This window comes from Erpetoichthys calabaricus, chromosome 14 (assembly GCF_900747795.2).
Source record: "Erpetoichthys calabaricus chromosome 14, fErpCal1.3, whole genome shotgun sequence".
NCBI classification, from domain to species: domain Eukaryota; kingdom Metazoa; phylum Chordata; class Cladistia; order Polypteriformes; family Polypteridae; genus Erpetoichthys; species Erpetoichthys calabaricus.
Window position 1 is genome coordinate 90,845,179 of NC_041407.2, and position 144,179 is coordinate 90,989,357.

Sequence of the window (144,179 nt, forward strand, 5' to 3'; positions counted from 1 at the left end):
TTCGTAGCACTATAGCGTGAACTCTTACACTGTTAGTTTTCTCTGTTCAAGGTTTTCTCAGTGTTATTCAATGTTTTTACATTTAGTTTACTATTATGCTGTGCATTTTATGGTATAATTAATTATATTTGTGCTTAAAAATCTTTAAAAAGAATATATTTACATACAGTTTGTACGGTCTGGAATGAATTAATTGTATTTACATACAATCCTATGGGGGAAATGACTTCGGTTCCACTGTATTTATATATATATATATATATATATATATATATATATATATATATATATATATATATATATATATATATATATATATATTGTTACAAACTCAACACAGAGTCATAGAAAGGTTTGGGGCAGCCACCCGTATAATTGGTTTCCTGGCTGCAAAAGTCATTTTTAAATGAAATACTGCACTGATGTGTATACAACCGAGTTCAAGATGAAACTGAGGGAATAGGGAAAAGGTGCAGGCTTTTAAAGGGAAAGACAGGAAGTGACGTCAAGAGGATCAGGTGGAATCTCTCGTGAATGGTCTGCAGGCAAGGGAGAAAAAGAGTCAGCGCACTCTGCCACATCCCGGCATGCCTCAGAATTGCCTTTACTCAAGCCCTTTAGCTGCCTCCCATGCGCATGTGTGTGACAATATATATATATATTATATTATACAGTAAGTCCATGTGAGGCAAGCTGGCTACTGCAGTTCATCATCAAGCGACACAGCGGACTGGTGGACACCACGGATTATCAGCCACTTCAAGTTGTGCCTTATGAGTGATGAGACAAGCAGGTATGTAGTAAGTATGTGAATTTACATACTGTAGAGGCTCATGGAACATAAAACTGTGACACTTGTCATGAATAAGTATTTTATGTTGATTTATGTGTGAAACCATTGCTTTGAGTACTTTGAGTTTTTTGGAAAAATATTCAGCCCTGGGACAAAAGAAAAAAAATAATAATTAGAGTTAATATCATTTTGGGCTCTCTAAATAACAATGAAATCAGAAAGAAATAAACTGGAGACGTGTCCTTTTGTCTCGTGCTTCTCAGATTTTTCTCCTGTGAAAAAAAAAGACTCCTTCTCACGTGGGTCTCCTCTTGAGTTCCACATGACACCTCAGCAAAGTTACACAAGGGGCTTCCGATCTTCCAAGTAGCAGCTTGATATATATATTTTTTTTATTTGCAATTTGAAAGTATTTGCATTGCATGCTCAGTAAGATTGGGTGAAATTTAGAGACAGCTGTTTGTGGTAAAATACTTGTAAAAAAGAATTAGAAATCAACACCCTGGAAAGGTTTGGGGCAGCTACCCGTATATTGTCCCTGGCTGCAAAAGGGTATGAAAATTGACACAAACTGTCCTGGTGGCGTTCCAGACTGAACTGTTTTAGTGGTGGAAATGATGGCGCATTTAAAGGGTGAAACCGGATGTGATGTCATCTTAGGCCGGAAACCAGACGTGGCGTTTTTTCTGAATGTGCCGATACCGAAAGTGACGTCAGTCTTGGCACTGGAACGGGAAGTGACGTCATTGTTGTTAAATCAGGTAGGCTTTCCCATATCTGGCCTGCAGAGACAACAGAAGAAGGTTTAGCGCACCCCACCACCCCCTGGCCTGTAGGATAATTACCTTCACTTGGTTCTAATCGCACGTGTGTGACACATTTTACTATGACTACAAAACTGTACTTCTTGCTTCTGATTAATACGATTAGTTGTTCTCATTTATATTTCTGTGCTCCATCAGATAATAGTCATTGTGGGAAAAAAGGCAGGAAGTATGACATTGGACTTCGAGCCCTGAGGTTATGTGTTTAAATCCCACTGCTGACACCATGTCACTATGAGCAAGTCACTTTGTTAGCCTGTGCTACAATTAGAGAAACAATAGAAATGGAACCAATCAGATCTCAGATGTTGTAAGTCACCTTGGATAAAGGTATCAGTCCAATAATAAGAAAAAATATGAAGTCTTGAAAGAGATTAAAACAAGACCAGAAAGAGATCTCATGAACTATATCATGCTTTTCAAACCAAATACTCCATTTTGACTCCCTTTATCCCAGCTGCACCTTTTTGTCTAAAGCTATTTCCCTGAGGAGAAGCCTCTGTGACGAAGATCATTCTTAAATGAAACCTAAATGAGAATCTCTGTAACGTCTCATGAGCCATCAGAGATTCACCCTTGAGCAGTTAAAGTTTCCCATGGGATCAGTGGCTGACAATGACTTGGGCCATTGTGAGCGACCTTAGCCATGTGCCAACCAGTAGACCCAACGACTGAAAGGCGTCCCACCCAAACTTAGTTAGCCTCCCGCCTGAGCTCCTTTCAAAAGGACCACACCTGACTTGTGACCACTATAAGCGAATATCTGAAGTGCTGCCTGCTAATAAATGTGGGTTGATCCAGAAAGCTGAGGGCACCTGATGTTTAAAAACCTCTACATTTTCCAAAGTCGCATGTATTTATTCATAGGAACAAGACACATGACTTATTATCAAAGCAGCCATTTGTAATATTCACTTAATTTAAAATAATAGTAGGAAATTAAAATAAGAAACATAATTAAATGTGAGCAGCATCCCACTCTGTTGGGAAGTTCCACAGAAGACCCCACATAGGAGCATCAGTGCTATAAAAATGCAGTGCCCCTTTGTGTCAGAGCACAGAGATGTTCAGGTAGACATGCCGGTGGTGTCCTGGATAATGGACTCTCTGTCGGGCAGAGTGCAGTTTGTGAGACTCAAGGACCGTGTGAGCAACACTGGAGCACCACAAGGAGGTGTCGACTGCTAATTGTGCCTCCCCTGACAACATCAAATCCCCTTATGATGATGCAGGCCATGCCCATCCAGGTATACGAGGGGTTTTAATTGGCAGACAGAGTGATGGGCATTCCTTTCCTTTCCTGCCCCGCAGGCACCTCACTGTCAGCATTGACAAACTTTTGTTTTTGAATTATATTATTTTTGTCTGGACCTGGTCTGCATTTTTCAAATTTTGTTCTAATGTTGGCCATTAGGGTCCACAATAATAAATAAACAAATAACCACATTTAATGACCTCTTGAGCATAGCCATCAGGAGTGTGTCTGTCTGCGGAGAGAGTGTCAGCCTTGTCGAGAGATTTACTTACCTTGGCAGTGACATTCATGTCTCTGGTGACTCTTCCTATGAAGTCAGTAGACGGATTGGGAGAGCATGGAGGGCGGGGTCATGAGGTTGCTGAAAAGGGGTGTGTGGCACTCCAGATATCTATGCAAAAGGACAAAGGTTCAAGTCTTTAGAGTCCTGGTGCTTCCTGTACTTGTATATGGTTGTGAGACATGGATGCTACCCAGTGACCTGAGACGAAGACTGGACTCCTTCTGTACTGTGTCTCTCCGGAGAATCCTTGGGTACCGCCGGTTTGACTTTGCGTCCAATAAGTGGTTCCTCATGGAGTCCCGAAAGAGGCATATTACCTGCATTGTGAGGGAGCGTCAGTTACGGCACTGTGGCCATGTGGCATGATTACCCGAGGGTGATCCTGCTCACAATTCTCATTGTTGCTGGACCAAGCCAAGGGGATGCCCACGTAACACCTGGTTGCGGCAGATAGAGAGTCATTTCTTGAGGGTGGGACTGGACCATATGTCTGCCTGGGGGGTTGCCAACTGGGATCCTGAGCTGTTTCATCGTGTGGTGGGTGCGGCCACGTGCCATACCAGTGCATGCACCCCAACCCGACCTGACCTGATAACCACATTAGCATGGCGTCAACCTGATGCAAGACTCCAGTTTGGGTCCTGTTCAGCACTAAGCCACGAGCACCTGCACTGTTTATATTTGGCCACAGCTTATTTTAATCAAGGTATAAATAAATGTCTAATTTTTTCTTCAGCCTGTTCTGATACTCTTACTAACTTCCTAATCTAATTATAGCAGCAGTGAATCCTGCCAGTTTGGTAAGCGTATGGGATTTTAGGACATTCTGTTCTGGTCTATGTAGTAGGGTATAAAGTGGAAAGGATCATCCTAGGAAACCCAGCTACCACCCTAGCGGGACCCCACTCTCCACTTTATACTCTTTGTTAAACAGACTTGACCATCATGTCCCCAAATCCCTACTATAACCCTCATTTCTTACACTTGATGAGTACCAGAACAGGTAGGAGAAAAAGTTACAAATGTGTTCATCACGTTTTCTATATAATAAACTAAAATATAAGCAGAGTACAAAAATGTTGGTTAAAATAACACAACCTGTTAATAGGCTATTAGATGGCTGTGTGTCTTATTACTCTCTGGACCGGCTTAGTCTTCAGCATGGCCCTTCGATGGAATGGCAGGTAGTGTGGCCTATCTGAGTATGGTTGGCAAGAGAGAAGGTCTTCTCTAGCATGGAAAATGGTATGGGGGTGGTGGGGGACTTTTTGTTTTGTCATCATGTCTTTATGTTCATCCAGCTTGTTTGACATCACTCCTGGATAAATAGGATATCCCAGTTCAAGTCAACTCCCTGTTTCATCCCATTCCAGCTGGCACCTTGTGGTAATTATCAATCCTTGACACAATAAAGAGGTTTGGGGCTGCCTCTCGTATAACTGAGAATTGGCTGCTGACTGCAAGAAAAAAGAATGACACAAAGGTCTTTACAGACAAGAGTCCACAACAGAACTGAACAGGTTGGGAAATATGGTAGGTATATAGACGAAAAGCAGGAAGAGGAGGGATCTTGGGACCAGAAGTGGAAATCAGGTCATCTGGCTTGGGATGTGGAAATGACATCATTAAGAGGTGGGCTCTTCTGTTGGTCTGGAAGTGACATCTTCTGGGGCAGAACAGGAAGTGATGTCTTCTGGGGCGGAACAGGAAGTAACATCATCCTGAGAGCCAGGCGGAATTTCCTGCATTTGGTCTGCTGGGAGATGAGAGAAGGGATTAGTGCTCTCTGCCACCCCCTGGTTTGACTAGGAATTCCCTTCTTCTGAGCCCTTTAGCTGCCTCCCATGAGCACGTGTGTGACATCTTGTATTTCTAAAAACTGCCTCTTCCCCTCTTCCACAAACTCAGAAAATTATCCTGTCCCTTCCTCTCCAGATTAGCCTTGTTACTGGTCTGTTAATGGCCTTTCATGTCAGCCCACCTGTATTCCCCCAGGCTTGCTGGCCAGTCAATTCCTGTTTAAACTTAAAGGTAAATGGACTGACTTAAACATAATCTTACAAATAAAGACCATCGACACAAGTATCAGGCTGGATGTTACTCTCCTCTACATCCCACCATTTGATACATTTTTAGTATAACGTCTTTATGGTTAGATACCACTGTAGTTAGTTGAACAGTCTTAATTGTTTTAGTAAGTTTGTTTCACAGAATCTGCCTCAAGTGATGGCCATGGCTCTCCTATGTGCTCACAACTGGGTGTGACTGTTTGTTCACCACATCTCTGGCTGTAGATGATTAGTTTCTACTGATATCAATATTGACTTTATTTTGAAGACAGACTGAAGATCTTGGATGGGCTCCTGTTTCAGACGAATGGAGCACCAGGGGTTTGCCTTTCTTCATCCTCTACTTTGTGTCTTTGGGTTTATCAAGCCACCATTTTTGACACCCATTTGCGTCTCAGTTATGGCAGCGTCATCACTTGGGTACCTCCATCATAAGAGACACACACATAAAAGGGATCTGCCTCCACAGGACCTTCACTTTGCATTCATGTTTAACCAACAGGACTGCGGACTGAAGAAGTTTGCTTGGCCTTCAAATGTCATCATTTCAAAAGTGATCATGGAACATTTACAAAGAGATGCAAACCTAATCGTTACAAGATGATTTCTGCATTTGTGAATTCAAACATCTTTTTCTTTTATGTGCTGCTGTAACTGTCTTAATGTTTAAAAAAATTACTTAATTAAAGTAGAACTCACTTTGATATAAAGAATGTGTGGGTAATCAGGGCCTGCTAAAAAGCATGTTAATATAGGGGGTCCAGGGAAAAATGAGGACAGTGGGCGGGTTTGTATGGTGCCAGCCTGACTTCATCTCAACAGGCGCAATCACAGTGCACCACCTATCAATGCACACTGGAGTAGAAATTCAGAAACATCTTGTTAGTCCTACAGCCAATGTGCCCTCTTATCAGGGCAAACTGGAAGGAGTCCTGGCACCGGAGTCTTGCCCTGTGCTCTAACCATAAACACTGCACTCTTTCCATTATGACTGGTTCAGGGCCCGACGTGCACCTTCTCTGTACTTCATCACTCAGCTGGCACAAGTATACTGCTGGAGTGACAAACCAAAGAATGGGAACCCTATGTGTGTGTGCGTGTCTCCTCACTATGTGGCATTTACAAACTTGAGTATGTGTGTATCCTTACTATAGAGTATTATAAGTATGTTTATATGTGTATGTGTGTGTGTGCGTGTCTGTGTGTGTGTGTGTGTGTGTGTGTGTGTGTGTGTGTGTGTGTGTGTGTGTGTGTGTGTGTGTGTGTGTGTGTGTGTGAATGACTGTATGGTTACACATACACATCCCCCACAAGTAACAAAACAAAGAAAGATGGATCTGCTAGAAAAAGTGACACTGCTACTTTCATTTGTGTTTCTGAGGCAAGTCAACAGTATTTAATCGTACCTGCCCAGGAAGCTGGAGTCTGCTGCAGTTGATTAATCCCAATAAAGTCGTGCTCCTTGCCTGCCACGCTGTGATAATTACCAAACCTGTTCTATACACCCAGATGTCAATTTTGATCAGGCCCCTGATGTGCCTAATTCCTGCGTCCTCACTTGGAAGGCAGGAAGGCTGCAGTGTGTGCATGCATTTACTGAAAATGGGCAATTGTTTTCTTAGTTGGGGAGTTTGTGTTGTAAAAAGTGAATTCAGGCATACTGTGTAGATAGATAGATAGATAGATAGATAGATAGATAGATAGATAGATAGATAGATAGATAGATAGATAGATAGATAGATAGATAGATAGATAGATAGATAGATAGATAGATAGATAGATAGATAGATAGATAATGAACTCTACATACAGGTCCTCTAAAGGTGTGTCACCCCCTTGGACGTTTTCAAAACTTATTATTGTTTAACATTCACTGACAGTGAATTTATGTTGGCTTTATTGACATTGAATAATATAAAAAGACTCTTTAATGTTAAAGTGAGAACATATCTTAAATTTAATTTCAAATACGAAACACAAAATAACTAATCAAGTCTTCACATCCTTTAATAGGACATCCCTAGACCACCACTGGGGCAGCCGTTTGGTTTCTGAAGTCATAGAATTAGCTGAATGGAGACCACCTGTCTGGGGTTTCACTTGATTGATTGTGGAGGGTCCAGCATGTAGTGAGTCAGGATGGCGGCCTAACCAACTCAATTTAGACCAAAGGACATTCCAAGCAACTCCATGAAAAGCACAGGTCATGGGATGGAAACAAGAGAATCTCCAAGTCACTGAATATCTACTTCAGTCAGTCATGAAGAAATGGAGAGAGGATGGCAGAGCTGGGAATCTGCTAGAGCAGGCCGTCCACAAACGCTGAGTGATCAGCATGAAGACAAGTGATGGAAGCCATCAAGAGACCTCTGAGAACACTGAAGGAGTGACAAGCTACAGTGGCTCAGACTGGAAAGACAACAACTGTGTCCGGCTGCTTCACCAGTCACAGCTTCAAGGGAGAGTGTCAAAGAGAAACAACACACAGGACATCTCAGCAGAAGACACAAATGTGAGACTCTGAAGTCAACTGGTAGAAGGTTCTGTGGTCTGAGGAAACCAACATTGAGCTTTTTAACCCATCAGACTAAACGCCATGTTATCAAAAGCACACCATCTTCACCAGAAGGAATACCGGTGGCAGCATCAGGCTGTGGAGATACTTCTCTGCAGAGGGCCTACAAGACTTGTGAGGGTAAATTGAATGCAGTAACGTACTGGGAAATCTTGAAGGAAAACCTGAGGCAGTCTGCAAGAACCCTGCAACTTGGAATTAGATTTGTTTTCCAGCAAGACAACGACTCCCAGCATGAAGACAAAGCCACCCATGAATGGCTTCAGAATAACAACGTGAATGTCCTGGAGTGACCAAGTCGGAGTGCAGACCTCAGTCCACCCGAGAACTTGTGGCTGGACTTGACAAAGGCTGTTCACTTGTGATCTGCATGATGCCGGACAGAAAAAAGAACGAGGACAAATGGCAGAGTGGAGATGTGCAGAGCTGTCAGATGGAAACCTGAGCACAGGTACTCTAGTCCGTTATGCCTGCCATCTACTAAATGCTGGCCTGAAAGGAGTGAATACTTAGGAGATCGATAATTTTGTGTTTTACATTTGTAATCAGTTTAGATCACATTACGGAGATCTGTACTCACTTTGTCATTAGAGAGTCTTTTCTGTTGATCAGTGTCAAAAAAGACAAATTAAACCCGATACGATTCCGTGTTGTATAACAAGAAATTGGGAAAATGTCCAAGGGTGTAAGCTCTTTTTATCGTTACTGTGATAGACAGACATGAAAGGCACTATAAAACAGACATACTTTTGTTTGTTCTTCTTCTTCTCGTTACCTCTGTTATCTTCAGGCATTTTAAGAAGTGTTCAGCTCCCCCTAGTCCAGGTAGGTTTATTATTTTACTTCTTCCACCTCACACATCACACTGCACAGCTGAATGATGTGGTGGCCAAGAACATCAAATTCAAATTCCCCAAATACACACATTTTATTCCAGTTGTCCTTCCTGCAGTTTTCTTTTGAGATGGTAAAGCAAAAGAAGAAAAAAAATTGTAGCGACTGGTGATCTCTAAACTGGCCTCCCTATTAAGTTCAGCCCCACCTGAGCAACTACAGTATATTATAGAAAGATAGACAGATATGTATCTATGGACTGTAGGGGGCCCTCCAGCTCCCTAAACCCAACAAAGACAGCCTGTGTAAAAGCACAAAGTGTCCTTATTTGTGGGAAACCTTTATCAGGTAAGCATTTCCCATGCCACAGTCACAAGTACAGATATATAGTAAGCAGCACACAGCAAATTCCTCCAAAACACACATTTATTCCAGTTGTCCTTCCTGCAGTTTTCTTTTGAGATGGTAAAGCAAATGAAAAAAAGACAGCCCCACCTGTTCAATTATGATGGTCAGGCAGTAAAGACAGCTAGGCAGGCGGATAAAGGAGGTCCAGCGTCACAGAGCACAACATCTGGCAGCCCTGCGTGTGTGTGTGTGTGTGCGTGTGTGCATGTGTGTGTGAGACTGCCGGGCTCCCTCAGTGCTGGACAAGTGGCCAAAAAACACAACTGATCTTACGTTCCAGCAACTTCTCCGCAAATCTTTCCAGTTAAATCTATTTGACTCCCAGTGATGGCCCCCAAAGTCGGGCACAGTTCCTGAACACCCACCCGCCTACATACTCAGTTCGACCGAGCTTCTTAAAAAGAATGGCGGCTTTTAGTGGTGCTTTATAAAAGGTGACGGGGTGCCTGACGTGAGCCCATTGACGAGGTGATCTGTGCCCCTTCAGCAGCAACAGAAGATATTTAAAGTGCAGCTCGGCTTCTTTTTTTTTCCTTCCTTTTCTTTTTTCTTTTTTTTTTTTGCAGTCCGCCCTCATTCTAATTAATGATATGGGTTGGAGGTGGTAATTAAATTTCACTTGAAAGCATTAAAGAGTTGAGTTTAGATTTATTAAATTTGCATTCATGAATAAAAAAATGCCTAAAAGGTTTAATAAATTGGTTGAAAAATCCTTTTTCTCTCTGTTATTTGGAATTTTATTTTGAATGTGTAACTGTAGCTCGCCTCTCAGTCTCTGATATTAACCTTCATTGTTCTGTATTGATTGGGAAACTCAGCTCAGGTTTTTCCCACCAGCCAGCATGCATTGAAATGCAAATGTGAAAATGTGTCTCTCTGTGTGTGCGTGTGTGTGTGTGTGTGTGTGTGCGAGCGTGTGTTAGTGTACCTGAGACCTGTGGGGACACATTCTGAGAAATATGTGACATCACTGCAATGTGGAGTCTCTCCTTTACTGCATATTCCTTTTGTGAAAAGTCCTAATCAAACTTTAAACCTGTGTCTTTGGACAAAAGATATTGTGAGAGTACCAGAAACAACCCATAACCCTTCTTCCTCTACAGCCATGATGTCTGCGACCTAGAAGAACTCTTGTCAGTACACCTCATACAAGTCAGTAACCACAGTTCTTCCATCTCTCTGATTTCAAAGTCCAAAAGGAACATCACAGAGTTTGACAAATCCAACCAGCGTGTGATGGAGGCACGTTAGTGTGACCGATGTATAAGCTTTCGCCAATACCTGATGCCATCAAATTGAACAAAGAGTCCAAAATCTTTGGACATTTCTCTGTGGTTTTGTTACATCCTCCAATATGCATAAGATGCTGCCTAAACTTTTCGACATGAAGCTGAATTTCCATATCCTCCAAACACCCCTCTAGGTTGCACATGAATGCACTTCTTCTACTCTGCAATGTGAATATACCCCCTCTCTTTACTCCCCACTACCCTTATATGACTCCAAAATGCATTAAAAGTCTATCTTCTCCGCCCTGCATGTGATTTTGCCTCTGTACAGTTTGGACAATGAGGAGACACAAAGAGCAGCTACTGAGAATGCTAAAGTGAATTTGTAACGTAAGTCTGATTGGCAGAGAAACAAATTAGCAAGAAAGTGAGAGGATCCTGAATAATTGATAAAGTCAGAGAGAACCGACTGAGATGGTTTTGAACATATGCAGAGAGAATGGAGCATTCCAAACAGGATGGAGAATCTGATGTTATTGGAAGAAGATCACAAGGATGATGAAGGAAGAGATGACAGGACCAGATTGACACCATCCCGAACTTCAGAGGAGTACGACAGGAGGATTGGCTAAGAGGATTCTTTGTGGCCGACCCCTGAAAGGGAGTAACAGTAAGAAGGAGAGAGAGATGTGCAACATGGGTCTGCAGTGGAGTCTCGATTTCACAAGTTGGTGCTGGTGCATATATAATTATTCTGAATGCTTTGGGGGTTCAATGTGCGTTCATCACATACGATCTATGTTGTGGAAGTTGATTAGTCTGTTCTATATTACAAAACATCTTGAAAATCTTCAAACTCTGTGGAAAGGCTGTCTCCAGTGCAATATGAAATCCCTGAGGTAGGACGTTGTTTTGTGTAGGGAATTAAAGTAATTCGGACCCTAAGATTTTCTTTCAATTAAGTTAATCTTTGGATTTTTCATTTGCAATCAAGGTTGAGGTACTGTATGTACATTGACAAACATTGAAGGTTTGCTTTTCTTCATGTCCAATGCCAACTTGACAGCAGGAGGGGTGATTTCTCTAAAAACTCCTTTACCAATCGGACTGCCATCAATGGACAGAAAATTCACTTTTATACTTCATTTAAAGTTGTAATCGTCTAATTAAGAATCTACTAATAAACTTTAGGCTGCTCCTGAGTCCTTAAGGGTCACACAATTAAGAACGTTGTTTTGTGTGACAGTGACTGAAAGATCAGCAAAACCATGGCATTAACTACAACCAACCCACCCACCAACCAACTCTAAAACAGAACAGGCAGCTTCAATTCCCAGAAAGTCTGGACATTTATCTACCATGTCTCCAGATCTATCACAAGAAAAACAAAGCCCCCTTCTTTCCTGTAAACTAATGTTTGTTCTACCGATTTCCATTAGATTCAGTGTCTTATTTACACCTGGATGACATTTAGGTAAAACAGGCTTGTCCATAAATCATTTTTCCCATTCCATTTCTGGCAGCCTGGTGCAAAAATGAGCCCAATTACCTCATCTAAAGTGTTGCTAGGCAGTTTCTAAATACTGACATTAAAGCAGTAAACCTACACCCTATGAGTATGTTTTAAAAGCCACTATATTAACCCTGTGCTTTTATTCCCTAGCATGTTGTCCAACATGCCTACGAGTGGCTAATCTTGTAATGGTTGTCAGGTATGTTTGCTGTCAGTGTCTGCTTGTATCTTTCATTGTTGTTTTTTGGTATTATATTATTTATTATTTACTAGCTGTCCCCCGCGACTCCGCCATGTAGTAGTGAAACAGGACAAACTTTAAAAATCAATTTAAAAAAAATGTAATTCTGGCCGAGCGGAAGGTAGGTACGCTGTAACGTCAAACGTTGTCACTGTATCAGAGTGTATTTAGCTCTGACGGGAGAGTGTCCCCCACGTGGGGAGAAGATCACGCAGGCCGTGATATCTCTGCCAATCAGCAGTTACCCTCTAAAACACACGTATCTCTGATCTCTCTCTCAAAAACGTCAAATGTTACTCTTTAACAATCTCTAGATGATAATGTCTGCTGAACAAACAGGTATCGCTTGCTAAGCGGAGGCAAGGTACACTCCAACACGTGGCGAAAGGTAGAGCGACTCTAACGGAGGCTGATACGTGAGTTCTCATCCAGACTAGACTAGAATTTTGCAAACAATTATCGTGAAATTTGCCACCTGAAATAGTGTGCCAATGATTCACTCAAACACACACCAACATTTGCTTTATACTTCACACTCAGAATGCATACACACATGCATCATGGCTGCCACGCGTTCCCAATGTTCATTTGACGTGTCCTCTGAGCACATCCTCAGAAATTAACACAACATGTGCACAAGTTGAGTTGCGGTAACAGCAAAAAGTCTGAGGGGCGCAGTGTGACCAAGTAGGAGCGTGACGTCAGAGTCTCTGTTTACTATCTACATGTGACAGAAAGCCACTTTGCGGATCTTCCAGGATTGATGTGCATGCTTCGATATTTGATGAATGGTTCGATGAAGTGAAGCAAAATTCTGAAATTCAGATGTATTCATGGTGCTTTTATATTCAAGCGTCACATATTTCCCAATGCAATGACGCAACAATTTTTTGTTTGCAACAGCATCAGAATGTATGGCAGCATATTTGAGCCACAGAGAAAAAAAAATTAGGGACACGATGAAAAGGTCTATTTTGAGATTAAAGTGGAAATTTCGGCTTTAATATCGAACTTTCCAATTTAATAGTTTATTTTGTCATTAAAGTAGACCATTGTAAACGTCATCTTAAACCGACCCAGTTGTTAATGTGCTTCTGGGACTGAACTGACAGCAGCAGCAGGCAGCAATTGCCACAGAGAACACATTAAATGTATGATTTTCTAGCTCTCTGCACATTTAGAATCCCTAGATCTATACTTGATATCACTTACATGATGAATTGTGTTAAAACATATATGTTACATTTTACAGATAAGTCATTAACTTCATTTAAATAATGAATTCTGTTAATAATTACACATTGGGGTGTCACGGTAGTGCTGCTGCCTTGCAGTCCCTGGTGTTCCCTGCCTGGAGTTTGCATGTTTTCCTGGTGTGTTTCCACAGCGGTTTGGGATCTGGCAATGCTAAAATGATGCTAGTGTGTGTGTGTGTGCTGGTGTTCACCTTGTAATGAGCTGATGCTTTGTCCAGGGATTTTGTTTCTACCTCATGCCCAATGCTAACTGCAATGGGCACATCCCTGGACTGATGGATGTAATCATTAAATATCCATCCTTTTCGGAGATATTTCTCACCGCGAGGCTATCTCGCACTGCCACCTGGTGGAATCTTCCAGATTTATGTAAAATACGTACACAAGTATGAACAGTACACTACTTGCATACCAGAATCATCCACAGGAGCACGTGTTGCGTCGCGCGTTGTATAAATCCAGCCATATGACTGCCAATGGTGCCATTCCTGACAACAATATTATGATGCTGGGCCAAGAATGTCCACAAAATGGTTGCAATCGTACCAAACGCAAGACCTCAATATAATTCTATAATGATGTCTCCAAAATAACATGTTCATAAGTTCATTAAAACATTATACATATAATTTAGAAATAAAAAAATAAACAGAATTTCAGATTATAACAGTTGACGTGACCCGTCTTCAGTAGGTGACTTCATGTCTTTGTCAGTGGCATAGCATATCCCAGGTAGGTAATCCTTCAGATTAGCGAGCGTGCAGTGATCACACAGAGCAAGGTATGGAGAACAGGGTGACGGTGGTATCAATTGGAATCGACAATTTCCCAGTGCCGTCTGTACAACCCATGCGGTGCCTTCCCATGGAAATTAGTGTAATGTTGCCTAGTGGTTCTTTGGGTTTTGGTTTCTCTTTCTGATGCAAGGTTTTTGAGGCCCCTGAATATGAATTTCTGAGAATTCCGATCTCTTAAAGAGTTATTTTTGGACAGTTTTTGTCCATCATTTTGGATCTCCACCATGTTTGGTTTCCATTGTTAGGACAGCTTCACATGTTGCCAGGGGTGTGTCCTCAGAGGTCATGGTGTAGTAGGACCTGACGGAATTAAACGTCAACCAGGAATTCACTTCCTTTTCCAAGCTGTGGATTCAAACCCTTTTTTAAAATCGTTCTTCCTAAATTTCCTAGTTCTGACGTTTGCTCTGAATTTTGACCCACAATTCTTTGAATTTTTGATGCTCGTGTTTTTGAGCTCTTGTGGGTTTACTTGTCTATTTTCTCAGTCATTTCTCAGATTTTATTGGTTCGCTGACACAACAGCTATAAGGACTTTTATCAATATGGACTACACTCTCAACATCATAAAAAAATATGTGCCCATGATGTTGCCAGTGCTGGTGTGAACCTTGAATTTCTATGGCGTGGGAGAACTCCTATGCTTTTGTTTTTGATTGTTTTTTGGATTCTGGGTCATTGCTAGGAGTCCAAGTTTCATTTACAATAACGAAATGCTTCTTAAATTTCTCCTAAATCAAAATCAGAAGTTTCTACTTGTAGGAACATTGGATACAACGCAGTAAGGCTTCATTTCAGAAGTCAACATTCTGGTACACACCCCACTCATATCTAATTGTTCAGTTTGAGTCGGCATCATTCACTGATGCAAGTCATAATGGAGAATTAAGGAGTGACATTGCATGAGATCCTGACACTTTAAAGATTAGTTTGAGTAAATCCAGTTTTGATGAACGATCAACATGAGTGCAGTCTGTGAATGTTGGGAATCCAGAATGTTTAAAATTTTGCAACAGTCATTCGGGGACAGATAGCAATTAAGGGTGCCAACAATCCACTTTCTGGTTCACAACAATGTCCCACCTCACCTTGCCTGAGATACAAAGGTTGAAAAACTGTGAATTTAAACTGATGACACCAGACTCTGTCTTTTAGATAAAGTGCCAAGTGACCACCTCTGCTTCCCAATCTGAAGGGCCACTGCCGTGGGACACAACTGCCAAACGAGGAAGACTTTCATATTGAGGGATCTGGACAGAAGACAGGCTCGGGAAATAAACCCACCTGTAAGGAAATGTGAAGTATCACACGGACAAAGTAGAAATGTTAGAGATGAACAAGCAATGGGAAGCCTGAAACTTGAAAAGTACCCCTCATGAGGAGGACCAAGGAGTCACAGTGGACTATCTACGGCATAATGCAAAATGTTTGGGACAAAGACATGTTCTTTGACTTGATTTCCCCCACCCTGATCCACAGTTTGAAATTACAATCAAAATTCAGACGTGATTAAAATGAACATTGCTGAATTTCATGTAAGGGTATTTGCATACATTTTGGTCCCAACATGAGGCAATGACACTTTTTCTACATGGTCCCCCGATTCCAGGGCATCATAATGTTTGGACACAGCAATGGCAGGTCTTTTAAAGCCGTCATACTTAGGACTTTGCCACATATCCCTTACATGCACTGACTACTTCAAGTCTACAATTCATAGACATCACCAGGTGCTGAGGATCTTATTTGGTGATGCTATGCCAAGCCCCTCATGCAGCTATTTTCAGCCTCTGCTTATTTAGGGGGCTTGTCCCCTTAAGTTTTCTCTTCAGCATATGGAAGGTCTGCTCCATTGGATTGAAATTGGATGACTGGCTTGGCCAGTCAAGAAATTTGACTTGACTGAGGAGGAGGTGCAGGACCGAGCTGTAGGGAGAAGGTTCATCAAGCACACCAACCCTACATAGAAGTGGGAAAAGATGAATGAGGAAGAAGAAGAGTGAGACTTTCAAAGAAGAATCAGAGTGTGACTTCGTTTCTTCCCAGAGTCCTGTTTGATTTTACCAGAGTGAGGCAATGGATATGTCAAACTAAAAGACTGAGCTTCCTAAGAGTGCACTGCTGCAACACAACATTTATTTTGTGATTTCTTTTACATATTGAAACCCTAAGTTTGGTCATGAATTGCATGAATTGTTTTGCTTGTCACTACTCATAGCTTTTTGATCACCTCTCTAAAGAATGAAGTTACCTTCTTGCACAAGGTGGTCCATGAGAAAGTGGCCCACCTCCAGCCGATCCATGACGTTGCAAAGAGTGTACATGAACATGAGATGTATTGACACACAAGGAGATCACTTTCAGCATCTTCTGTAAATGTGAGTACCAAATCTGATCATTTTCCTCTTCACCATATAATGCAGTCATCTTAGTGGAGGCAAGTCACATTTTCGTTGGCCACTCTGTATTTCATTTATATATTTTGAATAACCTGAAGTTCTTACATTGTGTACTAAAATTAATAAGACAAAAGCTTTTTATTATTAATCTAGCCTAGGCTTTGAAGTTCTTCTTTTCTCAGAGGTTCAGGTTATGGGTATCCAACAGAGGAAAAGTTGGCTTTAGGGAGGGGAACTATAAGATGACAGGGGCTTCAACAGATATCCTTAATGTAAAGCCCATCGCCTGGTGGTAGGTCCATTGTTCTGGAACTGGTTAAGGGCCGTGAAGTGACCACCGCCTCCAGGTCTCACACATATATGCATGGAAAAAGGAGACGAATAACTTGAACATAACTTTGATAAACAAGACAAGAAAGAGCAGAGCCTTCAGTTTGTCAGGCTAGTTTGGTTAGCATGTATTTGCTGTAAATTATTCACACACGCATGATGTAAGCTTACAGTATTCATGTGGAAACTTCTGCACGTGTGCAACAAAAATCTGGTCGGTAGCACAGATCATGTAGGACCTTCTGCCTCCAACGTCCAACATTGGTCGCTACAGCTCTGTGATGCGACACTGGCCTTGCAAAGCATCATGGTAGTGCTGGGAAAAAAAAATGCTTGCCTAAGCTGGCCCGCCTGGTGAATTTTCAGGGAAAAATTCGGTGAATAAGATCGCCAGGGAACTCAGCAAATACACTGTAAAAAAATCCTTTGCCGAATTTCGCCAAGCAACTTGAATACGGTGTCAACTGAGAAAATCGCTGGATGTGGTGTAATACTTCTGGTGCCAACCCTGTTCAATAATTAACAGTCCGACAAACAAAAAATAGCTCTGTAGGACATAAAAAAAAAACAAACAATCAATCGTGTGCTCCTCGCATGGCTCCTAGGTTGGCAGTATGGCGAGCACCATCTCATTGTGTTGCTTGGGTCAATAGACAACCTCCATTCCCTGGCCCCATGTATATAGCGGCCCTGCCCCCAGAAGGGGCTGGACTTCTGACACCTGGCAGAGGCGGGGTGGGGCGGGGCTGGGCATCATCTCCTGGCAATGGCTCTGCATTGTGGTAGAAACAAGAGACATGGTCAGCAATGGCACCCCTCCTGTCCAGTGGTGGTACCATTGGGTTTACCTGAGCTACGTGGGAGGTCCCCAAATGTGCAAGTGTGGCACCCAATATTTGGTTTCTGTGCTGTTCATGGGCTTTTATTTCACATTTTAAAAGATGTTGCATGTTAGGTTACTGCAGATGAGTGTGCAAGTGGGCTGTGAGAGAGTCTGAAACGGATTAAGTAGGTTGGAGATTATGTCCCAGCTCTACTCACTTAATCCAAGTAGGGTTAGCAATGGGCAATCTATTATAACTGTCTTCATGTTATTTATTTGTATGTAGCATATATAGCAAAACATGAGGAACTTGTCTTTTTTTGGTAACTTTAACCCTGGGCCACCTCTGTAATTATTTTTCTTATTATCGTTTTATGAATAAGAAGTGTTTGTCCACCAAGAAACCTGCAGGCGAGGGGAACAGGGGGGAGTAATTCATACTTTGACGAAAGAACACCGAGCACGTCGGCTATTATTAAGATGACACAATTAGGTGCTCTGCAGCAGGTCCAGGTGTGGCTGTCTGTTGATTGAGAGCCGTTCTTTAGTTGACGTGTTTTTGTTGCGGGTGTCACTTCTTGTATGATTGCACGCAGTCAGCATGAGCCCTTCGTACAAAGGAAATAGAGTTAATTTCACACACCGCCCCCCCCCCCCACCTCCCACCACCCCCTGTGAATGAAGATGAGCAGAGGAAAGGAGACAGGATTAGTGGAGTTTTTCATCTGCGGTTCTTTCTGTGTGTAGAAGGTCTCTTTTGAATAAGCAAGTACAATCCTGACCTGTGGGTGGGTTTTGATGCTGCCCACTATAGAAGAATTACATACAATCACTGAACCTCTCTAGCTCTGGGAGAAGGCGGGCAGCTTTTACATTAAGATAGATGTTACAATCTGAGAAAACACTCTGCCCTATGGACTGCCAGGTGTGGTAACACAACTTTCATTGGAGGGGACAGCAGTTCTAGTCATTTCAAATCCCCTTTACAGATTCCAGGTCATGGAGCTGCCAGTCCACATCTTCTTGCCAGGCCTTATCAGAGGAGATGTCAGGGAATTACAGGAGTTTTGGATTTTATGTGAAAAGACAGCTGTCCCCCTCACACTACAACAGCAGGCTGACTTAGTTGACTGATTGTCTGTCCTAGAGTGCCCCCTAGTGTTTACTATTAGGATTTCAGTCAAGAAGAAGCAAACCTGCGTGGAAAGTCTTAGAATCAGAATTCTCTTTTTTGGCACTGAAGGTTTTCTAGGATTTTGTCTTGGTAGCATTGATTGAACATACAGAGACAATAGAAAATATAAATTGAATAAAATATCATAAAATATGAAGCGAAAAAGCCCATTGTGTGCAGGTATACACACTGTAGATAATGAGTAGAAACTCAAACCTGGAATAAGAAGTCATGGAAAACAATAAGCATTACCAATTCAAGGACAGTGAGAGAAAACTTTAAGAAACACCTCAAGGAGAATTTAAGCAAACAGGATGCCCCTGAGCACAATTTGGAGTGCCAAAACAAAGGGTCTGAATACTTTTATACTGTACTAGGGGGGACGCCCAACACCCAGTTGCGGCCTGAATATTAGTAAAATCTGTAAATGTACAAAAGAAAAATTATTATTTATAAGGGGTTCGCCCCCTGCTTTCTTTACTCGCCAACCGGGCCTGCACTATGCACCAGCCACTTCATGTCTCTGCCACTCGCATTGTAAAGAAGGGGACTGAACACACCCCAAGGAGACGCAGTCACTCCTCTGAAACCCCCTCTTAAACGGTGATACAATGGGAAACAAATGCAGTTTTTTTTTACTCCCTCTTTGCTCGATCAGCTGCTGGCTTGCTGCTGCCATGCCGTGTGATCTTCATCTCACGCGGCGCTTCAAACGTTTAAAAGCATGTACAGCAGCTGTCCTACTCTTTGTCTTTTATTTCCGGCCCCGGGCCTGGTTAAATCTCTTGGCACAAAGTCTCGTCTCGCGGGACGTGAGTTCTTGATATTTTTTAGTATATACAGTGCATCCGGAAAGTATTCACAGCGCATCACTTTTTCCACATTTTGTTATGTTAAAGCCTTATTCCAAAATGGATTAAATTCATTTTTTTCCTCAGAATTCTACACACAACACCCCATAATGACAACGTGAAAAAAGTTTACTTGAGGTTTTTGCAAATTTATTAAAAATAAAAAAACTGAGAAATCACATGTACATAAGTATTCACAGCCTTTGCTCAATACTTTGTTGATGCACCTTTGGCAGCAATTACAGCCTCAAGTCTTTTTGAATATGATGCCACAAGCTTGGCACACCTATCCTTGGCCAGTTTCGCACATTCCTCTTTGCAGCACCTCTCAAGCTCCATCAGGTTGGATGGGAAGCATCGGTGCACAGCCATTTTAAGATCTCTCCAGAGATGTTCAATCGGATTCAAGTCTGGGCTCTGGCTGGGCCATTCAAGGACATTCACAGAGTTGTCCTGAAGCCACTCCTTTGATATCTTGGCTGTGTGCTTAGGGTCGTTGTCCTGCTGAAAGACGAAACATCGCCCCAGTCTGAGGTCAAGAGCGCACTGGAGCAGGTTTTTGTCCAGGATGTCTCTGTACATTGCTGCAGTCATCTTTCCCTTTATCCTGACTAGTCTGCCAGATCCTGCCGCTGAAAAACATCCCCACAGCATGATGCTGCCACCACCATGCTTCACTGTAGGGATGGTGCCAGGTTTCCCCCAAATGTGATGCCTGGCATTCACACCAAAGAGTTCAATATTTGTCTCATCAGACCAGAGAATTTTCTTTCTCATGGTCTGAGAGTCCTTCATGTGCCTTTTGGCAAACTCCAGGCGGGCTGCCATGTGCCTTTTACTAAGGAGTGGCTTCCGTCTGGCCACTCTACCATGCAGGCCTGATTGGTGGATTGCTGTAGAGATGGTTGTCCTTCTGGAAGGTTCTCCTCTGTCCACAGGGGACCTCTGGAGCTCTGACAGAGTGACCATCGGGTTCTTGGTCACCTCCTTGACTAAGGCCCTTCTCCCCCGATCGCTCAGCTTAGATGGCCGGCCAACTCTAGGAAGAGTCCTGGTGGTTTCGAATTTCTTCCACTTACGGATGATGGAGGCCACTATGCTCATTGGGACCTTCAAAGCAGCAGAAATGTTTCTGTAACCTTCCCCAGATTTGTGCCTCGAGACAATCCTGTCTCGGTGGTCTACAGACAATTCCTTTGACTTCATGCTTGGTTTGTGCTCTGACATGAACTGTCAACTGTGGGACCTTATATAGACAGGTGTGTACCTTTCCAAATCATGTCCAATCAACTGAATTTACCACAGGTGTGCTCCAATTAAGCTGCAGAAACATCTCAAGGATGATCAGGGGAAACAGGATGCACTGGAGCTCAATTTCAAGCTTCATGGCAAAGGCTGTGAATACTTCTGTACATGTGCTTTCTCAATTTTTTTAATTTTAATACATTTGCAAAAGTCTTAAGTAAAGTTTTTTCACGTTGTCATTATGGGGTGTTGTGTGTAGAATTCTGAGGAAAAAAATGAATTTAATCCATTTTGGAATAAGGCTGTTACATCACAAAATGTGGAAAAAGTGATGCGCTGTGAATACTTTCCAGATGCACTGTAATTTAAAAATGGAATAAGAATCTGAAAATCTAAAAACACCACATTAAAGTCTGATAAATTCTGAAAAGAATGATACCAAACATTTATATGTAGGTTTTAAAATAAGCCCGATTTAAAGTGTGACAAAATACGTAACATAAAAACATCACATAGAATCGTTGCAAAAAATGGTTGCACTTTTAGGCTTAGGATTTTTTTATATAGAGAGTAGAAAATGAGAGATTTCAGTTTTTGATTTTGTAGAAAATTGCAAACCTTTCTGAAAACATATTTTTAATGCTGGTTTATTGGGTGTAGAATGATGGAACAAAATGGCAAATGTATCCATTAAAAGTGAAATCTACAACACAATAAAGTGTGCAGAAAGTGGAGGGGTTTGAATCCTTTCTGAAGCCACTGTAATCATCACAATGGAGCCAACATTTAAGCTTTAAGGCAAAGTGGTTACAAAAATTCTAAATAATCAGCAGCCTACAACGGTCACATAAGAATATACAAGAGTATTTCTTTTGTAGAAGTTTATTTTGACCGTTTGCTAATCTTTTTATGTTGCTCACAAGAAAGAATCTGCCACGCATCATGGATGGTGAGGCGGCAGTGCATTGTGCTTTGCTATCTTGTCCTCCAATACACTACGCACACCACAATGACTCAAGTGTGTGACGGATCAGCTCTGGACAAGTGACAATGAGTGGTTTGCCGCCACGAGGACGCCTAATCTTGACACACTTTCTGTGAACACCATGCCCTTCATCTGACACAGCATGGGCTGAAGAACTTCCGAGGTTTCTCATGATTCTATACGTCACTTACAGCAAGTAAGTCTGAAATAATGACAAGTCAGACCATCGTCACCCTGTAAGTTGGAGGACCTGCTTGCAGGGCTGGATGCAGGTTAGCGTCATCGCCAGGACGGAGCACATTGCAGGTTAAGGGCCTTACTCAGGGGCCCAACAGAGTAGAGTCACCTCTGGCATTCACAGGTTTCGATTATTATTACCTTCTGATTGATGGCGCAGATCCCTAGCCTCAGAGCCACCACTCCACCTACCAAATACCAAAAACCCAACTAGAGTAACACAAAATGAACTGCATTGATCCAGACGTCCACATGACCATCATCATCTAATTCTTCCACGTGAAGCCTGTAAACCATGAGAACTGATAGAGGTTTTATGTTAGGTTGAATGTCCAATGGGTGCTGGGTGGTCTCATGGTCTCAGAAGCCCTGCAGATTTTGTTTTATTTTTTTTCTCTCCAGCCCTCTGGAGTTTTTTTGTTGCTTTTGTCTGTCTTCCCTGGCCATCAGACCTCACTTTATTCATTGTTACTTAGTATTGCCTACTCTTCTTTTTATATTTTTATTTTCTACCAGGGGACTTTGCCCCCTGCTCACTTCGCTCGTCGACCCGCCTGGCCTGCACTACATGCCAGCCACTTCACATCTCTGCCGCTTGCATTGTGAAGAGGGGGACTGAACGCACCCCTAGGAGACACGGTCACTCCTCCGAAACCCCCTCTTAAACAGTAATACAAAGGGAAACCAATACAGTTTTTTACCTCCTCTTTGCTCAATCAGCTGCTGGCTTGTTGCTGCTGCTGTGCCAGGTAATCAGCATCTCGTGCGGCGCTTCGAAAATTTAAAAGCCTGTACAGCAGCTGTCCTTTTGTTTCACTGCCTTGTCTCCCCTAGACATCCTCTGCATACTTCTGTCATATCACCTATGTCCATATATTCGATCTCTTTTTGCTTTTACCTTTTCGTCAATATCGCATTGAATTTTGATTCCATGTTTGGAATTACATCGTGACAATGCAACATATAACTGCCCGTGAGTGAATTTCATTTCTTTCCCTCCACACGAACTGTGTCTGACAATAGCATTCACACAAATGAGAAATGATTGAACCGGTTGTAATTGTTTAAAATTTGGCAGGACTTTTCCAAATGTCTTTGCATAAAGTCTTGTCTTACAGGGCTTGAAATTTTCTCTCACAGGATTTTACTTTCACCAAACAATAAATCTTTTAATTCTCGTGGATACGCCTCTTCAATGGGAAGAAACACTACTTTTCCCTGATGGCAACACGCATTAGATGATCTACAAGTCTCCGACTTAAAGTTTAAATCCAAACAATATATTCAATCTCTTTTCGCTGTTCTGTTATTTCACCGAGTAATAAGTTCCATTTGTTTGTGCTAATGCGATCTATACTATCATTTTTTTGAGACCTTCAAATTTTCGTACTTCCATTATCTGTAACTTGCTCTGCATGTGTATCACGCCAACGTTTTTGAACCTCTTTATGACGTTCTACTTTGTCATCTACTCTTTGTCTTTTATTTCCGGCCCCAGATTTGGTTAAATCTCTTGGCACAAAGTCTCGTATCGCGAGATGTGAAAGTGTCTCTCTGAGAAAGTCACGTCTCGTCCCAGGCTAAAAAGTTTCGTCTCGCTAGACTCTTTTATTATAATAGAGAGATAAACTTTTTTTCATCTTGTGAAGCACTTTGAGCTTCATCATTTGTATGAAAATGTGCTATAGAAATAAATGTTGTTGTTGTTGTTACTCTTATCTTAAGCTATTAAGAACATCACATCCAAGCCATTATCAATTAGACTGATATTGGCAGAACAAGAGAGTCTTCAAATGCTTCTTAAACACAATGAGGAGTCAACAGCTTGGATGGAGGTGGGCAGCTCATTCCACCAGCTGGGTGCCACATTTTTTTTAAATTGATGATTTAATCCTTCAATTACTTCATACAATTTCTTGTATTAGGAATTGATAATTTTTCACATATTCCAACTTACTCTCCAGAGACACACATGGAGTGTTTTGGGGTCAGAGTGCAGGGTCCGCTATATTATGACAGCACCCCTGGAGCACATTGCAGGTTAAGGGTTTCACTCAAGAGCACAATGGAGTAGGATTCCAACTGGCCACCTTCAACTTACCCGCCCAGGTTCTTTAGCCACAGAGCCACAGGCCTACATGTAAAAAGAGTCTAGATTGAGATTTGATGCCACACAAAAGTGGTATCACCAGATACCCTTCACTGGCAAACTGGAGCGAGCAAGAAGAAGCATAGGAAGCTATGAGTGCCACCATATACGTGGGCGCTGATCCATTGAGTACACTGTAGGCAAGCATCAAAGATTTGAACTTAATATGTTCTAACCACCATGGAGGAAAGACGGGCACGCCAACTGGACGAGAGAACAGCTTCTTGCCCAGCCAAAAGCAGATAATGGATGGACCAGTGGAAGCCAGAGGCTAGGAGCAGTTCCATCCCCCATACCACAGGTGGCAGTGGTTCTCTCAAGGCATCCCAGTTTGGACTCTGATAGGGGTACATGGGAATTGAAGTCTGGAAGTGCAGTCCTGTCAGGGTTCCTGAGTGCCATTAGAGGAGGGACCTCCCTGGTTTTCATATGACCTGGAAGTGTTTCCAGGAGGACACACTGTGGCACCATCAGCTTAAAAGAAGCTCATCAGCTCACCTGGATGAGTCAGAGTTGGAAGGTAGTGGGCAGCACTCAATGAGAGGAGCAGAAGGAGAGAAAGAGACACTTGATTCTAGTTGTTGGTTATTTCTGCATGTTTGGTGAATCATGTTTTGTGAAATAAAATCCTTTATTTGAACCCAGGACTGTGTTGGGTACTATTGTGTCTCAAGTTTGGGGCTCAGTGGTACCCCCTTGTGGTCAAAGTCTGCTGCGACAAGGAGCCAGTAGAGTGACCTGAAAAGAGGAGTGACACATGCCCGTCTCAGTTGGTTGAACACAAGACATGCCGCCGCATTTTGAGTCCGTGACCATGTAAGCCAACAATATCGAAGGGGAAAACAAGTTGGTCATTTTTAGAGAAGTAATTAAAATATAAAACTAGGTGTGTAAATGTAGACATTCTCGCTTTGATTCCAACAGCAAATCTGTTTCGATTCATCTTTAACTTTGCACTTTTGAGTTTCAACTTTATCCCGTTGATCTTGCATAAGAGTTTGCGTTTTAATAAACTGTATGAAGATGTGCATGGCCCTCTTTAGACGATTCCACAGATTTTCTGCTGGATTGAGGCTAACGGCTGATTTATTCTTCTGCGTTGAGCCTACACTGTCGAAAGCAGTTTATACTTCTGCGTCACATCATACTGCAGGCACATATATGAACGCTGGCTGCTAGTGTTTGCAGCACTCAAGAAAAGCGAACGATCCATTAAAATGCAGGCAGTGTTTGCCCTCCAGGATCACATCCCCTCTTGCTACTCATTTTCTTCCGTCGGCAAAAGTATTTGTCCTTCACCTTTTTCCACTTTTCCAGTTTCCAAACCAATGTTTACCGATATTTCATGCCACGAATTGCCCACCATCTGATTGTCCTTGTAGTGCTGTGATGAGGTATCTATAACTGTGTACATTTTCTAACTTCTTCGACAAGTCTTTTCTCAGTCTGCACCCAGGTTTAACTCAGAATAGTAGTAGACGAATGGTAACACGCTTGTAGTCACCAAAGTTGAAATTTCAGGGTCGTGGGGGTCTTTATATGGTCCACATGGACATGGTGCTTAGTCACATTTTTGAGGAGGTGGGCATCATTCTATGCGGGTTATGGTGCAGACTTGGCCCAGAAATATCAGTAGAGCCTTAAGACTGGGCCATTTCATGACCATAATTCTCCTTTTTTGTGCCACTCCTTTATTGAATCAATGGTGCATTTTAGATCATTAATGTGTTAAAAGGAGAGATTCTTAAGCTTTATTTTTTATTCAATTGATTTAACAACTATAATACAGTGAATAAATCAATATGGGACACAATCAAGGGCACATCCCTTAGATTTACATTTCACATCAATCTCAAGTCATCCTTACATCATTTTCAGAAAACACTTCCAGGTCGGGCAGAAACACAAACTCTCACCTCCTACTCCCTGGCAGCCCCAAAGGAACCCATGAGAGTAGTTCTATGGGACAACAATTCCCAAACTGCCTTGCGGGTGACCGTACTGGGGCTTGCCATAAGGGATCCTGCCATCCAATGTATGGAGGAATAACCAGCACATGGGAGGCAGTCCCCCATTGTCCCATATGTATGGACCCCAACCAGGAAAATGACTATGATTTATCCCGGTCAGGATGCTCCACCCATTTTGTCTGTCCTGTAAGTTGGCATCCCAACTGTGTCCGTAAGTCCCACCCACTGGTACTGGGACATCTAACCTGGTGTACCACTCTTGTGTATGTCTCATGATGTTGGCCTCCTGGCCAGATGAGGAAAGGGAATCCATCCCAGGCAAGATGCCAGTCCTTCCAGCACACTAAATATATATATTTAGCAGTTTAGCCTACCATTAAACAAGGTTTCACCATCTGATACCCCAAATCTTTATGGTTGTTGTTTCTTCTATTTCACAGTGGCATAGTCGGCAGGATTTATCCAAGAAATAAGCAAACCAATGGACCTTGCAACCCATACCACAATACTGAGTGACCATCTTGAACAACTACAGGTACCTATTACCAGACAGAGGAGCCTCCAGATGGCATTACATTATTCCCATAAGCCCTGAAGATGTACCCTATACATACACATGTCTGACACTGATTAAATATTTTTTGCTCATCTGTTTATGGAAATCTGTATCAAATTAACCTCCTTTTTGTGTATTTTTGGTTCAAGGAATCTTTCTTTTCCTGTCAAAATTATGTTGCAACATTTCATTTGTATTTCGTGTTTTTATTGTGAACCATTTCTGCCTCCACTTTCTGCCTGAGATGCCATCTCAGTTACTGGGGATGTGGTTAGATAGGTTACGACCCCAATGCTAATTCATGACTAATTGAAAGGATACCCTTTCAGAGCTTTGCATATGAGTTTGTGGATAAACCTTATCTTGTGTTATTTTAGAAAACCTTTTGATTCTCACAGTAACACTCTTGTTTTTTTTATTAATGTTTTGACTTTTCGCTACATTATGACTACGTCTTATCTTGTGATCTGTCTCCCAAAACTTGCTTCTGCTATTTAAAAGTAGAATGACTCAGAGGTGCACACAGCTGACATTTTGCTGCGATGGGATAAAAGGTTGACACCATGCACTTCCTGGTCATCCGAGTATGCGGATAGCTCAAATGCAATCTTTGCATGTCACTTTTTATTTTCTTACTTAGCATATCAGACCCTTTTTACCAGCTTCCACTTTGATTCCAAGTAAAATGTTTAAGTTTGACTGAAGATAGGACTGATTTTCTGCTGTCACTCATGTGCAAATGGGAAGCATTCAAAGGGCTTATGTATTATCGATAATTCCACCCTGAGTTCAGAGGGGGCGCTGTTACGCACATCCTATTCTTCAACTACAGACCAGAAGCTCAGAATGTTGAGGATCTATGATGTCACTTTCAGTTCTAGTTTTCCATCATTGAGTCATCTAAGTCATCATATGGATTCTCATCTGAGAAGATATCTTCCTATAATATTAACTAAAACTAAATTATCATTCTTCTCAACAACATACGGGGATCACCGTCTCGTGCAAGAAATATTTTCTTCTCTATTCTTTTACATTGTATTCAGCTTGTTCTAGTATTTTTGATTGTTCTTCTTCTGGCCACCTTTCTTCTTCACTGTAACATCATAGAAATGTTTTGTTAATGTGTCATCAATATGGATGCAAACTAGCTCAAACGGAGAAGATTTAAGGGAGCAATCCAGAGTGGGGAGAGGAGTCTTGAATCCAGAAGATTCTACTGGTGTCAGCGTTGTTACCAATGACCCAGAAGTGCAGTAACCTCCATAATTTTATCATGCTCCTGGCTTTGCCGTAGAAGTCTCATGAATGAAATTAGCTGCAATTTGCTCCATGTGGAACTACTTATATTAAGAATTAACAAAGTGAGTCCATCCAAATGTTGGATTTTGTTGCTTCTCTCATTAGGTCCTGTACGACCAAACACTTATGATGTGTCATTATTTTCATTTAAAGCATGTCACATTATACAACTTTTCCTGTTATTTTCAGTCTTAGACTTCATTTACGTAATACAAGTGAGTTGGAGGCAGTAATGAAGTCTGACATACCCCAGCGGCTCCATCCAATGAGTCTATGACTCACCAAGACAAAATCAATTGGGTTTCACTTTGTTTTAAGTCATAGGGACAGGCTCTGTATGTATGTGAGCTGTTTAACCGGAAGTATAATGCATAGAAAATAGCGATAAAGAATAATGAACACTTGTTGTTTGGACCTCACAAACAGAAGAGAGGGTTATCGGTCTCATGTGTGTTTTATGTGCCGCAACAGGTCAGGTCACGTGAGGTCGGGGAGCACTGCCACACCAACCACATGATGAAACAGCTTGGGATCCTGGTTGGCAACACCCCAGGCAGACATGCGGTCCAGTCCCACCCCATGGAAATGACCATCTACCAGGTGTTATGTGGGCGTCCCCTTGGCCCTGTCCAGCCAACAATGAGGATTTTATGAGACGGATCATCCTCGGGGAATTGTGCCACATGGCCATAGTGCAGCAACAGATGTTCCCTCGCAATGTAGGCAATGTGCCTCATTCGGGACTCCATGACACAAAGTCAAACCAGCGGTACCCACAAGAGAACGGGAAAAAAAAGAAATAAAGAAGTATCGAGATTGTGGCTGAATTCACCACACCTGTAAAACCTTCACACCTCAGCAGCTCCATCAGGCAGCACATTATTAACTGTCAGAAAAAGGGGTGAGCTCATGACACTTCAGAAAAGTTAAACTGTGCTGGAAAGTCAACATGCAGTCAGCTACCCTGCAATCTCTAGTAATGTAATATGACATGCTGAGGCGAGAAGATCGGTAACTGCAGTCATTAAGTTTGACATCCCCTCAGACTAGACGTTGCGCAATGTGACATCGGCTAATTAAATCCGCCATTCTTCTTGGTGAATTGGAACAGGACGTACAAGATGAATAGTAAAATAGGAGTGTTTTGTAATCTTCAGTTATGATCATAAAAATAAGAACCCCACACACACACGCCCCCCGCTCTGCCAACTTACCTTATATTTTTACATATGCTGGCTAAGACATCAGAACTCACTGCACCTGACTCGGATTTGTGGGGGCCATCTTAACTGAAGGGTTTACATAAATAAACCTTGAAGAGCATCTATACTGAAGGAATCGATGATGCCTTGACAGTTCATGTAATGCAGAAAACGTCACATCACGAGGAATATAATAAAGCCTTAACAGTTTAAACTGTGCTGTTCTCTCAGGCTCCTCCCTGGCTATGAATTTCTGGGGTGCCATGTTATGTCTGTACTAAACCGTACTAATCTGACCAAGGAAACTTTTTTTTTGTTCCTGCTCCTCATTACTGTGCATTTCAGGATTTAAACCGACAGAACAATATAAAATGTCTTTCAGAATGTGGTTTTTATATTGAATCAACCCAAATGAGCAACTATAAATATCATTGACATTTAGTATTCCACAACAAGACAAATATTCAAATTGAAAGTGTTACGCTCTTTTGATGAACCACACTTTAATTTCTTATTCCTGTATTGATGTTCAGGTCCAGATGTCAAGCACTGGTAATTTCATTAATTTTATTTATACATTTGGATGATGCTTTTATCCAAAGTAAAATTAGAAATCATAAGCGTATCGAGCAACTGTTACCATATTTTAAATGCTGAGGCACTGGCAAGGTTTGTGACTGCTTAATGTCACACATTTAACAAATTCTGAACACTTATAGAGCAAACTGTTTGTCGGTTTATTAATTTACATCTCCTTCCAAATAGCCATGGAGTCCACAGTTTTATTTTCTCTGCAGTCTGCTAGATTACAATTTTACCCCCCCACAAACCTTAGCATAATATATCTATATATTAACATGTACTGTATCTATCCACCTATCAATTCATTTAATAGCCCCATAGATACAATTTTTATTTCTGTAGAACAAAAATCTATTCTGGTAGCATCAGGTGAAGGGTCAAAAATGGGGTGCCCATCCGTCACAGGGCACTCTAATATAAAACTAATTCAGAGTCACCACTTAACCCAACATGCACAATTCTGGGATGTGGGAGAAGAATCATAAGACCTTATGCAGATAGGTGAAAGATGGCCCAAACAGATCTTTTCAGTTATTTAGCAGTAAAAAAGAAATCAAGGAGGTGGTGAAGTGTATCAGGAATAGTAAGGGAGAATTAAAACATAAAGACAGTAAAATATCAAATGCTCTAAACTTACATTTTTCATATGTGAGAAAGCGGATAACCTCCCAGTGGTAACAGGAACTACTAAGGAGTTACTTTGTGATTTGGAAATTGTAGTGCAAGAAGTGCTGCATAGATTAAATAGGCTGAAATCTAACAAATCACCAGGGGCCTCATGTATAACACCGTGCGTAAAATTCACACTATAGCATGGCGTATGGACAAAAGCGGAAATGTTCATACACACAAAAAAATCCAGATGCATAAATCTGGGCGTTCTCCAACTACCACATTAAAATCGTTTAATTTACTAGTTTCTCAAATCCCATTGTAACTAAAGTAGCACGTTAAATGCTTTGTTTTGTATTTGATCTTCTATGTGCTCTATGTGTGTTAATCACTACGTGCTTCCGGGCTTTCTCTTCCTCCGACAAGACACAAAATCCATTTCATTCCTGATATTACAGCTCTCTGAATAATTAAAATACTGAGATGTATACTTGATATCATTTTCATGATGATAGGAGTTAAAGTATGATTTTAAACATGATAACACAGTGGCGCAGTGATTGTTCCTGCCTCACACAAGATGCTTGCTGCGCCGTGCGCGACCTTCGATGAAATAACTTATTGCAGCAGTACTGTCTCTTTCAAACGTACTAACCTCCAATTCCTGTCCTTACTTTTCTTTCTCCAAATACCCAATCGCCACACAATCAGCTCTGTAATAGATGTTAAGCCATGTATAAGCTTAGAATGCCGATTCTTCAGAACTTTTAAGGAACATTGAAATGTTTTCGTAGTATGTGTTTAATTATTCTATCCATCTATCCTTCTAGTGTCGCGCCAGCCCCAGCAAGAATACAGCGCGAGGCAGGAACAATCCGTGAACGAAGCGCCAGCTCCTCGCTAGTGTTGCAGCACCGTGTCCTCACATGTTTAATTATTAACAATACTAGTCATTTAGCCCGTTACAATAATGGGCGCTAGAACAGTAGTGCATAAACATTAGTAGGAACAGTCTATATTAAATGGCAAGGGACTTTGACCTCATTCTTTTTGTTGGTCGTATTTTTCTTTCTTTCAGCCTTTCTTTTGTTGATGTTTACTTGCTGAGCTGACCGTTCTTCGTGGGCCGCCGCCATGTATTGTGTGTCTTTAATTTTCTGTGACAGTAATACTGTCTTGTACGTCCGCTGGTTTGTACGTCCGTAATATACCTTTAATTTTCTCTGGCGGTAATACAGGCGTGCGCGTCGGTAATATGCCTTTAAACTCCACTGACAGTAATACTGGCTTTATGTGGCTGTAATATAAGTCACTGTATTGTGTACCTGTAATTTCCTCTCGCAGTAATACTGGTTTGTATTTCCGTAAAACGCCTCTAACTTTCTCTGACAGTAATATCGCACATTGCACCGTGCCCCGTGCATGCGCACTTCACCAGAAGACACACACACACAGACACCTGGACGTACACAGGGATTTTATTAAAGAGAATAGATTATTTATATGATGTTAACATTGTATCTGTCATAATATAATAAACATATTTTCCTATGGCTCAGGTTGAACAATATTATAACTGTATTGCAAGTTTACAGTGAGGTGATTGTACTTACAAGTACAAAGCGATCTACAAGGAGCACTTGATGGACTGATTGAGTGCGTTTAGACTTCTTTGGATGAAACTGTTTCTGAACCGCGAGGAAAGGCTCTGAAGCGTTTGCTGTGTGAGAGCAGTTCAATAGACAGCATGGCTAAGGCTGCGTGTGTTTGATGCTGTATACCGATAATCTCTTTCCAATCATCTGCTGTAGAGCTGTGATTCCCCACTCAGATACAGTGATATAAATACTCTGAGTGGAGCAGTGAGAGTAATATGGAAAAAGATGATCCGCTGTGGAATCCCCTAACGGGAGCAGCTGAAAGAGGAAGAAGGTGCAGTGAAAGTAACAACACTAAAGCAGCTATGGTATTTAGAATAGTTTGACCATTCTGTGGCCCCTTATATTGTTACAGGTTAATTACAATCAGATGCATTAAACTAATAAACAATAGGCAGGTAATTTCAGTGTATTTATCAAGCCACATCAGGGATGTGGATCTAAAAAAGAAAGGGAAACCACATTGGACGCTGGATGCCGGCAGTTTGCAAAAACGAGCAGAGAACTTGTGTACTCCAGGGTTGGAGCTACCGTGAAAATGTGTGTGGCTTTATGCCAAGTTTACGTTTTATACATCGCGATTTGAGCGTGGAAACAGGCTTACGCAACATTTTTGCGCATATGCACCGTTTATACATGAGGCCCCAGGAGCAGATAGCATTTATCCTTGAGTGTGTCATTGAATGGACGCTAGGGGTCACTGTTGTTCCCTTTAACCCCAACAGACAGACACAGGAACAGAGGGTAAAACCACCAAGAAGTTATTTTTTATTCTTCTTTTCCTCTTGTACAGTACCCCAAGCACCACAGCCACAAGTAACTAAGCACAATTCTTTTCTCTTTATCTTTCTCCTTCTCCACCACACCTCCCAACAAGCTTCGTCCACCTCCTCCCGACTCTGGCTCGCTTGCTGTGTTCACCGGAGTCCTTTTAAATAGTCCTTGACCCGAAAGTGCTTCTGTCCCCGTGACTTTGGAGTACTTCCGGGCTATGTAGACAGTAGGGACTCCCCAGTCTCCCTGCAGTGTCTCCTGGCGGCACCCACGGTACCCAGCAGGGCTGTAAAGCCGAACTCCAGATCCCATGGTGCCCTGCGGGAATCTGGGGCACCGCTATAGTGCAGGGAAGCTGCCAATTAGCGTCCTGGGGGAGGCAGTGTCCCAAAGCAGCTGCCTTCCCCCATCCTTCCATTTCAGGGGCGTCCTGGCCGGGTTGAGCTGCCAGCCGTCTCCTACATGTGTTTAAGGAGGTTAGTGAGTGCAGATATAAACCTTCGACACATACTATTATAAAGTCACTGCATACTCAGGAAATTTGTAAGTTCTGGAAAATAGAAAATATTATTCCGTTACATAAAAGGATGATCAGGAAGATCCAAGTAACTGTAGACTAGTAAGTTTAACATGCATTATGGGTAAATTAATATAAGGAATAACTGTATTAAGGAGAAGATTGAGCAGCACATACACATAGGCTGATTTATTTAAAACTCACTTTAGATAGATAGATAGATAGATAGATAGATAGATAGATAGATAGATAGATAGATAGATAGATAGATAGATAGATAGATAGATAGATAGATACTTTATAATCCCTCCACAGATTTTATACTAACAAAGTATAATTTTGGCATATCATTTTAAGACATCTAATTTGTGCAGGCCAAAAGTAATTCTTTTTCCAACAATGTTCACAGACAGATTATTTCACTTTTTATTGAATGTATCACAATTCCAGTGGGTCACAAATTTACATACACTTTGTTAACTGTGCCTTTAAACAACTTGGAAAATTCTAGAAAATGATGTCAAGCTTCCAGGTAATTAGACAATTAGATTCTGATAGCCAGATATCCTAAATGAAGTCAACATATGGATGTCTATTAAGGCCTACCATCAAACTCACTGCCTTTTTGCTTGACCTAATGTGAAAATCAACAGAAATCAGCCGAGACCTCCCCAAATCTGGTTCGTCCTTGGAACAATTTCCAAATGCCTGAAGGTTCCACATTCATCTATACAAACAATAATACAGAAGTATAAACGCCATGGGACCACACAGCCGTTATGCTTCTCAGAAAGAAGACGCATTCTGTCTCCTAGAAAAGAACGGACTTTGGCACAAAAAGTTCAATTCAATCCCAGAGCAACAGCAAAGAACCCTGTGAAAATGCTGGAGGAATCAGCTAGACAAGTATTGATATCCACAGTAAAACAAGTCCTGTATCGACATAACCTGAAAAGGTGCTCAGCAAAGAAGAAGCCACTGCTCCACAGCCACCATAGAAGAGCCAGACTGCTGTTTGCAATGGCACATGGGGACAAAGATCTTACCTTCTGGAGAAATGTCCTCTGGTCTGATGAATCCAGGATTGAACTGTCTGGCCATAATGATCATCATTATGTTTGGAGGAAAAAGGGTGAGGCTTGTAAGCTGAACAACACCATTCCAACTGTCAAGAATGAGGGTGGGAACATAATGTTGTGGGGGTACTTTGCTGCAGAAGGGACTGGTGCACTTCACAAAATAGATGGCATCATGACGAAGGAACAGGATGGAGATATACTGCAGCAACATTTAAAGAGCTCAGCAAGGAAGTCAAAGGTCAGTCGCAAATGGGTCTTCCAAATGGACAATGACCCCAAGCAGACCTCCAGAACTGTATCAAAATGGCTTAAGGACAACATGGTCAAGGTACTGGAGAGTACACCACAAAGCCCTGAACTCATTCCATTTGAAAATTTATGGGCAGAACTGAAAAACTGTGTGTGAGCAAAGGGGCCAAAGAACTTATCCCAGTTACACCAGTTCTGTCCGGAGGAATGGGCCAAAATTTCAGCAACTTATTCTAAGACGCTTGTGGAAGATGACCCCAAATTAGCTCAAGTTAAACAACTTAAAGGCAATGTGACCAAATATTAACAAAGTGTATGGAAACGTGTGACCCACTGGAATTGTGATATAGTCAAAAAGTGAAATACTCTGAGGTCTGTGAGCATTGTTGGAAAAAATTACTTTTGCCCTGCACACAGTAGATGTCTTAAACAATATGCCAAATTTATAGTTTGTTAGTATAAAATCTGAGGAGGGGTTATACAGCGAGTTTAAAGAACTCACCCTAAGTGTATGTAAATTTCTGACTTCAACTGTTAAGTTATTATACTTAGGAAATAAAAATGTTAGTCTTGAATACACAATTGGAGGTTTGAACCTTAAAAGTAACCCTTATGAGAAGGACTCAGTCACACTGGACTTATCACTATCTGCAACCAGATAGTGTTCAGAAGCCACTAAGACTGCCAACAGAATGTTAGTATATATTGCATGATGTGTAGTGCACAAGTCAAATGAGTTTATGTTTAATCTCTATAAAGCACTTGTGAGGCATCATCTGGAGTACTTTGTAAAGTTTTGGTCTCTGGGCTACAACAAAGACATGGCAGCATTCAAAAAAACGACCTGAGAAGGGCAAACAGAATGACTCCAGGATTGCAGAGTATGAATTATGAGGAGAGATTGAAGGAGCTGAACATTTTCCGTTTAAATAAACAGAGATTAAGAGTGTTTAAAATTATAAAAGGAATTAGTAGATAGATAGATAGATAGATAGATAGATAGATAGATAGATAGATAGATAGATAGATAGATAGATAGATAGATAGATAGATAGATAGATAGATAGATAGATACTTTATTAATCCCAATGGGAAATTCACAATAGTACGATGGATCCAGGCTGTTACTTTAAAATGAGCTTAACAAGAACATGGGGGCACAGCTTGAAACTTATTAAAAGTAAATTTCACACAAATGTTAGTTTTTTCCCCCACACAGTTAACTATCAGCAAACACCTCCACTCAAATAAGATCATCTCCTTCATCAGGACTATAGAAAAGCTCACACCATGATTAACACCAGCAGCAGGCCTCCTCACCTCAGCTGTAGACTGGCAGTTAAGAGTAGATTTGGGCAAGCACCTAAGGTTTCTTGAACACATTACCATAACAGCACTCCATCCAGACATGGTCATCTTCTTGATCTCCACCAAAAAGGTGATGATGTTACTGTGGAACTCACTGTACCCTGGGAAAGGCGCATCGAGGAGACATATAAGGGAAAGCTCACCAAGTACCAGGAGCTGATAGAGCAACGTGTGAGACAGGGCTGGAACACAGAGCCACTGTGGGTCAATTGAGGTGACTGTTGGGGCTTTGCACCCAGCTGCATGTGGTGGGGCTGGCAAAGAAGAAGACCATCAGGATAATCACTGTTTCTACACAAAGAGCCACTGCATGGCTCTGGCTAAAGAGGGAGTTCCCGTTGCTGAAAGCAGCTGGGGATTAATCACCCCCAGCTGGGATGCCTGGATGAAGGTGTCTGATGTTGAAAGACACAAGAACTCCAGATTACATCACTGATGATGCTTCCCGGGGTATCTGTGAGATGTACTGAGTAAGTAAGTAGACACATGAAATAAGCTACCCAGTAGTGCGCCGGACAGTAGGACTCTAGGACCATTCAAAAATTAATGTTGACTTGAAGAAATTAGGTGGGTAAGACTAGCGAGCTTTGCACACACATTGACAGGGTGACCATTAACACTCTGTACAGATAGTAAATGAGCTTGGATTCAGACTGTGCTGTGAAGAAGTAGCTGCTGAGTCACCTCCAGACATTAGCACATCCTTAATATTTAGAATTACATTCAGATGGGGCTAGTTTGCCTTTAAAATGTCACAGTATTGCAAAAGAACAACAGGTACAGACAGATCTTCTTGAAGGCCACAGGTTTTAAGGGTCTCTGGGCTATTTTTATTTCACAAATCTGGTAATCCTTTTTCACACTCATATTTGAGCCAAAAATGCCACTGATTTGTGTACTTTTTTAATAGGCCTAATGGACATTAACCAATGTGACAGCACTATCTGGTCCACAAATTATCCATCCATCCATTATTTCAACCCAATTATTCCATCTTGGTGTGAAGGGAATTTGAGACTATCCTTGTAGCATCAGGTACATGGAGAAGCAATTCCCATTTCAGGACACACTCTATAGCAAAGGATTAGGTACATACCATCAGAGCTTGTGGGTAAGGAGAGTTGTCCACCTCAAATACATTTAAGAGTGATAATATGAGTTTATGTCATTACACAACAGGGCTTTGATGATATGTACCTAATCCTTCACCATAGAGTGTGTCGCTTTGGCTACATCAGGTTTTGGACAACTACACTATTTTAAGCTGCCCTTGGGCTATATATTTTTTAAGGCCCTGGCAATCCCATTCCGGGGTTTAAACCCCTGATCTTTGAGAGCAATGCACCTGTGCCTATACCCCCACATCTTCTATATGCGAACCCTGGTGTCTCCGTTTTACAGCAGCAAGTGACTGGGGCTGAGCCCCCAATAAGTGCTGAAAGTAGCAAGGATCAGCCTTGTGGGGAGCTCAGGCAATGGTGTAGCTATGGGGCAGAGATGCGGTCCACAACTGGCAGCACTTTTGAATAAACTTTAGTACCAGACTGTGTAGGCTTTGTAACAATTTTGTTTGATACGGCTCTGGCAAGCTAATGTGTGCTATCTATGCCAAAATGACACCATTTTTAACGTTTAAAAACTGTTACAAATACATATGTGGCAAAATTATATTTTATAAATTTGAATTTTGACCAGTTTTCCAACTTACTTTGACCGAAGAATTTCTATGTCGACTTATTCCAACCAAAAGGGACGAACCCTTCAATCTCATTATTAATATTTTATTATTCACCAAGAGCGGCGTTTGGGGGTGGCAAGTGGGGCGACTGCCCCAGACCCTGCGCCTAAGGGGGCCCCTCTATTGAGGTCGGTTTGTCCCGTTTGAGCAGATCTGTCAAGTTATATTCTCCAGTTATATTTTGATATAAAGTCTGCATGTTATGTTGCAAAAATTTAGTTGAATACTGTAATGAGAAAATCAGGTGAATGATAACATTATTTTTATTAAGTTTATACAGTCCACACATACCAGTAACAGAGTTTGATGTAATCAGCCCTGCTTGGGGTTGGTCAGCCCTAGGCCTCGCACACCCCTAAGGCAGTCTCTGTTATTCACTCAATCTCAAGATGAAGACAGCAAAAGAGAGTGGTGCTCCTTTTAGAAAAAAGAAAAAGGTTATGAAAGAAGTATTAAAAAAGTCTGAAAGGGCATAGTTGAAATACCTCAGTCATAATTAATATTCAAAACTGTAGCTAAAATTTGCGTTGTTTTAAAATTTTGTATGTTTTATTTGGGAGGGGTGGCAAAGTCAAATGCAACAAAAACTCAGGCTACGCCACTGAGCTCAGGTCAATTGCATGCCTCACATTGTCTCAATGAATCACATATAACGAAGACTTTGTGATGTTACGGGTGTGCCAGTTGGGCAAAAACGTAAATTAATAAAATCACAAAGGCGTGCAGCGAACGTGCAAATTTCACACGGCCGCTGAGGATGGAATCCACGCTTCTGGGACCTTCGGGACAGGCCACCTCACCCGCTGACCCCATCAGGACCCCTGATCCCTGTACAAGCCACCTCACATACAGACCCCTGCTGGACCCCGGATATCAGATGACATAACGAATTGGCTTTGACCTTATGACCGACTCGAACCCATGACTGTCTGGATCGGTGTGCGCTTTCAAGTCGAGTTTGTCCTCCGTCTCCTACCAGCCGCTTGCCTGTACGCGGACCCCCCGGCAGGGGTCGTAAAGCTCCGCTCCGCGGCGTTACTGCTCTCCTCCCCCATCCCCTCTCTCTCTCTCTCTCCCAAACAAACCGAATCCAAACCCCCACTTCGCCTTACAAAAATGGCGGATAGATACTGAATTCCACATCAGAAACATTTAAAAAAAAATAACCCAAACCGAGGTAACGCAAGCGGCCCGTCGGCGTCCCTCGGTCCGACTCGTGCCTCGCGGCTGAGCGGGCGCGCGGACGGCTGCAGGTGAGGCGCAGCGACTTTGTGTTGTTGTTGTTATTTTTTCTCTCTCTTTGCAGAAAGCGCGCGTGTCGCCGTCGTGTGTGTGCGCGTGCGGCTGCTTTTGTGGCGTGGACCGGCAGTGGCACCCGCGCGTCCCAGTTTGGCGGGGGGAAACGCGACAGCTCCGTCCGCTCAGCTCGGTCGCCGCCACCGCTGCTCCTAGTCCTTCGTGTGGCTGTGCATGGATGGAGATGCTGGAGGACGCATTGTTCGCAGTGCGAGGCTCGAGGGCTATTGATGCTGCTTTGCAGGTCACGCCGGCTACAAATGGTCAGATCAGCATCGGCTGTCAAGTCATGGCAGGCAGCCGTCGTTCGGGTTGCCTTTCTTTTTATTTATTTCATTTCGTCTCGTTGTGCTCATGTGGCCTGTTTGTGTCTGTTTATCTCGCGCATGCCGCCGAAGAGGTTGTGGGAAACGGCGCGCTTGTTCAAATGTGTAAGGCATGAAATGTTACGAATTGGAAGGGGCGAGCTGGCGCGGGAAGCCATCTGACAGTGCGCCGCGCATCTTAAAATGTGTCGCTAAAATAAATCGGAGTCCCTCGGTTCGAAGGAAGCCACGACAAGGGCGACTCTCTCCGGTTGTTGGGACCTGTCAGGTGCAGCGGACGCCGGTCGGGGTTAAGGCGAATCCGCGCGGGCGTGGTATAGGCGCTGCTTTCAAATTTCACCCGAAATGAATAATTGTAAAACGTAACGTTTTTTTTTGTTTGTTTATCGATCCCCATTATTCCGACACGGCTACATCAAAAGCCATTTGATATACAGATTCCGGGGGCATTACCCGTGTGATTAGAAGTTGAGGCCACCACAGACGGCGGCTGGTGGCACCTCAGGGCCAACCTGACAAGTTTGCCCAGGATTGATTCATTAGGTCAGGCGTTTTCTGAGCTCAGTTATTTCTATGTGCAATTAAAGCATGTTGATGTTTAACCTGGCAGCACTAGGCAAAATCGGGAGTGATCTCCCCTGGACTTTCTGGTATACTCAGATATGGGAATGGATATTTGAGGAATTAACTGCAAGACAATGATTATATTTTTATATTATGTACATTAAAGAACCATCAACAACAAATCAAATTAATAAAATATTGAACAATTATTGTAAAAGTAAAGTTGAATAAATCAGACTCTGCAGCTGCATGAATAAAAAAGTACCACTTCTGGTTAGCGGAAATAGCTCCAAAGTTGATAAAAATCAATGTTTTGTACATAATACTTGTATGCAAAATTTGGTTGATGTAAGTGAAAGCGTACTCAAGTTATCGTGTTTACATACATACTCACACACAGGCATAATTCCAAAAATGGTATTTTCAGACTTGGGAAGGTCTAAAACGTAGTGATTCTGAAATTGAATTTTTGGACGATTATAATACTTTCCCTACGAGAAAGTAAATTGGACTTGGGGAGGTGTAAAATGTCGAGATTCGTCAAAATCTATTTTTTGGATGATTACAATACTTTCCCTATATTTCGTATACGAGAAAGTAACAAGGTAGGGACCAATCCTGGATGGCATGGCTGTCTATTGGAGAACTGCAAATATGTAATATTAAGCTCATTTTATTTTTATGTGTGCTTTTTCAGTTTCACAATACTGGTGATTTGATACAGAGAAAGATATTCATGTCAGATGTGTTCATTTGACTTCAGAATTTGATTCTTTATCACTTCTTTAGCTATGTGTCAAATTTCGCAAGTGACAAAATAACAACTCATCTCAATTTTATTGTCATTCATTCACATACATACTATACGATTGAAAAAAATTTCACTCCTTACAGTCCCCAGTGCATAGGCAAAATAACAGATTATCCATCCACCGTATAAGCCTGAATTTCTAATACAGAGTCATAAGAAGCCAAGCAAGGAAATAATTCTGGATTGGACTTCAGTTCATGATTACTGCAATGCTTTCCTATTCAGACTACCTTAAAAGGATGTAAAACGGTTACAGCTTCTCCAGAATGCAGCTCCAACAATTTTAACCAAAAGGAAAAAAATATGAGCCTATATCCCCAATACTAATATCTTTACATTGGCTGCCAGTATCCTTTAGAATCAATTTTAAAATTCTTCTACTTGTATATAAGGCTTTAAACAATCTTGCCCCTACCTGCAACTTAGAATGCCTGTTTCCTTACATCTAAAATTTTGAAATCATTTACAAATGGAAATATGCCAGGCTAAATCTATGGAACATTTTAAAAAAATGTCTAAAAACCTTTTTTTAATCTGGCTTTCCAGTAATTCTATCATATTATAGTGATCTGATTATATTTTTAGTTCCTTGATGCGTGAATAATACCCAACATTATCCCATTGCTTTTTTATGTTTTTTGTCTCTCATTCTGTGTGGTGTGCTTTGCACTACCCACACCTGCTTAAAGTGCAGTCACTTGGGGTACTGGAGGAAACAATGAGGACTTGGAAACCTTATTATCCACTGTGTTAATTGTATCGACTGTGCCCAGTGGAGGGTGGGTGACCAGCTGGCCTAGGACATTCTGATTTTCATGATGCAGAAACTGATTACCATCAGACATAACTTATTTGATTTGCTCGTTTTTATCTTCCAACCGTGGCCCCCCAGTGGTTTATTTTTCTCCTGTGGCCCATCATAGAAGTTTTTTGTTTTAATCTCCTCAGTGTCAGCTGGTCAAACAGTTACATTCAGAAATCAAGAACTTCATCTGGAAGCCACTTTGGACTGTTTTATTTGATTTTGTATCTTTTCATTATCTTTAATAACATCAAACTGTTTCTACTCAATGGGTTGCCATGTGCATATGCCTAGGTAAAATGTAAATATATACTGTATATATTTATTTTCATATATATTAATTAGATCTATTATCAACCTTAATCTATAAATTTTTTTAAATTAGAAAACCCTTTTCTGATAAGAGTGAAGGTTTGTTTTGCACTTTATTGGCTAAGGTTTGCTTAACAATACCTGGTTGATTTTATATTTAGTATAATTATATTTATTAGAAATTATCATAGTATTAGTTACTGATAAGAATCCGAGTAAATGAGGTATATCTTTGTATTTTGTCAATTAATCAGTGGAAAGCATCTTGAGTTGCATGTAAATGTGTGATAAGGTCTATATACATAAAGTTGTTATTATAGGGCGCAATCTGACACATTTACATTTATGTGCTTAGCAGACATTTTTATCTAAATCCATGTGACATGTTTGTGTCTGTTTACCAGGTTGTGGGAAATGGTGCGCTTGTTCAAATTTGTAAGGCATTAAATGTTATGAATTGGAAGGGGTAAGCTGGCACGTAAAGCGATCTCACAGTGCACTGCATATCTTAAAATTTGTCGATAAAATAAATCTGTGTCCCTTGGTTCAAGGGAAGCTATGACAAAGGAGAGACTTTCTGGTAGCTGGGACATGTCCTGTGAATGGCCGCAGGGTTTCGCCTTAGTGCCAGTCCATAGTATAGGCCAGCGTTTCTCAACCTTTAAGTATTTACGACCTGAGTTTTCATAACAGTTTTAATCGAGCCCCCCTAATGTTTTTTTGAAACCCTAATAAATTTATTCCTATATTTTTTGCTGCAGATACACCACTACAAGTTTAAAATTTCCCTACAAATAGCGAAATTACGCCACATATGGCAACATTCGCGCCCCCTTTTTTGTTTCTTCGGGCACGCCCCACAGTTTGAGAACTGCTGGTACAGGTGATGCTTTCAAATGCTTTCAGATTTAACACTAGGTTGGTAATTGTAAAAATAAAGGTTTCATCTTTCTATTTAGTTTTTCCCTGAAATTCCTTTATTCCAGTACAGGCTACATCAAAAGCCATTTGATATAAATATTCAGGGTGCATTTGCCCATGTGAATAGAAGTGAGGCCACCGCAAGTTTGAGCTGGCAACAATAGTCACAAGGTAGGGACCAATCCTGGATGGGATATCTGTCTGTCACAGGACAATCTCACATATGTAATATTGTTTTAAATTCATTTTTATGTATGCTTTTTCAGTTTCACCATGTTAGTAATTCAATACAGAGAGAGACATTTGTGTTAAATCTGTTCGTTTTACATAAGAATTTGATTCTTCCTTTGTCGCCTGTTTAGCTCACTGTCAGACTTTGCAAGTGATGCATAGCAGGGGAAGAATAACAGATTATCCATCTATCATGTAAGTCTGAATTTCCAGTACAGGGTTATAAGAAGCCATGCATGGAAATAATTTTGGATACAACTGCAGTTCCCTATAGGACACAATCTCGCTTATTTACATTTATGTGCTTAGCACACATTTGTTTTCCAAAGCAACTTACAAAAGAGGTCCATTTGATATAAATATTCAGGGTGCATTTGCCCATGTGAATAGAAGTGAGGCCACCGTAATTGAGTAAACATCAGCCTGGGCGACCATTTAGGAACAAGTGCTACAGGACAAAGTTGCAAAATTGATAATTACAAGTGAAGAGCTCAGAACAAAAAAAAAAAAAAACTTAACAAATCTAAAATTAAATAGACAGAAACTCACCACACAAGAGAATCTTCAAATCATTCTTAAAGACCTTGAGGTAGTGCAAAATTGATAATTACAAGTGAAGAGCTAAGAACAAAATCTAAAATTAAATAGACAGAAACTCGCCACACAAGAGAATCTTCAAATCATTCTTAAAGACCTTGAGGTAGCGCAAAATTTGAATAGAGGTGGGCAGTGCATTCCACTAGCTATCGTAAAAGAGTCTGGATTGAGATTTTGTGCCATGCCAGAGGCAGCATCAGCAGACACCGTTCATCAGCAGAACTAAGTGGGCAAAAAGGAGTATAGGACCTTAAAAGTACCTCCATATACAGTACATTGGTGCTGACCTGTTTACCACTCTATAGGTAAGCATCAAGGATTTGAATTTAATATCTGTGGCTACACGGAGCCAATGTAATGGTCTGAAAAGAGGAGTGAAATGTGGCTGCCTTGGCTGGTTGAACACCAGATGTGCCACTGCATTTTGAATCGGGTTGCTAAAATTTGTTGGTACTTTTGCCAGTAGTGAGTTGTAATAGTGCAGATGTGACAGGACCAAAGCCTGGACTAGAAGTTGTGCTGCATAGTCCATCTGATCTAGTTTGATCTTGCATGTGTTGTACAGAATGAATCTGCAAGACTATTGCCACACACATCATACTGATTTATAATCTCTAACTAAGCTAGCACACATGTCTCTGAGATAAAAGCCAAGTGAATACAGGAAGGAGGTGTACACTCCACTAAAAATGACCAGGTTGAAAATCAAAGCTGAGTCCATGGAACTGAGCGACAGCAACACATAAAAAGTGCGTCAAAGATGAGTCTCAATAAAAGGGTCCAGCTGCAGACTGACACTACCAAGTTTGAACACTTTCATGGCTTGCTCCTGGGTGACTTGCTGAATTAACACTAGGCTCTAACTTTATCAGTTAAAAAAAATATATATCCCATTTATATACCATTGTCATATTCAGGGCAGGAAAACTAGTAGTGATGCCACTCAGTTTAAGGACAAAAATGCCCAGGACCTGAACACTGTTGAAAAAGTATGCTTGCTGTTGTTTTTATTTTAACTTTTAAATTAATTTTTTCCTATTCTTATTTTAAATTTTTTTGTTTTATTTGCTGAAAATAAATGACATTGTGAAAATAACAAGGTGCCAGAATAATGTTGCATGTTTTATTCCTCCCTCTTTACTCCTTTGTTAAAAATAGTTGAAATGTATCACACATGGCATACTATGCTGTAAAGGCTATCAGGTGTAATTTTAATTTTCACGCACACAGGCATAATTTGTGTGAATGTGCCTCTTTTATTATTTCATAGTTTTGGAATGCAAGTCCGCAATCAGACCTGGCTGGGATGTCAGTGCATTTCAGTACACACTTGAGCTCACTCCACTGTTTACTCCTACTGAGCCCATATATAGGCGTTACTTGACCTAACATATACATTTTTGGGATGTGGAATTTGTGCATAATCTATACAAACTGTCAGTTGAACCTCAGTTTTTTAACTAGTGCACTGTTCACTAAAATAATAACATTGAAACTGTGTGCAGAGTTATCTATTACCCAGTAATTTAATTCAGTTTTAGTAAAACATGCGTGTCTGCGTGGGTTTCCTCCAGGTGCTCCGGTTTCCTCCCACAGTTCAAAGACATACAGGTTAGGTGGATTGATGATTCTAAATTGGCCCTAGTGTGTGCTTGGTGTGTGGGTGTATTTGTGTGTGTCCTGCGGTGGGTTGGCACCCTGCCCGGGATTGGTTCCTGCCTTGTGCCCTGTGTTGGCTGGGATTGGCTCCAGCAGACCCCTGTGACCCTGTGTTTGGATTCAGCGGGTTGGAAAATGGATGGATGGATGAGTTTTACAAATATAAAGCAAGACAGAAGTAAAACATACATATCCTTTATACATAAGCTTATACATGTATTCATTTATTTTTAATTAATTCTTGGACAGATCTCTGTACTTTCATGTAACTCTTTCCAAGGATGTAAATTAAGGAGCCAAAGCCCATGCCAGAAGAATATAAGCACAATTTAGGACACTGTAGACGTGTTGCCTATATATCTTAATTAAAATATATATACTGTATATTAATATAATTAATATATACATATCAGTTGTAAACTAATCTTTATCCATTATGTACTAACAATCCTGCCTTTTTCAGTATCGTGTTGTAGGGAGCCAGGGTTTGCTCTAGCCAGTCCACTGAACTACATATTCAAAAATTAAATGCATGTCATAGTATTTTGACCATAAAACTCAAGTCCCTAGAAAAAACCAATGTAGTAACGATAAGGCCACACAGAAAATACCAAATTTAAATGCTCTGAGGCAGCAGTGCAACCTACTGCAACATGCAGCTCCATAGTAATGCAATTAATTATATTTAACTAGGAGAAATAGTCTATAAAACAGTATCTACTAGGATTTAGAATGTATTTGTATTCCATTAGTGTTGAAAATCTGTACTGAAATAACATTGCCTTTCTTTTTTGAATGTTATATTTTTGTTTTCACAAAAACATATTTTATTTTTATTGGAACAACTCAAAACTCAGTGTGCGCTATGGTGTTGAGAATTACATCTACTTTGTAGTATGAAGCCTGGTTAACCCTTTCTGTTTGTGTCTTTCCTAATAGTCTGGAGACAGCAGATTGTAAGGCAAGTAGAGGAAGATCTCGTTCACAGCTTTGGAGGATGAGAAGACCTGGTCTACAGAAAGGTAAGGTGCCACTGCTCTCATTGTTTTAAACTGAATTTATTCTAGGCTTGATATGTTTGAATATTTTTACTGCTGGTAACACAGAGTGGCTTTCCAGTTATTTTATACTTTACTAGCTGTCACCAAAGACATTTTTGTAATACTTCTTCATATGAGAAGAATCTTAAACAATCTGTCTCATAGTTTCTTGTGTGTATAAGAATATACATATATATATTTTCAGCTAACATTTCTGTGATATATATATATATATATATATATATATATATATATATATATATATATATATATTTAGGCCTAAGCCATTTATTGACTTGTACAGTAAAAGCAGTACACTTGCTTTTACCATCTCTTATATATATTTCTCTTCTGGCTTGTCCTGCTTCCACTTCAAAACCGGTCCTGCCTACATGCAGCCGACATGGCATTTCTCGATTCCTATTCGTCCTCTTCCAAACCCTTCCCCACGCTACCTGCGTCTCCTCTTCAAAACCGGTCCCGCCCATACGCAGCCGACACAGCATTTTTCGATTCCTATTCATCCTCTTCCATGTCATGCACTATACTGGCCTGCTGAGCGTAATACAGCCAACAAGTACTCAAGATGCTGCCTACAACTGTAAAGTAGCTTTACCACCTTTGCGGGAGCCACCTGTGTCTTTACAACAGCTTCTTACACAGCAAACATCAAAAGCTAAAAATTATCGTGAACACATTCGAGAATAAAACTCTTCTCTAGTGTTTGCTTCCATGCTTCCATGGGTGCACAGATAACTCAGCCTCCTGGCCATGGACCATACTGTTTTAAAATACACGGGCAAATTTATCACCAAATCTCTCCACTATACGCTAACACTTCTACCTCTCCAGGATATGGACAGTTGTATGTTTTTGACACAGTGCAAGCTACTGAAGTATGCTTACAAAATAAAGCAAACTCTGCATGCAGCAAAAATGTACTTCTCCAACTAGATTCCATGCTCAGAACCATCAACCCCTTCGCTAATCATACAAACACATGCATGAAATCGCTCAGTCCAATCCAGCAGCATCTGTACGAATGGTTTTCAAGGAAAACCCTGGGCAGGATTTACGACGATATAATGCCCCGACATATCACACCGGTGTTGCAGCAATTTTCGTCGGAGAAAATGGCGAACCGCCTGCTGAAAGGGACATTTGCATCTATCCCATAGGCAACTCCTGTAAACAGATTTCCACGCTCAATATGAATTGCGATCCTATGGTTTACCCACTTTTATTCCCTTACGGAGACATTGGCGGGCACAAAGATTTACAACATGTTCCTGATAAAAGAACTGCCAAGCAAATAAGGCTTACACAATGCCAATTTTAAGCGTACAGATTAGCAATGAGGAACACATTTAGTATTTTGCACTCCAGCGGCAAACTATTCCAACAGTACGTCGTAGATGCGTATGTTAAAACAGAGGGCGCGCGTCTGAACTATCTCAGATTACATTAACAAGGTCTGTGCGTGAAACTATTAGATGCACTGCAAGCAAACGCTGAAAATCACAACGTACGTGTAGGCAAAATGATCATATTACCGTCCATATTTCCAGGAAGTCCAAGATGCATGCAACAAAACTATCAGGATGCCATGGCCATAGTACATAAATTCGGAAAGCCTGATTTATTTATCACTTTTACATGTAATCCTGCTTGGCCAGAAATTCTACATGCACACTGCATCTTTCAAGAAGTATTTATTTCTTCTTGATTTCTGAATTCCTTTCTCACCGTTTTCCATTCCTATTCTTACGGCTAGTTGTCTTTTAACAAAACACTGAACGGAAGGGTCTGTTTATATCAATTTACGTATTCAAATATGCAAAATTCTGAGATAAGTCAGGGTGGGGCTATAGGCACATGCATGTGTGTTAAAATTCATGTTGATTGGGATTTATAAAGGGGAAGTGTGTGGAACTATGCTTACACAGGTTTTGTGCATCTGTATTTTTTTGTGCATACGCACAATTCTGTTTTTGACCATACGCCATGTTTTAGTGTGAATTCTACGCGAAGCATTGTATATAAGACCCTATAAACATCGCTGTCCAAGATGTGGATCTGCTCCACCAATAGACAAGAGTTTCTCTACTTGATTTCCTTAAGTCCTTAATTTTATTTGTGGAGGGGTTATTTTTCGATAACCATTAATCATTTTAAGTACACATTCAAATTTTTGCATTATCAAAGGTGCCTGTCAGAAAAAAAAAATCCCATAAAAATGAATTAATGTTAATTGGTATGTTGTCAAAAATACTTCTCTTCAGAGCAGAGATTTTTTTGGTTAATGTTTAAGGAACTCCAGGGTATATGTTTAAAAAGAGTTCATAATTTAGCTTTTTTTTTTTTTTTTCTTTTAACTAATTCATGAAATGTGAGCATACTTTAAGCAAGAGTATCACGCATGAACCACTTTGTCTAAAAATACTTTATTTCTTTTCTCTGTAGGTCTCGAGTGGAAGGATGGCAGACAAAATAAACATGCAAGGAGTGGACGCCCTTCCATTACCCCACCTCAATACCCAGGTAAGCAGAGAAAGGAGACATTAACTGGCTGATACCACTGAAGAGAAATATTGATGGACAAGTCAGATTAGTTCAAATGAAAAATGGCTGCAAACACCTCACACTTTCATTTTCCAAATCTCTCTCTCCTTTTTTAGCTTTGCTCCAAATTGAAAGCTACCTTCATGAAATCAGACTTCTCAATATAAGATTATTTAGAATTTCTATAAAACAACCTTTATTCTGCTGTTTTCATACAGCCTCACATAAGTGACCAGACTTTGCTGCCTGTGTACAGATCCATAAGTAGCCATTGAATCGAACTGACCTTAACTGCAGTAATTACTCATAAATGAAGACTGCATCCTATTTGCACCTATATCATTCATACAGTATGTGTGTAGTATGTGCTTTCTCATTCATCACATTTTAGTTCTTACTCTAATCAACATTTGTTTGGCTTCAAAAACCCAACGAAGGACACATATTTTGTGTTTACTCATTAATTTTCATCAATGTGGTACACTGTTTTAGTATTCCTGCCAGTTGTGTGCCTCTGCAAGTATTCACTTCCTTAATACCATACTTACTGCATCATTAGGGAGACCAGCCTTCAGCTTCAAAGTATTACAAGGTGAGTGAAACAAATATTTGGCTAATATGAATGCTTTGAAGCACTAACTACATCATTTTTATTTTGAAATGCTCTCATTTCGTGACAATTGTAGACTCTTTTTTGGCTGTATGTGAGGGTGGATTGTTTCTGCATTGCACTAAGTGTAGCTAGTATACACATCTGCTGCCGGTGGGCCCTAAACTTGATAGACTGGTTACAAATTGGATGTATGGTTGGATAGACAGCTATTGTGTTCATTACAATCCAAGAATGATTGCAAAGCCTCCATTTCTTTATCAGAGCTAAGTATGGCTCTGGATTAGATAGATAGATAGATACTTTATTAATCCCAAGGGGAAATTCACATGGATTAATCTCCATTATTTCAGCTTCTTCATTCAAATGCATGACACTACAAGTTAAAAAAAAATGCAACTTACAGCTGATTGGTGGCATCATTGTGCTCTCAAGACATACATGTAGTTTTATTACTCTAATTCCATAATGACTAAAATAAAAGTTAGTCAGGTGAAACTGGTAGTGTAAACACATCTCTAAATATGGTTTGTGCAATTGCATACAATTCACGTTAGTCATTCTGTCATTAGGCATGCTTGTATAGTACATTTACGCCATTATCTTAATATATAATAGTTTTACTTTTTATGGTGCTTTGGACAACTCAATCCATCTTGCTTGCTTTGGTAAACTGCATTTGGCGGCATAATTTTTTTCTAAATTAGTACAGTCAGCAACTTGTGCAACACATCCTTACTAATCCAGAGATGCTTAATTTAAGGCCTTGCCATCTCATAGTGTTACCCTGCCAGTCTGTTAATTTGAGAGGTGTCAAGCTGCAGACAGGAGTAAGTTTCCTAAAGGGGTAGAAAATATGATACTGAGATGAATTTCAAGGTCCTGTTTGCCACCATTTCTGGTACTCTTAACATACGAGGTGAACAGATACATGATGTTCAGGAAAGCTCACCAGAGGCTGTTCTTTTTGAGGCAGTTAGCAAAGTTTTGGGTGACCTAGGAATAACTAACTTTTTTTTCTGCATGTCAGTTATTGAAATGGTGTTCACCTTCACTATTACTATGTAATCTGTGTAATATGGGAATTTATCCACCAAATGCCAAAAAACCAAGCAGAGAAAGTGATGTGCGTTGATTTCTAAAATCACAGGGTTTTGTTTCACATTATGTATTTGCTTTACACTTTCATGGTTAAATATAAAACTCAAAATATCTTACATGACTTCTTGCTCCCTACCCCTTCTCTGTTAACTATTATTCTGTCTATTAATCACCTTACGTCTATTAAAACAGAGTCTACCAGAATTCAAAGTGGAACTTGCCTTCAAGCTCTAAAATGCATTTACTTAGAATATTTACTTTATATTCTCTTGTACATTTTTGAATAAAATATTTAAGTGTGTTCATCTGGTTGTTTCTTAGTCACTATAGAATTATTATATTGGAATCCTTTTGTTTTGTGTGAATTTCACCTTAACAGGTTTGGTCAGCTAGCATTGTTAAGGACAACAGTCAGGTCAAATAATAATTTTGAAAATTATAGAAAAAATCCTATATACATTTTGACCTTCAACAGTTAAAATATATACAGACAATCTATTCATTTATCCTCTCGGTCTTGTGATCAGCACTATAATGATAATCATGTATCCTCAGGCTGAGTGGTTTATGTCAGATTCTTGAAACTTATTGTTCTGTACATATTTTTTATTCATTGCTAGTAACTACCTGTTCATGTTAAATGTCTACTCAGCAGCATTTATCAACTTATATAATATTTTTTTTTTAAAATTCAGAATTATATTGCTGTTAATGGTTTACATAAAAAATATTTACTCATTCAATGTCTTGTTAAAGTAATAGAAATGCAAAATTTTATTTGATCTTTTTAATCATGCTATGGGTTTGTATGGCCTACTATGGTGCTCTTGTGTTTCCACATCACTGAACCTTGACCTTATGTTTTATAGTTGTAGATGGATTACACAACCCAAGGCTTTTAAACAAAGTTCATATTTCCATGTGTCATAATAAAGACAAACTGCCATATAATATTTCTAAGCAATGAAAGGTTAACTTCTAGCAAAAGCAGAAATCTGAATGAAAACCACTCCCTGGAGCTCAGCAAATTATAAGAGAGTCTTCAGTCAAATAGAGATGATTTTTTTTCTTAAGCCGCTGCCCTAATGTTTATCAAACCACATGCACCTTTTCCTGCACAGTTGGATCCAGTACTTTTAATAATCCACCTGGGTAACATGCCATTATGCATCAGAAAATAATAGAATAAGAATTGTATCTTCCCATGTTCAAGCCAGTTCTGTTTTTGTAGACTGTTACATTTTTGGTGAGTTGTAGCTTTAAAGTTACAAAATACTGTAAATATATATAAAGTTTAATTGAAAAGTTGTAGATTATGTTAAAAATGACTTGTGTTAAAATATGCAAAATTAATCAGATGTCAAATATTTAAAGCATGTGTTTGTAACAACCTGATTATGTCACATTAAGGCAATGCACTGCAGTACTGCTAAAGTTCTCATTGCCTCCTAAATTATTTTAGCCAATGGTTAAAAATAGTTTATCACTATAAGATCAACAGTAAAGTGGATATTGCATACACAGCTCTAAGGATTCCTAATCTAAGGCATCTCCAGTTGGAAATTCAACTATTTGGCAACACTTTTTTTTTTTTAAATTCCTGATCATGTAGAACACACTGCTTTCAGGGCTGAGATCGTTTGTAGATGAAATCAACTTGGCTCAAACAAATACAGTCTGCCTATTTAAATTTATTTTTGTAGGCTCAGATTATTTATGAGAATTTTAAAGATTTTAATTTTATTATATTAAAGTCATTTTTAAAGCAGAATTAGATCTCTTAATTATATCAAAATAGAGGCAATTACAAACTCAACAAAAATGCTATAAAATAGATGCTACTTTATACCATTTTCATCAGCATGCTTATTAGTAAGAATTGGCATAAATTACCAAAGCATATCAAAACTGGTAAGACTGCAAAATCATATGCTAGATGTAGAAAATGTGGTCACTCTGTACAAACATAAATATCCCCTATAATCCTATTACTGTGGATTGTCATTGTTAAGGTAAAAAGTAGAAATTAACAGAATACCTGTATTTAATTCAGAGTCAGTTTGAAATATGATTTCCAAATAGTTTTCAGAAATACAAGTGTGGTTTTCAATAAAAAAGAAGGACATTGCTAGCATTCATGAAAATATATAATGACATACTTTTAAAATTTACTTCAAGTTCATCATTCTATTATTAGCACACTTAAACAGGAAAGGCAAGAAACTCCATGCAGTTTAATGCCCCTCTTTTTTTACTACTAACAGTGTTATAGTCATGGCCGAAATTATCGGCACCCCTGGAATTTTCCTCGAAAATGCACCATTTCTCCCAGGAAATTGTTGCAATTACAAATGTTTTGGTATACACATGTGTATTTCCTTTATGTACATTGGAACAACACAAAAAAACAGAAAAAAAGCCAAATCTGACATCATTTCACACAAAACTCAAAAACCGGGCTGGACAAAATTATTGGCACCTTCTACTTAATATTTGGTTGCACGCCCTTTGGAAAAAATAACTGAAATCAAGCGCTTCCTATAACCATCAACAAGCTTGATACACCTCTCAACTGGAATTTCCGACCACTCTTCTTTTGCAAATTGCTCAAGGTTTCTCAGATTTGAAGGGCACCTTCTCCCAACAGCAATTTTGAGATCTCTCCATAAGTGTTCAATCGGATTTAGATCTGGACTCATTGCTGGCCACTTCAGAACTCTCCAGCGCTTTGTCTTCAACCATTTCTGAGTGCTTTTAGAGGTATGTTTGGGGTCATTGTCCTGCTGGAACACCCATGACCTCTGACGCAGACCCAGCTTTCTGACACTGGGTCCTACATTGCTCCCCAATATCTTTAGGTTGTCTTCAGATTTCATGATGCCTTGCACACAGTCAAGGCATCCAGTGCCAGAGGCAGCAAAACATCTTAGAACCTCCACCATGTTTGACTGTAGGTACTGTGTTGTTTTTCTTCGTTAGCCTCATTCCGTTTTCTGTAAACAGTAGAATGATGAGCTTTACCAAAAAAGCTCTACCTTGGTCTCATCTGTCCACAAGATGTTCGCCCAGAAGGATTTTGGCTTCCTCAAGTACATTTTGGCAAACTCCAATCTGGCTTTTTTATGTTTCTGTGTCAGCAGTGGGGTCCTCCTGGCTCTTCTGCCATAGTGTTTCATTTCATTCAGATGTCGACAGATAGTTCGAGCTGACACTGTTGCACCCTGAGTCTGCAGAACAGCTTGAATATGTTTTGAAGTTGATTGGGGTTGTTTATCCACCATTCAGACTATCCTTCGTTGCAGTCTTTTATCAATTTTTCTCTTCCGTCCACGTCCAGGGAGATTAGCTACAGTGCCATGTGTTGTGAACTTCTTGATTATGTTGCGCACAGTGGACAAAGGAACATGAAGATCTCTGGAGATGGACTTGTAGCCTTGAGATTGTTGATATTTTTCCAAAATTTTTGTTGTCAAGTCCTCAGACAATTCTCTGCTCTTCTTTCTGTTCTCCATGCTTAGTGTGGCACATTCAGACACACAACAGAAAGGTTGAGTCAACTTTTCTCCATTTTAACTGGCTTCAGGTGTGATTGCTATTTTGCCAGCACCTGTTTCTTGCCACAGGTAAGTTCAAACGAGAATCATATGCTTGAAATAAAACAATCTACCCACAATTTTGAAAGGGTGCCAATAATTTTTTACGGCCCATTTTTGGAGTTCTGTTGACGTGATGTCAGATTTGGCTTTTTTTCTGTTTTTTTGTGTTGCTCCAATGCACATAAAGGAAATAAACATGTATATACAAAAACATTTGTAATTGCAATCATTTTCTGGGAGAAATGGTGCATTTTCTGGGAAAATTCCAGGGGTGTCGATAATTTCGGCCATGACTGTACATTGGAAAGGACTTCACAATGATACTTAAGTTTTTCAGTTGTCTCAAAATACAAGACTGAGAGAAGACTGCCCTACAGCAGTTGGTATGATGAGCAAGGTCATTTGTTGACATGAACAGCTCCAGATCCCCACAACCCCGGTATTGAGTAAGCAGTTATTCGTAGCATTAATTCATAGGTTTATTATGATTTTGGTTTTCTCATACTTCCCAAATAAATGGAATACTGTTTGACTGGGCTTGTATAAGCAAGTATGTATGTGTGCTTCAACTGGTATCCCAGCCAGATTTTATTTCTGTCTTTTGCAAAATATCTTACCCTAGAGTGAGGAAAGTGGTGAAGAAGAGGTATGGATAGATTCTAATTTTGTTTCCTAGGACACATAGGTTCCAATACTTACATATATTACTGGTAATTGTCTTTACCACAAATTAATTTCTGTTCAACTCTACTAAAAATAAAAGAGTGACAAATACATATTTATGTTTTTATATATGTAATATATATTAAGCCCTTGAAGCAAGCACAGATATTGTATAATTGCAGTTCTATAGTAGAAGCTCCTGGTGGAAAATACCAGTTGAAAACCTCCTTTAACATCGTCGGAAATTACTTCCCAAAATAATGTGCAATTCATACTTTGCATCAGCAAAATTCCAATTCAGTACAGCATACTTTATTGCTTTCAGTAACATTAAGGTGATGTTTCAGTTAATAAATAAAATCAAAAAACATATTGTAGTAAGAGTTTTTTAATAGCCTATCGCGTAATAGTATGTGAAAGGACTTGCCAACTAGAATGCTTCATCATCTTTTGTATTATTCATGTTCAATGCTGAAATAGACATTTTGGTAAATTAATATAAAATGGAGTATATTTGGTGAAAATACTCATAACATAACACACAGAGAAGGTTGCAGAAAAAAAAAATATATATAGCTTACTGGAGTGGGTACAAAGCTCTGTGTCTATGGGGCAGCACAAAATTGATTGCCAGCCAGTGTCTCTTCAGAAATGATGGTTGAAATATGATGCTTGCCTTAAAAAACGTCTTTGTTATAAATATACAATTAGTGAGTGAACTTTGCATTTAATACTTAGATATATTTTTGTAAAGTTCACTCATCACCAAAAACACAATATCCCACTTAGTTAAAAAAGCTGAAATTTGTCAGGATTGTAGATCTAGACCAGTATGTATATTCTAAGACAGAATATTTTGGTATATCAATATTTATGGGTAAAAAATCCTCCCACAATAGAAAAACTAAATGTCCCAAAATTTTAAAAATGCTAAATTTGATTGAAATTTGGTGAAATATAAAGATTAAAATGTCTGCACATGTCCGCTACTGACTCTATTTGTTTTGTTTCACACTGTGTACAGTATTTGACATTTGTACGTCTTGACTTGCAGGTCACTTCAGCTGGGAGAAATACCTGAAAGAATGTGGTGCTTCAGCAGCACCTGCACACTGTTTCAGACAGGTATGGGTACAAGCATTTACCAGTGAGCCTTTGGCTTTCATTTCTGTTATGAAACATAATTTAACTTTTTATTTAATCCTACAGAGTAAGATTAAATGTGCATTTCATATTGGAGTTTTGGAACATGTAGTGTATTTCAACAAGTCTGTTTTCCAGTTTGAAGCCTTTCTTGATTTGTTAACATGCCCAAGATGGAGTCAAAGGTTTAGGGCTTTTCACAATTATACTTTTTATCATCAAAACGTACTGAATTATTGAGACACTGATGTACGATTAATTTTTTTTTTATTGTTTTAGTAATGACTGAAACACACAATTTGCCATGCACCACTAATATTTTTCTAATAACAATGTGCAGTTTATTTTAGCAAAATTAATGGAAGGCACACTGACAAAAAACAAATGGATTCAATACCGGGTATACACCTCTCTGCTTAATCTGACAGAAATATTTCTCTCTCTCATTCACTCACACGTCCATGGCACTGCCAAGCAAAAACAGGACCAGACCCAGCTTTTTTCCGTTTTCCCTATCTGTTTCAAATCACCATCGTTAAACATACGTACGTTGTCAAATGCACACAGTTCAATGCAGAGCCATAAGGGGCCAGAGCATTTATGGACTCGTCAATCAGTTTGAATCAAAGTCATTCTGGGCAGTATTCTTAAAGTTGTATGTGGATTTACTACACACATTTCACATATCTATACACAAATAAGTTACCTTTTAGACACCAATACAACATAAAAATGACATTTCCGTCTTTCCTTTTACATACACTGATTTCCATATTTTGAGATAGGACATGTTTTTAAACGTGTTCACAAGTTTTTCACTAATTTTTGCATGCTGATAAAACGCTTTTTGAAAATCCATTCATCAAGAAGAACTTCATCAGGTATATTGGATCAGTTGGTTTTTGCCGAAACCTATTTGAATGCCTCTATCTCTGGAGGGAAAGTATCCACAAGCTCTTCAAAAGCAGCAGGTATGTCATCAGAAGGCACAAAATTTAAAGCAGATAACATTTAGACATGTAAGGGAACCTTTTCATTCTGTTTGTAAGCGTCCACTAAATTAAACTCCTGCACTTTTCTCCACAGCAACTGTCTGAGATGGAAAAGCAACCCACTAGCTACGCGCATTTGTTACTACATGCTTTTGTCCAGAGCGCTTTTGTCTGTGCACCCCAATGAAGAAGAAAAGACACTTGTACAGAAAGAATGTGCAAAGAAATGTACAATTGCTGCCATAATGTGTTGCACTGTTAGGTCTGTTGATCGCAATATCGCAGAGCATCAGGTTATTCTTATTACTTTTGTTTCAGTATTTAACATGTTTTTAACAAATAAAATGAATGATTGATTATTTTGGAATGGTCAAATAATCAAGCATTTGATCTCGGGAGTTAACCATATTTAATATTTGTTTATTTAAATCAAATGCTTCCAACATCATAAAAATAAGTTTTATACATCTTTTAAAAACTTCATGATTGTTATTATGACAAATATTTAGTTTGACAAGCATCAAATCAACTTATTGTAGTTCCTTGGCATTTTTCTTGCACAAGTTTGTCTATAACTAATTTTTTTTATGTCAGTGTTATTTTTACACATGTAATATTGGTGGTTAATATTAATTTTCGCCTCCACAGTGCTTTACACCACCAGCAAATGAATTCAAAGCAGGGATGAAGCTAGAGGCTCAGGACCCTCGCAATACAACTTCTACTTGCATAGCAACAGTTGTGGGGTTAACAGGTGCCAGGCTTCGCCTGCGGCTTGATGGCAGTGACAATAAAAATGACTTTTGGCGTTTGGTTGATTCATCAGAAATTCAGCCAATTGGAAATTGTGAGAAGAATGGAGGCATGCTTCAACCACCTTTGGGTGAGTTATGAGTAAAATTGGTTAAAATTTACATGATGGATGCAAAGTATAATATTTCTGTTATGTTGACTTACAAAAGTTTGTTAAGTCATAAAAATAATACTAATAAATGTTATTTTACAACACTAAAATATCTACTGTACATTTTATCTGTTCTGTTTTAACAAACGTTTTCCTGCTTGCCTCACAAGGTCAATAATAAAGATACAATACTGTATTCTTCTAATTTAACAGATAGATACATGACATAAAATAATGCATACAAAATGACAAACTCTCTTTAATAGAAAAAGTATGCCCAGAAAGCAGTAGATAGATTGAATTATTTGGTAATTTATTTTGTTTTAGCAAATACAGGGCGTATATAAAGGGGTTTATCATTGTTTTTCACTGTATCAATTTTTTTTAAACATGCTTAATCCAAGTTTAGGGTTATAGCAATAAATAATGTTAACAAGTATTTAGTATTTTATTGTAAGAGTTGTTGCTGCACTGCTTTGACAGGTCCAGCATGGCAGCTGCCTGCTTACTTTATTCATTGCCTCATACCTCTGTCCCACTTTGAATCTAAAAAAAATACTTGGGTTTGCCATCACTTACATACCAAGACAGCTCAATACTTACTGTATTTGGTTAAATAGAGATCATGCATAATGGTCCCAGATAAGAAGTTGGGAAAGGTTTTTGATCACCCGCTTTTTATTTCTTTTTGTTTTTATCCATGCATCTAATTAACCCACTTAATTCAATCATAGAGGACGGGGTTGAGGTTGAGCTGTTCGTGGGGAGAACAGGGCCAGACCTAGGCATGAACTAACCCAGGAAAGAGCACAGCAGTGTTACAGGACACTCATTCATACCACACCTTCTGTCATGTATGATGTGAGTGAAAAACCAGTCCAGTTTAAAATTCCAACACCATCACAAGGAGAACATTAGAGGGAAACTTTACCAAGAATCTGTATGTTACTTACCCCGTGTACTTTGTAGTAAAACGTCCCTGAAAAACAAAATCTTATGTTACTCGTGTCATTTAATCCACATAAAGTCATTTGGTCACAACATGCATAACACACATTTTTTTGTTAAAATATTATTAAGCTGATACTTCAGGAAAAAAAATCAGTGCACATTATAAGCATGAAACACATTAACCTCATTACTTGGTCAAGAGAGTCCTGTCTGCAGTTCAAAAGTGCAATACTATGCAAAAGATGACCAGAAAATTATCAAGTGCTGTATTGTTTTTGGATTACTTTTATTTTTTATGTATCTTGTTTGAATCATTCAAATTTAGGTCATTAACGGTATTATATATGGGAAGGCTTAAAAAGAACAGCATGGCATAAAAAGCAGCTAAGTCCAAAGATTTATGCTTTTGCATTTTTACTATTTACAGACTTTGCACAAAGCTGACTTTACACCAGTCAGGCACTCTGTATCATGTTTTCCAACACTGCTGAAAGAAAAAGCGCTAAATTAACATTCACTGCTTCACTTCTGCCAGAGCACACTCTGGTGGATGGTACATTGCCACATCACATGTTAACTGGTCTCACCTACTTTCAGCTTGACTTGAATGGAGAGAAGTTACCTATTTTCAGGATCTCTCCAATTGCCAAACAATTTTCAAACTGCTAATATTACAAAACCAACCAACTTCAGATAAACAATCAAGTCAATTGTAGACACAGAATATATTTCATAGCCTGACTCTCTTGTGATTGTTTTATGTTTTGTTTTTATCCGCCATGGTGTTTTAAATTCTCTTCCCAACAGTGTTACAGCTTTGTTCAGTCATTATCGGACTTGGTAAATTCCTGAGAATTATTCTAGGCAGTAATTTGCGAAGTATCTGTGTTTAGTGTTCTCATTCTTGCAATTTATGGATAATTCCTGGGATGGCCTGCTTTAGTGTAAAGTGATTTTTAACTTGCCAGGCTTTTCATGAAGCAGATTATGTTCAGCCTTCTTGGCTTAAAGCTGCCATCTAGTGGATCTTTTCTAAAGTAATAAATTTCAATTGTCTGTCTTACGCTATGACAAAGGTAAATTATACTTTTATGAAAGTACTAGATATGCAGAATGCTTTTTCAGCTGTGTTCTTCTGCACATATTAGTATCATTAATGACACTGGTAACTAAATAATTAAATACCAGATAATGGAAAAAAAGCTAAAAGCACTTAATCCATTTAAGCCTCATGGAGGCCAGAGAATGTCAGAGCAGCACTGTGTTCCAAGGCAGGAAACATCCCTGAAAAGGCACCAGTCCATCTCAAGGCCCACTTATGCACATACCCACTTTCACACTGGAGCCAATTTAGAGCCAGTAGTTAACCTAACTGGCACTTCTTTGGGGTTGTGGGAGGTAAAACCACCATACTCAGAATGCTGACATTATTTCACATCAGCCTTTCTGTGGAACCAACTAAGTAAGTTTTTTGAAGTAAACAGCTTCCATACATCATAGCCATGTCCATTTTTTGTTCTGAAAAGCTGAAGGCTTCCTACGACAGTATTTTAGGCAGAAGAAGAGACAAAGCGTTAGCTTTTTCTGGATGCCAGACCACATTCATCTTCAAGATGCTCAGCTGAACAAACAGTAAGTTGATGACCCTTTTGTAGTAGCAATGAAAAACAAGTCTTATCAGAGAGTTCTCATTGGTTTATCATGGAAAAACATATTATTCTGTGTGACCATAGACAGGAGTTTGTTCAAAGGTGTTCAGCAGTGGAAAATCACAAACTCAAAGTTTATAATAGTGGGGAGTAAAATCAGCCCCAGGCAGACTTTTACTGGAAAACGTACACATTTATGTGCTAGGTATTTCTTTCTTAGTCAAAAGCCTTATATTTAATACAAGTCAATTTTTGCCTCATCAACAAAGTACACTCTCTAATTCTAGTTTAAACACATTGTGAATTGTTAAGCACCTACAGTAACACCATGAATCTGATTGGTTTAACGTAGCTTTGTAGTTCCTACAGTTGCACCTCTAATGTGATACAATATGTGGTGTTTACTTGACTTCCTTCTTAGTAAAAGCAAGTGTTGTACTTTTCTGCCTGTCTAGCATGGTGTACAGTGTAATGGGCAATGAAGAGCCTGTCACAACCCATGTGTTCTGGGAAGTGAGTGCTGCTAAGAGGGAATAGTGCTATTAGTTTCAGTCAGTGCTCCATAATTACAGTAATGAGCAGTACACAATGGTGGTGGCATGGGAAACACCGTAAGATGTCTGGAAATGTCTTCCAGAATATTAGAAGGCAGCAAGTACATCTACTAAAGAAATGTTGGGCTTCTGTCGCATGTAGTAAAGATACAGTATATAACCAGCAGCTTTTGATGCACCAACTTATAAATAGAAAGCAGGACTCAGAAATAAAATGAAACACGGGCCCACAGAAGAGCACTGCTGAAATGGGACTTAAAGGGTAATCTCATAACCCAGGTGGTTAATCCAGAAACAGGGTCTAAATAGCCACTTTATGTTTGTGGGTTTTGTGAGTTACCACCAGGTCAAGCACCACCACCTTTTAGCCATTTCTGCTGCAAATGTCCTCATCCTCGTCCAAGATTTTGTCTTTCAGAGGCAAGCATTCAATTCATCAAGAATAGAGATGTTCCTGTGCTGTAAAATAGAAAATAAAGGAGACTATTGTTAAGAAGCAAATGTCAACTGGGTGATTCTGAATTAGCCTTATGTAAGCGTGGTTTTGTGCATGAAAGTGCCCTGCAGTGGGCTGACATTCTCTCCATTCTTGGTTCTAGCCTTGTGGCTAGTGCTGATAGAATAAATTCTAGCCTACTGTGATCTTAAATTGGAATATATGCTTTTGAAAATGTTATGTTGTGTTATGTCACTTTTCCAAAGTGCATTCATATGACATATTTTCTGGTTTCATTTGTTGAAAAACATCCACTATTGCTACTACTACTGATCAGAGGAGCCAGATACACACACTATAACCGTTTAAAATCACTTTCGGACAACAAAAACATTTATGTATATAGCACATTTTCATACAAAATATGTTGCCCAAAGTGTTTAAAAAAACATTAAAGAAAAAGTGCAATTACTAATAAAAGAGAAAATACACATGCATTACTAAAATAATCAAAAATAAATAGACATTTTCAGAATGCAAATAAACAAATATGTAAGAGAAAAGTCTTAAGCATGAATTAAATTACTATCAACTAAACTCATTTTTATGTCTCTAATGGTTGTAACAGGAACTGCTGTGCTATGGTCAGATGGCCAGGGAGGAAAATAAAAGCATTAGATGGCAAGATATAGGAGAAAATAAACCTCCAAGGCCAAAAGACCACCCATTCTACCAAACATAAGTGCAGTGCAGTGGTTCATTAATATTTAGGTGTACTATCGTAAACTGTTAGATGTAGTGGGTCAAAATTTGGGGCATCCACCTTCCTTCTAGCATTAAAGGTTATTTCATAGTGCTTTGACCAGGTGGCAGTGGTGCAAGATGCCACTATAGAAAACCAGAAAAGGCAGGAAGAACAGAAGACATTGATAACGAGTATATTTCTTTAAAATATATTGTATATGACACTGCAATAAAAACTGACTACCATTGTACATTCATTATGGATAACAATGACCATAATAATTTGATATGCAGTAGATTCAGAAAGTATTGAGACCCCTTCATTTTCTGCACACTTTATTGTATTGTAGATTTAATTTGAAATTTTTCCCCATCAATTTACACTCAATGATCCATAATGACAAAGTGTAAACATGTTTGTTTCAGAAAGGTTTGCAAATTTATTAAAAAACAAAAACTGTGATCTCATTCATATATTCAAACCCTTAATTCGGTGCTTTGTAGAAGACCCTTTGGCAGCAGTTGTAGCTTTGGGTTTTATTGGGTAAGTCTATACAAACTCTCCACACACAGTGTATCCCATTTGTCCTGGCAGATCCTCTCAAGCTTCATTAGACTGGATTGGAAGCGTCTAAATTTCCATCTTCAGGTCTTTCCTCAGATGTTGTATGGAGTTTAAGTCTGGGCATTGGCTCGGCCACTCAAGGACAGTCAGTGACTACTCCAGAAGCCATTATTATCCCCTGACCAAAGCCATTATTATCCAGATACTCACTTTGGCTGAATGTCCATCTGTAGGAAAAGTCCTAGTGGTTTCAAACGTCTTCCATTTCACAATTATTGAGAGGCCATTGAGTTCTTTGGAATGCTCAAAGCTTTAGAAATGGATTTATATCTTTGCCCTAATTTATCTCACCTCAATTTAAACAGAGGTATACAGAGTGTGCCTTGTAATGCATGGTTTGGATTTTGTCCTGTCATGCAGTAATATGTATGGGACCTTATATACACAGATAAACTTGTACCTTTCTAAAAAATGTTCAGTAAATTCAGTTTGCCACAGGTGGACTCTATAATCAAATTCTAGATTCATCTCAAGGATAATTAAGGCAATCAAGATGCACCTGACTACAACTTGGAGTGTCATAGCAAAGGGTAGGAATATCCACATGACGGAGCAATTTCAGTTTTTGATTTTTAAGAAATCACTTTGTCATTATGGGTTTTTGAGTGTAGATTGATGGGCAAAAATGGCTACTTTATCCATTTAAAAGCAAATCGACAACACTATAAAGTTGGCAGAAAGTTAATACTAATTGCAAGTTTCTGTAATCTTTCTAAATCATAACTAGTAGTGTAGTTTTGAAGGGATAACTGGTTGGCAAACATTATTTGTATGTTTTACTAAACGTTGACTCTTAATTTACTATAGCTATCTGAACTGTGGATGTTTTTTGTTTCAGGTTTTCGACTGAATGCTTCTTCTTGGCCTATGTTTCTTTTAAAAACACTAAATGGAGCAGAGATGGCACCAGTCCGAATATTTCATAAGGTAATACAGACCGCTAATTTTTTTGGCTACCTTTTATGCAGTACTTGTTGTAGCAAAATTAGCTGCTTGAAAGAAATACAGATTAAGTAGATATCAGCTAAAATACTAACACATCTTAACAGAACTTATTACCAAAAATATGCCTTTACATTTAATTGTACTTTTGACCAAAGTAAGAAGACACGGTTGTTCCATTGGAATTTCAGCATGTCAAAGAAAACAGAATAGATTTAGTGTGTACCTGACATAACACATGGACATCTTGTTTGCAAACTGATCATTTATTTTTTTAAATAAGTTTAAGAAAGGCCTACGAAGTTTTTTGTTGAAGCATCCATAACTTTAAATGAAACTGTCCCCCAGACATAAATGTCTGCATGTGGTAGTTCTGAGCAATAAGGCCTCTTTCACCTGTTCTATGTAGTCAGCATGACAGTACGCAATAGTGGTTAGATCCCATTATTATAACATTAAGAACAAGTTATTCAGATTTGGGATGCCTGTAATAATTTTACTGTTTAAAAGATTCAATCATTCCATTTCCATTATGCCATTTTTTGTGTTTTATGCATTGGACTGGTGATTTTTTTTAAATCATTACTAAAACAGATACATTTAATTGTTATCTCCGCAAACAGCGCTTCAGATAACTGGTGTTGTTCAAGCTTTGTGTCTTACTAGGGCCACACAGTAGCTACACCAGGGTCACCAAACTCGCTGTCTCTCAGACAGTTCAGGCCAAAGTTGTAAACTCCCTCTAAAATGCTGTTTGTAGTCTAGTCATGGAATTGTTCCTGGGTTCAGTTTCATCTTTGTTTTTGCAACTGGGACACCAGTCTAGAGCCCAGCCGTGTGGACTCTAATGTCACTGCAGCCCTGAGCCATCCATAGACCTTTAAATTGATAGAACTCCAAACAGCTCCTAAGCTGCGTGTATTAACTATTCTCTTGTGAAAAGGAGTGCCTTCTAACATTTCCTTCTTAAGCTGGTACCCCAGTGAATTTTTTTGTGGGGCACCCACTCATGTGCAGCAAATACCACTCCTGGCAATGCCCTTCCTACTGCCTTTGCTTATCTTTGTGCCTATGTGTGCTTCCCTTTTCCAGTCAGGGCTTTGTTGTTTCTTGCTCTTATCACATTTCACCCTTTTCTGTCTGCAGCACTGTTGTCCTACTTGTCACACAATGCAGAGTAAACATTTCTGATATTTGTGGCACATATTTACGTATTACATTTACATTAATATTTGGTGGAATGTTGGGGGTGCCAGCTTTAATGTTAAAACTGGTTTCACATGAAAGTTTCAAACATTATGCTGTATCTGAAATGCCAACAGTGTTTAACAGATACAGTAGCTACTAAGTACTAATAGCCTTCCTAATGCACTATAGGACTGAATCTTTCCAGCTGCCCATGCAGTTACAACAAGACAACCTGCAAAGGAACAAAATCTGCATTAAATAATGTCATGTGAAAGATTGTTTTTATATACAGAAAACTCCTGTCACAGAGATGTGAAACAATGAAAGACTAGATGCTGCATCTGATATTTTAGCATACACATGTTTGCACTGCAGTGATCAGGAACAGAAATGCAAAAGTAGTGAGTGCCATTTCAATTGTATGATGTTTTACTTGGCAGTCATAATATAGAAAATCTGTTAAGATTACAAATTACTAATAAAGGTGTCAGTTATTTCATAAGGATGGTAGAAAGCTAATTAAAATTTGAGTATTCGGTATAATACTGGTGCATTTATACCTTGGAATAAATATGTACACAAGCTACATAAGATAATAAGCTGGCACATCCATTCATTTTGAACCTACTTAATTTTGGGTCTCAGGGGGTTCGAGCCTATTCCTTCATCATTGTTCTCAATATAGGAATCAACATTGGAAGAATTGCCAGTGCAGACTAATGCACCCATAAATACTCACACAAAGTTTAAAGTTGCAAGTTAATATAATTTGCTGTGGTTTTATTGGTGGAGTAAGAGAGAAGTAACAGGGAAAAATAGTTGTGAGAATGTGCAAACTCCACTCCTCTCCAGGAGCATTAATAAATACTCCTTTTTGCCTCAGTTTAATAAGATAGTAAATTAAAGAAAACACACTCTTGTCCACCAAACTGGAGTAATCATTAACTAATAGGAAAATTAGGGAGCTAATAGCAGCCTGTGACTACAAGTATATTACTACTCAGTCTTCTAACACACTGTTCTATAAATGAAATGCGATAGTGCTGCAGTGTTTTGTTTTATAAACATTGCTGCTCTTAAATCCAGGACTTAACTTATTTGTAAATTTAATTCTTTTAAGTACAAATACAAGTTTAGATCATAATATATGTATTTATTTACTGATAGGTATTCCTGTTCTGTGACGTCCTGCTTCACCGAGTTTTTTTTTTATTATAATTAACTCCTAGTGTACTGCATTGTGATTGATATTAGACAACAGAAATGCAAGAATGGCAAAATTTACTTTTGTATGAGCAATAAGCTAAGTATTTAGTCATTAAGTTGTTATTAGTAGGGCTGAAATATTCTTCATGTAGATATTAGCTTTAACAGGTCAAGAAGTTTTACTTTGTCTTTTTCAGTAAAGGTTAGCTGAAAAAGCTTCCATCATTGAGATTTTTTTATTGAGAACACTTTACTTTTGAAGTTTGTGCATTTTCAATTTGACCATGTGCATGAACACAAGAATCCAGCTGACAGGAATGTAAACTAAATTAGTTATGAAAACAGATCAGGTGATATCTGTGCAGCTGCAAGTTCTTTTGCAAAGCATACAAAATCAACAGAAATATATGCATGAAAACTGTATAAAATGCAGGTCATTTAAAACCACTAAGGCAGTTGGTTGGCCTTTTCAGAATTTTTGATGAGGCATATTAGAAAGACACTATAAAAAGTGCAACACTATTCTACAAAACCTCTGATCTCTTGTGCGCTTTTTTTTGTAAGAATTGTTGCTAAATCTCAATTTTATTTTCTAATTTCTGCTGCTGCAAGAATCACATGCATAGTTATTCATACAATCACGAGTCTCATTTGTCATTGGCAGTCATCCTGCCCCTTAAGTAACCCAACATACTTTCCTGATCAATCACTTATGTATTTGTAAGTTTACACTTCCAGCTTAAATGGGCAGTGCTACTTTGCACTGTTTACATAAATTTGCTTCCTGTCGTTCTTTCTTTATTTATTTTTTTATTTTCTGAGGTCTGACTTAACCCAAAATCAGTTAAAGATTTGCTGTAAAGTAGTTTTTGAAAATATATAGTATATTATTTTGTTGTGAATATAGCGAGAGGACAAAATGACATTTCTGGCTTTTATAATACTATATACTATATATATGATAACTGAGATAAGAGGTCAGCGAAATATCACATGTCAGCAATTTTTAGTAACTGTTATTTTATCTCTCCTCCCCCAGGGAAGCAAAATATTCCATATGTCCCAAAGTATTTGAATACAATATTTTTGCCACTATGAGGCTAGGGATCTGCACTGGCAATCGGAATGTTGCTGGTTCGAATCCCGTAAATGCCAATAGGGAATCTGCTCTGTTGGGTCCTTGAGCAAGGCCCTTAACCTTCAATTGCTGGGCGCTTTGAGTAGTGAGAAAAGCGCTATATAAATGCAAAGAATTATTATTATTATTGACGACAAGACCCATATAGATAGATTGTACCAGATAAGTACTTTACACAATGAAATGACACTGTGATTTTATCTGTTTTTAACTGTTTGTTTTATCTCATAGCCACATAAACACTTTTGGGGGAAAAAAAACAGAATACAGTCAAAGGTCTGTTTTCCTTAAAATAGGGTATAAATGTACTGTTTCTGCTTTATTTTGGTCACAATTGCAGTTTGTCATAATATTTTGGAAGACACCGAATTAAGTATTTTGCAGAAAAATTTGGTTTTATTAAGATACTATGAAACAAAATTTAAATTATATCTCAAGTATTTACTAAAAGAAAACGAATGATTTATAACTTAATAAACAAATCTGAACTATAACAACCAGGAAAATTCTCTTAACTTTTCTTGTTCCTTGAACCTCTCCCAGCAGGAACCTCCCGCCCCTGCACAAAACTACTTCAAAATTGGAATGAAACTAGAGGCAGTTGATCGTAAGAACCCTCATTTTATCTGCCCTGCCACCATTGGAGAAGTGCGGGGTGTAGAGGTGCTGGTCACCTTTGATGGATGGAGGGGAGCCTTTGATTATTATTGCCGCTATGACTCACGTGACATCTTTCCAGTTGGCTGGTGCGCCCTTACTGGAGATAACCTACAACCACCAGGCACCAAAGGTATTCATCATTTTCTCTTTTATCCTCTTTCTTCTTGACTTCAAACATTGTGACGGGTGATTCATAAATCAAAGTAATATTATTCCTAAAGTGTTACCTTTTTTCTTCAAGGAGAGTAAGAGAATACCAGAATTAGTAAATTCACATTATATATTTCCTATTAATTTGACTTGAAGCATTTTGCAGTGGGTTGTCTAATAATTAGAGAGCAGCAGCACAATTTACTATAATTGTATTCTCTGTTAATTTGATTATGCATGTTGTTGACTATGTACATACCACTTATTCAAAATCAAGTGGTCTCTTAGTAACTCTTACTACCGAATAAAAATAATACATTGTCAGCCTGAGTGTGAAGAAGCATTATCTAATAGAAAAGGTTGTTATTTTAGGATACCTGCATATTAAACAATTTTATAAATGTATACAATAACACTGCATTTCAAGCAAGTCAAACATTAAAATTCCCATTGGGATTAATAAAGTATCTATCTATCTATCTATCTATCTATCTATCTATCTATCTATCTATCTATCTATCTATCTATCTATCTATCTATCTATCTATCTATCTATCAGTTGATATATTAGCAATTGTCATTAAATGTATAGGAGTTTCAAAGGACCTCATGATACAATATTGTCTTAGTATATTCTACAGTAAGACATGGAATAAGCAGTTACCATACATAATGCACAGACCTATTGGTATGTAGTCTGACCTTTGTGCTGGGTGAGTCCTTGTGAAATGAGCTCTTATGTTTATAGTAGGGCTGTCAGCCTATAATCAGCATTAGAATACTTCAGATTTGAAATATTTTTGAATATATGGATTATGCAAGTATTAATTTAAAATTTCTGGAGCTGCATACAGTATGTGTGCATTGCTGTTAATAGGATGTAAACTATCCATTTCCCTTTATCTAAGTAAATCAATAAATACTATTCATTTATTTCTTTAATCATGGGGAACAAATTAACATCCTTTGATCTTTAGATCCACTTCTTTTTTTTTATTTTAAAAGCATTAGCTTTCTTTTGTTGGTGGTGCTTCATTGTTGCTCCTGAGGAGATTAACTTAGGTCAGTCTGGAATAGAGCAAACAAAGTCTACAGGAGCATGTGAGTGTGTTTGACCTGAGAACTATTGCTTATCCACTTTTTAAAAAAATATTTAAGATTATAAATTGTAAATAAAGTATAAATCATTACTTCTTCCAACTAAAGTTAAAGAGGAAGCACCATGTTTTGTTTTGGTTCTATTTGGACGTTGCCTGCATATTACATGTTCAATATTAACGCCTTCCTCCACTGTGACATTGTCAATACCAAAGCGAATCCAAACATAGGCAGACCATTTGATATGAGAGCCTGTGCAGCAGCACTACCTTTTCTGGTGTGCCACCTGTTGGAATTTAAAAAAGGAGTGCATTTTCTAACGTTTGTGGTATGTACTAATATGGCACTACTTCTCACATTCTTCCCATGTTAAAGTCTGTTTTATTTTAGTCATATTAAGTTGATTTGCAATAACAAATTGAGCCAGGATGAGTGAGTGGGTAGTGTATATCCACATATGATATTCCCCATCCAATGTGGTTTCCTGCTTTGTGCCCAGTGCTACCTCACTAGGCCCCAGCTCCTAATGATTTTGTACTGGATAAGCTGGTTAGAAAATAGATGAGTGAAGATCCCTATTTAGGAATTTGTATTGATCCAGATATGCAGTAATTTTATTGCAGCTAATCATGAAATAATTCTAAACCATTTAACAGAAATTTGTGAGTGTGTATATGTTAGCTATATTAGCTAAAAAATGTATAATATTTGCCCTAGTCTTTACAGATTGGTGAAAGTTTGTGTCTTATTAATAATGCACTCTTGTAACCCAATATGGAAACTTGAATAGATTATCACAAATGATTGTTTGTAGAGAGAGATCATTTTAGAGAACTATTAGAGATACTTTAGAATATTCTCCAAACTATAGGAATGTGCTTGTTTTCAGAATGAGTACCCTCATTTAGAGTAAAATTGTAGTGTAGTGGTTTACTCTACTTTTTCACAGTTAAAGGGTGCTAGATTCAAATCATGGGGGCACTGGCCACATGGAATACACACATTCTTCAGGTGTCTTTTGTGGATTTTGTTCCAGTTCCAAACATGCATGTATTAGATTAATTAAAAGCTCTAAATTTGTGCTCTAGTATGTATCAGTCCCCATCCAGGGCTGGCTCCTACTTTGTGTTCAATGTTGCCAAAGTAGTTACTGGCTCCCCATGACCCTGCAAGGCATAATTTCACATTGTTACACCTGCTTAATCCAGGTAAGGGCTGTGGACAACCAACTCTTTTTCTAACAGCAAGTCTTCCACTAGCCCAATTCAAACACATTTAGACAGGGCTAAGTTAAAATTAACCTAACATGCATGCTTTTGGTGATATGAGAGGAAAACTGACACAAACTCAAGGAGAACATGCATACTGCACACAGTCACAACTGGGTGCAAGATTCAACTGCTGCAAGGCAGCAGTGCTGATCACTTTCTCACTGTGGCATCCTGTACTGACTGTAAGAGCATGTTTGAAAATGGATGAATTGATTGATGTTTATCCTCTTTTTTAAGAATCAGAATAAATAGAGTTTTATTTTGCATGAAATAATGTTTAACCATGTGATAGTATTGTCTGAAAGTGTAAGAATTAGCTGTGAAGTACAATGCTTTTCTAGTAATATTAACTGAGAAACTCGAGGTTGTGAGAGAACTATGTATGGTAAAGAGAAAAGTTAAATGTTTGGCCAGATGTGTGATAGAGAGAAAAAATGAGACCAGAAAAATTCATGAGAGAGCGAAAAAAAAAAAAAAACAGCTCTTTGGCTTGAATGGAGCAGGTCGCCTCAGGGGATGTTTACCCTTAATGGGCAAACAGGAATTTTTGGGAGTGGAGATACAGCCTTGGCAGAAACCCAGTTGGCAGACAGAGCTGGGCATGGTTCAGAATGCAGGGCTGGTTAATACAGAACTAACCTTTGTTATCCTGGAAAAGCATAAATACTTTAAAAAAAAAAAAAAAAAATTGGAAAGACTCCTTAAAAGTTCAGCTACAGTATATATTTGAAGACCGAGTTTTATGCAGTGGAAGAAAGGAGTTGGATACTGTTGTTTTTTAAAGCTTTTAGTCAAAGCCAAATTCCTGGAGTTCATTTGCTGTTAGAAGCTCCTTGTTCACTGCAGTACTTTCCACACTGGAGTGGTTTAACCAAGACATGTGGCATAACTGAATGAAGCATAGAGCTCATTTCTGGTAGGTGACCTATATTTCATAAAGATTGTATGGTGTGAAGTTTTTAACTTCAGTTATCTGTAGTTTATATGCAGAAGTTTTTTTCTGTCTCATTTTCAAACTAAAAAGTATTAACCTGATACAATTCTGTTTCTGACCTTTTTTTTTTACTATGTCTGAAGACTAATTTTTTTGACAATTTAGTTACTTTTAGAACAGTAAACAAAGTTTTGTGTTCACTTTATTTATCCTTTTTTTTTGATATTTTATGGTCATATCACTGCACCAATCACATTTGATTTTTGATTTAATTGCAGTAATTAGAGTACATTCACATATTTACCAAATGTAGCTTTTTTAATATTATTGCCACTGTTTGTTTATTTGTTGGCCCTTGAAGAGTAAGCTATAGCGGAATATATATTTTATGATGTTCACTTTACTCATTTTTTAATGTTATGTATGAGATCACAAATACAAATGGTCAAAATAAGGTAGCTTTGACAGTGAGGTATTTGACTATAGTTCTGAATTGCTGCTTCTGAATCAAGAGGGACAGTCAAAGTGGTTTGGGTATGGAAATAAGATGCCCTCCCGAACACTTCTGACATGGCCTTCTGAGGGAATACAGAGAGGCAGACCCAAGGGCATGTTTGAGGGATGAAATCTCTCAGCTGTCCTTTGAGTGTTTGGGTATTCCTCAGGAAGGGCTAGAGAAAGTTACTGAGGATAGGGAGGCCCAGCCCAGTGTGTTCCTTCTGCGGCACTCATGAGGAAAAGTAAAAAACAAGAAAAGAAATAGTAATAATAGTGTGCATTCAAATATATGTTTTATGAGTTTGCATTCTATAGTATCCCTCAGTACTTTCATCCATTTCATAACCAGCTTATTCTGTCTAGGATTTTGGAAAGTTGGTGCACACAGCAGTGGGAGGGTTAAAAAATGTAGGAAGAAAAGATTGGTAACAGGCACCGTGTTTGTGTATGGTTATTTGTCTCAAAATTTTAAATTTGCATCTTATGATCATAAAATGAAAAGAAAAAAATTCTGAGCACTAAAATAAGTTGTTTAAATCAAACATTGGATCAGGATTATGGTGCAGAAGTTAATACTGCTTACTTAATAACCTGGTCACTGTTCATGTCCAAAGCAGTCTCTCCCAGAATTCTCACAGGTTTTTCCTACATTCCAAAAATGTGCATGTTATGGCAACTGACAGCTCTGTGTTGGCATGGTGTAAGTGTCCTCTTCAGTTTACAGGTGACTTGCCCCTGTTTGGTTCTTGTCATGTACCTAATGGTGTCAGGAGTGACTCCAAAAAATAAGTTCAGAAAATGTTTTGATTAGTTCAATGGAACTTACATTAACACATTTTTTCATAGGTTTCCAATCAGAACAAGTGATCTTGTTTACTGCAGCCTATAAAAGTAACAAAATTCCTGAAAGAAATGGTTGTTTTGCATCAAACTGTATATGCTTTGTATATACCACACATTTACACACAAATTTACACAAGTAAACTTAAAAGGTTTTTGTTTTCATGACGTACAGTACAACTTACTTTTTGTATGGCACTCTTCGCTGAGCTTTGTGAGCAATTCTCAGTCAAAATACAAGTTTCGATAATACTAAACACTAAATATGGAACTAGTACACATATCGGTGCATATTTTTTAAAACACACAAAGAACAAGGTAAAAACTGATTAAACAAAAATGTAAACCAATAATATCTGTCCAATAATTAATTCATGGACTATGGCCAGTTGACAACGGTGGAGATTAAAATTGTAAAAGAGAAAGTCAAAAATAAAGGCCCAGTTTTGGAGTTCTCGGCCAACTTTCCCCCCCTAGCACTCCTAGGTTTTCTATAGTGAAGGTACTTGAGAAAGCAGTCTGGCAGGAGAGCAGTGGCACCAAGTAGCCACATTCAGATACCGAGGAAAGGAAAAGAATAAAGGAGGGTTAGTCACAGTTTAAAAATATTGTTATACTTAAATTCCTTTACATGCAGTATGCACAGATAATCAGCAGCTCTAGTCAGGGTATCCTAAACTAAATTAGTAAGTCTTTAGTCTGAATTTAAAAGCTGAGAGGGAAGGGCTTTCTCTTATATTAGCAGGCAGATGGTGACATAAGAGTAGTTGGCGCCATTTTACTTATTTGGGATATAAAAGTATATTGTAATTTATTGTAATAGATAGATAGATAGATAGATAGATAAAGTATCTATCTATCTATCTATCTATCTATCTTATAGTGATTTTTCTATCTATCTATCTATCTAATACAATTAATGATTCAGTATATAAAATTCTACTCAAAGAAATACTTTACTAATTTGTATGTGCCTAAATATTTTTACTGAATCAAAAGTAGGCAAAAGTAGATTAGTATATGTCCATATGGGACTGATATCAACAAAAAAACAAGCCATTTATTTATCCATGCATTTTCAAAAACACGTGAAAAATAACACTGAAAAGGAATTGAGTACAGCTGAGCATTCTTCAGTGACTTAGCTGTTTTTTTTTTTCTTTTTTTAAATGATTTTTTTCACAAGTTAGTGTACTTGTAATAGTAGAGTACTGTTATGTGTAATGTCATTTTTCAAAACTGCCAGTTCAGGGCCTGCAAGGCAAGAACAAATCCTAGATTGCTGGGCGAACACACACACACACCAAACGTGCAAATTTTTGGACAGTGGGTTGAAAAAGGAGCACCAGGAGGAAACCCCCATAGACATGGGGAGAACAGGCAAACTCCAGGCAAGGTGGACCCGAGAGGCGAACCCTAGTCTCCTTACTACAAGGCAGCAGCACTACCTTTGCACCACTGTCCCATAGTACTATATGTGCAATAGCTTTAAAATAATCAGATGATATTAAAGATTAACTATTTGAAATGTTAAAACCGATGGGGAAATACTTTATATTTAAACCTTGTTTTATATTGGCCAGTTATCTAGATGCATCATTCAAAGAGAGCTTTAAAGGCAAATAAATACATTTGATTCAGATATTTATAATTTAACACAAAATACATTTTACACATCCAAGTGTTAAATGATTTAAAGCTCATTTGTTTTTGTGCAGAAAGATTCTACTAGGCTGAGTGTTGGAAAGAAACTATTGCCCACATTTAGAAAACGGAATATGTCTTCTGGTGTCTAGAGGCAAGCCACTACACAACCCAGAGGCAGCGTTAATAGGTAACTGAGACATGTTCTGTGTTGTCCGCCCTTGGAGCACAATTTCTGATAAGCAAATTGCAGAAGTGAAAAGAGGAAATAAGGATTCTTCAGCTACCTCAGACACCTGTAACCCTTTTTTGTTTTACTGCAACTTCTGTTTCAGACTATCAACCTAAAGACTAAGCAGAATACTATGCTTCTAAATATTGAAATAGATTCTCTCTCTACATTGTGCTGATTTTTACAGTATTTTATTGCAAATATTTTTAACTTTGTTTTTGAACTGTTGGAGACTTTGCAGATGGATCTCTGACTTATTTTTCAAACATTTGCAGTGAGTTTTTCTAAACACTTTATCACATCATATTTATTAATTCCACATTAAACCTGAAAGGGTAGTTTTAGAGAAAGAATTATCCCCAAATTAAATAACTTTTCCTTAAACACACAAGCCCTCCAACATCATGCCATGAACTCCAAACATTGCCTCATTATTGTTATAATGATCAAAAGAGGGGACATCAGATAAACTTTTGGGATATCTGCCTCTGTAACCTTGAGGACAGTGTCAAGGGTTTAAACACTGTTCACACTGAAGGTAATGATAAATCTTTAAAGTTTATCCTCTTCTTCTTTTGGACTTAACATTCAACATATTTGTACATGTTTTGCATTGAATCATGGGGCTTGTCATAGTACACTAACCTAGCACTTTGCTTTTTAACTTTTTCCCATTAAAGGTATTTCTGACCTTTTTATGTAGAGAGATACTTTGACGATTATCAATATAATATAATGTAGTAGCTTCACATCTGCTTTATCACTTATTAGGGAGTATGTTGTTGTAGAATAAAATTTTGTGACTATGCTGTGAATTGGTAGTCAGAGCCTTTTGTTTGAACCTGCTTTTTAAGCTGTTTTCTTTAATTAGCTATTGTAATAGGTTTGGGGGCAGTATATATTTAGACGAAGTGTGAGGTGCCCATTTTCATAGGCTTGTAGTGCCATGGTTTGTGTAAATTTAATTTCAGTCGTTTACAAGAATCAGTTTTATTTGTTTATGTTTTATTTTTAGGCAAAGGCACATGCAGTAGAGCACCTTGATACAGCATATATTAACCACATCAAAATACAATCGACACAGTTTCTTAACATCTTTTCAGTTGAAGCGGAAGTGGTACTTTCTGCAATCATTTTTTCGTTTCTGTAGCTGTTTCATTTTTCACAACTGTTCATTTTGATTTACTAACTAGAATAGAGGCTACTGATGTTTGGATGGAAAAATGTAGAGTCAACTGTTATCTTACAAGGAGTGTCTCTCTTGTCAGCTGCATGCAGTCTCGCAATCAACAACTATGATATCAAAGAGGAAATACTGTACACTGGATTACTAAAGAGGTAGCAGTGTTTATGATAAGATACTCTAACCACTTATTAGCTTGCAAATATATTCATGAAACAACTGATTTATTACAAATGCTTTAAAGTCATTCTGTGAGTAACAAAGACAGTTCAATTTTGTGTGGGTGATTTGTGAAAGATAATGAGAACTTCTAAAGTTTAGTCTATATACTAATGAACTGTGTATCTTGTTGCACAAAAAACAAAGAGTAAAATCAGTCTTAAATATTTTTATTATTAATAATAACCAACGTTTTCCAGTACTTCAGAATTATACATCTTTTTAAATTTGGTACAAATGGCAGTTATCTAATTTTAAGATCTCAATATCTACAATCCATATGATTTTAGCAGATCATGTGGTCTTTTGCCTGGCAGCTTCCTTTTCTCAGAGGAATGGCATAGCTTGTGATCAGAGAAGGTAGGAATAGAGAGTAGGCTGCCTGAGAGGGTGACAGGCCATTTACCCTCCTTCACAATCACAATATTTTATTGTTGATCAATATGTGATTTTATAAACAGAAATACATGGGGAACAATAGCTTGTCAACTGCTCTCTGCTGATTATTTAATGTGAATCTCCCTCACTTTTTCTATTATTTAATGTAAATACCATTTAATTATGAAATATGCTTAACATCATTTTGTATAGTTTACAGTTTTATATACTGTACATAGAATATAATTTGCAAAAAATAATCTTTTATGCATTCTAACAGGAAACCTACCAGAAACTGATGAGCCTATAAACATGAGGATCACATGCTGAATCCTACAGCCTGAGCTAGTATTATGAGTGTCTACATTGTAATACAATATAAAATGTCAGAAGTAGCTTGACTTTTCACTGATTGATCTGTTAAAAATTCTGTGACTATTAATGTATTTGCTAGTTTTGACAATAGATCAGTTAATTAGAATCTGAAATGCAAGAAAAGCAGTGCCCTACATATAGGTCACTGCTAAAAATGAAGCAAACAATATGCACAAGATGGGCCCATTTTTTCTTGTGTTCAAACCCATGCATATAAAGTCATAGCGAAGGTGCTTAACTCATGTAACTGCAAATGAAAAATAAAAATTTCCCTTTGAGATCCATGCACCACTACTTCTAGCTGTCATGATTTTGGTTAGTTTTGGTTTTATTTTTTGCAATATATGTATAGTTTTTGGCTTATTTTTTTATGGCATTTACAACAGCTTTGTTGTCATTAAAGTGGTAATGCTGTGGTGCAAGTTTACATGTGGCACTGCTTGGGACATCCCAACCTCCCCATATCCCTAATTCCTTTCCCATAGACAATTAAGCAGTTCAGTATAATTTCACTGACTCATAATAATATATTTTATGTGTATAGCACCTTTCCCATGCTTCCTATGCTTGTAAGTTTATTCATGGGGAACCTATTTTTTACAAGTCAATTTATGCAGAAAAATACTATCATTATTGCCTTGATGTTCGATGTGACCTAACAAGTTTTTTTTGGACTTGAAGAAGAAACAAATGCTGAAGTCATATTCGCAATTAGAACTGTCAAAAAAAACACATCTCAATCAACTCGGCACAATGCCATTTGAAGACTGATTAACAAGAATGTAGGCATAGTTGATAACTTCACCCTACTCCCATGCTATTGATCGATTCTGATAACTTTTGCATCCTCTCTAGTATATAGTTTCTTTTCATAGACATTTATAATAAAAAATATATTAAGATACTAACTTGCTCTGGTAATAAAAGATCTCTGGGCATTTTTCAAAAAGAGTAGGATACATTGTACCACAATGTCCTGGCTAAAATGCCCACGTTGGCCTGATTATTCTCGTCCCTTAATAATGCCCTGTCCTTTGCAAGCTAAGAATCTCTCACCCTGTCACCACCTAATAGCATCTGTGGTAAGCGTAATGTGCAAAATTGGCTGTCGACGTGTCAGCCAGGTGGATGCTAGACAATGGTGGTGGTTTAAGTGGTTCCCCACTGTATATGTAAAGTGCTTCGAGTGTGTTAGAAAAGTGCTACTGTATGTAACAATTGCATATAAGAAGGAGTCCTAACCATCTAAGTCACCAAAAGTAAAGGTGTATCCCAGATATCCAGAAATGATAATGATTTGCTAAATTTGGTCACCATGGATGTGGAGTTTATATAATTATATAAGTTTATAGAGTTATTGTCAAGTGTAGAGTGAAATTCTTACTTATGCATGCTAATCAAAATTTAACACATTCTCAACATCATTCTCCAGTGCCATGATTAGTGTGTATATCAACCTTACTTCTAAAACAGTTTTCACTTTCCATTAGTGTCTGCATGGCTTTTTTGGATTTTTGTCTCAGTGTACTTTGGTTTTGCTGTCACACGTTATTGCTAACTCTGAATTGGCTTATTTTGAGTAAAGGTGCCTTGTGATGAGCTGGGATTCCATCCAAAGTTGGTTCTTATTTTGTGTTTGAAGCTATTTGGTTAGACATCATACTTGACCCTGAAAATAGATTAATTGGTTCAATATAATGCATGGAAGGCAAAAAGAACTTAATTTCTAATTGCAGGTTGTTTTTACATCTACTGTGACCCAGCAATTAACATTCTGTCAAAAGTCTAGTACCTTACATCCACAATATTTGTTTCTTCCAGTAGTGTTGCCAAAGAGCCTTAGCATACCTGCAGAGGGTGTCACAGAGTCTCCCAGCATGCACCCTATAGGCAAGGGAACTGCGGTACAAAGAGGCAGAAAGCCAGGACGCAGAAGAGGGAGACAACCAATGAACTGGCTACATAAAGGAGGAACTGCCCAGCATGGAATGGCTAATAATTCCAAATCTGTAAAACCTATTAAAATTCCAAAAAAGAGAGGACCCAAGCCAGGCACCAAGGTAAGCATCCTTCTGGAAACATATGCTGCCGTTGGATATAACAAACATAACCAGTATTATTTTCTGCTGTCTATATTTCCTTCATAGACCACAGGTGTCTAATTAAGCTGAAGTTAAAAACAATGTGGGATATTTTAGATAAATGGTGAAGGAAACTTGGGAATATCCCAGATAATTTATATCAGCTTTTGCAAAACTTTGTGATCTTTAAATATTCTAAATCCAAGATGTCACTGCTTATAAAGTTGAACCATTGAAATATGATATCACCACCTGCATTATAAGCACCAGATTCCAACTGTTTTGGTCTTATTCATGTTTATTTTATTGACAGCCATTGTTTAGCAGTGACTAAAGTACTTGTTTTTAAAAAGGTACTGGAGTCATTTTGGTTTGTTTCAGCGCATCATTTGTGAAAAAATTAAAGCTGCTCTTGTAAAACATATTAAGAGTTCTACACTATAAAATAAATATTGGTTGTATATTATGTAGTAACAAATAAACCAATTCTCTTTTTTCTCTGAAACCAGGGGCTTTCTGCCTTTAAACCAAAGTAGTAGTTTATAAGCAAAAGTGTCAAAGATGCAAAAATATATTACGTCCTTATTTTTTTGTAGTACACAGCCTAGTAGGATATATTATTTTAACATCAACTAATATTTACTCTGTCCAATCATTTTTGAGCTTGCCTAATTCCATTTAAGATAAGAGTGACATTTATTCTTCTTGAAATTTTGTCATGTAAAAATTTCTACCAAAGCATAAATATTTTTCTGATCAATCATCATATTTTGTATAGTGCTGAAGATATCTTATGGTATATATTAGTCCTCAGGCTCAAATTCTCATTTCAATAATTTTTTAATACATTCTTTAGGCTTAGTTTATTTATTTAATTCGTGCAAGCCAAGGTTTCAAAAATGAGTGATGTTTTATTAATAGGAAGATAATAGTGTACTGTATCTATTCTTGAAGCTATACTTATGCCTTCACTCATTTTTGATGCGTAAATCTATATTCCTTGTAGCACAAACATTTTGACAAGTCTAATTCTTTTCACATTTTTGAATTCTATATTTTCTATATATTACATTTTAAGGTCTGTATAGCAAATAAAAATGTTAAAACCTCTGACAACTGTACGCAATACATTTGAGTTTGGTATTGAACCTTCGTTTATTCTGATGTTTATAGAGAAAGCCCCGTGTTGTGCCTAATCCTGCACCAACCTCACCAACCAGTAGTACTCCAGAACCTGATACCAGCAGTGTGCCTCAGGACAATGCTACAATTCCCACATCTGCTCTTCAGGCTCCTACGGGTATGAAAATGCAAAATATCTGTACATATTTTTTTATTATTAGCATACATTTTAATCAAAATATTGGCTTAGATACAGATTGCATAGTCAAAAGTTTTTGCTTTAATTCTCAATATGAGTTTTCATGAGCTTGGAAAAAGGATTTTCATTGTGTGCTAAGCCTTGCTTTACATACAGTGCATCTGGAAAGTATTCACAGCGCATCACTTTTTCCACATTTTGTTATGTTATAGCCTTATTCCAAAATGGATTAAATTAATTTTTTTCCTCAGAATTCTACACACAACACCCCATAATGAAAACTTGAAAAAAGTTTACTTGAGATTTTTGCAAATTTATTAAAAATAAAAACATTGAGAAAGCACATGTACATAAGTATTCACAGCCTTTGCCATGAAGCTCAAAATTGAGCTCAGGTGCATCCTGTTTCCCCTGATCATCCTTGAGATGTTACTGCACCTTAATTGGAGTCCACCTGTGGTAAATTCAGTTGATTAGACATGATTTGGAAAGGCACACACCTGTCTATATAAGGTCCCACAGTTGACAGTCCATGTCAGAGCACAAACCAAGCATGAAGTCAAAGGAATTGTCTGTAGACCTCCGAGACAGGATTGTCTTGAGGCACAAATCTAGGGAAGGTTACAGAAAATTTTCTGCTGCTTTGAAGGTCCCAGTGAGCACAGTGGCCTCCATCATCCGTAAGTGGAAGAAGTTCGAAATGACCAGGACTCTTCCTAGAGCTGGCCGGCCATCTAAACTGAGCGATCGGGGGAGAAGGGCCTTAGTCAGGGAGGTGACCAAGAACCTGAAGGTCACTCTGTCAGAGCTCCAGAGGTCTTCTGTGGAGAGAGGAGAACCTTCCAGAAGGACAACCATCTCTGCAGCAATCCACCAATCAGGCCTGTATGGTAGAGTGGCCAGATGGAAGCCACTCCTTAGTAAAAGGCACATGGCAGCCCACCTGGAGTTTGCCAAAAGTCACCTGAAGGACTCTCAGACCATGAGAAAGAAAATTCTCTAGTCTGATGAGACAAAGATTGAACTCTTTGGTGTGAATGCCAGGGGTCACGTTTGGAGGAAACCAGGCACCGCTCATCACCAGGCCAATACCATCCCTACAGTGAAGCAAGGTGGTGGCAGCATCGTGCTGTGGGGATGTTTTTCAGCGGCAGGGACTGGGAGACTAGTCAGGATAAAGGGAAAGATGACTGCAGCAATGTACAGAGACATCCTGGATGAAAACCTGCTCCAGAGCGCTCTTGACCTCAGACTGAGGCGACGGTTCATCTTTCAGCATGACAACGACCCTAAGCACACAGCCAACATATCAAAAGAGTGGCTTCAGGACAACTCTGTGAATGTCCTTGAGTGGCCCAGCCAGAGCCCAGACTTGAATCCAATTGAACATCTCTGGAGAGATCTTAAAATGGCTGTGCACCGACGCTTCCCATCCTACCTGATGGAGCTTGAGAGATGCTGCAAAGAGGAATGGGCGAAACTGGCCAAGAACAGGTGTGCCAAGCTTGTGGCATCATATTCAAAAAGACTTGAGGCTATAATTGCTGCCAAAGGTGCATCAATAAAGTATTAAGCAAAGGCTGTGAATACTTATGTACATGTGATTTTTCAATTTTTTTTATTTTTAATAAATTTGCAAAAACCTCAAGTAAACTTTTTTCACGTTGTCATTATGGGGTGTTGTGTGTAGAATTCTGAGGAAAAAAATGAATTTAATCCATTTTGGAATAAGTCTGTAACATAACAAAATGTGGAAAAAGTGATGCGCTGTGAATACTCTCCGGATGCACTGTAGGTGAACAACAACTTTACGGTATCAGTAAATTTCAGCTTCCCAGGAATTGACAAGTTTTTTTAATAACATAATGCTACTCTCTCTCAAATCTTGGAGTAATGTTGTTGTTTTTATCTCTTAACTAAGCTTTTCATATTCTTGCTGACAAATCATTATGCTTTACTAGTCCAATTAGTGACTCAACTAGTAAATACGTATGACAAATATTTTAATGGAATTCATTTATTTGCATCTCAGTATAAACACTTTTGGTGTTTGAGGGGACAAATCATTTCTCATACAAATACGGTTTATGTTGGATAATTAAGTGCTGCACTCTACAGAAAAGTTTTTTTGTTATAAACAGAATGAAATGTTTTAACCACAAGAGAAATGGAGCAATTATCAAGGTACTTCATTTTCATATGAACACAAATAAAATAACTAATAAGAATGAAGCTCAACAAACCCTTAAGAATGAAGTTTAAAATGCAATTGTGGAGACTAGCAATGCATTCATAACTGCAGTTAGCAAACAAAAGGAAATACCATATTTAAGGAATACTAGCATGTTCTCCCTGTGTCTGCATGGGTTTCCTCCCACAGTCCAAAGACATGCAGGTTAGGTGCATTGGCGATCCTAAATTGTCCCGTGTGTGTGTGTGTGTGTGTGTGTGTGTGTGTGTGTGTGTCCTGTGGTGGGCTGCCTTGCGCCCTGTGCTGGCTGGGATTGACTGATAATGACTGAAAGACTTTATATACTTTAGAATGTAATGAAAGTGAGGCTCATGCCAATGATTTCTGAATCCAGTCTAAATACTGCAGCTTTATACTCTGTGCATAGAAGAGCTGGATAAATTATTTAGGTTCTCTGAAATCTAAGATGCTGTATACTATTTACATAGTATGAAAGCCATAGGACCACAGGTGTTATCCAGCCGAATTTGATTAAAATACATTTTTTAGGTTAGCTCAGTTAATGTGAGATGTGTAAGGAAGCTGGCAAAATAAATATAAATATTTCTTAAGAACTATACTAGACAACAGTACAAAAAATAAGAACATCTTGAGTATTGATTCTATAACAATTGCTCAGCTCCATAGTAACACAGGACCAAACCGAATTTATCAGAGATTGTTTAGTGTAAGAGATAACTCTTCAGTTTCTGAGCTTCTAGAAGCCTTCTTACCTGTAGCTATATGAAAAAACTATGACAGAACTGAACTGGGGATATTAGTACACCTTGCTACAAAAATTTAGGTGTATAGCCAACATACTGTATGTACATGGATTGAATTATTATATTCCATCTAAGAACCCACAGTTTTTATAAACAATATCAATTCAGACCATCTTGCTCTAGGATATGAAATTAAATGTTGTTGACCATCATTACCAATGTGCTTTCTAATTGTTGTTAAGCCCTAGCAATCCATGGGCAAAACAGCTAGGAATTAAGGCAATGACAAGGGAAGTATTTGGGGGAAAAAAAAAAGGTTTTCTTTCTGTATCGATGACATGATTCAATGTATTACTAACCTATACTTATCAATGCCACGCTTACTGAGTCTTCAGGGGAGATTCTGTAGGATATCTAGGTTTAGATTTAACATGAATAAAAATATACTGTCCCTTTTCCCTGATTATCTCAAACAACATTGCCATATCTAGGCGTTGCAGTTACGTAAAAGCTTAAAGATCTGTTCAGTTTAAATTCAGTTTTGCAATCTGATAGAAATTATGAAATAGAGTTGGACAATGACTCCTTTGTCTCACATTAAAATAAATATCCATCCAAAGTTAAAATAGGGTATCTTTCTTTAGAGTAACCCTAGATACAAACAAATCCTTTTTGAACATAATAAGGCTTTATATGAACAAGAAATTTTTACAGTTATTAAGTAGAGGAGAATTGGCACTACTTAATTTCTCTCAAAATACAATGCTAATGTAGGAAACATGTTAAAGCTAAGACGATATACTGAATTGCTCCTGTGTATGATAATCAGTGTTTGCAGCCATTCTTAATTTATGCAGAGTTTAACTCATGGAGGTTATTGGTCTGCAGTCCTTTAGAGATCTCTTACTTGACAATATTTTTGCATCCTTTTGATCAACAATGTTTCAAATACAATCTTTGTGTAGCACACCACTTTTGTTATATGCACATTAGAAATTATGTTTAAAAGGTCTTTAGAAATTCCCTAACTATCCATGGTTGACACAATTCTGCCTAGTGATGATGAAGATATTGGCAACATTTTCAGACTTACCTCAACAAGTTCACCCCAAGATGATAAAAGATTGATTTTGTCACTGTACCTACAGCTTTTTTGCAGCTTTTTAATGAATGTAGATTAAATATCTGCAAAAATAGAGGATTGAATACATTTGCAGGTCAATTGTATTTTCACAATCCTTTATTATAAATAAAGTTACTGTATTGAAATGTAGATTTGTTAAATTTGTGGAAAAATGTAACATTTTTCAATAGATTAGGTTGTATACCTTTGCCTTGTATTTTTACTGGAAACAAAGCCTTTAAGCAAAAATCACAGGAAAAAAACTATATGCTTTCTTAGTGACAAGCCCAAACATTTTTGGCTTGCAGTTATAGTTGTACAGTAGCCTTGTTTCATTTCATTCTAAAGAAATATAATTAGTAATTAATGTAATTGTTATTCATATTTTTCCTTTTTTCTCATTTCAATGAAAAGTGTGTGTGTACCTGAACAAAAGCGGCAATGTGGGCCCTCACCTGGACAAGAAGAAAGTGCAGATGCTTCCGGATCACTTTGGCCCAGCTCGAGCATCAGTGGTTCTGCAACAGTCTGTCCAGGCCTGTATTGACTGTGCCTACCAACAAAAAACTGTCTTCTCGTTCCTTAAACAAGGTCATGGAGGCGAAGTGATTTCAGGTAAATACAAAGGTCATTTACTTTTATACAAAAAACAATTAGGATACAAATTCAAACTACAGAACACCATCAACACAGTATCATTATTCTTCCACCATTAATTCAAAAGTGTGACAGCTTTCCAAATATTCCTCCAGAATTAATACAGGAAAATAATCGCAGTGCAAGCTTACTACCATTGGGCCAATGTTCAGTCACTAGTAGTTGTAACAAACATATCTTTGGGGTAATGGAGATAAACCTATGTATCTGGAGAAAAGTACATACAGGAGAGGATAGTATATGCTCAGCTTCACATAGGTGATGGCCAGGACTGGAGTTAAACTTAGGGTTCTAGTGATGGGTTTGCTAAACATTATGCCACCTTGCTGCCCTCCTTTTCATCAGCCAATCATCATATTATAAGAAGAACAAATTGGTTTAAGACTTTTATTGATACTTTGTAGAGTACAGTATTAGTTTTCCTCAACATTGTAATATAAAAAACTTACTGTGTCATATTTTAACCATTTTTAGCATTATTATTGATTACATGACAAATGGCTTAACCTATTTACCTTTTAAATTTAGATCAGTAGAGTTCTGTTCTTGCTGCTGTCATTTTGACAGCTCTCCAGAAATTCAGTTCAGATTTTTGTATTTAATGTGCATCTAAAATTATGAAACGTCCATGTGAAGACAACAAAGACTGAAGATAAATTATTTTGTTTTTCTATTTCAGCCACATTTGACAGAGAACAGCATACTTTGACGCTTCCAGCAGTCAACAGTGTTACTTATATTCTCCGATTTTTGGAGAAACTGTGCCACAATTTGCGTAGTGACAACTTATTTGGAAACCAGCCATTTACACTTGGCACTGTTGTGCAGCACAACCTCTTAGAATTTGAGTGCGGCACGTACATCCCAGGTACGTCTTCATGTTTGCCAAAATAAGGTCATTACTTGCTTCTTTCATGAGACTGTCTAATTTCTTCCATGGTTAATTGCCAACGTACATACTGTAAACTGTGTGGGTGTGTGTGTATGTGTGTGTGTGTGTGTATATATATATATATATATATATATATATACACCATTCAAGGACAGTTTTTACCCATAGGCCACTTGAACAGACTACTGCATGGCAATAGAAATTGCCATGCAGTAGTCTGTTCAAGTAGCCTATGGGTAAAAATTGTACCTGAATGGTACAGGTACTATTGGTCTTAAACAAAAGAGAAAGAAAAGTGACGGTGCAGTATGACTAAAACTTTACTCATACTATTGGTGTTTCTAAGGCAATGTGCTATTTACTCCTTACTGACTTAGACACACACACACACACACACACGAGACAGAAACACACACATACACACGAAGGGGGGGGGGGGGCTGGACGTATAAGTCAGAGAAGGCAGTTAAAGAATGCACTGAGCTTGTTTTTGTTTTCACTTCTGTTTACAGCGATCGGTTCGCAGCATGCATTGTTGCAATGTTACTTTTCTTGGTGGTTTATTAAATTACGGATTTTTCAAATGTTCATTTTTTTTCCCTGTGCTTAAAACTCATTAAAAAAGTGTTTTTAGCAGGCAGTTCGTAGCGCTATAGCACGAACTCTTGCACTGTTAGTTTTCTCTGTTGTTCAAGGTTTTCTCAGTGTTATTCAATGTTTTTACATTTAGTTTACTTTTACGCTGTGCATTCTATGGTGTAATTAACTATATTTGAGCTTAAAAACTTAAAAAAATATATATCTACATACAGTTCGTACAGTCTGGAATGGATTAATTGTATTTACATACAGTCCTATGGGGGAAATTGCTTCGGTTCACGACCAAATCGGGTTACGACCAGAGTTTTGGAACGAATTATGGTCGTGAACCGAGGTTCCACTGTATATACAGTACAGTATATACTGTATATATTCTAACACAATCAATTAATTGCAATTAATCAGAGCTTAAATGTAAATATTCATGTGCTTATAGGTTGTATTCTTTTTTTAATCATTGATTGCACTACAGCTTTTTTTTTTTTTTTAAATACATTGTAAGAAGAAACACCATAAGACATTGCGAAGGGTTGGGGCAGCCACCTGTATAATTTTTCCCGGCTGTAAAACTGTTGCAAAATCATAGACATGTTGTCATAATCGAGTCCAAAACAGAACTGATTCATTATACACAAGACGGCAGCTTTAAAGACCAGTAGAGGACATGATATCATCAGGAGCGGAACCGGAAGTGATGTCACTGGCTGCCCCAGAACCGGACGGGATTTACCTAGAATGGTCAGTAAAAGATCGAGAGGGAGAATTAGTGCTCTTCGCCACCCCTTGGTCCGGCATGGTATTACATGTACTCAAGCCCTTTAGTTGTCTCTTAAACACGCCTGTGTGACAACATTTATTTCTTGTATAATTGCTGTTAGAATATTCGAATAATCTGAACAAGAACAGACCTTTCAGTGCAACAAAGCCTGACATTCCTATCCACCTACAGTGCATCCGGAAAGTATTCACAGCGCATCACTTTTTCCACATTTTGTTATGTTACAGCCTTATTCCAAAATGGATAAATTCATTTTTTTCCTCAGAATTCTACACACAACACCCCATAATTTCAACTGAGTCGAAAGCTTTACAAAAATCGACTAAGGCTGCAAAGAAACTCTGCCATTATTCGCGTTTACACTCCACAAGAACCCTCAGTGCCAGGATGCAGTCGATGGTAGACTTCCTAGGTGTAAAAACAGACCGCTCCTGTCGCTGGTAGGTGAACAAGTGATCACAGATCCTATTGAGGATGACCCTAGCAAGGACCTTACCCGGCACCGAGTGCAGTGTTATCCCCCTGTAGTTGATGCAATCCAGACGATTACCCTTCCCTTTCCAGATAGGGACAACAAGTCTCGTTTTCTAGTAAGCTGGGATGACATCAGCCTGGAGAAGTTCACCATGGATGCCACAGATCCCAGCAGCCTTCCCTACCCACAGGTGGTTCACCACCTGTGCAATCTTTGTGAGAGTGGGTGGTTCACAGCTAATTGGAGGATAAGCCTCAAGAACCGTGGACCCAGAGATATCCAGCATCTTAGCCGGAGGATCAGCTTTAAATAGCTGGTCAAAGTAGCCAGCCCAGCGGGTCATAACTGCAGTGTCATCCATACGGACCGTTCCATTAGCCAACCTGTCTGAGACTCTCCAAGGAACATTTTTGGATGTGCATAATGCTTTGATTCCTCTGTAAGCATGACGTGGGTCACTAGACCATAGGTGGTGTGTCACTTGCTCACAGATTCCTCTAACAAATGCCTCCTTATCTGCCCTGAAAGCCCTCACAGTTGTCCTTCTCAGTTCCCGGTACAGACCAGAGTTGCCATCAAGCTGTACACTGTGACTTGTCTCAATGATATCCAGCATGCCTTGCGAGATGAAACACCTCCTTCTGGGAACACTGTCAACACTAACACAGCCCTCAGCAACTTTCAGGGTCTGTGGTCTCCCACATCACATTAGGATCGGTAGTCGTTACCAAATTCAGCTAAACAGTCATAATTCTTGAGATGTAATCTATACTAATAAAAGGCAAAGCCCTCACTGACTCACTCATCACTAGTTCTTCAACTTCACATGTAGGTAGATGGCTGAAATTTTGGCAGGCTCATTCCTTACAGCTTACTTACAAAAGTTAAGCAGGTTTCATTTCGAAATTCTACGCATAACGGTCGACAACGTCTGCTATGTTAAACTTTCTTATTTATGGCCCCATCTTCACAAAATTTGGTAGGCGGCTTCCCTGCGCTAACCGAAACCGATGTACGTACTTATTTTGGTGGTATGACGCCACTGTCGGCCGCCATATTGAACTTTCCAATGGTCTTTGTTACTTATGGGCCCATCTTCAAGTAATTTGGTACGTGGGTTCCCAACGCTAACTGAATCCTACTTACATACATATATACGTCCATAGCCTGCAGCTCTGTCGCCGTGTAAGGCGGCGTTGGGTCCCCCATCCCCACGCCTCCCACATAGGTGGCTACCTGCCTATATAAGGCCGTCCGTCGCTCCAGTCTCTTCATTCCCTTCCTTGCTTTGCCACGGTATTCACGTCTCCCAGCTGATAACTGCAGCCTTTATATTTAATCCACGGCTTCTCCGCTGTATTATTGTTCGTTTATTACGATTATAGTTATTGTGTAGGTATTTTAGACTTAGTTTACATTGTTCAGGTACCCATTTCCTTTATCGTTCCAACTGTACCCCCATTAACATGTCTATCGAGGTGATCACCATCGATCAAAGAACTGTCACTTACCGAGTGGTTTCCATGCCCGGAGATGGCGACTAACTTTTCCATTCTCTGTGTTACATATTGCACGGCCATATCAGGCTCACTTTTGATATCCGAGGAACATTGTGTCTTATGTATTGAATGATTGGGACCAGGTTCAAGGTGTGGACTGATGACGGTACAGGAGATAATTATACTACACAGGAGCACTATAAGAGTGAAATGCTTAAGCCCTTCACCTATGGTTCTGCATGTGAGTTGATGGCTGCCGCTGAATTGTTCGCTTGTCGTTTTCAAGTGTACCAAAATGGCCAAATATTTTACACCTTTGGACAACCGCTAATGCCTCTTAAACATCTTAGATTCACAGGTGACAATTTGAGTAGTGGACACTTTGATGTTTATGAATGTTTAAACTCTCAAAAGCTGGATGCGAAGTTATCGATGAAACCCATTTCAATTCAAACGCCTTCAATTTCCAGTAAGGCTCTGCTTCGCAATGACAATTAATAAGTCTCATGGACAGACTCTACAAAAGGCTGGCATTGATTTGAGCCAAGATTGCTTTTCACATGGCCAACTATACGTTGCATGCTCAAGAGTAAGCTCAGCGCACAGCTTGGTCATATTACAACTGGAGGGCCAAACTGACGACGAGGTATACAAAGAGATCCTTAACAAATAATTATTGGTATATTTTCCCTCAGTTTAAAAAGGTTTACTTTTCTTCTTAATAAAAATTTTAAAGCAGTACTTCGCCGCTGCGAAGCGCGGGTATTTTGCTTGTCAAAAATATGGATGACCATTTTAATTATGCAGTACTTGTTTCTTACCAAAATGTAAATGTATCAAATGTTCATTAGGTGTTTATCAAGAAGACACGTGACTAACATGTTTAACAAGTTTTCAAGTAAAAGACAAATTTTGCTGTTAAGTTAACAAGCCTGTTGCTTACTAAGCAGCAGTTTCAAATTCTTTGTTTTTTCTTTTTCCAATTGAAAATGTGAGCTGCTGTACTTAACACAAGCTCATTGTCCAAACTCAGACAAATGTTGTCCATTTTAATTAAAGGACAAAAAGAAAAAGGTCTGAGTTCATTAAGGGAGCTTTTATTGCATGTGTCTAAATACACAGGACAACTTCTCCATTTCCCTTTTCTCGGTTTATTACTCCATGATCTTTAACATAAAGACTAATATTTTAATTGCCTCTTTCCCTCTGGTGAAATAAGCCTTGACTTGCTGCTCTTAGTATAGACTATAGGAAGCTCGCTGCAAAAAAAAAAAAAGGCTCATCTACCATAATATTTAATGTAAAGGAGCACTACTACTAATTTACCATAAAGCTTTAAAAGCATGGGCCAAAAAGATTAGTTTTTATGATCATCCAATTTATTGAACACCAGTCGAGTCTTTTGTAGTGAAAATCAGCCAGTTTACATAGCCAACCAATCAATTGGAGCATCACTACTTTTAATCATCCTTTTTGATTTTCAGGGCACATTCGTTGCAACCATACATCTTTATGGTACTGCATCAAATAATGCTTTTAAATCGATCAACACTAGGTATGCATCTTTACTTGTATCTAATCTTTTCTAAATTATTTTTCTCACAGTGAAAAATGTGATCCCACATTTGTCTTCCTAGTCTATATACTACTTGTGCATCTTGCATTTTATTCCCTATTACTGTTCTTAGTCTGTTTACTGTTGACTTTGAATATACCTCTTGATGAAAAACATATTGTTTTGTAAGGGAGTCCCTTTTTATATATTGGTACGATTTCATTCCTGTTCATCTGGGATTCCCTGTATGTGGCATACTTGCTGGAAGTTTTTCTCTAGCCATTTGCCAACTGTTGTTCCTCCATTCTTAAACATTTCAGCTGTTAACCTGCCTGCCCCAGCTGCTTTGTCTTTGTTTTTAATTAGAGCATTATTACTTCTTCTTTTGTTATTCCTTTATGGTCTTCCACATCCATCTTCATTTTTCCCTTTCTATAGGATTTTCATTACTTCGTCTTTACATTTTTTGCATAGTAGTTCTCCATGCTTTGTGTATCCTATCTGCCTCTCTCTTTGTCTTTTATTTAGTCTAATTTTCTGCGTTCAATTTCACTTTAAGCTTTTGGTTACATTTCCAGAAGTGTTTTTCCCCCTCAGTTTTCTTCCCAAATTCTACCCTATTATACTTTTCTTTGCTGATTTCACAATTTTATTAGCTCCTTTTTGCTTTTTTGTATATACTACCCTGTCTTCTTCCGTTTTTGTTTCTGTGCATTTTTTCCATACCTCGTTTTTTTCCACTGCCACCTTGCTCTTTACTTCCTCATTTCACCATTTAGTTTTGGTGCTCAGAATCCTGTCTTACTATTTTGACTCCACAGATGTCATAATATTTCCTTAAAATGTATCCATCTTTTATTTAAAGTCCTTTTACACAAATGTATTGTGCCCTCTTTAGGTCTTCAGTTTGAATGATACATTTGGAAATATATAGGTACCACTGGAATCCTAGTTGAGGAACCTCTACTCTATAAAGATTTTCAGTGTCACCTAAAGTCCTAAATAATTATTTATATTCTAACATATTTTGAGATGAATCTTTGTTTTTACAGAAATAACCCTGTAGTGCAGAATTCTTCCTTTTCATATTCTAGAGTAATGCTTTGCTTTTTGAAATATTGTAACACATGCTATCAAATTTAAAATAACTGCTATGGAGAGCTGGATTACTTCTTTGTAACACTGACACAAGTAATTATGTGTCTGGTTCCTTACTATCTTTGAAGACACAGTAATGGAAACAATGAGTATAAATGGAATAGAGCAATTGATCAACTGACTTGTAATTTAAAGTCATTAGCCTTTTCTGTACTGGCCTGTGTGTACTTAATAACATTGCAGTGTCAAAATGAAATAAAATGTTTCACTTCATTTGCCTTGTAATTGCACTTCAATGGTTGAAATTACTAATTACATAAGGTTCTGTAGTGTATTTTTATTAAATTCTCATTTCTTCTTTTCACAGATAGGAAGTGTTATGGTGAAAGTCCCCTTCTTGTTCCTGGTCGAGGAAGCAAAAGATACCAGGATTCTCCACCCTATAGTGCTCCCCTCTCCCCAAAACTTACTAAAAATGACCGACACCCCACAGAAGGTACAAATTACTCTTTAGAGTGACTTCTTATTTTACTTCCAAAAGAATAACACAAACCACTTGAGATAAGATATAAGAGGAACTCATCTTATATAACACAGTCGTTGAATATGAGGTATTAATCTATCTGGTTAAATACTGCTGACTGCTGTTGAATGAACATAAGGACTTATACAGGTCTGAGAGAGATTTTGCAATCTAAAGTTCTACATGAAAGGCTAGCCAATAACAAGGAGAACTGCTGTACATACACTAGACAGTGAACCTTTCAAAAGAGCAAATGTTCTGCCTCTTAAAATTTCTCTTGCATTGTAAAGTTGTGTAATGTGGCAATATTTGAGTAAACGTGTGGTCACATCCTACTGTCCTCAGGTCTTTTTAGTACTAATATTGTAGTAGTTTGTCACAGACTTCATAAAAGGACCCAGCAGACAGTGCCATGGAAGTTGTTAATCCTCAGTGAAAATGTTCAAACTTATATGAGCTCAGATGCAAAGTTCTCATCCATTATTAGAAAAGTAATGCCTTCTGTTTAACATACACTGTTGATGTTAGTAACTGCATACAAGCATTCCTGGTTTAAATTAAGTTCTCCTTTTACTAAAAATGTTATTCTATGATTAAATTTTAAAAAGGAATAAAGTGTACTATTTTAGTGAATGTACACCAACTAAAATTTAATTAGTTCAGATTTTTTAGTAACTTTTGCTTGTTTATTCTATTGGCATTTTGTGTAGACTGGATTAAGATGATGTTTCAAATTAATGACAGTTTTTTTTAGATTTTACTTTCATCAATTTAGAGTCACATAGATAGAAATCCCAATTCCAATATCAACAGAAACAAGGTAAAATGTTGAAAAAAGTTTACTTGAGGTTTTTGCAAATTTATTAAAAATAAAAAAAACTGAGAAATCACATGTGCATGAGTATTCACAGCCTTTGTTCAATACTTTGTCGAGGCACCTTTGGCAGCAATTACAGCCTCAAGTGTTTTTGAATATGATGCCACAAGCTTGGCACACCTATCCTTGGCCAGCTTCGCCCATTCCTCTTTGCAGCACCTCTCAAGCTCCATCAGGTTGGCAGGAAGCGTCGGTGCACAGCCATTTTAAGATCTCTCCAGAGATGTTCAATCGGATTCAAGTCTGGGCTCTGGCTGGGCCACTCAAGGACATTCACAGAGTTGTCCTGAAGCCACTCCTTTGATATCTTGGCTGTGTGCTTAGGGTCGTTGTCCTGCTGAAAGATAAACCGTTGCCCCAGTCTGAGGTCAAGAGCGCTCTGGAGCAGGTTTTCATCCAGGATGTCTCTGTACATTGCTGCAGTCGTCTTTCCCTTTATCCTGACTAGTCTCCCAGACCCTGCCGCTGAAAAACATCCCCACAGCACGATGCTGCTGCCACCACCATGCTTCACTGTAGGGATGGTATTGGCCTGGTGATGAGCGGGTGCCTGGTTTCCTCCAAACGTGATGCCTGGCATTCACACCAAAGAGTTCAATCTTTGTCTCATCAGACTAGAGAATTTTCTTTCTCATGGTCTGAGAGTCCTTCAGGTGCCTTTTGGCAAACTCCAGACGGGCTGCCATGTGCCTTTTACTAAAGAGTGGCTTCCGTCTGTCCACTCTACCATACAGGCCTGATTGGTGGATTGCTGCAGAGATGGTTGTCCTTCTGGAAGGTTCTCCTCTCTCCACAGAGGACCTCTGGAGCTCTGACAGAGTGACCATCGGGTTCTTGGTCACCTCCTTGACTAAGGCCCTTCTCCCCTGATCGCTCAGTTTAGGTGGCCGGCCAGCTCTAGGAAGAGTCCTGGTGATTTCGAACTTCTTACACTTACGGATGATGGAGGCCACTGTGCTCATTGGGACTTTCAAAGCAGCAGAAATTTTTCTGTAACCTTCCCCAGATTTGTGCCTTGAGACAATCCTGTCTCGGAGGTCTACAGACAATTCCTTTGACTTCATGCTTGGTTTGTGCTCTGACATGAACTGTCAACTGTGGGACCTTATATAGACAGGTGTGTGCCTTTCCAAATCATGTCCAGTCAACTGAATTTACCACAGGTGGACTTCAATTAAGCTGCAGAAACATCTCAAGGATGATCAGGGGAAACAGGATGCACCTAAGCTCAATTTTGAGCTTCATGGCAAAGGCTATGAATACTTATGTACATGTGCTTTCTCAATTTTTTTATTTTTAATGAATTTGCAAAAACCTCAAGTAAACTTTTTTCACGTTGTCATTATGGGGTGTTGTGTGTAGAATTCTGAGGGAAAAAATGAATTTAATCCATTTTGGAATAAGGCTGTAACATAACAAAATGTGGAAAAAGTGATGCGCTGTGAGTACTTTCTGGATGCACTGTACTAATGATTATTACAGTTGTTTTAAACATATTCAGTGTCTAATTCACAAAACCTTATTAGCAGGTTTAAGTGAAGCGAGCCTATGAAAGAGCTCATACTTCTTCTTCAGAAACCTTTCCAGCTGTTTCTTTTGCAGTCATGTCTTGAAATTTTTTGATACATTAGTGGCATACTAATGGTTATATTGATTGCTATCTTCTGTATTAGCGGAAACGTTCCAAATAGAGAGTGGTCTCCCTGCAGCAACTGAACATCGCCTCGACAGCTTTGAGTCACCTCTTGCATCTATAAACTCTGCTAGCCCGTCCAGGAGAGACTTCCGTTCGCCATCCTTCAGAACACTAACACAAAGCAGCAGTCTGCCAAACTCACTGCAACGCCTTGGCTCCGGGGGTAAGTTAACATCAGCTCACAAACTATGGTTCTTATGATACTTCCATGCTTGGCTTCAAATACGTTTTCATGTTATTTTGAACATAACATGTAAGAAATTGGAATCACTGATTAATTATATATCTCACTATATTTCATATTTCCTTAGACCGGTTCTTAAGCTCACGAGACAGCCCACGTTCCTTTAGCAGGGATCCCAATCTTTGGACAGTTGATGATGTTATGCAGTTTGTTCGAGATGCTGATCCCCAGCTTGGACCACATGCTGAGCTTTTCAGAAAACACGTATGTTTAGACTCTTTATCTGGAATAGTTTTGTTAAAAATAAGCCATATTAGGGATTTGAAAAAGTGTTGTAAATTCTTAACATTTGCTATTTTATATTTTCATATTTCATCATTGTTATAACGTCCTTTAGAAGGAAAATGGTAATCATATTACAGTTATCCAACTTGCTGACCAAAGAAAGTAAGGAAGGGATTTTTGCTTCATAGGGGGTGAATAATTGACATACTTGTGATTCTAAACTTTACTTTCTTACATTTTTATGGCAAAGACTTTGCAACAGTTGATATTATCATGAAAATTAACTATCAATGAACTTCATATATAAACTGTGAAACGTGCGCTTTATATATTTATTTTTTTGATTGGAATATGTTTTTTTCAGTTTCTTAAAAGGAAGAAAGAGGACAAAAATTACCATTATTCTCTTAATGAGAATTCTTGGATTCATAGTAAATTTTAGAATAGTTCTATCACTTGAAGAGAATAAGTGGACATCAATACAAATTTTTGCAAAAAAAAAAATAGTGGCTACATTTTTTCACTTCAATATTTTATTTAGAATCCAAGTATATACTGCTAAAGTAACATACTTTTCTGAATTTAAGTTTAGTAAAAGGATACGTTTTTTGGTTTTTTTTCAGTCGAAGTTATTTCCTTACTGAGTGAAGAACTGTATGCTGTTCTTTCTTTAAAATGGCTGAATCTCATGGGTTTTTTTTTTTTGGGTTTTTTTTTGGAAAATTACATATATAAGCTATTTTACAATATATGTATAATCACAAGATGCAGATCAATGCATGACAACGTTTTGGGCTTTGAAAACTTGATATATTTGGTAAGTTTGTAGGCTTTTGTGTTCCAGGTGATCCAGGCCCCATAAGGTTCTATTATAAAAACTCTTAAATGTTTTATAGAACTTTTAGAAAACACTTCAATTTAGAACACAGAAGAAATAACTTTGACTTGAAAATCAGCAAACTTATCCATTAAATCACTTGTTGTGATTCAGATCCCTTAATTCATTATTTTAGTTTTAAACTGTTGCATTTACATTTTAAATACTTCTTTTTTTCTTAACTAACCACCAGTTAATAATGAGGTGCAAATGACTAAGGAACCACCCGCTCTGTGGCTAACATGCTGCCATTTAAAATATGCATCATGAAGTACCTGTGTTAAAATATGAGGGTCATTGTTGTCCACAAAACGTGGGTAAAGTGCTTAGAAAAGAAAAATCTGTAATGTGTTAAAAAACTGTCTTCAAAGAATGACCATACTAACAAGCCATATAATTAAATACCAAGTTTTGTTATCAGTAAGGACTGAGGCTTCTAATTAGGAAACTGGTTGGAATGAAAACCTGCAGCTGTGGTCCTCTAGGACTGTAATTGAGGACTTCTGCTGTACACAGTTTGTAAGCATTGGATCTTAACAGTAAAGTAAATGTGTACAAGGCCTTGAAAATATTAAGCAAGCCTAACCTGGACATAATGTAAGCAATGGCTGTTCTCTAACTGAGTTACAGTAGCTGGAGAGTAAGACAGGGTACACATTTTGGTGTGCACAAAAGTGACATTATGATTTTCAGGCTAACGTTTACATTTGTGTTTACACTAAATAATAGCAGCAAATGATTTTTTTTTTCTTATATTTCCTTGGACATTTTTATTCCACTTATTTCCCCTCTACAGTAAGTTGGTATTATTTAGTTTGTTTCCTAAATCCCAGTGTTGGTGCTTTGTCATACCAAAAGCGCAATCAACCTAACTGCACTGAAAACAGATGATGACAAATCTGAGGTTCTCAATGTTATTTGCTGTTCTTCTTTACTAAATTTGTTTTTTGTTTTTTTGTATTTTTACATTTAACCATATATGCCAGATGTATGGTTTAGTACACTTTTTCTAGACTTCTAGACACTTTTTTACTTTTTAAATGTAAGCCAAAGATTTATTCATTGAAGTACATGCATCAAGTTTTTACTTCTATACTTTGGCCACTGTTCAGAATAATACAGAAACATTTTGTGAGACCTTATTCCACCCTTTTTTGCTTTATAAAGTGTCTTACAATAATGCATATGTTGTGAAAGTCATTGTTTAAAACAAAATTGGTAGAATCTATAAATAACCAATGAAGAAGATCCAAGAAACTGAAGAATATGTATAATGTACAGGATGATTTTTTAAACTGTTTTACCTATTATTAAGATTGTGTATTAATATTATAATAATATTCTTCACCAAAGATTACTTTCTCCATTCTACAGCTTTTTGTCTTTTTTGTTCCAGGAAATTGATGGGAAGGCTTTACTCCTGCTGCGCAGTGACATGATGATGAAATACATGGGCCTAAAGTTGGGCCCTGCACTCAAACTCACCTTCCATATAGACAGACTCAAACAGGGCAAGTTCTAAGGAAGTGTTTAATACTTTTTTTTATAAACTGATGCACTAATAAGAGATTCTATGACAAGGAGAAGGTGGAGCAAGGTCCTAGCACAATAACTCTGTGAGATTTTGGGCCAGCGGTGTTCCCTTCAGTCTCTCCCAGCCCTGATGTAGCAAGCTGATGTGAAGTCAAGTGCAGAAATTGAGACCTCAGAGGAGCTTTTGTTTTTTTATTCTGTTACAAACCAACAATTTTTATAACATAACTATTCAAAAAGAGAATAAAAAACAGTTTATCTTTAATTTTGTTCTAATGCTGTGTAAACATATTGAGGTCTTCTCAATACCACACAAGTGAAAGTTCTGTACTCCTCATCAATAACACAGCTTCCTCAGGCATACGCCCTTTCTCTGATCTTGGCTGTTCTGTTCCCGAGTGCTGGTGGGAAGTAGTCTCCCATATTTTATCAGGCACAACATCCAAAACAGATCTAGTAAACTGTCATTCTGCTTAGTCAGACTCTGGCAGAAACATGTCCATCCTTTCTTGTATGAGTAAGTCCTTTGGGGAGAACATGTACATCACGGATTTGTTTTCCAAAGATGCAAATATGGTACTTCTGCATTCCTCTCAGTTCCTGAACCATTACAGGATGATAGGAGACTAAATAGGACCAGGTTGTCCCTACAGGATTGGTTCTTAACTTGTGCCAAAATGTCAGGTCCATGCTGCACTAAACTGGTCCAAATTGGTTTGTAAAACGGGTAGCTAGGTAGATAGATAAAAACATGTATTAATATGCCACAAACCTCACCATATGAAAAGGAAGAGTATTAATTGTGAGCACCTATTAACTTGAACTTCTTTAAACCCAAGGGCTGTTTGAGAAGGAGTCGCGTGTATTTCTTACAGCAGAGACAGACTAAAATGTCAGAATCACTCATAGGAAATACACAATACATTACCACAAACTATTCCTCATTCTCATATTTAACCTCTGTCTGTGCCTCTCTGTCTGTTATCAAATCTGGGTGGCACTTAATGTAAAACAAGTTGGACTTTTAAAGAAAATCCTAATAAATACTGAGAGAATATGCACACTTGATCCAGACCTCTCTATGCCTTGTACCGAACACTGGTGTGTTTTATAACACTAAAGCATTTGATGGCTTGTGTTATGTTGTTGTTTTTGTGTTTCCTTTCCTATGTGTTCTGTACAGCTTAGACCAGGGGTTTGGAAAAGTGACTTCTGCATTTAAGTATTTCAAAAAATACTAGGCCAACCATACAACTGCTGTATTATTGAACAATTTATGGTAGGCACCTCCACCACATACTAAGACAGAAACATTAAAGTGAGTAGTACAAGAAATTATGAATCCTCCAATATCTGAGAGGTTAAAAGATAAAAAGTCTGTGTGTCAAGCCTTAGAGGTTAAATAAAGTCTGTAATGGTGACCAGGAGGCAGATATGCAGCAGACAGAAGATCTTTGTTGCCAATCATATAGTGGTAAGTGTCACCTGCTTGGTATGGCGACACAATATGGACACAGTGGGCCAGTAAGCAGGCACAGTTGGTAACTAGTGAAGGGGAATCGATCAAACAGTGTGATGGAAAGTTGCAGACCAGCACACTAAGGTCCAGGCAGCCATTTGTAGACTGAACTTTATGCTGTGTGCACAGCAGGTGGCAGTAGAGTAACATTTTGCAGGATTTTGCTCCTCCATTCCCATTGGTTTTATTTGACTCCTCCCAGCAGCTGTTACGTTCACATGATGCTGCTGCTCTTCTGTTTCATTTTAACTTTTGAAAAGTACATGGAGATTTTTTTTTCCTTCTCTTTGAAATTTCCCTTTGAAGATTTAAATTTAATTTTCGCGTTCTTCTGAGATGAGCATCTGTCTCTGTTTTGAATGATTGCTGAATTTTTTTTTCTTTTTCTTCTTTTAATGATTTGCAATAAGGAGAACCTTTCCAGTTTGATTGCTTTTAACATTAATGTTTAACAGCAGAAGTGCATTTAAAAAAAATTAAGAGAACCGGTTTGTCTGTTTTTTGAACCACCTTTGCTATTCCAGGGTCACAGGGAGCCCGAGCCAACAAAGACAGCATTGCATCCAAAGTAGAAACTGGATGGGATGTCCGTTAATCACTGTGAGAGTGAGCCTGAGACACAGACATCCTGTCGAGCTGCTAGTCAACCTCAACATGCTTACTGAACACAGAAGAATTTGCTTTTTCCAGAGCTTGTTCCTCTGTCATTTGGCATGAAATAAGAACCAACACGCTGAGCATGTTCACCCACGAAAGGCCAGTTTACAGACAGCAGTCAGCCCAATAGGTATTTCTTTAGCACTGGAGAGAACTTGCTTACTGGCAGTGACTGGGCCAGAATTTGAATCCAGGTCTTAAGATCCTGGTCTTAGAATCTCCGTCATCCCCTATCTCTGGACTTCCCCTTTTGCTGTTAGAACATAAAAAAATTGACAGTTGTGAGGAGACCATTTTTTGTTTAGCTAAGCTGTCCCAACATCTCATCCGGATTCTCTTTAAAGGTTTGTCAAGGCTTTTGCTTCAGCTCCATGTCTTAGTAGCTTTTTTCCCAATTCACAGAACTCTTTGTATATATGAGTGCTTCCAGGCTTCAGTCCTAACTACACTTCCATTTAATTTCCACCGGTGTATGTGATTCTCCCAGAGCACAAGTGCCAGACATGGCCTCACCCTCCCAATGTATAATCCACAGTATATAATTATCTGCTCTATTTATTTTGAGTACATACTGGCACTATCCAGCTTTGTGACAGACCACTGAGACTCCCTAATTCAATTGTCATATTAAATATTTGCGTTAAACTTCACCACTTCTCCATCCAAATCTGTATGCTGTCCATGCCCATCAATTAGAAATGTGTCTTATCAGGAAGACTAGTTATTTCCCTTTTAAAAACTTGTATTTAGTGAATCAGTTTGCTTATTAGTCCCAATGTCCCATCCATGTAATCCTTACAAGCCCATCACAGTGAGTCCATGACCACTGGTTAGTCTTTTCCTGGTCTTCACATCTGAGTAAAGAAGTGCTTCCTGGTGTGTGTTTCTCTGTAGTGTATGTAATGGGATGCGGACCAGACCATCATTGGTTAGTGGCACACAGTACTCTGTTAAAGTCAATTAGTGGTGCTACTTGTCCACCACATAGACACTGTAGTGAAGACAAGAATCTGAGGGTCACTTGAGCTCGATAAAGTGACCCTAAGCAAAACTGCCATCTGCAAATCTGGATTTTAGCTTACACTTGGATGTAAAATTTGCCCATCCAGTGTAGTGCCATGTGATAGAGCAGTGGAGAGACTATCCAACCCTGGACAGCATGCCAGATTTGGACTCCTCCGGTTTAAAGTCACCCCTTAAACTCCATTCTTGTCCGAATGGCACCAACATAGGCCTTCAGGTGGCCACAGGCCAACACTGACCCTCGGCTACAATGTAATTAGACAAATGCTTTTGAAAATTGACAGATGGATGGATCTTCATTTTTATGGTGGCATCATTTCATGCTTTCACCCTAGTACTGCCAAAGCTCTAAAGTTCTGGTGAGTACTGTAGTAGCATGTAGTTGAGCACAGATCTTGAACAGGTCCACCACTTTCCTCCTGAAGACATGCATGTTAATACAGTTGGCACAGTGTGGTGGGCTGGTGACTACAGCAGTTCAGACACACAAAGCTCAGTTACTTGGACCCCCTGTGCACAGTACTTCTAATTGCTAATTCCATCTCCCAGGATGCTGGCAGCACCACACAGAAGACAGGCACCAAATCCTAGGATGGGATGCCAGTCTATCACAGGCTCATTGCCCAAGACACCCACACATGTGCCAATTAGGGTTTTCCAATTACATTAAACTACACACCTTAGGAATTTGGGAAGAAATTTCACTTAACCAGAGAACATTCCAGCTCTATGTAAAAAGCAGTAGTGAAGGTCCAACATGGGCCTCTTGGGCTATGAGGCAGCTTATTTCCACACAGACCCCCACATAAAAGGGTGACATCACCCAGCCTGTGCATGTTCTTCAAACTGAGGTTTTCCTTCCTTCCTTTCCACATCTCAAAAGTTGCAGGGTAGGGTTAAAGATCAACTCGGCCTGGTAAGTCCCATAAGCTGGCACCCCAAAAGTGGGTTCAATCAAGAAACGGATAAACTCACTGAACTTTCTTATTCTGTGTGGTCAATCTGGTTGTACTGTGGGAGTCTCTGCCTAAATTCTAGAGGCTACCTATTCTGATATTGCCCACCATTTCTTAAGAACAATGCTACAATATAAAGTACAGCAACACGTAGAGGCAGGTAAAAAAAAAAAACCTGTTTGATTTTTTTTTTTATTTTGTCAAATTTAGAAAAATGTTCTGCAACATTTTAGCCTTGTCATTGATCAACAATGATAAAACTACTACAATGTTTAAACTGGGGTGCAAGTGTACTTACTGAGCCTCTGTACACAGGACCACCACTCCTCCTCAGCAAAAACAAGGATACACAGACACAATCAAGAAATAATCCGGCCGACCCAACACACATCCCAAACCCAACAAGCAGAGTGACGCCGCCAAAAAAAAAATTAAGTCACATTTTATTGCATCAGATAATATACAAAAAAAAAAAAACAAATCATGAGGTACAGGACCTTAAGAGAATTTTTTTTGGCTTTTAAAAAAATATAAAGTTAGGACCCATTTATAAATAAGACAGGACCAGCCTTTAAACAGCAACCCCTTTTTGGCCCCAGCACTGTACCGTCCAAATCAACAAGGCAAACATATTTTTTCTTCTTAACAGAAGGAATGACCAAACCATTTCTACAATTATTCCCCAAAGATGAATCCTCCCAGGAGACGCCTTGCTTTTTGCCAAGGCAGAGTGGCATGGCAGGCAGTGGACAATGATGCCCAAGATCAGCTTTCAGCTCGATGCATCTGATAAAGAGACGAAGCCCGTTCAATAATTCAGAAGAGTGGCAGCAGGAAGGGGAGTGGATGAAGATCATTTCACTGCTCCATGCTAGTAGGAGAAATTGTCTGACAACCTGAAAGATTTATTTAGCTAAAGCCCCACCACCCCCAAGTGACCACAGGCTCAACCAAACTCCCAGTTACTCTTTATCTGTGTCCAAGAGAGGAGGCTCTTCTAACTTTACCTGCAGGGCTTCTGCACCATTGATCACAAAGCAAGGATGACACCCTGGAAAAAGGATATCTCAAGAGTCACCATATTGACCGACAGGATGGCTAATCTGCCACACAGCCCAATAAATATGTCATTAAAAAATAAATAACGATCATTAACAGTAATACACCACTGCTGGACACAGCCTAGCTCGTTACAAAAATAAGGTGTGGAGAATCTCAGAAATGTTTAATGTTACCTGTACAGCAGAAGTCTGCTCTTACACGCCTAAAAAGTTACTGCATATATCATAAGCAGAGGTTCACCTTCAGCATGGCTCTGTACAGTGGGGGGGGGGGGGGGGGATTAAAAAAAAAAAAAAAAAAAGACTGGAGCAGAACCTTCAAAAAAAGTGTCCACAAGAATAGAACATTGAGAGAAGGTTCAAGGTCAATGGATCCAGTTATGGTGTCAGGTGCACCCCTTTGTGGGCAGACATGAAATTGTACAGGCATCTTTTAAATGTGAAGCAAACAGGATAAACTGGGGGGGTTGCACCTCCACGTTAGTTCAGTCACCGGTGTGCACACACTTGCACTACTTCTCACAGAAACAGTCCACATTCTTCACTTGCTTGTGCACCAACAGTACGATGCTTTGGTTTTCTTTGTGTCAAATGAGATGAAGACACAAGTCTACCATTCTTCTCCAGTCAAGCACTTACTGTGCTTACTGTTGTACAATAAAATGTATAAATAAAAAAATAAAAAAAACACACGCACACGCAAACACAGTACGCTCTTACTGAAGTGGTCCTTCCATCAGAGCCATTAGCCATTGTCTTAATGTGAAGCCTGAGGGAAACAAAATTGTTCAGCCACCAAGATAAAGAAGAGTGCAACCTCTGACCAAAAGAGTAACATAAAATTGTATCCCGGAAGCGCCAAGACTCCTGAAGTGGCTATCCAGTGCAAATCATTTTATTCTAATTACTAGTATCATAAATTAAAAACAGCAAAACAGATTGTCCGGTCAGGCTCATCATTCCTGGGGCTCTCATCCCCCCCTCCACCACATTTTCGGCCCTCAACAGCTCACTGTACTCGGCTGCTGTTTACTAACAAAGTCCGGGATGAAATCAAACTCATTTTGACCTAAAAATAGTTCCGGAAGCTCTTGTATGCGATCCAGGCCCAGTTCCAAGACGAGAGATGTCAAGACGTCCTCATCTACCAGATCAGAGTCCATCATGTTGAGCGTCAGAGCTGGAGGGCACATGTGCTGCATGCCCACCGCCAGCTGACTTGGTGGCATTCTGTAAGGGGGACCTGAAGCCATGTTCCCATTCATAGACATGGCAGGGTGTCCTTGGTACTGGTTGTTGAGTTTCTGCAAGTGCATGCTAGCCATGAGCTGCTGTGAAGTGAGTCCGCCACCACCTCCTCCTCCGATGAACTGCTGCGGGTGCGAGACGTGGTGTGCCTGCTGCTGCTGCTGCATGTGATGGTTCTGCCCATTGTACATGAGACTGCCAGCCATTTGATGGTGGGGGTGTCCCATCTGCCCTCCGTTGACCATGCTGGGCCGTTGCCGCATGACAGACTCCATTGCACCTGTAGGGCTCCCATTATAGTGCATCATTTGACCAGTAGGGACCCCTCGAAGGCCAACCTGCTGTGGGTGATGCTGTGGGGGACCCTGCATGCCAGGGTTCATTCCCATACGATATCCATGCAGACCACCGCCTCCAGGCACATGGTTCACTGGCATCATTAAATGGTCAGCCATGGTCTTCTGCTGTTTTGGAAGACAGGGAAAAAAATAATAATTCAGTTACCACAGGAGTGCTAAAGCATCAAGTCTCATCTATAGCCCACCCAACCTTATTATTAAATAGAGCCCTCTGCAGTTTTGCACAGGACAGGACAGTGGCAGGCACCCTCAAAATACAAGATAAGCCTCTGCCACTGCAAACAGATTACCAAAGACAAGCCCGCGAGTGGCAGTTGTGCAAAGTCACCATCAGTGGCTCACACACGTAAATGAAGCCGTCAGCAGCCCCTCACAACAGTCCCAGCCTTGGCTTCCTAGTGAAAGTGGTGGGTTTGATGCCAGTAAGACTTGCGTCCCATGGACCACTTACGAGAGGCCCTCTAAGAATTTAATGTCCAGCAGTCATGAAGGACACCAAGCAAGAACAAACCCTGGATGGGACACCAGTCAGTGTGCAAAAGAAATAAATACACAAAGGACACACTGGAAGTTATAACACTTTAACAGAACAAAATACCCAGTTTCAAAATTGCACGACTAAAGTCTAAACACTGTGGCTTATAGTGCCTTTCATAATAACAAGCACTCAGCTACCATCCCAAAAAGGCCCCCCCCCTCAAAGTACAAAGCTGTGCCACACTTGTGCTGGGCAGACCAACAGTGACTCAAAACTAGATAATGCTGGACATTAGATCAAACAAACAATCTCAATGACCAAACTCTATTTTATATAATGCCTCTCCCATGTGACAACGTCCCATAATGCATTGCAAGTGCAAAGGTATGGTACGGTGTACAAAAAGCTGGAAGATACTTGCAGCTGAGCAGAGAGGGTCAAGGGGTCTGAACTACCATTCGTGCCACTCAAATTTTAGGACAATAGTCATTTGGTCATTTATACCTTTGCAATGTGAACATCACCTCTATGGTTACAAAGCAACAAAACATGCTGGCCATTACTTCACACTGCCTAAATGACCAACCTTTATTAGTACAGTGCCTTTAAAACAATGACCACCACCCTACTGTGCTTTACAAGCTCCAGCGACTCTTTGTCACCGATTTAACAAATGGAGCTCAATCAAGGTCTGGCAGGGACTAGCAAAGTACAACATTTAAGTCACACTAACAAAATGACCAACCTTGAACTAAATAATGTGACCTTCCAATGCAAAAACACCTCCTGATAAAGCTGGGGGGCTCTTTGTCATGGATATCACAGTCGGAGCTCACTTGAGGTCAAACATGCACAGGCAATCTTAGGACCCAAAGTTCAACATGCTGGCAAAGTCAAAATCAGCAATTGGCATTTTATGTGGCGCCTTTCCACTGTGAACACCCCTCCTGGGTGTTTTAGAAGTTACACAGCATTGTTGCAGTTAAGGGGTGGGCCTCGACTGACTAATTGATAATCCACAGTAAAGCATGTTAGCCATTAGGTCACAAAGTCTAAACGACCAGACACACATTATTTTTTATATTATATTATATATATATTATACTGCCTTTCCAATACTAACTCCTCCTACACTAGTTGTGGTGCACTTTGTCGCCGATGTTTTAATTTTAACTCATTCAAGGTCAGGAGGAGGGCCAAAGCTAAATCAAAGTTCAACCTGCTGGCATTTTGGCCACAATGCCGAAATGACCAACCGGTACTTTATTTAGTGCCTTATCGATGCAAATAAAAACACAAACTGCTGATCAGTAGTACATTTGTTTGCATTAAGCATATTCCCTCAGGATAGCACTCACAGGTCATCCCCCAGGCCACACAGTTAAGAACTGGCAACACACACAAAGTGTAAAGAACCAACAAGTCTCTCCTTGACTGGACCCTGAAAATGAAGGGGGGAGGCAGCTGAAAGATGCGACTTCACTGACCCCAGGGTCCCTTGAAGAGCACTACTTTACGATTTTGTGCGTTTACATTACTGAATACACACTTTTCCCCCTTTTGGAATTATTCTGCTTGGAAAACCAAACCCAACAGAAAGTGGAGCAGTCATTCGGTCACTTGACCCTCCGGTCTGGCCCTTTAAAAGTGCGCAGTCTAATCTCTACTGATCTCTCATACTCGCCTCTTCCAGGAAGACGCCCGGCGGAAACCACCAATCAACTAAAACGGCGATTTAGTGAAATTGCAGAAAAACAACAAAGAGGCGGGTCTCTCCGTGCCCCCCCCCCCCCCAAAGCCAAAGTGGGCATTAAGTCCAGTCCAGGATTTCCCAACTGCCTGCTTGGCACACAGGAGACGCTGCACACCAGCCTTTGCTTTGCAGGGCACACGGCAGCTCCAAGTTGATGTTATTTACCTATAGGCCAACAATGCCGTCTGGGAGTCGGGCAAAACCAAAAGCTCCCACACCCTGGATCTGCACCATTTCTTACGAATATGTAGGCCTCGGCAGCTCAGCTGGCGGTTTCTCAGACTCATCAATAGCCGGTCCGCGGATGGCCACTCCTGGTTCTGACCCAGTTTTGCTAAGGCCGGTGTGTGCCAGGCTTTACCGGGCGGAGTATGCATAACCCAGGCCGGTGTCACAAAGAAACCTTTCGGTTTTGCACTGTGCTCAAGGCAGTCCGTCCACACAGCAGCCGGAACCGTGTAGCGAATCCGAGACTGCACGCTTTTTCAAGTAGGACCGGGGGGCGCAGCGTTCTTCTCCGGCTGTGAATTGTAAACTCCAAAACAGCAACGGAGCCGCAGAACTTGCAATGCTAGGCTTTGCTTTGCCTCCCCTCCCCCGCTTTGCCTTGCCTCTTTGTTTTGCAGGAGCCGCACGCACTTGCCAAACGGAATCCCCCAGGTGTTTTTATTTAAGCTACTTTGTGTCCCGCTTAAGAACAATAAAGCCCGAAGCCTACCGCTGCTCTTGTATCCTCCTGGTTGTTAGCTTCGCGTTAACTCAACGGCTTGCTGCGCTTTGCATTAGAACCTCTGAACCTTCGAAAATCTCGCACAACCTGCACATTGACTCCCGACTCGAATGTACGTCTGTTTCTGGGTCACTCCTGCTGCTATATACATGTGAAAGACTGGGAGCGGAAAAAAAAACTGCACCAAGGGGCGGGGCTCCGTGCTCGAGGCCCGCCCTCTGGAATGTCATTGGGCTCGGTCTCATTCCGGCCGACCAATACATGCTCGATTATTTGTTTTCGTTTTAATCCGCGTAGAGTAGTGTGAAACCGCTTGGGGCGCCAGAGAGCAACGCAAAAGGACAATTCGTGGGAGAAAGACGGCGTTGGGGGGGGGGATGGGAAGCCACAGCTGAGCTCCAGAGTGAAACTCTTCAGGCCAGAGTGCGCTTGGTCTCCAAGAAGTAGGACATGCCCTTTACTGTTAATTGAACTGTTTTTTTGACGTAATTTTACTTACCCAAAACTACAATAATTCAGTTCCCGTTTTTTTTAATTGCCGCTTCTAAATAATTGGTTTTTGAATAAACAAAGTAGTTGATTATTTATCTTTAATAAGTAATTTTCATACATTCATTATTCCTTATTTTTTTAAGAAGTTAATTGAGAATATAGAGTGGACCGGGTCACTCTTTTTTCAGTTTCAAAGATGTAGGCTTCAATCCAAGGCAGGCCTAGTGTGTGGCACTTATAGTGCTAGACAATATATTTGATCTTTTTTGGTATATAGTATGTTTATATATATATATATATATATTAAAACAGTGATGTCTGCATTAGAATATATGATAGCAACCATTTTTTGTAATTGCTGTTTTCTATTTTTTATATCTTTTTATGCAAAGATTTAAGATACTGTGTACTTTTTGTCCCCAAATGAGAATTTTTAACGGAAGAAACCTAGAAAACCTAAATTAAAAATTATATATATATAGTCACACATGGGCATCTTATAATCACCTTCCAGACTCTACTAAGGTGTGTAATACCACCCCGGGATGAGAGGGGGTGTGGTCACTAACCATGGCGTATTTTTTTTTGTTTCTGCAGTGTCGAGAAACCGCCCCTTGAGGTCAACTGAACTCCGCCCATTGCGTCCCAGAGGCCCCGTCCCTGTGGACTAGGACACCATAAAACTGAGTCATTCCCACAGGAAGGCGTCTCACTTCAGAAGGAAGACTCCGCGTGTCAGAACTCCCCGTGACTGACCCACTCAGACAAGCCCCTTTTTGTACAGAGTCTAGTTGTCTCTGACTGTTTATTAGAATTCTGTTTTCTGTTTCGCCACCAAGCATTTGCTTCTGTTCAGTTTTTGGACAATTGCATTAAACTGGGTGGCCCGGTTGGCACCCCAACATTTCTTTGAACTCCAATCATCCTTCTGTTGATCATAATACCTGTATATAAAATTATGTGGCCGTGAAAACAGAGCAGGGTTGACAGCCAAAAAAGTTAGGGGTACCAGCCAGGTAACCTCTTTTAAAATAACAAAAAAATGGCTCAAAACGGTAAGCATTAAGCAAATCAGAAACCAACAAAAAATCAGGAGCTGTTTCTGTCTTGGGTGTCAGTTTGACCTCTGACGCCACCTCCTAAGAGTGGGACGAATTTATAGCACTTGTTCCAGAAGGGGCGGAACTTTTCCTGGGCATTAGGAACAACGGTTAGGTGTCTTTTTTGGGTGTCTTTTCCTGGCTGCGGAGCAGTAAAGAGAAGATATTGTTAGCGTCAGTGCCCCCTCTGACCCCGGGGTGGAACTGCTTTACCTGACCAGAGGCAGGAAGGTGGTCCCCAGGCGCATATGTATTACAACATACTTTGCCATCGACTGAGGAAACACACGTCTACCAAAGAAATGTTGGGGTGCCAACCTGGTTTCCCCTGTTTAATAACTAGTAAGTCCAGAAAATAAACAGACACTCAATGGTACAAAATAACTGAAAAACAAGGCTCTGGCTTTAAAAGCAAGCCTCTGTGAAGCGATCAAATGCATCAGGTTGGAGCTCCATCTGGCACTTCTCATCCTGGAATTAGGAAACTCCTTCTAGGAGAATCTCGGCTTTATGGTCGCTGGACCAGATGGGAAGGAGTCAGCTGCCTTCATTCTTTGAGCTGTGATTAGGAACAGAGACAATACCATCAGCAGTAGCATCCCATCATGTCCTAGTGTGGTAGGGACTCTCTGATGCACATGTGTGACTATAAATATATATATATATATATATATATATATATATATGGGGTGAGTCAAAATCATGTTAACATTTGAATGGCGGAAAGAATTTATTCACAAAACATGCTTCATATGTGCAAGATAATTTACAGGAATGTCTCAACCTGTTCGCCATCATGTTCAACACACAAAAACCAACAAGCAACAGTACCATTTAATGCCCGGACACCCATTTCACAAGGAATAGATAGATAGATAGATAGATAGATAGATAGATAGATAGATAGATAGATAGATAGATAGATAGATAGATAGATAGATAGATAGATAGATAGATAGATAGATAGATAGATGATACCACACTCCATATTCTGTCCTTCAGGTCATTGATATCACAAACTTTCCTGCTATACACGTTGCTCTTTCACCTTACCCCATAACTAGAAATCACAGGGTGTCAAATCAGGGGAGTGTGGAGGCCATGGCAATGGTCCACCACCACCTATCCATCGATCTGGAAAGGTATGGTCAAGATAAAAATAATCCATTAGTGTTAACATAACTTTGACTCACCCTGTATATATATACTAGGGGGTTCGCCCCCTGCTTGCTTCGCTCACCAACACCCCCGGCCTGCGCTACGCACCAGCCACTTCACCTCTCTGCCACTTGCGTTGTGAAGAGGGGGGCTGAACGCACCCCAAGGAGACGCGGTCGCTCCTCTGAAACCCCCTCTTAAACAGTGATACAATGGGGAACAAATACAGTTTTTTTTTTACGTCCTCTTTGCTCGATCAGCTGCTGGCTTTCTCCTGCTGCCGTGCCGTGTGATCTGCATCTCGCGCGGAGCTTCGAATATTTAAAAGCCTGTACAGCAGCTGTTCTACTCTTTGTCTTTTATTTCCAGCCCTGGAATGGTTAAATCTTTTGGCACACAGTCCCTTCTTGCGAGACATGAGCTCTTGATATTTTTTAGTTTATAATTTAAAAACAGAATAAGAATCTGAAAATCTAACAACATCACATTAAAGTTCGATGAGTTCTAAAAAGAATGATACCAAACAACATTTATTTATATAGAACATTTTCATACAAATAATGCAGCTTAAATTGCTTTACATGATGAAGAAAGAAAAAAGACAAAATAAATCAGGATTAAAATTAGGGAACACTAATTAACATAGAATAAAAGTAAGGTCCGATGGCCAAGGAGGACAGAAAAAACAAAAAAAACTCTAGACGGCTGGAGAAAAAAAAGTAAAATCTTCAGGGTTTCCAGACCACGAGACCACCCAGCACCCCTCTAGACATTCTACCTAACATATATATGTAGGTTTTAAAATAAGCCTGATTTAAAGCGTGACAAAAAACATGACATAAAATCATCACATGAGATCTTTGCACAAAATCGTTGCACTTTTAGGCTTAGGATTTGATATATAGAGAGTGTGTGTACTGTATATATATATATGGTTGAAATAGTTTACTGTCAAATAATGCAAAGAGTACGCAACTCGTGTTTCACCCTAATTCTGGGCTCATCAGGCGTACACACTCACTGCACTCCCTCTCGGGAATTGAACCTCGGACATCAGCACTAGATGCGAAGCCCCTAACGTTGCGCCACGGCGTGTGGTTCGTTTATTTGACAGCATGTAGATCGGGGTAATTACATTCACGGCATTCGTAGTCTGAATCACAATCTGATTGTATGGATGGTTACCTACCAGGTAACGCTTGTGGTTGGTCAGCAAGTCGGCTAACATCCACCACGATGCCCTCTTATATATATATACTGTATATATATATAAATATATATATATATATATATAGTATATATATATATAATATATATATATATATATATATATATATATAAAAGAAAATCTTGAAACAAGACGAGACTATTGCCAAGAGATTTTTTCAAGTCCCGTCCGCCTCTCAACCATTTCCGGTTAACGGTCCACGCCCGCAGTCCTCTCACTGCTCATTCGTGTGAAGGCTTTTGTCAGACAGTTCCTGCGCTCTCAGCTCTTAAAAATGTTTACGTCTTCCTCACTTTAAGTTCCCAATAAAAGAAGACTTATTATGTTCAAATCTTAGTGCAGAATTTCATCCCAAAGGGTTATCTACAGAAGAAATGAGTACACAGGCAATCCTAGCACTGAGAAACTATGAATTTAAACAAAGTAACGGGAAAATTGTCAATCAGTTACATGGCAAATTGGTTACACACGTATCAATAGACTGAGCTGAAACAGTTGGTGGTGATGGTGCGTAAGATGAAAACACCAACTTACAATATCCCATAGAATATCTACAACGGCTCCGTCTGGTCTTCCACCGGCTGAATTACTGTTGAAAGAAGGATGTATCGTAATATTATTGCATAATTTATGTTTGAGTGGTGGGCTGTGCAATAGGACAAGATTAGTTGTATTCAAAATTGGTCGAGCAATTCTGACATGTAAAATTTTAACAGGCGACAGGAAAAGTAATGTAGTACATCTTCAGGGGATAACATTACCCCCAAAGGAGATCTTGATATGCCATTCATATTAAAATGTTTACAGTATCCTGTTAGAATAGCTTTTGCTATGACAATTAACAAATCACAGGGACAAACATTCGAAAAAGTCGGTTTATTTATTAGAGAGAAAGAAACGATATTCACTCACGGACAGTTATACGTTGCGTTGTCACGATGTAACTCCAAACACAGAATCAAAATTCAATGCGATACTGACAAAAAGTTAATTCCACATATTGTATTTACTGAAGTTTTACAGTAAAAGTGTAAGTTTAAAAAGTATTTGCGTGTTAATTTCAAAGCAAAACAGAACAAAAACATATAATGCAACGAATTCCTCTAATGCAATATGAAACATAATTTTCTTTCAATTTATTACGTTTTACTGTTAATTACTATGGTTAATTACTCGCTGTAATGTAAATTAGTTAATTCTATTACACATATGTACAATTCCCATGAAAATAACAATCTGTTTAAATTGTACATTCGCTTTCCCATTCGTGAGTGGCAAATCCGCGAAGTGGCTAGCATATATACATACATGGGTAGTAGTAGCAGGATTTGAACCCACAACCACTGCGCCACACTGTCCCTCATTGCACATTTTTAATGACCCTGTTACTGGAGTGATGTGTATGAGTAAGAGTGTGTACATACAAATACACTCCTAACAGAAGCAGCAAGACTTCAAATATAAAAATCAGAGCAGAACTCCAAGTCTTCTAGCAAACTGGAATGGCTGAGCTGCATGGTGGTTAGCAAAGATCCACCACCTCATGTTTGAATGCTGGGCACATATTAGTGCGACAGGTGACTCTAAACTGCCCGGGTGTGTGCGTGAGTGAGTGTGCCCCCCCTCCTGAGCTGACTGTTTTGGATTATGCAAGTTTGACAATGCCAGGCTCTAACTTACTTTCTTCATCATCATCTCACGAATGCTCTTATGCAGCTCATTCTTTACATGACAAGATCATTTAGTTTAGCTTTAGAAACCTTGAATTTAACATTGAATTTAGCATTCTAACTTTGATGAGTGGCACAGTGGTAGCACTGCTGCTTCCCAGTGAGGAGGCCATGGGTTCAGACTCCTGTGTAGAGTTTGCATGTTCTCCCTATGTCTGTGTGGCTTTTGCTCCTGCTTTCCTCCCACTGTCTAAAGACATGCAGGTTAGGTGGTGTGGCGACCCTAAACTGGCCCTACTGTGTGTGTGAGTGTTTGCCCTGTGGTGGACTGGCACCCTGTCCAGGGTTTGTTCCTGCCTTGCACTCTATGCTGGCTAGAATAGGCTCCAGCACCCCCCATGACCCTGTTCAGGACTAAACAGGTTAGAAAATACGACACAACACAATACAATTTATTTTTTGTATGGCCCAAAATCACACAAGAAGCGTCGCAATGGGCTTTAACAGACCCTGCCTTTTGACAGCCCCCCAGCCTTGACTCTCTAAGAAGGCAAGGGAAAAACTCCCAAAAGAAAACCCTAGTAGGGAAAAAAAATGGAAGAAACCTTGGGAAAGGCAGTTCAAAGAGAAACCCCTTTCCAGGTAGGTTGGGTGTGCAGTGGGTGTCAAAAAGAAGGGGTCAATGCAGCACAATACACAGAACAATGACTGACTGACCCCCATATGTGCATTAAGGCTAAGGCGGCGTATCCTCTGGCTTTTTATCGACAGCACAGACACCTCCAGGTCTCCCAAGTGGCTCGTTCCCTTTGGTTCGACTCCCTTTACATTTTGTTCGATGCCCAGTTGCGACACTGTGTCAAGGGGTATTCATGGGATGTTTGTTAAGGTGGCGTGCACAACCTTAAAAAAAATAACCTGCTGCAGCAAATCAAATATTCTGAGAAATGGAGAAGCAGCCAAAATACAATGAGAAATGAGTGCTTCGTTGGGCCCTCTGTTTGGGTGAGGACCTCGTGGGGCTTGGCATTCATGAGATTTGCTGACTCTGTGTGTCGCTGGGTGTAATAACACTAAGGCACTATATCAGCAGGACTCAGCTGTTGGGTTCTTTACTCTGAGTCAGACTGCTGAGAAGGGCCCAGCCATCCATTTTGTAACTCACCCATTCACTGACAGCACTCGACACAAGGAGGACCAACGCCATAAGTAGGGCACACTCACATGCCCACCCAGAGGGCCAAATCAGAGCCCCCAGCTAACCTAACACACATGTCTTTGGGACGTGTGCAGGAAGCCGGAGGAGCCATAGGACAAGGGTTCAACACAATCTGAAAGTAAACAAAAGGAAAAGTTTCAGCCTGTGGTGCAAGCTTGAGCAACGTGCTGAGCCAATGCGCCTGAAGAAAAGCCACACCATCAGAATGGCAGACCCCAGCGGGGGGCTCTAAACACCTGCAGAGCGTCACCACAATCCCACCGACGCCCGCACAGCTGATGACCTACATTTGGAAAGCAGGCAGAGAAGGAGGGCAGAACTGAGTGTGCCTGTTGGTTGGAGGCTTCAAGATAACACCATATTAGCCAGTGAGGAGAATGCTGGGTAACAAAACGAAACACAAAACTCAATATCCGGCTGGGAAACCTTGCAGTATTTTTTTTTTTATTTGTTATGAATTCAAATATCTAATCAGATATTCTCTGTCATGCAAGGATTTTAAGTGGCACACAACTGACTTGCATTTTCTGCACATGCTGGGAGCTTCTCACCTAAAAGGTAAAGGTGGCCTCAGGAATGTCCTTCTTAAGGGTCCAGCAGTAGTTGGCAAGCCTACTGGAACTCCGCCTGCCTTGATGTCGCTTTATCATTTCAGAAATGTCCTAATGAAACAGTTCACTATGCTTGTCTCTGACTGTTCTGAGATTACCAAGAAATAAGCCCAAATGTGAATCCAAGAGATGAATTTGTAAAGCTGTAAAGGCATCTGACCACCGACTGGCATGGAGCTGTGCCCTAGACGAGGAGCAGGCAGGCACCTGGTTCAACATGCCAAAGCGGGATACAGCCTGTAAACTTGGGCATGGCAGGCTAAGTGTTCACAAACAGCAACTGAAACATTTTAAACCGGAATTTAACTCAAAAAATGCTTCATTTTAATAAGGGCTTATATACTAAATATACAGTACAACCTAAAACAAAGACATAACTCAAAAACTATGGCTGATGGAAAGAAACATTTCTGAAAAAGAACTTTTAAAACAATCTTAAATTGTTCTGTGACAAAATCTTTGCTGACCAGTCGTATTAGTAACAATAATATAATGATGATGATGATGATGATGAAGACTACAATTTAGTATCCATTCATTTTCTGACTCACTTCAGGGTAATGGAGGCTTCTGCTTTTTCAGCAGTCATAGTGCCAGTCTGTTATAGGACACACTCACACATGGGCACCCATGCACTCACTCGTATGTGACAATGAACCTAACGTGACATCCAGAGGAAGAACATGCAGAGAGCACACTGACAGTGGAGATTTGAAGCAGGGCCGCGGGAGCTGTGAGACAGCAGCACTGACTACCACTCAACATTGTTACTAGGAGTGGGAGTGGCACTATAGTAGTATTGTTATTAGTACTAGTAGTAGTAGATGCAGTAATATGAGAATTAGTAGTAGTAGCAATTGTGGTGTCAGCATTAGCTTTATTTTTATTAATAGAAGTGGTAGTAGTGTTATTAGTATTACTATAGTATTAATGTTATTAGTATTATTAGTAATAGTAGTAGTAGTAGGTGTGGCATTAGTATTAATGTTATTAGTATTAGTAGTAGTAGTTGCATTCATATTATTATTAGTAGTAGTAGCAGTTGTAGTAGTTATATTTGTGTTATTATTATTATTATTATTTGTAGTAGTAGTGTTATTAATATTACTTTAGTATTAGTGTTATTAGTATTAGTAGTAGTTGTATTCATATTATTAGTGGTAGTAGTAGTAGTAGTTGTAGTATTATTATTAGTAGTAGTAGATAGTAGTTGTAGTAGGTGTGGTATTAGTATTAGCATTATTAGTTATATTCATATTATTATTATTATTATTAGTAGTAGTAGTAGTAGTGTCATCAATATTACTTTAGTTTTAGTGTTATTAGTATTAGCATTATTAGTAGTAGTAGAAGTAGGTGTGGTATTAATATTAATGTTAGTAGTATTAGTGGTAGTTGTATTCATATTATTATTAGTAGTAGTAGTTGTAGTGGTTATATTTGTGTTATTAGTATTATTGTAAGGAGTAGTAGTGTTAGCAATATTACTATAGTATTAGTGTTATAGTAGTCATAGAAGTCATGTTATTAGTATTAGTAGTAGTTGTGATATTAGTATTAGTGTTAGTAGTAATAGTATTAATATTTAATTATTAGTAATAGTAGTCATGTTAGTAGTATTATAAGTAGTAGTAGTGTTAGCAGTAGCAGTACTATTAGTAATAGTTTTTGCATGTGTTGTAGCAGTAGCAGTGGTAGTAGTTGTTTTTGCTTTTGTAGTAGTAATAGTAGTGCTACACTAGTATTAGTAGTAGTACTTTTTGTATTATTATTATAATGATTACTTGTAATAGTGGTATTAGCAGTAGTAGTAATGGTTTTTGCATTAGTAGTAATAGTAACAGTTTTGCATTATTATTATTAGTAGCAGTAGTATTAGTAGCAGTGATATTATTACAATTGTAGATATTATTTGTAATAGTAGTAGTAAACATCCCTGACACCACCACAAATACTGTACGTCCGAGTGATCGCGCTGCTGGTCTGACATGAACGTGACCCTTGAATTGAAGGTATGGGCTGTGGTTGAAGTCTTTGATAAGATTTGCACGCCCCTAAAAACCACTGACAGGAAAGCCCACTGTCATGCAGCCTGCTACATCACTGAGCCGTCAATTATGGCCAAATGATCACAGTGCGACTGTTTTTGTCAACAGTACAGCATTAGAGTAATCTGGGAGGAGCGCTGGCTTTGGTGAGAGCATTTTCTACGAGACCTGCTCCTCTGCATTACTTCATTGGCCTCTGTACATGGCTGCAGGTGAGTCTCTAGGAGGATCCTGGCTTGGATTGACTCACAAAGTTGGGGTGACTTAGAGCAGAGGTTGTTGCTGCTGACCACAAGTGTGTGGAGTGAAGTAGAGGTGATGGCGTGAAAGTACCGGCTGAGACACGGCAGAGCAGAAATCATTGGAGCTGCACAGAAGGGGCCATGGAAGAATGGGAGTGGTTGTTGGAGGGTGGCTGAGGAGGTAGTTGGCCTACAGTAAACCTTACATGAGGGACTTAAGGAGAGGCATGATGTTTCACAATGTATTAGGCTACCGGCACCGGTGGTGATTAAACATCAGCCAAATGATGCCATAAAAAAATCATCCACCTTAATAAAAGGACAAGTGTCTGTGTGTCTCTGTATCTGATGCTATGTCTCTGTCAGTCCAATAGATGGCACATCATAAACAATAACACTGCTTTTGCAAATCCCATGCCAAATGACATACAACAGAGACATAAGCATTGCATTTGTCTTTCCAACAGATGGTGCATCAGAAACATTTGTAGTAATGCATCTTTGTAGTGATGTATATTATCACTGCAAATGTTTGAGATGCGCCATGTGTTGGAATGACAAATGCAATGCACTTTATTTCTGCATGCATTACAAAATGCACCGCAAACATTAATGTTGAGGTTCAACCCGTCTTCGATAGGTGGAACAGCTATTACAAAATGAAGATCTTTCAATATTTTTCAATACAGTAGAACCACTAAAAGGATAGGATTTAAAGATATCTCAATGTCAACATCAAATAGTCAACACCAAAATTAGAAACATAAATGAAATTTCAAAAATTTCCAATTGTGATGTCCTGTAAGAAATCAATGTGATTCTTGATGATGGCGACCCCAAAACAGTGAGATGTGCGACTGTTCAACCAATCAGTTAAAGGCTAAAGGTGGAACTGAAAATGCGCACACCTGAGCAAAGGTCTAGTGAAAACATGACAGGGCCCTTAAGGTTGGCTCGGGCAACCCAGAAACAGGCACCACACTCCTAACAGAATGTTTTATAATTTTTTTAAATGAGAAATCCCGTGGAGCATATCATGGAATATTAGAATATTATTGACTATGATGACTAAGTTGAGTTTAATGTGTTTAATTATTTAGGTGCATTTGCCACTTATTAGATTTTTGCACAGCAGCACCATCTGCTTGTTGGATGACTAGGTGAGTTCTGCCCGCCGGTCCTTAATGCAGAGCTCATTTTTTAGGGGTCGCTCATCCCAACTGAAATCAGAGAGGAAAAAGTTCATCACTTAATTCATCAACCCATCCATTAATCATTGAAATGATCTGTCAATCAAGCAATCAGTTATTCAGTTGGCCAGTCAATCACTGCACGCCTTGCTTCATTGACCAGTTAGTCCAGGACTTATTCAGTCGGTCTTTCTTTTGATCAGCCCCCTTAACAACACATACTCTACTTCTTATTTTATTTTTATTTAATTTAACTAACTTTTTTCCCCAATAAATTTTTATTAAATATATTTTCTTGATTGCGATTGAAGGTCATCTGTAACTGGTCTAATTGGTGGGCATCCTGAGGTGCCTCAGCCCCGTCATGCAGCTGCAGGCTCCATGTGGTCACTCTGCCCACCACTAGTGGGACCCTCTGCTGTCCCGTTTGACCTTCCCGTCCATCACTTCTCCTTCCATCTTTGATTCCAGAATGTCCTCGATTTTCCTAATAATCGTAAACAATGAAGGGGTTCACTACAAAGGTTTTTTTTTTTTATATGTATTTCACTATTTTTTTTTGTCATCATGGTGTGTGAGAACACAGAAGGGACCCCTACAAGATTGAGCCCCCTTAGTCAGACACACCTCAGCCTCCTTCCAGGATTTAGGCTCTCATTGTTCCTCTGGATATGGAGGTAAACATCCTTGGCAGTGGTCCGTTGGGGCATTTTGAGGTGAGGGGGCGGGGGTCTGGTCCTCTTCACTCCCTCTAATCGGTCCCTGCAGGTCTCCTTGCCTCCGCGTCTGCTCTGCTAATAATGAGAGGTGATGCGCTTACCTTTTCCCAAAGGTGTTTGACATTCTAATTTTAGTAACCTGATTCCAGCTCGCCTGTCAAAATCCTGTTTGTGCCGACAGACACACCCTGGAGGACTCGCACAGATGCTAAGCCTCACACAGAAAACACATTGCTGACTGAGATATGAGTGTCATAAGGGGGCACGTGGGGGCTCTGCCTTAGAGAAGGGGCTCATGTGAGCATGGACGTCGTAGTTAAAGGGTAATGATTACCCAGGGCCCATTCTTGGCCTCATAGCCTGGAATGGAAATTTGGGGGGGGCGGAGTCACAGAGACAGCTTATGTATTGGACCCAGAATTCTGTGCTACTACCCTTGCATGTGAGCCATGCTTTTGAGAGGCCTCTTCATGGTCATGCCCATTCAGTTTGCTGTGCAGAGTGTCAGAGTCCTTACCAGCCAGGTCTCCAGGCCTCCTCCCAGGGACCCCCAGCTCTTCATTTGCCATTCATTCACCCCCCCCCCCCCCATAACATAACGCACCCTCGCCATGTATGAATCTGCTATTTCCAGTCCTGGGAAGTCCATCAGAAGAGAGCTGACCAGGCCTTGGTGTCTTTTCAGATTTACTTTCATCCTGGAAGTGCCCAGCAGGGAGACCAGATGGTGGCAGATCAAGATGGAAAAATAGTGAGAAAAAAAAATTTGGACGTGAGCGTCAGTAGACTTTGCACCCTCGGAACCAAGTTACTGAAACTATTCTAGAACATGTCAGGAATTATTTACCACTCTGATGCTGGTCTTTCTGATCATAAAACAGGTCATTAAGATAGCGATTGAGGAGAAGAATTAGAATTCCTAATTAATTGCAGAATTATGGTATTTGAGGGTTCATCTATAACGCCTCTTTCTCTTGCACAATTTGGCTCAAAAACGAATCCGCACATCATCATCTAATAACCAGCTTAAGTTTTGAGTTTGGCATTTTTCTATCCGGCTGTTTTAGCTCTAGAAACTGTAACACACCGACACACACACACGCGCGCACCACACTCATCATCAAGATTATTTTCGGTATCCGGGGGACCCTAAAACTTTGAGATCCATCGAAAACTAGAGATCAAAATTTTTGACAAATCTAAAGCTTTCGCTCCCCCCATAGACGATAGACGATAGGAACCAAAGAATGCTTGGAGAGATAAAAATCTTAAACCTGAAGATGACAATATTGTGCTCGTCATAAGCAGAGGCTCACAGCACTTAAGGAGACCCCAAAATGACCAGACTTGCAGTTTGAAGAGACCCCAAACAAAGATGGCAGTAGTGTCCAGTGGGATAAAAGAGAGTCTGAAGTGTGTGAGCGTTTACAAAGCTTTTTAGAAGATGTGGTTTGTATATTTAAGTAGTGAACATCACACAAAGGATGGTCAAAAGACAAACATTTGCACAGTCATTTACAGAATGCCTCAAACGGCTCTGATTTCACTGTCAGAACAAAAGTGAAAAAGTCGCTCCTGTGGCTCTTGACACCGCAGTCATTTGTACTTCTGTCAAGAGAGTGTCCAGTCAGTACAATTAAAGTTCTTATTCTTCAATGTATGTTCATTGTGATGTTTGCTGCCACAGCTGTTGAGCTTCCCAGGGTCTTTTCGTCTTTAGATGCAGAAGAAGCCCTTGATGGAGCCAAACGGGAATATTTACAGTATGTGCTGTGTTATGTAAAGTTCGGTTTGGACTGGAGTTACACGCTGGGAATAAATGATTATACTCAAGCTCAGAAGAATCTGTAGGTGGGAACAAGGCAAACTCTCACAATTTTCTTTTAGAATGTGGAACTGGACAGAGCAGCTGCCCTGTGTTGCCGGTGCTGTTTGCCATTGCTGTTGAACCCCTCGCTACTTATGTTTGTAGGTAAGCACATATTGCTGGAATCATACCTTATAATTATAACCTTATTTAGAGAGTGTCTTTCATAAGTAAACACGCAGCTCAGAGTACAAGGACTGAGAATGATAATGAAATCTATTGTCAAAACAGAAGCACAAAACCGTAGATGTGGCCAAAAGGCAAACAACCAGACGTTCACAAAACCGCCGAGAAAATCGAAAGATCAACTACCACAAGCAAAAAATCAAAAGACATGCTGTCACCAAAGCAAGATGCAATGCTGTTACCAAAGTCAAAAGCGGATTTACAGTCATGTAAAAAAGATTGGGAACCCCTCTGAGCCTGCATAATAATTGACTCTACTTTCAACAAAAAAGACAACAGTGGTATGTCTTTCATTTCCTAGGAACATCTGAGTACTGCGGTGTTTTCCGAACAAAGATTTTTAGTGAAGCAGTATTTAGTTGTATGAAATTAAATCAAATGTGAAAAACTGGCTGTGCAAAAATGTGGATCCCCTTGTAATTTTGCTGATTTGAATGCCTGTCACTGCTCAATGCTGATTACCTGCAACACCAAATTGGTTGGATTAGCTTGTTAAGCCTTGAACTTCATAGACAGATGAGTCCAATCATGAGATATAAAGGTATTTAAGGTGGTCAATTGCAAGTTGTCCTTCCTTCCCTTTGACTCTCCTCTCAAGAGTGACAGCATGGGATCCTCAAAGTAACTCTCAAATATCTGAAAACAAAGATTGTTGAGTCTCATGGTTTAGGGGAAGGCTACAAAAAGCTCAGAGGTTTAAACTGTCAGAATGAATGGAATCAGGAAATGGAAGGCCACAGGCACAGTTGCTGTTAAACCCAGCAGGTCTGGCAGGCCAAGAAAAATACAGGAGCGGCATATGAGCAGGATTGTGAGAATGGTTACAGACAACCCACAGATCACCTCCAAAGACCTGCAAGAACATCTTGCTGCAGATGGTGTATCTGTACATCGTTCTATAATTCAGTGCAATTTGCACAAAGAACATCTGTATGGCAGGGTGATGAGAAAGAAGCCCTTTCTGCACTCACGCCACAAACAGAGTCACTTGTTGTATGCAAATACTCATTTAGACAAGCCAGATTCATTTTGGAACAAAGTGCTTTGGACTCATGAGACAAAAATTGAGCTTTTTGGTCATAACAAAAAGCGCTTTGCATGGCAGAGGAAGAACACCGCATTCCAAGAAAAACACCTGCTACCTACTGTCAAATTTGGTGGAGGTTCCATCATGCTGTGGGGCTGTGTGGCTAGTTCAGGGACTAAAGTCGAGGGTCGGATGAATTCAACCCAATATCAACAAATTCTTCAGGATAATGTTCAGACATCAGTCACAAAGTTGAAGTTATGCAGGGGTTGGATATTCCAATAAGACAATGACCCAAAACACAGTTCGAAATCTACAAAGGCATTCATGCAGAAGGAGAAGTACAACGTTCTGGAATGGCCGTCACAGTCCCCTGACTTGAATATCATCTAAAATCTATGGGATGATTTGAAGCAGGATGTCCATGCTCGGCAGCCATCAAATTTAACTGAACTGGAGAGATTTTGTATGGAAGAATGGTCAACAATACCTCCATCCAGAATCCAGACACTCATCAAAGGCTATAGAAGGACAGCGTCTAGAGGCCAAAAGGAGGCTCCACTAAGTATTGCTGTCATATCTCTGTTGGGGTGCCCAAATGTATGCACCTGTCTAATTTTGTTATGATGCATATTGTATATTTTCTGTTAATCCAATAAACTTAATGTCACTGCTGAAATACTACTGTTTCCATAAGGCATGTCGTATATTAAAAGGAAGTTGTTACTTTGAAAGCTCAGCCAATGATAAACAAAAATTCAAAGAATTAAGAGGGGTTCCCAAACGTTTTCATATGACTGTATACGTTGATCGAACACATTGAAATTATTTGAGGGTTGAATCCCTAACACCAGAGAACAAGCTGCCTTGAGAATCTACACTGAAAATGGTACTAGAATGAGAATCCGTGAGGCCACCAAAAAAATCACAGAAGCAAGAATGAAGAACTGCTGTGAATGAAACATCAAACGGGTAGCTCATGATGAAATTGTTATATCTAGAATCGTGGATGCTGTATTGAAAGCAGCATGGAGTTATATTGTGAAGCATCAATGACTGATCAGTTTTGGAATTACTACAGTTCAAAAGCTAGAAATTGTAATTCCGAAATAAAATTAAAGACTGTCAGACATGTGAGCATCGGGAATGTCTACAGGGATCGTGCAGAGGGAAAATGGGGGTGCCATAGGAGCTAACTAGTCTTCTGTTTCTGCCTGTAGAATAGAGGAACCTCCTCAGGAAGACCTCGGCTGTCACATGTGGAAAACTATGGCTCTGCACCTTCTGTCCACTCTCCAATATAAGTGAGAACTTCACTGGAAGTCGGTGCTCAGTGGGGATCCAGCTACCAGCAGGGATGAACCTTAAAGCAGCTACCCTGAACCAGGTAACCTTTGCCAATTCATTTATGATTCAGGTGTTTTTGCACGCTATCAGCTGTACACTTCTCGTCAGAACATTAAATGTGTCATCCTCAGGGACCCCAGCTCTTTGTTCACAAGACCTATTTACATTCAGTTCTTGTAAATGTTAAGCTAGATGTTAACTGTGATTTCTTCACATTATATTAGCTGGGTGGGTAATAAGAGTATTGTCAACATTAACATCCTCTCAAAGTTTTTATATCATTTTCAGAGTATTCCTGTAAAATTAAAAATCAAACTAATACAGAAGTGATTCAAGTGCACATTGCAGACTTTCCTTTAAGGATATTTGCATACATATCGGTATAAAAACATATATTCTAAGAGAATAGACAGACTACAATAAAGAGTTGGGGCACCACCCTGGTGACTCCTTCTAATAGGAATGTGAAAAAAAAGAATAATTGTGGACTCATCTTTCCAGACATGAGTTCTCAATGGAACTGCCTCAAAACTTCATCTCTTACAGTCTTAAATCCTTCAGGCAGAAAGAGGAAGGTCCAGGTGGCTGGACACCGGAAGTGACATCAATGTAATATAGCCATCAATCTCCAGTCTGCAGAGGGAAGAAGAGAAAAGGCAGTAGGACACAGCGCCAACGCATGTAGAGGCAGGGAATTACAACCATCAGAGCCCCTAGGCTGTCCCCTATGTGCACGCACATGACAATATATATTTCAACATATACTGTATATATTATATACAGTATACCCATCTGGGATGCCCACAGCGTGGTAGGACAGGAGAAGAGAACTTGCACAGGGCTTTGTCTTCCCCAGGTTGCTAGATGGCAGCCCACTGAGGTTGTGGCATCACCACAGATTCTCACTGGGCATCATGGCTATTGGAGTTTGTCAGCTCAGCCCTGTTGGGCTCTGAGGGTACCACCAGGAGGCGCTGGTAGGACTGGTGAGCAGTACTTTATCAACCTTACCCTGAAGTGCTTCTGAGCCACAGCTTTGGATAACTGGAAATACTTTACTTCCGGGGACTACATAAGAGGAGCTGCCAACCACTACTCAGGGAGCGAGGGTGGGGAGGAAAGAGGATGAAGCCTGTGGAGGGGAGCGTAAGAGGCAGTGAGCAAAAGAAAGACAAAGACAGAGAAGACGGCAAAGAGCTGCTGTGTGCTGCTTACTATATATCTGTACTTGTGACTGTGGCATGGGAAACACTTACCTGAGAAGAGTTTCCCATAAATAAAAACAATTTTGTGCTTTTACACATGTGTCCAAGGGATTGGGGAGCTGGAGCGCCCCCTACAGTCCATATCTATCTATCTATCTATCTATCTATCTATCTATCTATCTATCTATCTATCTATCTATCTATCTATCTATCCCTCTTATTTGGTGCCTTTCACGTCTATCTATCTATCTATCTATCTATCTATCTATCTATCTATCTATCTATCTATCTATCTATCTATTATATAGTGCTTTTCACATCTATCTATCTATCTATCTATCTATCTATCTATCTATCTATCTATTATATAGTGCTTTTCACATCTATCTATCTATCTATTATATAGTGCCTTTCACATCTATCTATCTATCTATCTATCTATTATATAGTGTTTTTCACATCTATCTATCTATCTATCTATCTATCTATCTATCTATCTATCTGTTATATAGTGCCTTTCATATCTATCTATCTATCTATCTATCTATCTATCTATCTATCTATCTATTATATAGTGCCTTTCACATCTATCTATCTATCTATCTATCTATCTATCTATTATATAGTGCCTTTCACATCTATCTATCTATCTATCTATCAATTATATAGTGCTTTTCACATCTATCTATCTATCTATCTATCTATCTATCTATCTATTATATAGTGCTTTTCACATCTATCTATCTATCTATCTATCTATCTATCTATCTATCTATCTATCTATCTATCTATCTATTATATAGTGCCTTTCACATCTATCTATCTATCTATCTATCTATCTATCTATCTATCTATCTATCTATTATATAGTGTTTTTCACATCTATCTATCTATCTATCTATCTATCTATCTATCTATCTATCTATGTATCTATCTATCTATCTATCTATCTGTTATATAGTGCCTTTCACATCTATCTATCTATCTATCTATTATATAGTGCCTTTCACATCTATCTATCTATCTATCTATTATATAGTGCCTTTCACATCTATCTATCTATCTATCTATCTATCTATTTATCTATCTATCTATTATATAGTGCCTTTCACATCTATCTATCTATCTATCTATTTATCTATCTATCTATTATATAGTGCCTTTCACATCTATCTATCTATCTATCTATCTATCTATCTATCTATCTATCTATCTATCTATTATATAGTGCCTTTCACATCTATCTATCTATCTATCTATCTATCTATCTATCTATCTATCTATCTATCTATCTATCTATCTATCTATCTATCTATCCCTCTTATTTGGTGCCTTTCACTTCTATCTACCACCTTTATATTGTCAATGCCATAGCATACCTATCTCTTTCATTCAGTGCCTTTCACATCTATCACTTATGTAGTGCCTTTCGTGCCTATCTATGTACAGTATATCAGTTCCATAGTGCCCTTCATATCTCTCCTTCTCTTATATAGTGCCTTTCACATCTATGTTACATCAACTTTATAATACCCTGTAGCACCTTTCATGTCTTTCTTCTATATAGCTATATATCTTCTGTTTTTATACATTATATAGTACCTTTCCATCTGCATATTTCACATTTATCTACTGTATCTAAGATGACACAAAACTGCATTAAGACAGCCGAAGGTGTGCTTGGAGTCCATTCAGAGTTAAAAGACACACAAAGGAATGTAGATACACTCGGGGTCCTTAAAGTGCACTTGTGGTCCACTCAGACCTCAAGTGGACACACTGCTGTGTGAAGGCACTCTGAAACCTTAAGGTCTATTAGGGGTCCAGACAGAATTCATGCAGACATAATGTTGCGTGAGGACACTTGGGTGCCTTACAGTGTGCTTGGAGTTCATTCAGAATTAAAATACACGGAAAGGTGTGTGCAGACACTTAGGGGTCCTGAAGTGCACTTGGAGACCACTCAGACATCACGAAGACATAAAGCTGTGTGAAGACACTTGGGTGCCTTAAGGGCCATTTGGGTCCCCTCAGAGTTCAAACACATGACTCCGTGTGAAGGCACTCAGGTATCTCAAGGAGCACTTGAGCCCACTTCTTTCAGAGACTGCAGTCATTTATAGGCGGTCTTTAAAAATGCCCCTCAGTCCCAGATGTGTGAATGGACCTGTGCAGGGAGATTCCGATTGTTCTTGTTCACCAGCAGCCGCTTGTGCATGCGGCGGAGCTCCATTGTAATTTGTGTCGTTTTGTTTTAGCCATTGAATTCGGGGCTGAGTGTGACGCTCGTGTGACAGCTCACCGCTCGGCTCTGCACGACTCACTGGGTATTTATAGCACTCGGCGACGAGAAGAATAAAAGAGAAGTTGTGTTTTTGGAATGGTGGGGGAGGGGCGCTAGGCACAATGCTCATTCCGCTCATCCTCACTCCATACACAAGTGTTGTTGTGCACAAGTCAGGCTGCGACGAGCCACGGCACAGAGGCAGGCATCCCACCCTTCATGCTTCGTTGTGTGAGCACATCCATCCAAATTTCTTTTTGCAAACACTGATCAGGCTGGAAATGTTTCATGCAAGGAAGATGAATGCCTGCTGCAGCCATTTGTTTTGTAGAATGCTCATATAGAACTTAGCATAACCTGAGCAAATCCACTTCATTCATCTAAGGGTCAAAGGGGGCTGCAGCCCATCCTGGCAGCATCAAGTATAAGGCAGGAAAACACCCTGTTTGTCATGGGGTCCACTCGCACTCAGCCAGTTTACAGTCACCTTGCAGTTCTTTGGGATTCAGGAGAAGAACCCACACAGACACACGGAGGACACCCGGGACAGCAGATCCCTGTGCCACTGTGCCTCACATCGAAGGAGTTAAAGCACATTGATGGCCACTTCTCCACGTTGGATTGACAGAAGTGTATCAGAACACTTTCAAGTCCACTTACTTCAATCGAGGGTCATTGAGTGCCAAACCTGATCGTCACCCCAACAGGCGCAACACAGGAAACAGTGGGCCGGGCACCAGGCTGTCACACCACACCTACCCTGTGGCCAGTCGGCAGCCACCCACTGAACTATGACACAAGTTTTATAGGCAGTGAGTGGACAATAGGAGAAGGTGCACACCCCACAAAGACATTGGCCGGCCGTACACTGAATTACTTTAAAAAGGGCATTTGCTAGTTTAAAAAAAAGCAAAATTTTATTTTTGAGACTCTCCATCTGAAGATGAATTTGCAAGCAGTTTCATTAACTACCGGAAATTAGCAGAATCGAAAAACAAAAGTGGGAAAAAAAAGAAACAAAAAAGCCAGCTGTGTTCATCCTGACCGCGGCCACTAAGTAGAAAGCCGTGTTATGGCGGCTCAGCGCGTCCTGTATGTAGGTCACCTCGCACACTCGCACACTCGCACACTCTGGCAGGTAGGATCTGCTCAGCCGCTCACTCGCTCTCCCTCTCCTCATCTCGCCATCTCTCTCTCTCTCTCTGTCTTTCTTCATCTCCCTCTCTTTCTCCTTTTCTCTTTCTCTCTGTCATTCTCGCTTTCATCCTCTCCGTCTCTCCTTTCTTTCTTGTTCTGCCATTTTTTCTCTCTTTCACTCTCCCTTTCTCTCCCCTTTCTCAAATTGTCTCCATTTCTTTCTTTATCTTGCTCTTTATCTCTCTCTCTCACTGCATTGTCCTCCTCAATTCTCTTGCTGTTTCTTGCCATTTCTTTCTTTCATTCTCTCTGCCTCACTTATTTTTCTCTCTTCAGCTTCTTTTTTCACTTTAATCATTCCCTCCCATTTTTCTTTCTTTCTTTCTTTCTTTCTTTCTTTCTTTCTTTCTTTCTTTCTTTCTTTCTTTCCCTATCTCTGTTTTTTTGCCCTTTCATTTTTTCATGTTTTTTCTCTTTCAGTCTTTTTATTCCTCCTTGCTCCCTTTTTCTTTCTTTCTTTATCAGTTTTCTCTTTTTCATGTTCTCTCTCTCTCTATATATATATATATCTTACTCTTTAATTTTCTTCATTTCTCTTTCTTTATCTCACTCTAACGCTATTTCTTTTTTCTCTCACTGTGTCCCCTTCTCATTCTATCATTTTCTCTTTTTCATTCTTTCCCTTTCTTTCTTTCTTTCTTTCTTTCTTTCATTTCTAGAAATATGAGTAATCAGGTTCAATGAAATGTCCTCATTGAACAGGCCAAGCCGACCATTTATAAATCTAAAGAGACAATGTGACATGATTATCAATTAATAAAGTTGACTTTAAAATGCAAAAAAATCTTTCTTTCTTTCTTTCTTTCTTTCTTTCTTTCTTTCTTTCTTTCTTTCTTCTCCCACTCTCTTGTTCTTCCCTTTTTATCAAGCCTTGTCAAAACTTTTATAAGATCCAACACTCCTGTCCCAGCTATCACTGGCTGCTCCTTTTATGACCAGTAGGACGCCGCCAGTTCATCTCGGCAGGTTGTATTCTAGTGAATACTAGGAGTCTCTCTGTTTCTTTACTCCCATCTTTGTGCCACAGTTGATTCCAAGTGTGCCATCTCCTTGAGCCCCCTGCTGACGGGAGTGCACGAAATCTCTTTTGGGTTCCAGAGTAGCCAGGACTGGACTGGACCTTCCAGTTATCCAATCTATTTGTGCACAATCGCTTTAGAGATAATTCAAGTGCGCCACTTCATTGATTCAGATAAACCCTGCTGGTATGGGCCTGAGAAGATGGCTTGAGACAAACTGATGAGCTGCTGCAAAGACTTCCACATCAACAACAGTGACGGCTCATACAGTCCCTGCTGCTTCAGATGAAGGAGGACACTGAGGTTGTTAGCAGCACAGAGTGACTTCACTGGACGGTGCACAGGGGAAGGAGCTCCACAGGACATGAGTGCTGACTCGCCATTGAGGAGAACTCATAAGAGGAGCCGGCCTGGTGGCATTTGTATGGGCCACCATTGAACAGGAGCCCTGGCGATTCACATTGGCATGTGCTGCATGGCATCACTGCTGCTAACTCCTGTGTCTCACTGATTGACCTGTCAGTCTCAGCCAGTTGTCCTGTTTATGGGGACGGGGGTGGCGGGGGGTCTGTACTGCTATCTGATCTGCTTTAGACGTCTGCCTGTCTTTCTATTGTTCCTACCATAACTTGTAACAATTTATTTATTTATGGCATTTCAGAGAATCCGATGGAATGTAAGACTGAGAATGTCCTGATCGGATAGGCAGTTAGCCATTTCTAAGGCTCAGAAGGAGAAGGTCAGATCAGAGAGGACTTTCGAGATGTTTGTTGGTCAGGTGAATGCCAGGTGACAGATTATTGGGAGTACAACTTCAATCAAATGACGTTGAATTTGGAGGTGTTTGTAGTTCTAGGGTGTTGTGCCGTGTTCGCTTTTATGAAAGTAGTGAGACGTCAAGCAAAATGACCCCTTTTATTGGCTACCTAAACAGATTACAATATGGAAGCTTTCGTGGCAACTCAGGCCCCTTCTTCAGGTGAAGGTGTAATGTAAAAGGCTTTTGTAAAAAGGGTGGCGTGTAAGTGACTGGTAAACTTCAGGATCAGGAAGTTCTTTTTCTTTTTTCAATTGTGATTTGGGATTTGTTTCTTCTCATTCGTGTTGAGTTGTGTTGCTGATGTGCCACTTTTGTTATGCTGATGAAAAGGACTGTTTGATCATTCATTAATTACCTTTTTAGTTCTCTCCCACTGTCTCTGTCAATCCGTTTCTCTTCTCCTTTTCTCTCACTCTGTTTCTGGGTTTGCCTTTATCATTCTCTCTCTCTCTCTCGCGCTCTCTTGTTCTCTTTCTTTTCTCACTCTGCTCCTCTTTTTCTAGTCTACTCCGTCTACTCAGACTCGCTCCAGCGTTCAGGTCACAGGTCTCTCAATCCCCTCCTCTCACCATTTAACCCACTAATCCTCCTTTTTGTTTATTCAGCCTTACAGTAGACGTCTGTCTAAAGGCACCATATACTTAGAGTACGTATAATAGATTTGAATTCATCCATCTCTTACCAAACCCGTTTACCCAGTTTAGAGTTTCAGGCAGCAGGAGCCCACTCTGGCAACACTGAGCCCATGACAGGAGCGTGCCAGTCTACTGCTGGGCACTCTCCTTGTCACTCATGTGGGCCGTTTAGAGCCCATGTCTTATATACTGACTGCCCAGTGGAGTGCTGGTAGTCCCATGTCGGTTTCAGTTATAAAGAGCTGACCATCTTTGAGCGTTCCAAGCTGGGCCTTTTCATTAATTTAACAGTCCGACTCACTGACCTCTTCTGTCTTTGGGGGCCTCTGCTGATAAGGGACGCACGTTCACAAGGGTGACTTGCTAAGCCCGGGAATCTGTGCCATAAAAAGCGCTCCTGTCATTGTGTTTATCTCCACGCTGTTCCTCGTTTCCTCCTTGACACGCAGGGCCCCACTGCACAGAACAGGCGGCGCACCCCAGGAGCCGGGAGGCCGTGCCGCGTTGTGCTTGTCGAAGAAACATATGGCAGCTCTTAATGGCCAAATAATTCAAGTCAAGCCCAGGAGCCAAATGTAACATGATAGATTTCTGAAGCAATCTGGCATCCCAAGTGGCAGAAGCCAAAGAGTCTGTGCGCATCGGAGCTCCAAATTGGGAATTGCAGACACGACTGGGAATTCTTTAAAAGTCTGAGGGTGAGCATGCAAGGGGAACATGAAGGTAGCCAAAAGTCTTTGGAGTCTTCTGTTTGGTTTGTGATGGTCCCGTGGTGTGACCTTAGCTCAGATCCTGACTGGGACACACGCTGTGCCAGCACCCACTGGGAGGGTTTCTCTGGATTCTCCATTAGAGTCTGGCTACAAACCTCCATTGGCAGACCCCCTCCAGCCGCAGGACCCTGGCATCACCTCTCAAAATGAATTAGTGTATTTAAAGCAGAAGTATGTTTAGATATTATTGTAAATCGTGACATCATCTCATCAAAATATTTTAACACTGTAGCTGCCAGCAGATTGCGCCAGAGATGGGCGGGGCTGGATGGCTCGTTGACAGCAGGTTGCCACACTGAGTGCTGCACTTGACAGCTGCCAATCAAGACGCAGAACACACTAGGGCCCGCCCTCTCCACTTTGACAGGTGAAATGACAGGTTCCATTTTACTGCGTATTTCATGTTCTGTGAGATTTTGCGAACATTCAGTTATTTATGTTCAAATATCATTTTGTTTTTATTTATTTATCGTCGCATTTCACGTTACATTTATTTTGTCTTTGCTCTGTACACCTCAGACTATAAACATAACAGCAGGTCATGTTACTTGCACAACTATTTAGATGATTCTGCAGTTATGGGGCGTATTAACAAAGGGAATGGGACAGAGGAGAGGAGTCCGGTGCAGAACTCTGAGAACTGTCTGCAACTCAACATCAGCAAAACCAAAGAAATGATGATCGAGTTTTGTTGCACCAAAGAATGTCTGGTCACTACTCTGGGAGTGGATGTAGAGGTGGTCCACCCCTAAAAGTACTTAGGGGTCCATATCAATGACAGGTTGGACTGGTCTCATAGCACAGAGGAACTATAGAAGACAGGGCAGAGCAGACTCTTCTTCCGTAGGAGACCGCGTTCCTTCACATCTTCTTACAGCTCTGTGAGGGTCAGACAGATTTCTTACACTGTGGTGTGCTGGTTTGATAAGAGAGGCCCACCAAATCAAAAACCTGATTAAAAGGGCAGGCTCAGTTATGGGACACACACTGGACCCCCTGCAGGCCACAGCAAAGGAGGGAATTCAAGCTAAAACTGAGTGCCATTATGAACAACGCTGCCCATCGTCTCTCTGTGACACAGCAGCACTGAGGACTTTCAGCCAAAGAATCATTCAGCAGAAGTGGGTCAAGAAACACGACTGGGGGTCCTTTATAAAAACAGCAATACACCTGCATAATGCAGCACCGGGACTGAGACTGCCAAGCCAGAAGTTTTCTTTTATTTCTTTTGAAAATTGTCTTCCTTTTTAGTCATTTTGGTGTGTGTTCAAACCATAGCGTGTGTGTTTGTTTACTTATGTATTTATTTATTTAAAGAGTTTCTGTAGTGAGAAGTCAAGCAAACTGACACCTATAACTGACTAACTAAAAATTCAACTTTTTAGTTAGCCAATAAAAGGTGTAATTTTGCTTGACTTCTCACTATCTCTACAATGGCTGACGCAGTACAACACTGCAGTACTACACACATACGACTTTCTGTAAAAAGCTCAATTTTCCCCTGGGGACAAATACAGTTATATCCATCTGTCTATCTAATATCAGCAAATGTGATCATTTTAAGTTAAATTAGATACATGAACATCCCTGGGATTACATTTCCTCATTGTTGTATATTTTCATATCTTTTATATATATTTTTTCTCTCCTGAAGGCAGGAATGGATCCCCCAGCAGAGGTTATTTAAACGCAGAGAGAGGCGGATGTGCCCACGCTGCTGGTAGCGCCGCTCACTTCTCCTGAGGTAAGTCAACCATTAAAGTTAAAAGCATAAAAAAGTTACTTTTCCAGACTTGAACGTAAGAAACAATGAATTATTCAAGTGTCACTCTGTAAGAGTAGAGTGAACAAATACGTCCTCAGTATTTTGGTTACACTAAAAACAACCTCACGGCTGTATTATATGCACATTATAATTATTCAGGATTTCTCGAAGCAGACCGCAATTTTACCTTTAACAGAGGTGTAACTCTCCATCAGGTACTTCCAGAGGCGTGACCAAGGGGGGGCTGGGGTGGGCACTGCCCCCACAGAGACAAGCCATGCCCCCCCTGCGAAATGCTCTGTCTGTCCTATGAAAACTCTGGAGAAGAATAACATTTGATTTTCAAAACTGAGTTGCTTTCCAATCGGCCCGTTTGAATTTGTGGCGTATCCGTCAGTGTCTCCTCCACTAGACAGGCACCGTGCTGATCACAGTTCACTTCGCCGCACATTTTGCAGCACGTTTTGAACCTGTTGACCGCATTCTTTAATTAAAACAGCGTGTACGTTCCATTCTTCTTTTATGTTCTGGTTAGTAACACCAAAGGCTATGCATAGGCGGCTTATTAAAAAGCAGACATCTTCAACCTCTGTCCCTCCGCAAGCTGCTGGTTCCACGGTTGAGCCCAACATCGCTGCTAGCACAGCGCGCCCACATCGGGAACTGAAACTCCAAAAGATGTAGATAAGCCTACACAATCCTCCAGCTCTGCGTCCGTGTCGGGTACTCCAAACCTCTGCCTTCAACAAAATATACAGTCCGGTCTGCCTGACTTAAATATGGATAGCCCATCCCAGCCCATTTTAATTAATTATCCCAAGCGCGCATTCGGAAAGACACTCAAGATGTTTTAGCGCAAGCTGGTATCAGTCTCGACCATGGCTTGAATATTCTGTTGTCCGTGATGGCAGCTTTTGCTTTGCCTGCCTACAAATTTAGTGTTTCCAATTCGGGCCGCGAGGACATATTCACCAAACACGACTACACTAATTGGAAAAAAGCTCTAGAAAAAGACGGTGGCGGCTTCCACACACACGCGTCTAGTATCCCGCACGTCAGAGCCATGTCTGCATCACAGCACTCATCATTGGTGTGTCTTCAGCTGCATGTGACAGCTCTTTCTCTACTTTGAACCGCATTCTCACTCCACTCCGCCGAACAATACTGCATTACAGGAAGAGAAATGTAGTCATTCTGGCACATGAGAAAAACATCACAGAAAATCTACACATAAATGAATTTATTTCAGAATTTGCCAAGAGTAACCACAGACTGGTCCTGTAGATAATATCGAGGTTAAACACTGGAAACTGATGTCCTATAGCCTCCCATGACTACAATAAGCCACGTTTCTGTTCTTGCTCTCATATGTTGTATACATTTGACTTTATTGATATTTACCTTGTAGATGTAGTTCTATATTTGTTCACAAAAAATAATAATACAAGTTCCATTGCCTCTGTTAATTTTATTGAACAATAGGTTATGATTTATGCCACAATTTTTGCTTTTATATGTTATGTAAAACTATGTTATTATTATTTGACCCCACTACAAAAATGGGGATGGATGGTTGGATATTTTTTGCCCCAACCCCCCCCCCCCCCAGACAAGCCAAATGCCCACCCACACATGATCTTCTGGTCACACCTATGCGTATTTCTTTCAACCATTTTATACTTAAGAAATTACAATTAGTCAGAGACTCTCCACAACCAACAACTAAAAAACAGCACATCAGTGGAAGCCATTTTTCCATCACTGACTCTACTGACTGTAAAGCTATTGGGCATTTTGAACTATATGACATTGTTAAAAATCGAGTAGTCTGCTAACGCACCTTTCTGAATTCTTTCATTACTACTATTTTTAAACTGACTCACTGTTATAAAATACTTAATAAACAATTATGTGATACCTGACTCACTTATGAAGTAACTAAAAATAAATCAAACACTCCAATTTTCAAATCACGCCTGTCAATGTTACGAGAAGCGCACGTTTTTTTAACTTGTTGGACAAGAGCCCAGCTAAACTCGTCAGTTTTCAGGTTCAAACAAGTGATGTGCTCGGCGTGTGCTTCCAGGAATGAGCCGCTCAATTAAAATTCCCCCGTAAAAGTTCGAGCAGATCCTCCAATTCCAAGCTGCGGTTGGCGGACTCCCTCTCGTCAGCTCTCTGACTGATTAAGCCTCGCCCCTACGGGATTTTTAGAGGCAGGAAGAGCGCTGATGTCATTGAACTGAGACTGCCGGGAGCCGTGTGCGTCAGCGCATGCGTGTCCACGCGAGCTGCAAGGAGTGGAGTGTCCGGGGACTGGCGTGACGAAAGCAGACTGACCGCCTAAGGCTGAGACAAGCGAGAGTGGAGAGAGCGAGACGGACGGCGGTTAAGACGTGTGGTCAGAGAAGAGAAGAGTAATTAAACGGCGTGGTGACGACAGGCAGTATACGGATAAGCGTGGCCAGGGTCAAGTTATTACAAGTCTGTATTTGGTCAAGGTGGAAACGGCAACGAAACAAAGCAATTCGGTGAAGAACTCGACATTAAAATGGCCAAAGTAAACTTTCACATTTCTTTTACCAAATTTTCAACAGATCCATGGATGGTATTACACAGAAACACATTGGTGACTTGTGCGTGACCTTAAACAAAAAAAAATCAAAATGTTCCAAATAGTATTACAGCACATGCAGATAGCACGTGACTGTCTTTAACTCCCACTTTGTAAACCGGTTCACCAAAATGATTACACTGACAATACCTTAAAAATGTAGAAGTATTTTAGGTAGAGAGCAGGATTGTGGCTCAGTGATTAGGGTTGCTTCCTCATTGATCCCACTTTCCGTTGTTGTCTACATGGGGTTTTTCTCTTTGTCTCAGCGTTTGCATGGTCTGAACTCCCACAACCCCAAAGACAAGCTGGTTAGGGTGGGCCTTGAGATGAACCTGCAACCTGCCTATGACTGGTTCCTAAATTGTGCCCAAGGCCACTGGAATAGACTGCAGCTCCCCGTACCCCTGATTTGGATTAAGTTGCTTTGAGAGTGTTGTGTTATGTTAGCAATGTAGATATATGCATAGATGGTGCTAATAAATGTGAAAGGCACCATATAAGATATGTAGATGGAAAGGCACTATATAATACATAAAACTAAGAAAGGTGCTATATAGAAGAAAGATATGAAAGGATATATAAAGAAGATGTAACATAGATGTGAAAGGCACTACAAATGGGATAGATAGATAGATAGATAGATAGATAGATAGATAGATAGATAGATAGATAGATAGATAGATAGATAGATATGAAAGGCACTATATAATAGATATGAAAAGAGCTATATAAAGGAGGTAGAAAGATAAGAAGCCTAGTTAAAGACAGAGTTGATATCCTAACTAAGATTCGCTTGTTCAGGACCCCCAGGCAGGTGGGCTGTGGCTCTTCTGTAGCACTCTGGTCATTAGCAATGCCCCTTGTTTTATGTTCCCAGTTAATGGGCACAGCTCTGGGCCAAGTCACTGAGTCTTAAGCGCTGCTCTTTCACTTTCAGCTCCTAGCCCAGCCAGTGCCCGTGTGGGGTTGGCATGTTCTCTTGGCTCCTGACTGGATGTTTTCTGAAGTCTCAGGTCTGGTCCATCACCAGAATGACTTTTGGGTGATGTTCATTGTTACCGCCCGTTTTTTCGCAGTGTGGGTGTAGGTATAAGTGTGTCCTGATAGAGCCTGGCACTTTGTCTGTTGCTGGTTCCTGCCGCGTTCTTGATGCTTGTTTCCAACTGGACAGACTCCAGTCCCTACAACCCTGAACTGGACAGTACAAATGCAGTAAATGGATGGCTGAGCGAGTATTTTGGAATGGGTGGGAGGGTGGCACAGTGGTTAGTTCTACAGCTGTACAAATTCGGCTTTTCGTGCACCTAATGCCACCTGGAAAGGCTCCAGCTCCCTGTAATCTTGGCATGGAGAACGTGAGTTCAGAAAGTGGATGAACAGATGGATGGGTGTGTTCGGGGATCAAGGAGCAAGGGCAGCGGATTGACTTAACAGCTTGTGTTTACGTGGAGGTGCTGGAGCGTGAGTGTGGGGAGCTGATCAGGAGCCATGCCAGCCCAGGAAAGAGAAAGCCAAGGAGTGCTCAAAGCCAGCCCTGTGCCTTTTATGAAGCAAAATGAAATGAAAGAATGAGGTCATAACAGAGTTCACTTTGCCCAGGCAGTGTGGTGTAGTGTTTAAGACTTTGGACTTCAGACCCTGAGGTTGTGGGGTCAAATCCCACTACTGACACAGTGTGACCACCAGCAGGTCACTTCACTTGCCTGTGTGCCAATTGGAAAAGCAAAAGAAAAGTAACCAATTATATCTCAAATGTGGTAAGTTGCCTTCAGCTAATTAATTAAATGCTTCATGTGGTGTTTGTGTAGGGTGCTATATATGATTGAATGATTGAAAGGTGTGCTGCTGGAGTCCCCCCCCCCCCCTCCATATGGCGCAGTTGCTGTCCAGTTAACATCATTTAAGTGCTCATGAACTTGTGCTCTTCTAGGACCAGCGCCGATATCCAGTAGTGCCTTACTCCTGTCAACCTCAGGATTAGGGGTCTCGAGACGCTGGACAGTCTGGTCACACAGCGGGTATCATCGCTGCGTGTATTTGCTTCAGTGTTAGATTCTTGTCTTGTTTCAGTTCTATAATGCACGCCATTTCAAAGAGCTATAGTGCCGTTCTTTATATCTGAAGCACAGAATAATTAAGTGAGCCGCCCAGGAGTTATTTGGGGTCAGAGGAGGAGGACTTTATGGTGCCAGCGTTGTGCTTTACGGCACTATAGCCAAACTCCACCTGATGGGCCTTGGTGGGGGCAGTGCCAGTCCAAGTCCACATGGTGCCCTAAGCAGAGAGAGGGGATTCCCCTTCGCCACTTGAGTTATCCTCGGTTTCCGAGGGGTGGGGTGGAGTGTTTGGTGCAGAAAGGTGCACTGTTTGACTTACATTGACGGCACCCCTCAGTGTCCATAGTGCGCATTCAGTATTAGCACTCCACGAAAACTGGGGAGGGGGTCTCCTTAGTGCAGCTGGGCGGTTAGGATTTCAGAGCACTCGCCATTTAAATTACATAAAAGATGCCCCTCGGTGTCCAGGGAGTACGTCCCTTAACTTTCATAAATGGCGCCCTGGGTGGCCTCCTGTGTCACTTCATGTGGTGGAGGAGAGGGACACAGCAGCAACGTTTTATAATTTTGTTAGTCTTTAGTGATTTTTGTTTATTGTGAAGGGCACTTTATTGAATCAAGAATGGAACTGCACACATATGCACCAAACTGGCAGAGCAGGGCTGTGGAGAGCATGTGTGCCACCCGAGGCTCCAACTCCTTCTCCTGCTCTTTGCATTGCCAAGAAGCGGCCGTCGCTTTTTCGTTTATTTCTTTCGTTCTCATCGCCTGGGGATGCCTCACTGAGCGCCACGGCCCTTGATTTGAACCAGAGCTGCTTTACATGTCGTGCAGAGGCCTATCCGGTTTAAACTGGACTTTCCTCGCCTCCTCCACCCCTGTTTTAAAATGTGAAGCTTTGGATTTGAGGGCCTTTTGTGTTTCTAGTGCCTTCACATGCAGCTGGATGGCAATCATGGATTCTCCATGGCCCCCTGTGACTGCACGAATGGCTATGTCTGTGCTGTTCTTGATATAGCGCCCCAGCGGAAACAGGTGATGCCCCTTCTTGTAACTGACAATGGGTTAATAGGAGTTAAGGACAGATGGTAGATATAGTAGGTGGGCCTCAATATGGACGCTCATTCCTGCCTTGCACTTAATGCCAATATGGGTGACTCCAGCTCCTCAAGACCCTAAGCTTAAATTAACCAGCCTCGTTAAACAAATGGGTACGTCTGAGGTGCCAAGTCCTGCCATTATGTGAAACCATTTGGCATGACAAGCTCCTGGATGTTACTGGAGGCAACAGGGCGGCCGTTCATTGAATTTTCTCCAGTAGTCAAACACATTGGGGTCTTTCGTCCAGTCCACCTCTGCAAAGCAGGAGTGCAATAACAGCTACGGCTTCCGTTTACCTGATTTTGTATTCATCATGTCTTGGTTAACACGAAGAAAGCATCTGACAGGGTTGTGAGCCAAGTGCCACTGTGCCATGCCACCCCTTCTGCGCTCCCACAATGCATAGCGGGCCTCACATTGGACACTGAATGACCACTATGATCTAACTCAAGATGGTAAAAGGTGGAACGCTTCCTCAGGCGTGAAATGAGACGAAGCCGTTTTAGGAAAGATGACTGAGACGTACTCCTAGACGGGCAGGCATTGTTACTCGGAGAATGGGGCAAAAGCACAAAGAAACACCAAGAAGGGATGAGAGAGCAGGCTGAGGACTTGAACCCTGAGCACTTAACCCGAATTTGAAAGGCTTCCTTAAATAGAGCCATCAAAAAGACCTACAAAACAGACTAGAACCTCATTGTCCGGCCCCCAAATACAGTGGGTTCAGAAAGTATTGAGACCCCCCCCCCTCACTTCCTGCACACTTTATTGTGTTGTAGGTTTCATTTTAAATCGGTACATTTGCCAGTCTTGCCCAACAATGTACACTCAGTAACCCATAATGACAAAAACATGCTTTCAGAAAGGTTTACAAAATGTATTAACTCTTTATTCTTATTTACATTTATTTATTTGGTTGATGCTGTTATCCCAAGTAACTTGCAACATTTGAGATACAATTGATATAAGCAGAAGCCAGTCTCCACAGTTCTCAAAGACATACTGCTACTAGGACCACCGCTACTAGGACCACCGCTTCCACCAGAACGTGCAGTCAGGGGGCGGTCCCAGCAGCAGTGATGTCAGAGGGGCCCCGCCCACAGGACACAAAGAACATAAGCCAACTGCATATACTGTACAGTACACACAATACATCAATACTAACCCATAAATAATCCTAACCATATTAACAACAGTTACATAAAAGCAAAAAACGCACGAAAACTAACACATCAAAAATAATGGAAAATTGAAGAATAACAATGAACCTGGTCCTATGCGAGCCCCCTAGTGTGTTTTTAGAGTTCTTTGCTTTGTCCCTAATTTTGATGTCATTTGTATCCCTTTAATGTCCTGCACAATAAAAACAACAGTCAACTGGTCACCTGCAGACCACTGGAGTGGGTGTAGTGACCAATGGCTGGCCGCTTCGAACCTCCTCAAAGAGGATTTTTGTAGCAAGGCGCCGTGAAACCATTTGCCATCATAATCCGTGCCGAGTGCTGATCCATAATCCCAAAGGCATTAGAGTGCTGCGTGTGTGTGTGCGCCTGTGTGTGCACATTCTAATCCTCCTGTACCACCCAACTGAGGACTTAGTGCCTCACTTCTTGGCGTTTGCTGGCACCCATCAGGGTCTTCCAACAGCCAGTGGTGCAGGTCTCTCGTGCCGTGGCTGGATTAGGACATCCCATAGGGTCTGGGATGGGTAACTCAGATTCAAATTGAATATAACCTACACACTCTGTCACCAAAGCAGCCACAGAAGTGAATCACCCCCAGGTCTTAACATGGAAAATGGCACTGATGGGAGGAGCTGGTATTGTCTTTGGCTCCGCCCCCTCTTTTTTTTTTTCACATGCAGCCGTCTTTTGGCTCCGCCTTTCCAGCCCTGTTGTGGCCAGCAGTCCCAAGGTGGGAGCAGTTGAGACTTATTTTAGTAATATAGCACATCCATTGGGATGGCCCCCTTAAACTCTGCCTATGACAGTGGGGGGGTCAAAGAGCAACACAACCTGCATAGTGTCCTTTACCGACTGTTCAGCAGCCTCTGATATGTTAAAATGAACAGAATGTGAATATAATTAACAAGTTGTTTATGTCTTCAGATGATAACAAACTAGGTGGACCAGCAGTTAATCCAGAATCATTACGGTGGGATTGGGGCCAGGATTGACTGGTGGTGAATGAGATTTAATTTAAATTAATAGAAGGTGTTGACGGTTGGAAGTGAAAATTGTGACGATGCGGGTCTGCTCCATGCTCCCATCGTCCTTACGGGGAGCCCTGAACCCGACACCGTTGGTAATGTCATCGAGATGAGCTAACAAATGAGGACACTTCTCTAATGAAGCCAGGGGATATTTCCAAAAAGTGCTTTTATTAAACAAAAATCAAAAGTATCCAAATAAAAAGTACAATGCATCTGGTTTCAATAAATAAATAAATCCAATAAAACAGTGAAAAGTTGGGATAAAAAGCAATAAATAAATTCTTTAAAATCAGCGGTTAAAAATGCAGTCTCTCTCATCCCGATCTTAGCCCACCTCCGTCTCTCATTCTCCCCGCCTCACCCATAACTCCCACAGCCGGCGGAGACCCAAGAGCCACGAGCTCCTTTCGGCCGACCTCCGTCTTGGCTTCCATTAAGGACATCACTGCCAGACCGTCCGAGGTCGGCTCTCCTCCCTTCATCCTTCGCGCTCACACAGTCGCTCCTCAGATCCCTCGGGAGGACACCTGCCTTGCTCAGCCCACTCCAATAGAACATTCAGTGGGGCGAACTAGCCCCTAGAGCGCCACAACCTAACACTCCTTCACAGGGCCCCAGCTTGTGCTGTCTCCTCCTTACAGGCGGCCAGATCGTAGCTGCTAAGACCGCCTTTCACTTTATTTAACCTCTTTTTTCTTTCCTCCGTCTTTTCCTCGATCGATCTATCCATCTATATATCTCTCCATTTATCCATCTATATCCCCCTTCCTGCTGCCGACCTGTATATATAGCCCCGTCTCCCCGCGCACCACCGTGGGCACAGTGCCTTAATCACACGACGCAGGAAGCCAATGAAGCAATTGAGAACGAACGCACCCACACGTGCAGGTGCGACTCACTCCAACTACCTCATTAACTCCCCGCGATTGTGCAGTCGCGCCCATGGAGAACGACATGGCTATACGGATTTAAAACCCAGCCCTTTTTTTTTAAAGCCACGGACCTGCTATTCCATAAAAATATTAGATCTGAATAGACAATGGAACATCTGAAACGTGAGAACACACCTTATGAGGAGGATCTAAGAGTCATAGTGGCCTTGTCACTGTCCACATCCAGACCATGTTTAGAGGCACTGGAGAAATCTAAAAACCTAATCCTTACAGCACTGCCAGCTTTGTCCCGGTGAGAATAAGTCAACTCTTCAGCCCCCCCACCATTCTTGCACCCTTCCACATCACCACTTGTTTTCTTTTAATTCTAAATGAATGGATCATAGAGGGAAGGAGGAGCGGATCATGACGGCTTCTCACAGGCCGTCCGCCTGCTGTGTTGCTAGTTGAGCTCGAGGATCAGCTTACACAGGAGGTTACGCCGAGGGCACATTTAAAATGCATCCAGCAGACAGCGGCAGCCAGGAAAGTTAAAACCCCACAGCTTCCTGGTCCCAAGCGCTTTGTCACTTTCCCGAGGAGAATCTCAGCAGAATGCCGTTTGGCCAGGCAGCAGAAAGGAGGCTCCTTACCCGAATAATCTGAATCGGAAAATCTTTATAAAGGTGAGGCGTGTCCAACCAGTCGTGTGCAGAATTTCCTGATAAACTGGTCAGTTCACTGAGGGTCAAACAAAGCCCAGGCAGATCATCAGAGAGTCCAGTGCTTGAAGGAGGCCTGTACGCACTTCTTCTAGTTTCAGCACAGAGTACTGGCACCTTTCCTTTTTGTACATTTTGACACTAACCTCCCCGATCTTTGATCAAATCTTGAGGTATTCTGGCTTTAGCAACTTCATGCGCTGTTCAGTCATAACTCATGGTGACTACTTATCACTGCCTTGAAAACACTGAAGTTTCACTGAGCTGGCACCTTTTCTTAGTGTACTGGAAAACACCAGAGCCTGTACGCAAATCTTCACGAGGGGCACCACCACGATCATCTGTTGAGTGTTGATGATGTGTCTCAGCTAGATGGGCGACCCTGTCACTGCATCGTCATTTGGTTCCACTGCAAGCACTGCGACGGTCCCACAGTGTTATTAATATGCCTCCTGATTTTTTTTACCAGTTATCCCAGTTAACACTGCAGTCTATCTAGAGCAGACTCAATTTCTCCTTCATTGCTGTTATTTTATAATCTATACATATGTGGATTTTATGTTTTGTTGTCAGTTTTGGGTTATTATTTTTTTAGATTTTTGTTTTACTCCTGTCAGTTTGGTTTATAATTGGTTAATGGCATACTGTCCCTTTCGGTTTGCCTGTGTTCCTTGCTATTCTTGTGGGGAGCCTCAGGAGGCGGGACCACCCTGACATCACCATCCCTTAGCCTTCTCTGTCAATGGCTTAAATAGCCAATGGGAGGACTGAGCGTTGACTGGATGTCCCCCTTTAGAGGTGGGCCTATGTTGTTTAATGATCTGTATTTAGGGGTACTCTAGGTGTTGTTGCTAGTTTTGAATTATTATTTTGTTTAGAATGAGTTAATTGTGTACTGTCTTTTTAAATGTACCCCTCTTTCTGGTTCTTTGTGGGTGGAGCCACCCTGAAGTCACCACTGCTGAGCCCTCCCATTGGCTATTTAAGTCAGAGCAGAGAAGGCTCAGAAGTAGGAGATCATTTGGTTTGTGAAGGAGTTTGTGAGTGCTGCTATTTTTGTCTTCTACTTTCTCGTATATGA

At 40.0% G+C, this 144,179-nt stretch overlaps 2 protein-coding genes across 7 annotated transcripts; one reads left to right on the forward strand and one right to left on the reverse strand.

The window, feature by feature from the left end:
- The first annotated feature begins 38,948 nt into the window (after positions 1 to 38,948).
- Positions 38,949 to 98,196, forward strand: LOC114665313 (polycomb protein SCMH1). Of its 5 annotated transcripts, none has more exons than XM_028819796.2 (15): positions 38,949 to 39,130; positions 46,336 to 46,418; positions 48,900 to 48,977; positions 56,023 to 56,093; positions 57,752 to 57,986; positions 63,805 to 63,893; positions 67,984 to 68,230; positions 78,747 to 78,982; positions 80,177 to 80,303; positions 84,817 to 85,017; positions 85,739 to 85,927; positions 92,324 to 92,452; positions 95,030 to 95,215; positions 95,364 to 95,500; positions 97,795 to 98,196. In XM_028819796.2, exons 2-15 carry the CDS (start codon positions 46,394 to 46,396, stop codon positions 97,918 to 97,920), a joined length of 2,076 nt encoding a protein of 691 aa, XP_028675629.2. In that variant the 5' UTR covers positions 38,949 to 39,130; positions 46,336 to 46,393; the 3' UTR covers positions 97,921 to 98,196. The 5 variants fall into 5 exon arrangements, with proteins under 5 accessions (XP_028675629.2, XP_028675627.2, XP_028675628.2 ...); XM_028819794.2 differs by having other exon boundaries at positions 38,950 to 39,130; positions 78,744 to 78,982; XM_028819795.2 differs by having other exon boundaries at positions 38,950 to 39,130; positions 67,987 to 68,230; positions 78,744 to 78,982.
- Positions 98,197 to 102,512: 4,316 nt separating this feature from the next.
- cited4b (Cbp/p300-interacting transactivator, with Glu/Asp-rich carboxy-terminal domain, 4b) lies at positions 102,513 to 107,869 on the reverse strand. 2 transcript variants are annotated; one of them, XM_028819800.2, is made up of 2 exons: positions 107,704 to 107,869; positions 102,513 to 104,856 (listed from the first exon to the last, which is right to left on the reverse strand). In XM_028819800.2, exon 2 carries the CDS (start codon positions 104,848 to 104,850, stop codon positions 104,149 to 104,151), a length of 702 nt encoding a protein of 233 aa, XP_028675633.1. In that variant the 5' UTR covers positions 104,851 to 104,856; positions 107,704 to 107,869; the 3' UTR covers positions 102,513 to 104,148. The 2 variants fall into 2 exon arrangements, with proteins under 2 accessions (XP_028675633.1, XP_028675632.1); XM_028819799.2 differs by having other exon boundaries at positions 102,513 to 104,859; positions 107,704 to 107,868.
- Positions 107,870 to 144,179: the final 36,310 nt, after the last annotated feature.

Coding starts and splice junctions, on each gene's coding strand:
- LOC114665313 (XM_028819794.2), top strand. CDS start 46,394: ATGAGAAGACCTGGTCTACAGAAAG. Junction 56,094..57,751: donor CTGCACACTGTTTCAGACAG/GTATGGGTACAA, acceptor TCGCCTCCACAG/TGCTTTACACCACCAGCAAA. Junction 78,983..80,176: donor GACCCAAGCCAGGCACCAAG/GTAAGCATCCTT, acceptor TGATGTTTATAG/AGAAAGCCCCGTGTTGTGCC.
- cited4b (XM_028819800.2), bottom strand. CDS start 104,850: ATGGCTGACCATTTAATGATGCCAGTGAACCATGTGCCTGGAGGCGGT.